Genomic DNA, 109,916 nt, shown 5'->3' with positions numbered 1-109,916 from the left:
GGGGCTTTTATGGGGGCAAACCACCTTTGCCACCTTCCTTGAGGTAGTTTGCTTTCTTTTAAAAATCTCCATTATAAAATTACATCTTTTGATAAATTATAAAATCATTCTTATGTTATCTCGACCTCTCCCCTCTAACATAATTACATTTTTGTCCTTTACAATCTTGAACCTAGCATGATCCTTTTGGATGTTGTATCTTGGGCTTTTGGACTCCAGTTCACGAACCGTAAAATCATACGTGCTCCTTGGCGCAATATCATTCTTTAGCTTCTTCACATTGTTTTGATACGTGAAGCTTCAATTTCATGTCACCAATGTTCCATAACATTGAGTACAAACATAGATCATACATTAGGTTTGAAGAAAAAGGAGCCACATGTGTCTTCAATATAATAAAGATGAACTCCCTTGTGAAGATAGTTAGCCTTCATATATAGGCTAAAACCCTAGGCCTTTGTTTGTTTCACACTTTGTTGCTTGTTTTGGAAGTGGCCAAGTGATGAAACACTCTAAATTTATCTCACATTGTAGGATTCAGATAACTCAATCCTTACCTTTCGTTCCTTTTGAATTAGCCACATTGGTTAGGCAACACTATTAGGGTCCTATCTGATCTAATAAAGATGACCTCCCTCATAAAAATAATGCAACACGTTCAAGTTATCTTACGTCATACTAGGATTAACATAACTCAATACTTACCCTTCATTCCTTATGAATTAGCGCAAACCTAATCGTGAGGTTAGGAGCTATGGTTATGGTTATATTTATGATTATTTTAGGATTGCTAAGTAATGCAATGAAGATACATTAGATTACATGTTTGTGTCAAGGGAGAGATAGATAGATAGATTATATTATCGTCTTCGGAGGTCAAATATGACCTATGAGACCAAAAATATTACATTTCACGTGATACGTGTGAAAATGAGTAGTGACTCTCGATGTTCAAGAACTTTACCAATGAATGTTGCAATTGCGAGTGCACATTGTGGTTGTGAGAGGAATTCATGCAAAGATTGGGCTCGATCGAAGAGATGTGGAAAGCATGGTCGAATATGATCAAAGGCAGAGCATTGTATCAAAGTGTGATACTCAGACTCGCAAACTTGTTTAGGACAAAGTGTGCATAGCCGACCACTCTCATCACTTGTACCCCAACGCCCTGTTTCACATCGCAATGCATGTGAGCTAAGTCGCATGGAAGCAATGGTTTGAATGGAAGATAACGGTATGGGCTCTAACATGTATGGATGTGTACGATTTCCCCGTTCCGCAAAGAATATGGTTTTGTAGTTAGGTGCAACATGTGTAGTATAATGTGTGGAGCGTGAGCCTCCACATTTGTCCCATGTCATGATACATTGGCGTTACAAAAATGCCTCATTTACAGAGGAATCTAATGATGCATCATGAAGCAAGTGTCTTGCATCCCATCTACCAAACCATTTTTCTATATCTTGCATCCAACCAGAACACAAAATTTTGCTTTTATGTGTCTTTTGGATCTTTTTGCTTACTTCCCACGCAATTCTAGGAAGTCGATGTGAGGGACTTTTTTGAACCTTAAGCATGTATTCAACAAACCCTTTCCATGACCATGATCTCAATGGGAAGCGATCCCGTCTTAAGGAGGAGGAGGGTGTAGGGCGTTTGTTTCTTAACTTGTAGAAACTTGGTAAGAAAATGCTTTTGGACATTTTCAAACTCTTTCCACATAGATTTAGGGATACTACCGCCCCATACTTCCATCCCATAGAGAAGAACCGGTGTCACCAAAGTGTCGAAAAGATATTTCTTGAGGACCCAACACTTAATATCTCCAAGATTGCATGTGTTCTCGAATGCATAGTATGCTCGCTTGCCCGCCTCTAAGCGGCGTGTAGCACATTCATTTCATCTATGATTTGAAGGAACTTCAAGGCCAAGATATTTGAAGCTTTCCACACATTCAAGTGGCTCATTGTTGTACATAATGCATGGTTTATCTCTTTTTTGGCTCTTCACAAGCATAATATTTGTTTTAGAGCTATTGACACTTAATTTAGTATGCATGCAAAATTTTTCCAATGCCTTCATAAGCTTTTGTGCATCTCCTAAAGTATTTGCAAAAAGCACTACATCATCTGCATATAGCAAAAGCATAATTACAACATTCCCAATGGCAACTTCTTCAACACATTCTTCCTATGCAAACTTGGACCAGGTAACCATTTCTTCCAATTCATTAATGCATAGACCAAATAGTTTTGGTGAGAGTGGGCATCCTTGCTTAACACCAATAGTGCTTTTGAAAAAATCTGAAAGTTTATCTCTCATGTGCACACAACATATAACCTTCTCATAAATTCGGGAAATTGCAAGCATATATTCACTTGGCACCTCAAGTTCTTCCATTCGCCTCCAAAGATGCTCATGAGGTACCAGATCAAAAGCTTTCTTGAAGTCTACAAAGCAATAATATAAACCTTTACCTCTAAGGCAACTTTCCTCCATTAATACTCGAAGGGTGATAAGGTGATCAATGGTGCTATGGTGTTTCCGAAAGCCAGCTTGTCCATAAGCTCTCTTACCACTTTTTTTAGCCCATACACTTATCTTTGATTCTATTATACATCCAAATAGTTTTGCCATTAATGAGCCAACCATGATGGTTCGATAGTTGTTTACATTATTTATATCTCCACCTTTATGTGAAGGTTTGATCCAATTTGTAGTCCAATCATACGGCATACCATGTTGCAATGCATCATTAAACATATCGCTTATCCATATATGTGCTTCCTTTCCCGTCCATTTGAGCATTTCAGCCTTTATACATTGAAGATCGCTTGCCTTTCGAGAGGCCAATTTCTTAAGTCCTATGCATATATCTTCAATTGTAAAGAAGGGAGACATATGTGAAAGAGAACCATAACACATCATCTTTCCGGCAAGAAATAACTCATATAAATTCTTACAATGCATAGACAAGTCGTGAAGAGTTAAGTCACCATAACTTTCAACATGTTTTCCCTTTAGATTTCCCCAAAATTTAGCACATGCATGTGCTTTCTCTTGCGTTTGGATAAATTGTTGAGTAACTTCCCATATTCTTCTCTTTCTTTGAATAAGCCTTTTATACTCATGCAAATGCTTTTGGTAATTCTCTTTATCCTTAACTACATCCAAAACCATAAGGTACTTTCGAGCTGCACGACATTCTTTATCAAACCATTTTTTCCTAAGTTTCTTGGTGCACTTCCAAGATGTGCGGTTGGTCGAAAAACATTTGTTTGTACATGAGAGAATGACTTTCTTGAAAGCTTCCCATTTGCATTCTAGTGTGGCACCATGTTGTATTTTTGTCATTTGTAACATATCCTCAACCATCTTGGAATACATGGGTGCTCGCTTAAGGTTCATGCTCAAGTGTGGTTGTTTATTATCTTCAATAGCCTTCTCACAATCAAACCTATGCATACATTTGAGATCAATACATAAAGGCCTATGATCGGATTCCGACGTCCATTCACCAAGTGAGAATTTATGTATACGATCCAAAATACCTTCGGAAAGTAGCACATAGTCAATCACACTATTTCCGTTGTGTTTTCTACATGTAAAACCATTAGTGTTGGGCCATAAGGAAATACCATTTGCAATAAGCAATCCGGTACTATTGCACATTTGTAGGAGTAACTTCCCAAATTGGTCCGGATCTTTTTCATCGCTAGAAGAGCGGTTATACATTTGCATAGCATTCATGTCACCAAAGACAATAACTTCCCCTTTGGATTTGAAATAAGCAATATCATCTTCTAGATTGGCAAACGGTTGATCTTTATCCAAACAAGCATAAAAGTTAGAATCTTGATGAGGAATGTAACATCCAAGTACAAAAGTGGGCAAATCATTAGGTGTTTCTATTTTGAGCCATATGTAGCATTTATTTTCATCATTTTTTATGATTGACACATATTTCTGTATTTCCTTCTTAATCAAACATGCCACCCCTCCTTGTCCTCTTCTTTGTCTTGGATTTTTCTTCCATATCAAAGAGTGTACATTATAGTTTCCTAAACCTTGAATCCTTTGAGTATCATGCTCCCATGTTTCAACAAGAAGTGTGATATCTGAGTCATCGGTGAACTCCTCTATGCCAAATCCCGCATTCCATGGGTATCCATTGCAATTCCAAAAGCATAGTCGTAAAAGGCGTGGGTTAGTCTCATACATCACGTGTCCCTATTTGCCTACATTTCCATCTTTAGGCACATCCTTAACCTTGTTTTTCAATCTTTCTTCATATGCTTTACGACGAGCATTTTGTTGTGAGATAGTACGATCTTCACTCACAAAGCATTGTGTACCTTTGAGGTATACCCATCTATTTTCGAGTATGATCCGCCGCTTTGTATCATCTGTCATTGTGCATACAATAGGCCTTTGTCCGGAGCGAGTAACACCATGTTTCCCAACTCGATGTGCCCCATATGCATTCACATCTGACATCCCATAATGCATGCTAAAAAATTCACCAATGGCCTTTCCAAGGGATGCGGGTGTTTCCATACTCTCTTCTTTAATCCCACGAACAACAATGTTCTTTGATCGTCGTTCACGTTCTTTCAATTCTCGGACATCTATGCTTTCTATATTCTTCTCTTGATGCATCACATGCATATTAGATGAGTTTGATAGCACATCCCCACCACATACATCGGCCCATGACTTCGTTGTACATACATTTTTCATCTCACTTACATCTCGCCTCATCGTGTCCAATTTTTCTTCTTTTAATGCTTCCTTTAACTCAATCTTGTTAAGGCGCTCATTTGTTTCAAAAGAAGCTCTTTTACATTCTTGAATCTCTTCTTGAAGTTTTGCAACCACTTGTTTAAGCCTTTCATTCTCAATGACAACACTTTGGAGCTTAGTATTCTCTTTCATTAATGTCCTAATCTCTTCACCTTGCTTGTTTATGGTTTCTTGAAGAGAAATCAAGTGACTCATAAGCATTTTGTCCATTGCATTAGAATCGAGATTTGTTGGTGATCTCGGCTCATTATCAATCATACCCCCAAACTTTGCAGCGGTTTTACGAGTATTTGCCATTGTAGGGACAAACCCTACGGGAAAAGAGAGATAGAGAGGGAAGGAGAGAGAATGTACCTTTCACTCGATTTAGGGCTTCAAAATCTACCTTCCGTTTGAGGAACCGTAGGGCAAAGATGGCTGCGGATGAAAATGCTCATAACTTCTCGCCACGGTAACGGAAAAGATGGTTGCGGATGGAGAGAGAGAGAGAGAGAGAGAGAGAGAGAGAGAGAGAGAGAGAGAGAGAGAGAGAGAGAGAGAGAGAGAGAGAGAGAGAGAGAGATTTTATTATCGTCTTCGGGGTCAAATATGACTTATCAAACAAAAAATATAATATTTTCATATAGTACATGTAAAAGTGAGTCGCGACTCTCAATGTTTGAGAGCTTTACTAATGCATCTCACAATTAAGAGTCCAAACTTTGATTGTGAAAAAATTTCATGCAATATTTTGTGTTTCGTTGTAAGATCAAAGGCAAGGCATTATATCAAAGTTTGATCAATTTCCCAACTTTGTTTATGGCAAAATGTGCACATTGACACATCTCAACATGTGTGGTGTAATTTCTCATCTCACATCGAAGTGTGATGTAAGTCGTATTGAAAAAATGGTTTGTATGTTGCATGAATATCCACATTTTCGCCATTTCATGGATCTTTTTGCTTGCGTCCCATTCAATTCTAGGACATCGATGTGAATGACCTTTTTGAACCTTAAGCATGTACTTTTAATGGCCATGGCCTCAATTGGAGGTGATGTCATCTCGGCGAGGAGTGTGTATGGTGTTTGCTTCTTCACATGGAGGAACTTGGAATACATCTTATGAATTGATGGAGTTTTATCTCCCGTCAATTCATTAGTCCAAGGATCTGGACTCACGTATACCCTATTGGTAGCGAACCGGGCAAGCATGATTGTAGACACTCTTGAGGTAGTAGCTTAACTAACCCTAGTGGTTAGTGCTTACACTCACTCTCTCTTGCTCTCTCTTTCTTTCTCTCATTCATTGCGATGTGAGATAGGGCATTGGGGCACAAGTGACAAGAGTGGTCGACTATGCACACTTTGCCCTAAACAAGTTTGAGAGTCTAAGTATCACACTTTAATACAATGATCTACCTTTGATCATAGTGATCATGCTTTCCACACATCTTCCACCAAGCCCAATCCTTGCACAAATTTATCTCACAACCACAATGTGCACTCTTGGTTGCAACATCGAGAGACGCTATTCACTTTAACATGTATCATGTGAAATGTAATATTTTTGGTCTTGTAAGTCATATTTGACCTCCGAATGGAACTACCAAGCACCGAGATGGCTGTTTCCGCCATTGACTTCCATGAGTGGACAGGAGTTGTAAATATGTGGTCACCATGTACAAAGTGTTAGCGGGATACTTTTGTTGTAAATAGTAGGGTGGGGATTATGTTGTTTTGATTCTGGCTAATCTTTGATGTACTTCTTTTGGTAACTAATGGGAAGTAGTGTTTTTTTTGGAAAAAAAAAAATTTTGACCTCCGAATACGAAAAAACTATATCTATTTATCTATATATATGTTCTATGTATCTCTCTTATAAAAGATGTTAGTTAACAATACATATAAGGAGCATTAAGAGAAAAGAACACACAACTTATTATAAAAGAGTATTCAACAAACATACAAGAGTGGAGTGATTAGGGTTGGCTCAATTACCTCTTGAGCCTAATCACTCTTAACTCAGTTGAAAGATTAACGAGATAGATTGAGATTTCTTAATACACTAGTCAAAGGAGAAAACCCAAGAATGGAGAAGAGCTACAAAAGTCACCAAAGAATAGCTTTTATTGCTTTCTACAAAGGGGGAGGGTTTCTTTCAAATTAGGGCACCCATTAGCTACAAAGTTTTTTATTGGGATTTACTCTATCCCCCTAATGTCTCCTAATGTCTTGTTGAGCTTTATGTCTCTTTTGTTGGTGATGTTGTCCCCACAACTTGTATCTCATATGGCGGATACTTAATAATACTTCCACTGCATATTGAAGCACAAACACTTAATAATACTTCCATTCCATATTGATGCATTGATGTCATCAAAGTGTTGAAAAAGGTATTTCTTGAGAACCCAACAATTAATTTTTACACATTTCTTGTTTTCTGAAATGCATAATATGCTCTATTTCCAACCTATTGTGACAAGAAACACATTCGTTCTATCTATATGATTTGAGAGAACATTAAAGGCCAAGGTGCAAAACTTCCCACAATTTGAAGTGGCAGTTTGAAGAGAGAGAGAGAGAGAACACACAAGTAAACTCAAAGTCAATACATTAAGAAAAATAAGGATAATAATAAAACAGGGCATTCTCTTACATTTATTACAAATTTGGACTTTAGAATACATTCTCCAATGAAATTTGTTCACATACGTGTGGTGGGGCTTGCTATCTCATGATCTTTTTTTTTTGCTAGAACTCTTTAGCTTATGTGGGTCTTGCTATCTCATGATCTTATTTTTTTGCTATAACTCTTTAGCTAGCTTACGTTCTATTTTATTTTATATTCTATTTTATTTTCACTTTTGATGAATGGGTATACCCCATTTTTATTGTAAATCAATTGTCTCATGGGCCAATTTTGGTCTCAGAAGACGTTAATATACCTTTTTGTCTTTCTTCTTTCTATCTAACAAACCATGTTTAAGGCATCAATATGGTGTATAGATATACAAATGATATGCACAACAAAGACATGAGCAAGTAAAAGGATTTTTACACACAACCTTGTCAGACAGCCTAACAGCTACCCACTAGGATAAATCCGTTATAATACAAATGTCATATTTTCTTGAAGTTCTTTGATGGTAATCTGGGATTAGCAATACATCCCACTCAATTGTTTGTCCTACATGGATATGCTAATCAATGGTTTCTCCTACATAGACATTTGAGCATACAGTGTTTGTAGATGTCACTTCTTGATTTCTTCTACCATATCCACAGGATTAAACATCAAACTTGCAATTCAAATGGATCTTTTTACAATATTAGGCAAAGACCAAGGTAATTTGATTTTGAGTAAAATATCAGGTTTGGCAAAGAAAATTATAGAAAATTATGCTTTAGAACAATCATCTCAAAGTCAATTTTGGATTAGAGCTATACAAGCACCTCTAGCAATAATCTAATGATATGCACCTTCTAGATGGTTAAACATGCAAAATTAATCATGACTCAGTCACGAAGAGGAATACATTAGGCCTTCATAGCAACTTGTAAAATTTTAAGACTCAGATAACCAGTGTGCTGAAACGGAAGGGTACATCAAGAAGTAATTAAGACTCCTGCCATGGAAAGACAGGCCTATTTCTTAGTCTATAGTACCATCTCTTTCCACGGAAACTGAAGGATATATGCACTGAAACTCACCTTGATACTATGCAAGAAACCAAAATCTAAAGCTACATTTTTAAGTTCATAATCTGCACATAGATAGAACTCAGTTTCCGTTGATTGATTAACAATTGTTCTTCACAGAAAACATATGAGGTTTTCGCATGCACAAATGTTGTGGTTATTACCTAGAAAAGCATAGTAGTTTGTCTGAATACAAACATTCACATTTCTTTTGATATCAGACTCCAAGGTTTAATTGTGACAAAAAGGAGCCCAAGGATGACACAAAATCATGTTGTTTTAGGTAGTCGAGAACTTCATATGACTTATATGCAGTACATCTTTCCAAAGCCTTCTAAGGAACAATGCGACAGCAGTGCAGGATTTCTTTCCACTCACTGGTCTATACTTTCAGAAGTAATTAAGACTCCTGCCATGGAAAGAGAGGACTATTTCTTAGGCTATAGTACCATTTCATGCATAGGAAAGAAATATGGAGATACATACCTCTGGCCCAGTATGACTGTTGGGAGGAATACTGGAAGGTAATGGCCACTTTGGTAATGCACCAACCATGATATGGGAACAATCAGTGTAGGCAGAACCCAAGCCTACACCTGCACCAAAAGCCACAGCTGCCCATCTTGTCACAGGGCTCCCTGGTTAATCAAGAAAAAAAACAGAGCCTATATCAATAATTAATTTCTTACTTGATGACATATCAATCAACTTGTAACTAGTTTGGTCTCAAAAATTTCCTTCTGAAGAAATCTACAAAGATAACATGACAGAAAGATGACCAAAATGTGTATATGAGAGTGTGAGAGAGAGAAAGAGAAAGAAAGATATATACACATCTTTTTGAGTCAAAATGGCCTGTAAGACCAAATAAGAAACCAAAATGTGTATATATCACAAAGAAACATTTAATTGCATATAGCATGGAAGGGTGGTATTTCTAGACGTTTTGCAAGTCTATCACACAAAAACAGCATTCTTCTAAAGCCCCTTCCATTTTTCATGACTTGCTTGGACATCTAAGCATTCAGTTAATCTTGCTTTGATAAATATGGTGATCCAAGGTAAGAGGAACCCACTGATGTCAAGGAAACCCCTCTCCTAACCACACAAGTTATGCAAGAAAAAAGGTGACCTACCATTGAGAAGAATAGTAAATTTATCTCATTACTATGGCCTCCAAATGCAGGGTAGCTCATGTTTGGTGGATCTTCTAGAACAAGTTTAAGACTGATGGTAGTTTTTATAAACACAAATGAAGGTTCACAAAAGAGTATGCTTGGAGCTCCAGTTTTGACTTTGTGGGAACGTTCCTGCTCATGGCCTAAATGATGACCATAACTATTTTTCCAGCTACTATTATGATTAACAATAATGATAAGCAATTAATTAAATGGTTAACGAAAGACAATGGATTAAGGATACTTAACTACACCAACCAGACCCAAGCATAGGTAGGACAAGAGACAATTACAAAAAACCATTGGCATGCCATACCACCAAATATAGCAGCTCCGAAAATGTTACCATTAAACGGTAACCCATTAAATTAGAATTTTACACTGCTTCTTAAGGAAATGTTCAAGACAGCTGCCCACCATTCCTGTACTGCTTTCCAAATAGATGTAGAATTTGCTTTCCTGATGGCAATCCACAGCCAGAATACTATGCTGATAACCACATATTGAGGTTCTGAACCAAGAACATAGGCACACAAGTTACATAATTCTGTTTACGTCCTTGAACAAACACCTTGCGCTTTATACCGAAGGATTTGAGAAGTTTCTTTGCTTAGTCCGCTAAAATCTTCCTCATACTGTAACCTATATGTCCTAATTGTGATAATATTTATTGTGATTCTAATCGTCTGTATTGATGATTTGATTTTCTCAAACTCCCATACAGAGAAGATCAGATCAGTTTCAGATGCCTTGACTGAGATTTTTAGATGACAGAACTTGGCCTTCTCCACTTCTCCCTTGGTATCTTGAGCTTTATTCCGAAGGAATTGATAAGTTCTTTTTGCTCAGTCTGCAAAACTTTTCCTCATGCTGTTACCAATGTCCTAATTGCAAAAGAATCCATTTTGACTATAAATGTCTGTAATGATTTTCTCAATTCCTTCGCATAGAAGATTAGATCAGTTTTGGATGCTTTAAGTGTGATTTTCAAATGACCGATTTTTTCTTTCTTCACTTCCCCATTGGCAGAGAGATCAGATAAACATGTGAAACAATTTACTTTCCCCAACAGAAGCATACACAGAGATTCTTGTTAAGTCCACAAGGAGGCATAGCACCTGAACCTATCTTCTCAACCAATGAAAAGCTGACCAATGGTAGAACAAGACCTTATCCAAGATTCGTAGGGCCTTGTTCGCAGCTGATGAAAGTAATACTCAGTTATGTTTTTGTATTAGGTTCTGGACCTATCACTTCGAGCATCAAGAGAAACCCAAAATGGAGATGTACATTACTGTGTCAATATATAGCGCAGCACGTTTTTGGGATAGTCTGCTTTATAATGGCCTTCTTTAGGAACCTAGATCCTCTTACTGTGGGTATACAGTAGTGTAGTGTGATCACCAAAGAGCTTTGGACCCATCTCAGATGGAGCATACTGAGATATTGTACCATTATGTTCATAACCAGGTTCATGCTTAAGATACATGCTCAAAATGCCATCCAAATGTGGAATATGCTGCAGGCATCCTTACAAAGGCAGTGCCAGGATGTATTAGGTTTTATTTATCATGTATTGCTAGAATTTTAATATTTTTTGGCAGAATATTACCTAATAGCCAATTATGAGAATAATTATCTCATAGCCATTCCAGAGAATAAATATCTTTTGGTTGATCCTAGCACTTTTTAGTTTCTAATTAGCATCTCCTCCATGTTTCCAGCACCATTGTGACGCCCTTCAATAATATAGCAACCACCCTCTGCAATATGGGTTCTACAGTTGAGCATTCCAACTGGTGTGATTGTTTGTTCTCTTGGTACTGACTTCTTGGTAAAATTCTCTTACGAAGATTGGACAGTAATTATTGTTCTTTCACAATGTGTCGTGCATTCAAACACATTATGTGAAGTGTTGCACGGCAACTTTTACTTTCAGGTAATAAATTTTTTTATGGAATAAGAGGAGAATAATGACAATGACAAGTTATATTAGTTATAAGGGACTCCGTCCCTTGACACACTTGGGTTTCCAAGTTTGAATGGAATGAACAGAGAAGAATGGAAATGAAAAATAATATTAGTTACAAGAGAATTGGTCCTATAAAGCACATGGGTTAAACGTGCAAAGTCACAGATTGGGCAAGTGCTAGTCCAAATTGCTGCCATGCCAGTTTAAAGCGCTCCTATGCCTCTTCAATATCGTTTTCATCACACACATCTACAGCAAGGTGTTCTTGGTTAAGTATCCAACACCCGACCATGCAACCATCTGATATCAGATTTCAGATATCGATTTCACGTGTGGCACATACATACAAACATGATGATCATGCGTGAAACAACATGAGAAACTGTGAGATTACCAAAGACCAATCATGTGATTGATATCCATATATTTTCCTTCGATACATAAGAAGAAAATGGAGGGAGAGAGTGTTCATAAGCAAGAAAAACAGGATTTTTATCAACCCCATCACTATGAAGCTATGGCTTCAGCAATTGTAAAGGTGAAAAGCCAACAAAAGAGATCCTTGGTTAGCAACTACCACAATATCCAGGAGCACGTCTGCCAAATCCTTGGAAACTGAGGGAAAGTACGAACGACCTACACGATATTACATCCGTGTCTGCATGCTTCAAATTAACACTTACTGCTCATCGTCACCATTATCATCACAACCATCATTACCATATCCAAAACCAACATCAGCATTATTACACCCATCATCATCATCATCATGTGATTATGATCCAGAGAAGGGGGGAGAGAGAGAGAGAGAGAGAGACTTACTGAAGAGGAGGAGACCTGAAGCTGCACCAGCGAGGGAGGAGTAGAAGAACCTGCGCAAGGCGATGTCGTAGCAAGCATCCCATCGGGCCTCAATCAAACCAACACCGCCAGCGCTCAGATGATGATGATGCTGCGGCTGCACCTGACCCTGACCCTGACCCTGACCCTGACCCTGACCCTGATCCTGACCTTGAACCTGAATCTCCGGATTCTGGTGGATATCATCTTCAGGTGCGGCCATGACTACGGATATGGCCAACGCGAGTTCCTCTTCTTCTTCCTCTTCTTCTTCTTCTTCGTCGCCTGTCTTCCTCCTATGTCTGAGAGTCTGTGTCTGTGTCTGTGTCGGAGAGAGAGGGTGGGACAGCAGAAGAAGGGAAACCCTAGCCAGCTGTATAGGAGGGGCAGGCAGTATACTGCAGGTCTTAAATAAATGAGAATTCCGGGAATACCCTCGGAGGGAGTTTTCTCTTATTTCCTCCTGCCCCTCATGTACATATATATATGTACACACACACACACTTATCTCTTTCCATTCATCCAGTAAGCACCCTTGCTACTACTGCTAGCCTCCTCCGCAACCGATTCGACACAATACAAAGAGGTTATGATGCAACGAACGAGTCTTATCCTGGACTCATGTAGAAGACATATTCACATACATCTCGATTCGATTCGGTTACTATGTGGTCGAAGAGGGGTTGTGCGTGTCTACTATATAGAACCGCTTTCCTTTTTATGGAACTACACCGAGCATGCAATGATGTTTACATTGACAACAACGATAACGATAACAATGTCAATCCGGCCGAATTTGTTGTAGTAGTTTCTTTGTAGAAATCCCAAACAAAAATTTGTTGAAGTGTTGTTTTTTTATATCTACCTCAAGTGAATTATTGTTCTAACAATACTATCTCTATGGAGAAGCACGATAGAGGAAAGAAGAGAATCTAGGTGCTAAGGTCAACAACTTAGAACTTTTCCCACATCTCCAAAAATAATGTATAACATGGACATTTCGAGTTCATAGTAGAGACTCTTGTAGTGAAGATATTGGCCTCGCACTTATAGGTAACTATGCTTACAACTATCTCTAAGAGAAAACCGCTTCAACATCTTTCATATACAACACTTACGAAAGGAACCCAAAGATAGATGGGACTAAGAAACAAAAAACAAGTAAGCAAGAGAATTGGGAGACCCACAAAACCACACCACACTCATTATTGATTCTTACAAAGTTTATTGATTCTTACAACTTATGATACTCATTATGAAACTTCAAGTGCACTTAGGTGAAGCAAACTAGATATAAACAAAGAATACCTTGCTTTTCTGGCCATTCACTACTACACATATATCAGTTGCTTTCTATAACAATGATCCAAAAGAGATCAAGGAGGATGTATAACATGATGGTACACACATACAAAACAATTTGGCATTCGACTGAGCAAGGTTGTTAAGATTTGATTCTATGGTATTAAAATGTTTTCCTGCTCATTCCTGTTTGATTCTATGATAATTGAATAAGCCGTAATACTATTACAATATAGTTACATTTGACTTCCTTTCACACTGTCATCTCACTCGAATCATCAACAAAGACACTCCCAGCCCTGCTATGCAGATGATTTTGCTGGTGATAATCGTAAATCTTCAATTATCGCATCTGTGATGCTTGTGTTTCGTAACCAATATTGTCTTCAAACCGACATATACATGTGCATACTGCTTTATAGCCTTAAGTCTGGAAAGCAAAAACTACAAAGGTCGCATATAACAATAAGAAGTGAGAATGCATTATTGGCGTGCACATGATTAATGCGTTGTCATAATTTAAATCCCTTCGAGAATAGACACAACAGACAACAATCATTACAAGTTAAGCATGAATTTTTTAAGACTTGCGGGATAAAATGAGAATGCCTCAACGGCATCATTACATTATTGTCAATAATAACCAGCCAGAGAGCCTCTACTAAATTTGTAGCAGAAAGTACCCCTTTACTCCTGGCAACAATTATGCCCAAGGAAGGCATGAACATAGACAGACCAAAAAGCAGCAAAATGTGTGCACAACAGAAACTAAAAATGCGGGTAATGGTGATAAGAGGGGGGGAAGACACTCTCTGGTTGTGAATGAACGAATATGTAGGTGGCAGCAGTCGCGCACCGATAGAGAAAGAAAGAAAATGGCAACCCATTGTAGCTTTTGATCACCTTTGCTTTGCTTTTGCATGTATGGCCACTCACTCCTCTCTCTAATCAATCTCATAGGAAACCCTAAACTTAAGAAACCTAATCCGCAACACAATTTCACAAAGTGAAAACCAAAATATCATCACAAAATCCTCACAGGAGAATGATTTGCTGTTAACACTTGCTCATTGCAGAAGAATGATTGCTTGACTTTGCAAACTACGATCAGATGAAATACTGTCTGGACATGCAGGGTCTCACTGGAGTCTTAGACGGGCTGACTCTGTCCAAAAGACAAATGGAAGAATCAAACAACTATTAATGCCAGGTTTCAAAATGGAAGATTGTCTTTTTAAGCTGCCATAGTATAGTGTATGTATACTACGAATATGCATGAAAGACTAAACATACACAGCATTCAAGGATATCATGCCTCATTATTTGCCCAAGCTTTTACCTGATCGGAAGAGATCCCAATATAGCCCCACTGCAGTTCAAAGCAGCGATAGCGCTCTCTGCCTGCATACAGTCATTCATTACATGAAAAACAATGTTGAAAAAGATACATACAAGGATAGGTGCAGTGAGGTCATAATAGTGAGGTACGGCACACAGTGAGATATTACATTAGGAGATGGAGGAACATCAAGACTGCTCCTTTCGGGATGGATGCGGTGTGGCACCACCAAATAGCAAAATTGCAATCATTCATGCAATGGAAAATAGGAAAAACATTTTCCTTACCAGAATGAAACCTTTTAGGAATTCGAAAACAGGAAGTATTATAAATTTTAATTACTGCAGAATTAATACTCTACATCACTATAAATCTTCACATCTTTCATATTTGTTCAGAAATGCAACATGGAAAACTCAACAATGATAGGACTTATTTTAGCTGTGAGAAATGAGCTCCACTTTAAATTCTGCCATGCAGTACACAGGTTTGTAATGATGAGGGTCAGCATCGATACAAATTGCACCATTTGTCATTCCCCACTATAAACAAGATTCTAATATGCAGAAGAGATACTACTAAGCATTAACGTTCAATATTTTATTGCTCTGAATTATTTCGTGCCCTGGTATGCTAACATTCTAGTAGTTTTCTCTCTGACTTGACATTACTAAATGGTAACACAGAGGGGCAAAGCTGCAGATAGATCTATTATAATCATTAAATGACACCAAGATAAGATACTTCTCCTGATGTCAATCTTTCGAAGCATAATCTTACGTCTGTGCCCTCTAATCCAATGACAGATTGAATTGGAGTTGTCAATTAAAAAACTGCACCATGTATCTAACAAGATCCCACTATATATTGGGCTGCACATTATTATTGATCTAAGAAGTGTAATATCTCCCAATAACTTTAGAGACGAGAAACTTAATATCTAATGCAATTTTTGTTCTTATTCAGTTCTTCCACATGTCTTGAGGGTGCATGTGTGGGTGTGTGAGGGTGTATGTGGCCCAACTGAGCAGTGACTGGTGATATCTACAAAACCAAACAAATTCATATTAAAAATAGAACTGCTTGAATCAATTACCAGGACAAATTCAACAAATGCAATGCGTGTCGACTGGCGGTGCTCTCCAAGCAGCCTCAACCGTGCAACCTAAATTAAAGAATTACAAAAAACCATTACAAGGGTCCATTGGTTCATGGATAACCTCTTCTCAGCTATTAACATAGTGAAAGCCCAAGGTACTTACCTCCCCACAGAAGAACTCAAAGAAAAGCTTTACATCCGCTTGAGAGACCTGCAGGGAGCATGGAGCGCATAAACCTAATACATAAGAGCCAAATACTACACCAATATCAGGTATCAATACTTTCATACAATCTATTGAAATTCACCTTCTTGTCTATATTGGTACAATAAACCGTCCTGGCACACATTTCTCGTTCATCTTCAGACTGCAGGTGAGAGGTGGGAATTTTCAGTGTTGTAGAAAAAAACAAGGAAAAGAATATCAGAGCGGCCAATTACCTGCGGTAAAAACGTTGGATTGACTGGTATTATTGCTGTTTTGGATGGTAACACTTTAACAGGGTAGAATCCTAGCATGGTTCCAGCAAGACTAAGTGCTCTACCCGCCCCATCTGTAGGATATTCAAAAGCATATGATTGAGTGGCTTTTCGGGATAAGGAAGAAGAAATAAACAAATTGAGAAGGCTAAAGTCTTTACCCTCATCTGTGAATTCCACAAAAGCAAACCGCAAAACAGAGTTGGGATCTCCACACACCCGACAATCCACAACCTGAAATACAAATTGCAAGCTTTGTATTTTAATTAAGAAATTTAAGCAATATAACTCATAAGAGTTTCTTTGTCCATCTTGAGTTTATCAACTCAACGATTTATCGACATATAGGTGACGAAATCTTCTGATGAGAAATATGTAGTAAACTGGTCATACCACAAGGTGGTTAATTTTATTGTGTTCCTAATAAATATGGCTTAAAGACAGTTAGCCATCAGATGGATTTATATATATTACCTGCCCACAAGTGAGAAAAAGTGCAGCAAGCTGCTCTTCTGTAACCTGCATAGTTAAATATAATGCTGGATAAGTTTCACTTTGAAGGTGAGCTCTAACTGAGCTAATTATTAAGGTCTCTATTTCCTCCTGTGGGAACACCACTCACCTGATGGTCAATATCAGAAACATATACTGTCCTCCTAATGCTAGCATCCCATTGTGCTTTGTATAATCTGTTATTGGTGCGTCTCTTGTTGTTGACAGACCCATTCTTTTTCTGCTTTACAAATCACAACCGCAAAATTAATTCGTAGTTACCAGCAGAGTGGGAAACAAGAATAATGAGTTCCCAGTTTTCTTAAAGGGTAGGAAACGAGAAGAATATGCATATTAGTAAGCATATAAATAATAGATTCAAGAGGACACATAGATCACATGTAAAAACACTTCAACTAGAGACTTTAGACCCTCCATCAATCTGAATCACAATCATATCACCATTCTATTGGAGTATGCACAATCTCCTCTTGCTTTACAGGGAGACAATAATTCGATTATAAAGCAGAATCCATGTGGTGCAATAAAAATTGAATATGTCAGTCAAAATAAGGACAGGGAGCCACAGACAACTCTCACATGTTTCATGCTTGATCTCATAGTTGCTACACCATGTCACAGTTGTTTTGCGGCTGCCATGGTCGTTCAGTAGCAACAGTGAGTACATCAAATACTTGTTATGATGTTTAACACTAGTAGAGATCTGCAGCACCTCACTATGTTGTTAATAGTAATGCCTGCAAACTATTGGAGGTATTATCTTCTTCTTGCTGGAGTATTTGTTTGGTGAAGACAAAAGGAGAATCCATCGAGATTGTGACCATGGCAGCACTGGCTTGTGACAACCATGATAAGTGAATCAATTCATGGATCAGCAAACTAAACATCTATGACGGGCTGAAGATATGTAATGGATCCAACTGAGGTTCTCGAGAAGAAGAAGCCACATTCAAGTGAGTTTCCTTACAGCCTCTTCCAGCCAACCTATTATTTAGAATTTCTAAGCATACAAACGTTTGAGGATGTCATTTCCTTCAATGAGGTACAAGACGTAGAGATAGCAGACAAGAGATATCCAAAGACGATTTTAATCCAGCAACAGCACTGGGAAGATTACATCTTTAGAATAAAGAGGACATTGTGTATTTCAGATCCTGAATGATGACTTACATTAACAGGTCTAACTTACAAAAGAGCATTTTCGAATATTTGTTTTATGCACGTCAAAGAATCAGATAAATGGGATGAAAGTTGGTAAAGAACAGAATCCAGGGGATAATTTGGCCAGGCAAAGCAATATCCATTTGAGCTTTAACAAGATTTAACATAACCCATCTGATGATGAGAAGCAGAAAATGTAGAATGCATGGAATGCAGTAAATTGTGATCCTATCTAAATGTTCATCCTCATAATAGTGATTGATTGCAAAGCTTTTAACATCAAGAGATGGTTGAATAAAACGAACTGCAAATTTATTAGTGTTGTGATGGAATACTGACTGTTTTTCTATGAGATATATCAAAAATCGTTGTATACATCAGACATAACCAGATAATTTGAGCAAACAGGAAAAGATTCAAGGTTCAACTATTGATCATATTCAATTTGATGGAGATGAACAAAGATAATAGCGGAGACAATCAAGTTTTGACTTTTAATCATTATCCATTTGATGTGGAGATTGAACATAATGAGATTGATGAAGCAAAGTTATAATCCATTTATAGTTTGATCATCAATCACAATTAATCTTTTTATGAAGTAAGCAGGAATGAATGTGGATATCAAACATGTGTGCATAGATGTGGTTCATATGCGCTTCGGCCATATGTTCAAATATAAATATACTCAATATCCATTTGAGGAACATGGATAGAATGGATAGATAACATCGAAAAAAAATGATTGGATGGAGCAAACTGTCATCCACTTAGGATGTGACAATTCATGATGATCCATCTGATTAAAATTCATATTGATAAAGACAGGCAGGAATTATTACAAACTCATCTGATTAAAACTCATCTTGAGTGATAAGTGAGCTCTGAGACAAACCTTCAATCATTGCCCATTTGTTCCCATCTATTGTGATGAGGAGCGAACAAATTGTATTACATAGTGCGAAACGAAACGGGGACTAACCTTACGGTTGGTTTTGGAATCATTGTCAGCATCAGGGGAACAGCCATCACCACCACCACCACCACGTCTATCGCCATCACCGTCGCCATCACTGTGAGAGAGAGGAACGAACTCCTTGGCATGAGGATTAAGCTTGGAAAAGAGATCTGAAAGCTCCTCTTCTTCTTCTTCTTCTCCATCTGAATCGTCACCTTCTTCTTCATCATCTTTTTTGCTTCTACCAGCAGCATGATCAAACCCATTTTCCTCCAGTGATCCTGTGTGCACAGAAAAAGACCAGGGCAAGATCCTAATCAACCAAGGAATTCTCTAATATGATGGAGGACTGGGTAAACTTGCACGTACATAGTCTGATCAGACGAATGTTAATATACGATCTGAGATCAGGGGTGGGGAGAGGGGGGGTGGGAGAAACTCTGGCAAGTGGGATATAGAATGATGGCATACCTGTAGAAAGGGGGGCATTCTGCTGTTGCTTCTGATCATGTGAAGGTTGAGCTTGATCTTGAGGAGGTGCAATGGTGCTGCTGCTGCTGCTGCTGCTGCTGCTGGAAAGCAGGGGAGATGGATCAAGGATCGCCATAGCTAGAGACAGAGAAAGAGAAAGAGAAAGAGACAGAGACAGAGACAGAGAATGAATGAAATTGGTGGCCTTACAAACAACAAACACACAAACACAAACACACAAGGACAACAGTTTGACATAGTATGTATCATGTATGTATGTCATGTATGTATGTATGTATGCATGTCATCATGTATGTATTGTATGTATGTATGTATCATGTATGTATGTGTCTATCTATCTATCTATCTATCTATGCATGTCATGTATGTATTGTATGTGTCTATCTATCTATGCATGTCATGTATGTATTGTATGTATGTATGTATGTATCATGTATGTATGTATCTATCTATGCATATCATGTATGTATTGTATGTATGTATGTATGTATGTTTGTATGTATCATGTATGTATGTATGTATGTATAGAGAATGAATGAAATTGGTGGCCTTACAAACAACAAACACACAAGGACAACAGTTTGACATAGCATGTGTCATGTATGTATGTATGTATGTATGTATGTATGTATGTATGTATGTATTTACGCATATCATGTATGTATTGTATGTATGTATGTATCTATCTATCTATCTATGCATGATCATGTATGTATTGTATGTATGTATGTATCTTATTTATGCATGTCATGTATGTATGTATGCATGTATGTATGTATGTATGTATCTATCTATCTATCTATCTATCTATGCATGTCATGTATGTACGTATGTATGTGTAGTACAACTAGGGCTTGTGGTACTACACTTGTGTCAACGGCTTGCGGGGACAGTATTGTTATTGCCTGCAATTACAAGGCCAACAAAGTCCCGATTAGATCAACTTGGTCATATCCCCCATCTCGTTCAAAGGCTCCTTTGACACTTTGCCAAGCCTCATTTAGCTCGTGTTTTGGTTAGATTGATATGCTAGATATGCACTTGCTAGCCATATCCGGCATAAGAAAGACCTCTTCGCGTCCATGACATTGCACACTACCTTCTTTTTCTTTTATGGAGCCTCAAATGCATTCAACCTTTAGTTGGACCTTGGTCTGATTTAGGAAAGGAAGCTCTCTCCTAGGATGGATGGAGTTTCGATTAGTTGTTGACTCTAAGCTTGTCCTTCCACATGAGACAAACAAACATTCAGATTATGATCACAACAACATCTATTGGCTCCTGAAGGACCAAGATAATATCCATATATCCTTACTTCATACTAGATAACAATAGGAATTAAGCAATAGTCAGAATTGGTCCATGATCAAATTTGATGTTCGTATGTCCAGAAAAATTGTGAGTTATTGGTGTAGCATCAATGTTGCATACTTATTTGAGAGCATTCTATCATGCACGTGACCCAAAAATTCCTCATGGTGAAACCATTTATGACAAAATGTTATTGGCTCGTAATAAGTCAATTTGATATTATCGAATGGTTCTCCCAAGAACTGTTTATTGTCCATCCTCCTTTCATAGAGATCAAAAGATTTTGGATGGGTGAAAGGTTAATCATCTATTGCCATGGCACGATAAATGTTCACTTGACCCTTTGTTTATATTCCCATAAAAATAGTTTGTATCCAATATAACACCTAGAAGTTTGCTCGATCCTCAAATCAATTGTTTGTCTTTATTGATCCCGTTTCAGATGCATCCCCTTAAAATAGCGTTTGTCACATGTTATATGCTAAACATTGATGGAAGTGATTGTGCAAGATTGTAGATTTACAATAACAAAAAGAACATCCTTTTAATATTTTCTAGGGGCGACTTAAGGAGTAATTGTCTTCTTGCATCATAAAGTTTCGCATGTTCACAAAAGGGAAAATAGTGTAACCTCTCCATTCTCTAATTATAAATATGTGACCAACCCAAACAAAAACATGATGCGTCTTCCACCTTGAAGGTTTTCTTCCTCTACCTAATATGAGCGATTATTTTTCAAATGCAGTATTTGGGTTTTGGAGAACAAGTTTTTTTATTCAATGTGATTCCGAAACCTAATTTCAAAGGGCATTCATGCGGTGTTGCATGCCTAAGTCGAAACTTACACATTTCAAAGGTCCTCAAAGACTTTCAAATGAGAACCGAACAAGAAAAACAGCCTACGCCTTTTTGCCAACTAAGATGTTGTCATAAATACGATCCATGAAAAGTCATACATTGTTGCATTTGCACCAATCTGAGATGTCTCTAAACAAATAGAATGTTCAGGGCTATTTTTGAAATGGGTAACAAACAAAACCAACTATTTTACATGGCTAGCGTTTTCCTAAAATTTGTTAGACAATAATGTTAGTAAATTTCACATGTAGTGACAAAAATGGTGGTAGCTACACGTGCAAATAATAAGAATATAAAATATATATCCGAATGTTTCGAAGTTGCAATGCAATTTCCAAACATTATTCAAAACGTTGACATGCACAAACATAATCTCTCTCTCTCTCTCTCTCTCTCTCTCTCTCTCTCTCTCTCTCTCTCTCTCTCGTTTGGTCTTATAAACCATTTTGGCCTCTTAACATATGTTAATATTTCTTTCTTTCTTCTTTCTCTCTATCAAACACAACATATTAATTGCAGAAAAGGTCCTTCGCAACTATCCATATGCCTAATTTATGTGGATTGTAAGATAATGAAGGAATTACATTTACAAACACTATAGGCTAATGTGGGGACATTATAAAGGACCATATATGAAAAATATCTAGTGGGTGTATACTACCATGCAAGATAACTATCAATTAGATTGATGAAAAATATGAGAATCACCCCAAGTGGCGAGGAATCTCTCTCTCTCTCTCTCAACATAATCGCACCTAACTACAAAATGATGTCCATCGAATAGAGAAACCGCACCCATCAATACATATTAGAACCCATGTCCTTGTATGCCATTTGAACCATTAAATTCCATGCGACTTAACTCACACTCATTACGATGCGAGACATGGCATTAGAGCACATGCAATCAGAGTATTTGCTACACATACTTTCTCCTAAGCAAGTTTGGGAGTTTGAGTGTCACAATTTAATGAAATGCTCTCTGCCTTTTATCACATCTGACTATGTTGTCCACACATCTTCAACCAAAACCAATCCTTAAATGAATTTCTCACACAATTACAGTGTGCGCTCTCAATTGCAATGTTCATTAGTAAAGTTCTTGAACGTTGAGAGTCGCTACTCACTTTCACATGTATTACATGAAAATGTTACATTTTTTGTCTCATAGGTTATATTTGAACTCCCTCCGTCTTTCTTTCTCTTATTATTATTATGTAATTACCTTACCTTAGTGGTAAGTTGTTACACTATTATCTCACCTCTCTATTAATCCATAAATATCCTCGTAAATTACTAGATGTCACCCTGGAATGTAGGGGTTGAACCCTAGTCTCTATTGGGCAACCTTACCAATTGAGCTCTCTCTCTCTCTCTCTCTCTCTCTCTCTCTCTCTCTTGATCACCTTATCACCCTTCGAGTATTAATGGAGGAAAGTTGCCTTAGAGGTAAAGGTTTATATTGTTGCTTTGTAGACTTCAAGAAAGCTTTTGATATGGTACCTCGTGAGCATCTTTGAAGGCGAATGGAAGAACTTGAGGTGCCAAGTGAATATATGCTTGCAATTTCCCGAATTTATGAGAAGGTTATATGTTGTGTGCGCATGAGAGATAAACTTTCAGATTTTTTCAAAAGCACTATTGGTGTTAAGCAAGGATGCCCACTCTCACCAAAACTATTTGGTCTATGCATTAATGAATTGGAAGAAATGGTTACCTGGTCCAAGTTTGCAAAGGAAGAATGTGTTGAAGAAGTTGTCATTGGGAATGTTGTAATTATGCTTTTGCTATATGCAGATGATGTAGTTCTTTTTGCAAATACTTTAGGAGATGCACAAAAGCTTATGAAGGCATTGGAAAATTTTTGCATGCATACTAAATTAAGTGTCAATAGCTCTAAAACAAATATTATGCTTGTGAAGAGCCAAAAAAGAGATAAACCATGCATTATGTACAACAATGAGCCACTTGAATGTGTGGAAAGCTTCAAATATCTTGGCCTTGAAGTTCCTTCAAATCATAGATGGAATGAATGTGCTACACGCCGTTTAGAGGCGGGCAAGCAAGCATACTATGCATTCGAGAACACATGCAATCTTGGAGATATTAAGTGTTGGGTCCTCAAGAAATATCTTTTCGACACTTTGGTGACACCGGTTCTTCTCTATGGGGTGGAAGTATGGGGCGGTAGTATCCCTAAATCTATGTGGAAAGAGTTTGAAAATGTCCAAAAGCATTTTCTTACCAAGTTTCTACAAGTTAAGAAACAAACGCCCTACACCCTCCTCCTCCTTAAGACGGGATCGCTTCCCATTGAGATCATGGCCATGGAAAGGGTTGTTGAATACATGCTTAAGGTTCAAAAAAGTCCCTCACATCGACTTCCTAGAATTGCGTGGGAAGTAAGCAAAAAGATCCAAAAGACGCATAAAAGCAAAATTTTGTGTTCCGGTTGGATGCAAGATATAGAAAAATGGTTTGGTAGATGGGATGCAAGACACTTGCTTCATGATGCATCATTAGATTCCTCTGTAAATGAGGCATTTTTGCAACGCCAATGTATCATGACATGGGACAAATGTGGAGGCTCACGCTCCACACATTATACTACACATGTTGCACCTAACTACAAAACCATATTCTTTGCGGAACGGGGAAATTGTACAAATCCATACATGTTAGAGCCCATATCGTTATCTTCCATTCGAACCATTGCTTCCATGCGACTTAGCTCACATGCATTGCGATGTGAAACAGGGCGTTGGGGTACAAGTGATGAGAGTGGTCGGCTATGCACACTTTGCCCTAAATAAGTTCGCAAGTCTGAGCATCACACTTTGATACAATGCTCTGCCTTTGATCATATTCGACCATGCTTTCCACATCTCTTCGATCAAGCCCAATCTTTGCATGAATTCCTCTCACAACCACAATGTGCACTCTCGATTGCAACATTCATTGGTAAAGTTCTTGAACATCGAGAGTCACTACTCACTTTCACACGTATCACGTGAAATGTAATATTTTTGGTCTCATAGGTCATATTTGACCTCCGAATGCGATAATATAATCTCTCTCTCTCTCTCTCTCTCTCTCTCTCTCTCTCTCCTTGCATGAATTCCTCTCACAACCACAATGTGCACTCTCGATTGCAACATTCTTTGGTAAAGTTCTTGAACATCAAGAGTCACTACTCACGTTCACACGTATCACGTGAAATGTAATATTTTTGGTCTCATAGGTCATATTTGACCTCCAAAGATGATAATATAATCTATCTATCTATCACCATAGTTGGGGTTTGCTTTGTAAAATAAAGAAATGATGGTCATATTTTTCCAATAACTTAAGGTTGGTAGGCATTTTGTATCTAATAATTTTGGATGTTCCATGAATGCTAAAGTAGTGGTTATACAGTATACCCCTTGTTGGAATGAACTCATCAATCACCTAATCATTTGTTATTAAAACTTGTGTTTTGGTTGATCATCCAACTTATATAGACTAAATAAAATAGAGATTGGCAATGTTAAAGATTGTCATTTTTCACCACTATTTGTTGCTTCTAAATTCCTTCAAGAGTGTGCATGGTTTTATTTGGATCCAACACAAAGTTTGTAGGAAGACCAATTATATGTGTGTAGTATGTATGTATATGTATATAGGGTTTGAATGCAAAAGGTTGAAGGTTCGACCTTGTCTTGGGGTGATTCCATTTATTTCTAGGAAAAAAACTAAGTACATGCAAGGTATGCAATGTGAAACTATTGGAGGAGTACCTCTTAATTTTTGCATGTTAAACATATAAGGTAATTTGCAAGAAGTATGATTACTTGTTAGACAAGCATGAAAATTTAAATGTCATATTCAAATCTCCACCAAGAAAGGTGGGCATGTGCATTATTTTCACATAGAAAGTTTTTACTACAAAATAATAAAGCCTTGTCTTAGGAAGGAGACATACGATGTGTTGATTTTGTCTCATGAGTCATGATCTAATTTGGCCTCTCCGTGGATGATAAAAATGTATCTATTCTATTCTCTCTCCCTATGTGAATGAATCTACCCTAGTAGTTCCCATGTTTATTTTTTTAACACAATGAATTGGTTTTAGAGCCACCTATTTTGTACCCTCGATGCACTATATACTGTTTGAGCACATGACAACTTCATTTCCTAACTTGTTCGTCTTTTCAAAGATGGGCTTATGCCTAATGTCCAAGTTCAAAATTTCAATGGCGTCTCTTCAATTCCAACCCTCAACTACTTTCAAAGAAATCGGAAAATGACATAATATTGCATCTTAAAGAAAAACCTCATTGACATTATTTGTACTCTATACCTCGCTAGACCATAAACTTGACCAACATACTAATATTAAAAAGCATGATGATAAATGAGTTGTATTCGTGCATGCATGATCTAATAACTTATAAGATAAATAGATTAAAATACAAGGTTATAAGTAAGTTGTGTGTGTATGCAATAATAAAACAACTAAAATCCCAATTTGTCGGGCTTCAAATTCATTTTTCTTTTCATCGTGCAATGAACACAACATATGTTAATTTGAAGTGTTGTCGGGAAATTCTAGGTCAGGCATACACACACACACACTCTCTCTCTCTCTCTCTCTTTCCCATGGACCAATTTTGGTCTTAGAAGACGTTCGTATATCTTTCTTTCTCTCTCTCACGCTCACTCTCTCTTTGAAGTTGAAACACCATACGTTAGAATTGGAATGGCCAAATCATCACTTTATTATATTATTGTGTACTACTTAAGGGTGGTTTAATTTATCTTCTAAACAAACACAATAAAGAAAAAGGGAAAAAACATTATTTGAAGTTCATGCATAGGAGACATAAGTAAGTGAGATGTGGTAATTCACTTTCGTGGGAAGGATTTCATGTCCAATAAGGAAAGAAAAACCATGCCTACATCATACACAAGGAAAATGTATTAATTAAATGACTACTCATCAAACATTCGTCAATGATTCAATAATATATACGTTATGATCATGGACCTAACAACACGAGTACACATCCTCAATATGTATGTTTTTGTCGTACGATTTGTTGTCACATGAGAAAGACCAATTCAAAAGAAAATATGTGTCCTAGTCTAACAAGGCCAGATGTTGTGAGGAAAGAGTACTAATGTCTCCAACAAATGGACTCAAAAGCATAGGGCTACACATTTAACGGTGCTATGTGAAATTCATGCACCAATCTCTGTCCCTTTGTTAGGTAATGACATATGGCTTGAGATGTGTGTTTATGGGCTCTATTCTTGTGAGTATCCTACTGATTCTCTCTTTTTTCTTTCTTGTAATAAACTTACATTAATGGCAAACTAGTAGACTAATAACAAAAAGCCAAATATGACACATCTTCATCTCTCTTGTAATCTCTTGGGTTTAAATGCTAGGTGTTGGAAGGAAAGTGGTGTAAGGTGTTACACTTGTACTAGGTGAAATTTGTGCATCAATATTTATCCTTTGTTATTTCATGAAGAGTGGTGTGGTTCGAAATGTGTGTTTGAGGGCTTCCTTCTTGTGAGCATCCAATTGATTCTCTCTCTCTTTTTTTCCTTGTAATCACCTCTATTTATAGTGTTGTCAGGAGTACTCCTAAAGTTTCTAGAATGTTCAAGAGTAATCTAGAATATACATGAATTTCTTCTAGTGAAATAATAAATGAAAATAATGGTTTTCACATTACAATGTATAGTTTAATGGTGTGGCTTTAACCCATGTAACACAAGGTCATGGGTCCAAATCCTTTTGGAGCCATACCATGCCATATCATGACACTACCACCCCCCTTTTAAAAGATGAGTGTTACGAGTCGTCATTGATTGAGGACTTGATTCGTTTGGATATTGACGATGGAATTCCTCAAGAAGAGCTTGAGCATTTGCCATATTCTCTACTGGTTCCCAAGTATGCTCACTTGGACTATATCCTAGTGAATCGACCAAATAGTAGAGGTTGTTGCGAACAATCTTGGAATCGAGGATGGCGGCAACCTCGTACTCAGGTCCATTTTCAAGTTCAATCGAGGGTAGAGGTGGTGTAATACAATTGGGAATAGTGTTGTCCTGATAGGGTTCTAGAAGAGAACTATGAAATACCAAATGTATTTGTAATTGCGGAGGTAGATCACGACGAAAAGTGACATCATTAATTTTTTCGTTAATACAGAAAGGGCCTAACCGTCGATAATCCAATTTGTCACATGGTCGAGTAGTCTTTATGTGCCATTGTAATTGCCATATGCGATCTCCAATATCAAAACAAGATGGAATCCGATGACGATCCGCATAATCCTTCTGTGTTTGTTGGGCTTAATGTAGGTGGGTAGATAGTTTTGCTAGAATCTTTCGTAATTGTTCCAAATGATTCTCTACACTAGGATTTGTGGGTAACTTAGGAGTTTCTAATACACACTAGTGAGGATGATGGCCTGTATAAGCATAGAATGGTGTAACCCTAGTAGAGGAGTGGAAGCAAATTCAGCAAAGTGTAGAATATTTGCCCAATCATCTTGTTGATAGCTTAGAAAACACCGAAGATATTTTTTGAGCATTTGATTTGTTCGTTTTGATAGTCCATATGTTTGTGGATGATAACTGGAGGAGAGGTTGCAAGTGACATTGAGCATTTTGAAGAGATGCTTCCAAAATTTAGAGACGAATTGAAGTTCATGATCACAAATGATACTATCGGGAAGATCATGATGCCGAAATACTTCACGCATAACAATTCATGTGATTTCTTTAGTACAGAGCAAGAAATGTGCCATCTTAGTATATTGATCAACCACTATTAAGATCACGTTGAAGCCCTTCGAATCCAAAAGATATGTGATAAAATCTAGAGAAATAGATTGCCACGTCTTGCTAGGGATCGGTAATGGCTCCAATAAACCATATGGATGATGTCTAGACATCTTCGCTCTGCAACATGTATCACATGCCCGAACATAGTCTTTGACAAATCTTCACATATGCGGCCACCTAAATGATCTTTGTACTAAATTCAACATTTTAGTACTACCAAAATGTCCGGCTGTGTATGTGTCATGACAATTTTGAACTACTCAAAGGCGACATGGACCATTGGGAATATACAAAAGTTTCTTAAAGAAGAGTAATCCATCATAACATTTGAATTGTCGATAATCCGTACCTAGTTGTTGTGATTGTCAACAGGATGCCTGAGAGGAATCAATTTGATCTAGAATAGCTTGAGCGAAAGTTACATCTGTCTTCAAGTCTTCACGTATGGTATCAATAAGGCGGGAATCCAATGGAGTGTCAAAAACCAACATTGCTTGCAATCGTGTTGGACCTAGGATTACTTGCTTTTGATTATCGAAGGTCGGATCACCAGGACGAGGTGCTAGATACGAGCGTCGTGATAATGCATCTGCCTTCCCTTGTTGCTTGCCCGGACGGTATGTAATCTTGAAGTCGAAACGAGTGAGGAACTGGGCCCACCGAGCTTGTCGTCTATTTAATACATGAGCATTCTGGAAGTAGGCAAGATTCTTGTGATCACTGAATACAATGACTTGATGAGGAGATCCTTTTAAGAAATTCCTCCATTGTGCAAAAGAGTCCACAATTGCTAATAACTCCTTGTTATGTATCTCGTAGTTGATTTCAGTAGTGTCAAATTTGCGCGAGTGGAAAGGTACGGGATGTAGCTTTTCATTGTCACCTTGCTGTGACAAAATACTACCGAGGGCGAAATCTGACGCGTCTATCTCAATGATAAATTGTTTTTGCGGATCAACATGAGTTACAATATGCGCCGGTGTAAATGCTTTCTTGAGATCCACAAAAGCCGTGCTCGCTTCCAACATTACACATCTCACAACAAACGTGGAGTCTGCCACTCTCACATAGTTTGGGCCTTAGCTGGATCCATAGAGATTCCTTCTGAGAAGATGACATAGCCTTGAAATTCCACATGTTTACAATCAAAACTACACTTTTCTAGTTGTGCATAAAGACCACGTTCTCGATGTCGTTTTAGTACTAATAGTACATGAGAATCATGCACCTCTTGTGTCTTTGAATAAACTAGTAGATCATCCAAATAGATGATCAAATAGATGTTCAAAAGATCTTCGAATATATCATTTGCCACGTGCTAGAAGACTGTTGGTGCATTGGTGAGGTCAAATGGAATAACCATATACTCAAAGTGCCCATATCGGGTGCAAAAAGTTGTCTTCTATTTGTCTCCCGGTCGGATCAGTCGATCTTTGTTAAAAACTTTGCACCGTTAATCCTTTCTAGAAGACTCGAGATCATAGGAAGTGCATACCTATTCCTAATGGTGACCTTATTCAAGCCACGGTAATCCACGACTAGGCGAAGTGATCCATCCTTTTTCTTTACAAAGAAAATAGGTGCACTGACTAGAGATTTCGAATGTCGAATGAACCTATTTGCCAAATTTTCCTCTATGTACGCTCGAAGAACTTCAAGCTCAATTGGTGACAAGTTGTAGATCGGTTCCCACGATGGCTCTTTTCCTGGTTGTAAATCAATGGGACAATCATACGGTCGATGTTGAGGACGAGTACTAGCTTTTACCTAGTCAAAAACGTTGGCTTAATGGTGATACTTCTTCGGAAGTTGAATTGTTGACTCCTTAGTGATACTGGAATGTTTCACAGAATACTGCGAATACAAACAAGTCTAGTTCCTTACGTCCTTCCTCACGCAATTGACACAACGAAATGGTTGAAATTCTATGAGTAGATCCTCGAGGTTGACGATACCTGATTTTTCTTGTTCTCCAATCGATTTCAGGGTTGTGTAATTCAAACCATGGTAACCCCAAGATAATTGGATGCTCTGGACTATTAATTATATTAAATGATATTTCACACGCCAAAATATCTAGGACAACATGAACTGGCTTTGAATCTTCTACTATATTTCCGGAAGCAATGGGGTGACCATCAATGACTACTAAAGATGTTGGGCAAGGAAGCTTTCTTAGGGATATCTAATGAACTTGAACAAAATTCCTATCCATGAAGCAAGAATTGGCTCTAGAATCTAAGAGTGCTAAGACATGTAATGGAGGATTACTTGTAGTACTAACTGCTACTTGAGCTAAGAACACCTTGCTAACTTGTTTCGAGGGAATGGAACCACTAATGGGCTGCACAAATCCAGGGTTGTCCAACCAAACAGCTCCTATTTTGGCCGGACTTAATAGTTTAACTCTTCTTCTAGTTGACTAAGGACTTCAAATTTGTTGGATAAACTTGGATTACTAGGATTATCAAACACTCCTAATGAAATAAACTCAGGTTTAATACTAACGACTACTTGATTTACATGTCTTCTTGCCCTACGGGGACAATTTACTACAATATGCCCTAGTTCACTGCAGTATAGACATAGTCGATTTGTTCGGCGTCACTGCTTTTCCTCTTCCGATAATGGACCACGACGACGTGTGGTGTTGATTTCCATTGGTGTTGGAGTATTTGCCGGAGACGCCTTATATGACTCCCTTGAAAAAGGTTTTGCTACAACTGAGGTGTATGTGGGCTCTAATCTTGTCCTTGACATTTGTAACTGACGTTCCGAACGTCATTCAAAAAGTCGGTTATCACATCGTACCGCTCAACTGATTGCTTTTGTGAGCGAGTTTGGTTCTTCGGGGAAAGTCAGGAGTAAATCCTTGACATCATTACGTTGGCCATAACGAAACTGCTCCATCAACACTTAGTCATCCCAGGGATATCGGTGGTGAGTAGACGGAAATTAATAGCATAAGCTGAGGCTGGACGATCACCTTGACACTGTCTTCAGATTTTATTGATTGTCGTCCCAACACTATTGATATCTCCAAAACATGTTTTAAACTCGATAATAAACTCTTCAAACTTATTTAGCAAAGGAGATTTTTTTTCTAACAAAGGGGTGAACCATGCCAAAGCTATGCCACTAAGTAGCGTGTCTACTAGTCCCAGTCGTGATGCATCAGTGGGATATCGAGAAGGATGCATTTGAATAACCAAACGTTGTCGTGGAGAAAACTGTCCCTAGGAGGAATCGGTGAATAGTGTGCGTGAACCGGCCCTTACACACGGGCACATGTTTTGATGTATCGTACATAGTTAGGTACAGGTTGGCGATGTGAATATCCTAGGTAGCGCGTGTGCATTAGGTAGGGAATCAAGGAGGATCTCTATACAAAAGGACAGAGAATAAAAGTGATGGAACGGACTATAACGTCTCTTTCCTTGGGCTATAAAGGGAGAGGAAAGGGGACCGAGTGGGGTATCGCATTGTCGAGGACTAAGTGTTGTCGGACTGGAACCAAGCTCTTCTCCTCTGACTTTCATCGTTCTCTGCAGGTTTTGGGAGGCCGCCCCTGCTTCGTGGAAAGCCCGAGTGCTTCCGGTAGAGGCTCCATCTCTTGTTGTTGTGTGCGTTATGTGAGTTGGTGTCAACGAGTTGGCACTTACCAGATAGCTGGTTGTAATCTTGATCACATACATATATATATTTGCCTTATTCGTTGTTCGATCTTAATTGTGAATTCTTTGTGTATCTGTGTGCGCTGCTCGGCCGTGGTTTCGTGGTGCTCCTCCCACTGTTCGGCTATTCCTTGGTTCAGGACCCCCGCGGTCCCGCCTTGGCTTCTCCTGCGCGTGTAGAATAACATGACAATGTACCTGATTAAGAAAACCTCTAAACTATGATCATGTCCCATCGAACTTCATAGGAAGACCAATCTTGGGTTCTTTGGGAATCCCTTGAGTTCTTGGTCCTTCTTGTTGCAATGACACAATAGTTGCTTCAAGTTGTTGCATGCGTAACGTCAACTTCCCGTGTTGTTGTTGTTTTTCTAGAGATATTTGTTGAAGATTCCCTAACAAACATTGATTTTCTTGTTCTAGTGCTACAAACTTTTCTTTCAAGCACTAAAGCTCTGAGAAAACGGATTGGTATTCTTGAGCACTAACAGTTGCCATTTAGTATTGGAGGAAGGAATGATAAGAGGATTAGTATGAAGGGAAGGAGGGATAAGAAGATGGGGAATTCGGTTCAAACTATCAGGAGTAGTACTAGAGAATGAGAGGATTAGTACTAGAGAGAGAGAGATAGAGAGTGAGTGAGTGAGTGAGAGAGAGAGAGAGTGTGTGTGTGTGTGTGTGTGAAAGAGAGACGTATGATAACAGAGAGTATATTATATGAAGAGAGTACAAGGATAACTAAGAGGCTTAATGACTAGCGTTGAACCGAATTGGTTCTGAATAATGCCATGTGCCTCTATTTATAGTATTGTCAGGAGTACTCCTGAAGTTTCTAGAATGTTCTATAGTAATATAAAATATACATGAATTTTCTATAGTGAAATAATAAATGAAAATAATATCTTTTATATTAAAATGTATAGCTTAATGGTATGGCTTCAACCCATGTAACACAAGGTCATGAGTTTAAATCCTTTTGGAGTCATACCATGCCATATCATGACATTTTGGATCACATACACAAATTCTCACTTGGTGAATGGACACCCAAATCCAATAATAGGACTTTATATGTAGTGACCTCAAATGTATGACTAGGTTTGGTTGTGAGATGGTCGTTGAAGATTATAAAGAACCACACTTAAGCATGAACCATGCATTCCAAGATGGTTGAGGATATATTACAAATGACAAAGATACAACATGGTGCCACACTAGAATGCAAACGAGAAGCTTTTAAGAAAATCAGGTTCTCACGCACAAACAAACGCTTTTCAACAAGCCTACATCTTGGAAATGTATCAATAAATGTAGTTCAAAGAAAAAGTGGTTTGATAAAGAATGACTTGAACCTCGAAAGTGCCTTTTGGATACATTTAAGGATAAAGATAATGATGTAAAGGATTTGTGTGACTACAAACAATTTACTCAAAGAAAAAGAAGAATATGGGAAGTTACTCAACAATTTCTCCAAACACAAGAAAAAGCAGATGCATGTGCTAAATTTTGGGGAAATCAAAAGGGGAAAAATATTGAGAGTTATGGTGACTAAACTCTTCTTGACTTGTGTATGCATTATAAGAGTTTATATGAGCTATCAAAGGCCAGAAATATGATGTATCATGGTTCTCTTTCACACATGTCTCATTTCTTTACGATTGAAATTATATACATAGGACTTAAGAATTTGGCCTCTCAAAAGGCAAGAGATCTCAATATATAAAGGTTGAAATGCTCAAATGGATGAGAAAGGAAGCACATGCATGGATCAGTGATATGTTTAATCATGCATTGCAACATGATATGCCCTACAATTAGACTACAAATGGTATCAAACCTTTACACAACGGTGGAGATGTAAATAATGTAAACAACTATTAAACCATCATGTTGGCTCACTAATCGCAAAACTATTTGGATGTATAATGGGATCAAAGATAAGTGCATGCTAATGAAGGAATGTGATATATCTTTGGTGAATGGATTTAAAATTGGTCACCTGTACTCTAACTCAGACAATTAGCCCTTGTATTTGGATATTACACTCTCGCATTCCATCAACAAATGCATTGGACCAAAAAAGGAAAAGGTGATATATCATTCGGTGGTGACATCCTTGTTTCCATGGTGCTCATACGCTCTCTAGAAAAGCCTTTGTTTGCCTTTAAATGCATCTTATTGCTTGGTATAACAACCTTTATGTCCCACAAGCCTCTTTCAATGTATTTCTCCCATAAGCCTCTTCCAATGTTTTTCAACTCAGTCTTTTGAGTTGATACGCAATAGTATTACTTACAAGTTTGGTTGTGTAGCTTTGCAAAGTTCACCAAAGTAGTGTAATAGTTTGTGCCGTTTGTCCTTTGTACAATATGCTACTAATCTAAAGCAAAAGCTTGCGTTATTGCCTAATTTAGTAATACGTGTCTTCATTCTTTACCCACTAGCCAGTCCATCTTCTAAGTATAGTAGAAGTGTATTTGCACCCTTTCCATTTTAAGGATTTTTCACGCTTTTGATAACCAAAAGGTGCCCACGTGCATTAGGTGAGAAACACATATTTTGTCTTTCATGTATAATTGTTCCACATATCTCAATATTTCAGTTGAGAAGAAACATTCTTTTATTTCCATGCATTGTCCTTTGATAGGTTTCCATGCTTTGATGTATATGGTATCGCTTTATCAGTTTCATATTGTTTTCATTTCTTTCATGTATAATTGTTCCACATATTTCAATAATTTAGCTGAGAAGAAACATTCCTTTATCTCCATGCATTGTCCTTGATAAGTTTCTATACTCTGTTTGGGTCGTTTTAAAGACAATGGATCTTGTATCAGTTTCATATTATCGTCATGTCTCCTTCCGATGGGTAGAGAGTGTAATGCCGAAATAACACCTTCAAAGATCTTACATAGTGTCAAAAAATAGAAAAATACCTTTAAAAATTCTTATGATTCAGTCTAATTCTATCATCTAAAGAGACGATAAATTACGAAACCCCAAAATATGGAAAGGACTATAATTGTCTTGCATTTACATCAGTGAGGACCTGCCTAAAGAGGGCAATCAATGTAATTTAGTGTGGGTTGCCACACTAATGCATCAATCTCATGCATTTTGAGCTTCCTAATATTGTGTACTCAACGATGTTATATATCTTTGAGAGAGAGACCTGGCAGATGCTTTTCGTTCCAAATATGTATGGAAGATTTTTTTCTTCTGATTGTTCATTGCTGTCTAAACATGCTGGATTAGCAACCTGATCTCCCCCTAAGAGTCTGGGATTGGATCAACTCGATTTAGATAAAAGCAATCGTGTGCATGATGATTTCTACGAGCTTTGTTGAAACTATATTATATTTTGTGACTTACATGTAACGTTTACAGATTTCACATCTTGAAATCTCTAGATAATTGAGTTTTTGGAATAGTGCGGCAATATGTAAGATTTCATTGTCTCCATGTCGGCAAGGGTTCAATTAATGATGTTTCAAACACATCTAACATCCATAAATCAATAGCAACACATGCAGATATACCCCAATAAACCAGTTGCAAATTGGTTGAAAGGTTCTCCATGTATCACACTTTCCTTTAACTATCAAACCATCAACTCTTAATGTTCATCGCTGGAAATCCTCGCATACACATCTGCCATTCACAAAACTATGAACACAATTTGCATCATTGACTTGAATAATGCGCTTCTCTATCAGTGATACAAAACCTGTGGCGGAATGGCAGTCCGCACAAATCCGTGTGTTCTTTGTAACGTGTATAGGCACACCTTCACGTGTGTTAATCAAGGCACAAGCAATGGCCAGACCCTCTGTATGGCCACACGACACATTCTCCTTTTTATCATCCAAAGTCACTTGAGACACCCAATGCAAACTTTCACTGTAGCCATGTTCTGATAGTTTCTGATGGATCTCTCGCAGCTTTGCATATATTTGTATACTTTGAGGATGGTTCTTATCAGCCACAACAAATGGGTGCACCTTGCCGTTGGAATCGATCCACCAACATTGTCTACCTGTCTTCCACGCTTTGCTCCTCACTCTCAAGGCCTCTGTTTGCATTCCAGCTGCAGCATATATATTCCCCATGCACACATACGCAGTAGCACAGTTTTGATCCAACTGAACCAATTGCTCAAAAGCCCATCTCCCAAGATTCACATTCCTCCACTTTTTACAGGCATTTAACAAACTCAGAAATAATGCAGCATGTGGCACTTTCTCAAGCACAGCTTTCGCCTTGTCAAAATGTCCTGCACGGCCAAATAGATCAATCATACATGTGTAGTGTTTGAGTGTTGGATCAAGACAATAGACATAGCACATCTCGTCAAACCACTTCTCTCCCTCCTTCACTAGACCTGCATGACTACATGCAGTGAGCAGAACAAGGAAGGTAACTAAATCTGGCGCAACATCTTCTTCTCTCATGCGTCTATACAGTTCCAAAACAGCATTAACTTGGCCTAACTGGGCATATCCCGCAATCAAAGCATTCCACACCACTGCATTTCTCTCTGACACCTCCTCAAATACTTCTCGTGCTTCCTCTAATGCACCACACTTGGTATACATGTCCACTACCGCAGTGCCGAGCACAAGATTATCTTGAAATAGCCCTTGCTTTCTGACCTCAGCATCTATGTCTCCTCCAATATCTAGAGAGCCCACTATTCCACAAGCTTTTAAAACACCTACATAAGTTACCACATCTGGACGAATTCTTGCATCTTGCATCTGCCCAAAGCATTTCAGTGCTTCCTCACCAAGCCCATTTTGGGCATATCCATTGATCAAGGTATTCCAGGAAACAACATTCTTCTCTGGAAGCTTTTCAAATACTTCATGTGCTTTCTCCAATTCACCACATTTGGAATACATGTCCACCAATGCAGTTCCGAGCACAATATTTTTCCTTAATAAACCTCGCTTCCTGACCTCCACATCTATATCTTTTCCAATTTCTAAAGACCCCACAATGGCACAAGCTTTCAAAATGCACACGTAAGTTACAGCATCAGGACATATTCTTGCATCTTGCATCTGTTTGAAGCATTTCAATGCTTCATCACCAAGTCCATTTTGCGCATACCCAGAAATCAGCGCATTCCAAGACACAAGGTTGCGCTCTGGAAGCTGCTCAAACACTTCTTGTGCTTTCTCTAGCGCACCACACTTGGCATACATGTCTACCAACGCTGTACCAAGCACAACATTTTTCTGCAACAATCCTTGCTTTCTGACCTCAACGTTGATATCCTCCCCAACCTCTAGAGACCCCAGAATGCCACAAGCTTTCAGGATGCAAACATAGGTTATTGCATCAGGACGGATTCCTGCATTTTGCATCTCTCTGAAACATTCTAATGCTTGATCTCCAAGCCCATGCTGGCAATAGCCAGTGATCATAGCACTCCATGTCACAACATTCTGGTGTGGAAGCTGTTCGAACACTTCTCGTGCTTTCTCTAGTGACCCACACTTGCAATACATATGCACCAATGCATTGCCAAGCACTACATCTTTCTGCAACAGTCCTTGATTTCTAATGTCGGCATCTATCTCTTGTCCAATCTCTAAAGACCTCACAAGGCCACAAGCTTTCAAAATGCAAATATAAGTTACTCGATCAGGTGAGATACCTGCATCTCGCATCTGCTGGAAACATTCCAAGGCTTCATCACCGCACCCATTTCGGGCATATGCAGAAATGAGGGCACTCCATGACACGACATCACGCACCGGGAGTTGCTCAAACACTTCTCGTGCTTCTTTGAGAGCCCCACACTTAGCATATGTCGTAATGAGGGCAGTCGCAATGCGGACATCCTTGGCAATCGAGGTATCCTTGAGCACAACATCCTCATGTATCTTCCGCACCTTCCCTATGTTATTTTCTTCGCGGCACAACTTGATGAGATTCAGAACTGCAAAACGATTGGTATTGGCTCGACCGGGGGCATCTGCTTTACCTGTGGGAGTCAGCAATCGGGGACTTTTTGGGTCCTTGGGGTCACCTAACGCTGTGATTACCGTGCTCTTTTGCTGGTGCTGATGCTATGATGGAATTAACAACATAAAATATGTTGTATATGCAACAACAACAAGAACAATAACAAAGACAGTACCAGAGAGTGATGAATGTGTGAATAGAGAGGGTACGGCTTACCTTGTTATTCTGTGGATTTTGGTTATGGTGATGGTGGTGGTAGTTATTGTTGTAGTGGAAGAACTTAGAGGGATCTCTGAAGAACTCGTCCAGCAAGACCTTGGTGTCTGTGGAGGACATAGATACATAGATAGATAGATGAATAAGGAGGAGGAGAAGAGCTTGATTGATCCTCTGCCCCCCAAATAACCCAATCATATACATACATATGTATGTATTGTAGCCACTGCTACCACTATGTTACCGATGGATGGACATGGACGGTCAAGCGAAATCATCGTGCCTCAGTATCAAGCACATCATTGGTTGCGACAACGCATGACTCGAGGCTTGATCACCACCGACTTCCGACTTGCTACCAACAAGAACCCCTCTTTGGTATCGTGATAGATCTTTCCCGAAGCATCGGAGCCCGGTTGTTACCTATGACAACTCCATCATTGAAAGGCTTTCGTGTTTGCTCGAACTAATGCTCGGATTACCGCGGCCTTTTCTAATGAAAATGTCTTCTAGCCATGTTGACAAACGAGCTTGACCATCATTGGAGGAGGAAACAATGTTTCACATGCAACAACGAGATTTTGTGGATTCAAGAGTAATGACGTAAATGGAAGTCACATTGGAAACAAACTTAAACGATTGTGGTGTGTTATCGTTCAATGATGGGATCACAATGCTTTATGGTACATATTTAGTTGTTCACAACCAAAATATCCTAGTTTCTATTGCCATAGCTCAAGAAACGACAATGATTATAGAAACTGCGAGCATTAGCCATGGCCATTCCAATATGACCTAAGAAGAGGCTATGTTGATGTTAGACAACCAAAACCAATATTTACGGTTCGAAATGGATGATGTGTGTGCCAAGGTAGCACAATGCCTTCGAGTACTTGTACAAAAAAACGAGCATGAAGAAGGTTAATGAATTAAGCATGGATTTGATCACACAAACCCAAGCAATTATCTCCAAATAAAAACAATTATATGAAAAAGAAAACCTACTTGGATATGGCACTAAAAGCAAGCTCATTGTGGGATTGTAATGTTTAGACCTAATGTTTGCAGACACATCATTGAGGTATTTCTAGGTGACCTTTGATCATTACAATAAGGTATGCTTAATACGAGCATGTTGCTCATGAAAAGAAAAAATGTCAAGGATCTGCTTAAAGTTGTACAATATAATATGGAACCTATGGTATTATATTTTTTGCCATTGATGCAATGGGCCAACAAGGCTTTGTCTTCAATTTCATGACATCTTCGATATGTTGTGAGGGAGAGGGAGATAAGCTACACCTTTGGACATTTTCAAATTCTTTCTAACTGGGTCCACTTAAGCTTTCTTACCATGCATGCATAAGTTCATAAGAGTTAAGTTTCCATAACTCTAGCATGTTTCCCCTTAAGATTTCTCCAAAATTTACCACATGCAATTGTATTATGACATAGGCATGACAAAAGTGTTGTTTCCTTTAAAGAATGTGCACCAAGTTATTAAGTAACTTAAAATGCTCAAGGATTTTGCTAATGAACATTACAATTGAGAGGGCACATTGTGGGTGAGAGAGAAGTTTGTAAAGATATGTGGGCATTGAAAAGGTGGGAAAAGCAAGCTCAAATGTAGCAAAAAGTGAAGCATTTGGGAATTTGTTGATAGTGGGTATCTTCTTGGTGCCCAACACTCTCCCCCACATCAAAGAGAATGTTGGAAGGTGGACAAGGTGAAGGACTCTAGCATGTGTAGAGAGAGAGAGACAGAGGAGAGAAATTAGCAATCAATAAAAGTTCAGTTTGGTTCAAGAGTGTCAAATTCAAATTGTTTAAAATTTAACCATTTAAAAATTTTGAAACTTAAATTGAACCAAACAACCAAACCATTATAAAAAAATCCAAGCTCCAGCAAAACGATTTTAAAGATTTTCAAATTGTTAAAATGTTAAAACAATGGTCTTGTGCTTCGGTTTCTGTTTCCAAGTTTGGTGAAAATACAAGCTTTAAATTCAATTTTTCAAATTTTAAATTTTTCAAATTTCAAAATTGGAAAGATTTTTCCTTAGATATTAGAATATGGCTTAAAAATTAAAAAGGTTGTTCAAAAAAATAGTCAAGAAAGTAATCAAGTGTCAAACCTAAACTGTTAAACCAATAAGGCTCAAACCAAACCATTGACCCCCAAATTGAACCATTTACAAAAACTTGACTTTGGACCGAACCATTTAGATCGTTAAGCCACATTTTCCTGGTTAGGTTCGGGCGGTTCAATTCAAACAGAAACGTTGCCGATTGCTAAGAGAAATTAAACTCACTTCTAATTTGCAACAAATTGGGTGCTCAACATTATGTTACATTTATGCCAAAGGGATAAACTTGCACAGGTATATGTGTTTTATTTTTTGTTTTTTAGGGGGGAGGGAGGGGGGCAGATCATAGATCACAATGATGGGGATCTATTGCGTGAGTGATGAGGACGAACCTGATATGCACTCGTGCAACATTGCATCAAGTCTGCAGCATGAAACCCACATGTCACAGCATCATCCTCATGGCACATGGGAACATTAAATTTCTTGCCGCAATTTTAAAGGCCAAATATCACGACTAAAGCTTCCAAACTATTTTTTTGGATTCCTTCAGGAGCTCCTTGAAATTTTGAATAGTTTCAGATCATCCCATCATTTCGATCCACATTTGCTGCTTGCTTCTCTTCAGTTTCATTCACTTTCTGACTTGCCTTGCATTCATTTTTCCGATTCATCGCTAGTATTAATGTTAACTAAAAGCATTTCAGCAAATGTATGATTCATTGCTAGTATTAATGTTAACTAAAAGCATTTCAGCAAATGTATGAAATCAATCACACACTTTCTGTCCTTGTATCATCCATGCTTTGTTCCTCACTCTCAACGCCTCAATCCTATCAGCCTCTATTTGCATTCCAGCTGCAGCATATATATTCCACATGCACACATACGCTGCAGCACAGTGTTCATCTAATTGTATTGATCGTTCAAATGCCCATCTCCCGAGCTTCACATTCCTCCACTTTCTGCAAGCACCCAATATACTTAGTAATAGTGGCAGATGTCCTGAATATTGCACCTCATCAAGCATCGCTTTCGCCTTGTCAAAATGCCCTGCACGTCCAAATAGATCAATCATACACGTGTAATGTTCCAGTGTTGGCGTGATGCGATACACGGCATGCATTTCATCAAATAACTTCTCTCCTTCCTCCACCATTCCTGTATGACTGCATGCAGTCAGCAAAACAATGAAGGTAATTGAATCTGGCGTGATACCTTCCGACTTCATTCCTCTGTATAGTTCCAAAACTACATGAGCTTCACCTAATTGGGCATATCCAGTGATCAGAGCACTCCATGCCACAACATTCCGCACTGGAAGCTGCTCAAATACTTCCTGTGCTTTCTCCAATGCACCACACTTGGCATACATGTCCACCAATGCACCACCAAGCACAACATTGTTCCACAATAATGACCCTTCCTTTCTAACCTCCGCATCTATGTCTTCGGCACTATTTCGACACCCCAGAATGCCACAAGCTTTTACAACACATACATAAGTAAAAACATTTGGACATATTCTTTCATCTTGCATCCGCCTGAAGAATTTCAATGCTTCATCACCACGACCATGGCGAGCATATCCATCTATCATTGCATTCCACGTCACGACATTCCGTTCTTGGAGCTCCTCAAAGAGTTCGTGTGCTTTCTCCAATGCACCACACTTGAAATACATGTCCACTAACGCAGTCCCAAGCACAACATTTTTGTTCAACAACCCCTGCCGTCTGACCTCAGCATCTACATCTTCTCCAATATCTAGGGACCCCACAATTCCACATACTTTCAGAATAGAAACATAAGTTACTGCATTTGGACAGATTCCTGCATCTTGCATCTGTCTGAAGCACTTCAGCACTTCATCACAGAGCTGGTGTTGGGCATATCCATCAATCAGGGCACTCCAAGTCACAACATTCTGCTCTGGGAGATCTTCAAATGCCTTTCGTGCTTTCTCTAGTGCACCACACTTGGAATACATATCCACCAACGCAGAACCTAGAACAATATATTTATGCAATAATCCTTCCTTTCTGATTTCACCATCTATCTCTTCACCTATCTCTAGAAAGCCCAAAATGCCACAAGCTTTTAAGATGCCAACATAAGTTAGTGCATCTGGACAGACTTCAGCAGCTTGCATCTGTCTAAAGAATTTCAATGCTTCATGATAAAGGCCATGTTGCACATATCCAGCAATCAGAGCACCCCAAGTCACAACATTCCGTTCTGGAAGCTTCTCAAACACTTCATATGCTTTCTGCATGGCACCACACTTTGAATACATGTCGAGCAATGCAGTGCCAAGCATGACATTGTTTTTCAATAACCCTTGCTTTGTGACCTTGGCATCTATATGTTCCCCGACCTCTAGAGACCCGACAAGGCCACAAGCCTTTAATGCACACATATAAGTTACCGCATCCGGAACAATCCCCACATCTTGCATCTCTTTGAAGTGTTTCAATGCTTGCTCACTGAGCCCATGTTGGGCATATCCACCTATCAGGGCATTCCATGATGCAACATTCTGCTGTGGAAGCTGCTCAAATAGTTCTTGTGCTTTCTCCAACGCACCACACTTCATATACATGTCCACCAATGCTGTGCCCAAAATGATATTCTTCTGCAATAGCCCTTGCTTTCTGATTTCAGCATCTATATCTTCCCCAATGTCTAGAGACCTCACCATGCTACAAGCTTTTAAAACAGAGACATAGGTTACAGCATCTGGACAGACTCCTGCATCTTGCATCTGTCTCAAGCATTTCAAAGATTTTTCCCCGAGTCCATGTTGGACATATCCGGCGATCAGGGCATTCCAAGACACCACATTCCGTTCTGGAAGTTGCTCAAATACTTCCCGAGCTTTATCAAGTGTGCCACACTTGGCATACATGTCCACCAATGCAGTTCCAAGTACAATATCTTTCTCTAACAATCCTTTGCGTCTGAGCTGCGCATCTATATCTTGCCCGACCTCTAGAGACCTCATAATGCCACATGCTTTCAAAACACAGATATAGGTGACAGAATCAGGACAAACGCCTACATCTTGCATCTGCCTGAAGCAATGTAATGCTTCATTGCCAAGCCCATTCTGTGCATATCCCGAAATCAAAGCACTCCAGGTCACAACATTTGGCTCTGGAACCTGCTCAAATACTTCTCGTGCATCCCCCATCACACCACACTTTGCATATGTCGTGATGAGGGCAGTGGAGATATAAACATCCTTATAAATCAGCCTCTGCTTGAGAGCGTTGGCATGTAACCTTCTGGTCTTCCATACATTCTTCTCTTTCCGGCACACCTTTATCAGATTCAGAAGCGCATTTCGATTCTGGCAGTCATCTCCATCATCATTGTAGAGCACCCTACTTGCAGAACCAATGAATTTGACACCTTTTACCTTGATGCCTTCTGTGCAAGGTGGGTTGCAGGATTCACGGATTTTCTGTTGTGTAATTTTTACAACGAAAAAAATTTAGGGAAAACAATGACAGGACTATACAAAGAGATGAAATGATGCTTCATACTATACCTTATTGGAGTGTGGGTAGGCTACAAGAATAGGAGAATCTCTGTACAACTCCTCCCCTAAGAGCTTGGAGGACATAGATGAACTCATTCCTGTGCTTCTAGATTTGGCCATATCCATCCATTCTTCTTCATCATCGCCATAGCCATAGCCATCGCCATCATCAGCATCTTCCTCTATTTGGTGGTGCTTCTTGCTTGAGCTAAGCTAAGATTGTTCCTGTTCCTTCCTTGGGCCTAGGAATCGGCAATGGCTCGGCTCAAGCCTGAACCCAACCGTTAAACCGTTTTAAAACGGTTTGGAGGTTCGGTTCGGTTTAGGCTTGAGCTTAGTTTGGGATGGCTCGAGCTGAGCCTAAACCGATTTGGGCCAAATTGGTTTAGGCTTAACCAATTTGGCCAAATTGGTTTAGGCTTAACCAATTTGGCCAAATCGGTTAGCCTTAATCGGTTTAGGAACCGGTTCAATTCAAGTTTGGACAAGGCCAAACCAGTTAAGCCAAAATCATATTGTTGCCAATTCCAACTTGGAGCTTTACTTTTTCATATGACCTAGGACAGGCTCAAGTCTTGACACACCCATCGATCCAATTGTAGTATTGTCGTGCATCAACATGTTTTCACCTTTGGCTTAGTTAAGCTCACCACACCTCTAGAGACTCCACCCCTACATCATACATGCCTATTTGCACTCACTTAAGCCAGGCTAGGTTCACCAAGCATTTTGCCGACATTGGCAACAACACCATATTATTTTGGGTGAGTGGGAAGGGACACACACCTTAGCTACCTTGTGAGTCAAAAAAATGTGAGGAGGGAAGGGGCACACGCTTAAAAAGTACAAAGTGGTACACAAGTGCTCATCTCATACCAATCACAACTTCACCTTCTTTTCACCAAACTACAATTTGACCATTTGAGTTATTTTCACCCCACTTTGATTAATGTGCTGAATGCTCAAAACTACTACTGAAAACACCAAGTTTAACTATTGTCTGCACTTAAATGTTGTCTACAAGAACTAAAATAGTTCTTAGTTCTTTCCTCACAAAACATTTAATAATTTTTCAATTGAACCACTAATATTTCTTCATTTGCTGCTCACAATACATTTAATAGTTTTTCAATTGAACCTCCAATACTTCTTAGTTCTTTGCTCAAAATACATTTAATAGTTTTTAAAAGAAATAAACCATTCACAAAGTATTTTGTTGTTCATTGATTACATAGTTATACGCTATGCATTAAAAGATAGTATGAACTCATTATCTTGTAAGTTAACAAGTTCATTAAAGATTTGGGTAATGAATGGTTTGTAGTGCTTGATATCCCAAGTGATAATCTTTCCTAGCTATATTTAAAAGTATATAATCATCAATAAACACAATCCACAAGGTAAACAACACAGGCCATCTTCCATGCAACCACCAAATGACAATCACTGGAGCACAAATACATTCAGATAATGGATATGGATATTGCCATATGACCGAGGTGATCTATGCTTCGCTTATTTAAGAGTTGAATGTTTATAGATACACTTTTTGTATATATAATGCCCCTTCTCTTTCATTTCGTTTTTGTAGAATTCTATTTAGTATTTAGGTTGCATCTACATGTGGCCTATGCAAGTTTTCACTCACAAAACATCACTTGGAAACTCTCAGTGATTCTTCTCTTATGATTATTTACACCTCCACCAGTTGTCACTCTCGGCTTTGTGCTCTTTCGGAACACTCACTTAACTCTCATCCTCAATTGCAGCTTCCTCACTTCGTTTGTCCCATTTTCACTCTTCTCTTCTGACTTGTCAAGAATCGTGAGCGTCAACGGAAGGATAAAAAAGTGGCAGAGCATTTCAAGCACAAGAAACCATAAAGGAATAGTGCAAATGGTGCCACACGTCACATATCCGTCATGGCAAATAAGGCTTCATCATCAACATATCATCATCCATCCCTTAAAATTATCCCGCTATCAGGCACAGCAAATCAACCTTTATCTAAATTAAAGCTTCTGCCCCCAAAAATTGTCCTGGTATCTTCCATGCTTTATTCTTCACCCTCAACACCTCAATTCTATCGGCCTCAGTTTGCATCCCAGCGACCGCATACGTATTCCCCATGCACACATACGCAGCAGCACACTTCCCATCCAACTCCACTGCTCGCTCGAATGCCCATTGCCCGAACATAACATTCCTCCACTTTCTACATGCACCCAATATACTCAAGAAAAGTGGAAGATGGCAAGAATGTGGCACCTTGTCAAGCAATGCTTTTGCCTTATCAAAGTGGCCAGCACGACCGAAGAGATCGATCATACACGTGTAGTGTTCGAGTGTTGGCATGAGAGTATAAACTGCAAACATTTCATGAAACAGTTTTTCTCCCTCCTCCATTAGACCCGCGTGACTACATGCATTCAGCAAAATAATGAAGGTGACCGAATCTGGCATAAAACCTTCTGCCTTCATTCTTTGATATAGGTTCAACACTACATCAGCTTGTCCCGATTGGGCATATCCAGAGATCAAGGAGCTCCAGGACACAACACTCCGCTCCGGAAGCTGCTCAAAGACCTCCCATGCTCTCTCTAGTACACCAAACTTGGAATACATGTCTATCAAAGCAGTGCCAAGTACAGCATCTTTTTTAAGTAATCCCTGCTTTCTAATCTCAGCATATATATTTTCGCCAATCTCTTGAGACCCCACAATGCCACAAGCTTTCAGAACGCATATATAGGTTACTGGATCTGGATAGACTCCCGCATTTTCCATCTGTCTAAAGCATTCTAATGCTTTGTCGCCAAGCCCTTGTTGTGCATAACCAGCAATCAGCGCACCCCACGACACCACATTCCGCTCTGGAAGCTTCTCGAACACATCTTGTGCTTTCTCTAGTGCACCACACTTGGAAAACATGTCCACCAATGCATTTCCAAGAGCAGCATCTTTCTGCAATAGCCCTCGCTCTCTAACATCAGCCCATATATCTTCCCCAATCTCTAGAGATCCCAAAATTCCACAAGCTTTCAAAATGCAGATGTAAGTTACTCCATTTGGACGAACTCCAGCATCCCGCATTTCTCTGAAGCAGTTCAGTGCTTCATGATTGAGACCATTTTGGGCATATCCAGCAATCATGGCACTCCAAGAAACAACATCCCGCACCTGAAGCTGCTCGAACACTTCCCGAGCTTTGTCCACAGCACCACATTTTGCATACATGTCGACCAATGCAGTGCCAAGATTGACATTTTTTGGGAATAACCCTTGCTTTCGGACCTTTCTATTTATGTATTCCCCAATCTCAAGAGACCCTGTGATGCCAGAAGCTTTCAAAACACACAGATAAGTCACCGCATCGGGACAAACCCCTGCATCTTCTTGCATCCGTCTGAAGCAATCCAACGCTTCGTCACCAAGCCGTTGTTGAACATAGCCAGCAATCAGGGCACTCCAAGACACTACATTCCTCTCTGGAAGACACTCAAACACTTCTCTAGCTTTCTCAAGTTCACCGCACTTCGCATACATGTCCACCAATGCACTCCCAAGTGCGACATTACTCTGTAAAAGCCCTCGCTTTCTGATCTCAGTATCTATATCTTCCCCCATCTCTAAAGACCTCACAGCACCACAAGCTTTCAAAACGCACATATAAGTAACTGCATCTGGAGAGATTCCCGCATCTAGCATCTCCCTGAAGCATTTCAAGGCGGCATGACCGAGCCCATAGCGGGCATATCCAGCTATCAATGCACTCCACGACACAACATCACGCACCGGAAGATTCTGCAGCATCCCTCGTGCTTCTTGCAGGGCACCACACTTGGCATAAGCCGAAATGAGGGCGGAGGCGACATACGCGTCCTGTGAAGTAAGATTATTCATCTTCAGGTCATCGGAGTGAAGGTGTCTCACATGGCATATGTTCTTCTCGTTGCCGCGAGACTTAATGAGATTGAGAAGCACGCTTCGATCATGGCGAAGGGATGGGGGGGGGTTCTGAGGAGCAGGAGGAGGAAGGGATTGGTGGGGAACCATACCTGGTGGAACGGGAGACCATGGAGGGACCTTAGAGCTCCTTCCCTGTGAATCTGTACCTGAGATCCCGAACCTGTCTGTGGGTGCAGGGAAGGAGGGGGCACTACAGAGACAGAGTTACAGAGACAGACAGAGACAGAGAGAACAGTCGAGTTTTCCTTTATTCTTCCAGATGCCCCTGCCCCCCAATTCTGAATTTCTGTTCAATTTCTCGAGAGATACATAGAGACTCGAGAGAGAGCAAGTTGGGTTTTCCTTTATTCCTTGAGATGCCCCTGCCCCCGATTCTGAGTTTTTGTTATTCAATTCCCTCTTACATGTCTCGTGGGTTAAATTTGGTCTTAGAAGACGTTAATACATTTCTTTCTTTCTTTCTCTCTTAAGACATATTCTGTTGTTTGGTCCATAGTACGTAACATTCGCGTTTGCCTACCATAACATTCGTTTTCCTACGTTGGAAAACGAATGCGAATGTTATTCAAACATTCTTGTGTTTTTTTTTTGTTTTTTCCCTTTTTTTAATGTTTTTTTTTCCATTTTTTAGGCTTATTTACCTCATAATAAATAGTTAATCCAAAAGTATGGTATTTATCATTCTTTGAGGGTGTTTTTCTTACGCAAATGCATGTATGGTACGTATGGTTCATACTATGGAACTTTGGTCTTATATGCCATTTTTGGCCTCTTAAAATATGTTAATATGTCTTTCTTTTCTTTCCCAAAAGAATCTCTCAAAACACTTAGAGCTCTTTTAGACGTTACGGGCAGCCATTCTTCGTCCATCTGCCATCTGAACCATTCTTGCTTTCACGCGATTTTACTTAGTTCACACTCCCATTGATGTGTGAGACGGGGCATTGTAGCACAATGTATGAGATGACAGAGACATACAAAAATATACAGAGAGCAGTAGGGTTTTCCTTTATTCCCCGAAATGCCCCTAGGCTAATTTTGAGTTTTTGTTATTCTCACATGTCTCCTAGGCTAATTTTGATCTTAGAAGACGTTAATATTTCTTTCTTTCTTTCTCTCGAAACAATCTCTTTTAGATGTTGATTACATGCAACGATTCTTCATCGTTTGCCATTCGAGACATTCTTGATTCCACACGACTTGACTTAATTCACACTCCCTTCGGTGTGGGGTATGACATTGCGGCACAATGTAGGAGACTAGTGTACACCCTTGTGTTTTTCATACCTTCATACAATCCTCGCCGCCTTTGATCACGGTCGATTATGCATTCCACACATCTTCGACCAAACCCAATCCTTGCATGAAGTTCTCTCACACTCATTGTGTGCATGCTTAGTTGTTCAACATTAATTAATTAATCAACGATGGTTTATAGGCATCACACATTTTAATGTATACTTCAGCACTATGGTAGCTTCAAGTTTTTGAATTCATATTGTGAAAGAAAAAGAGGAATATCACATGTTAAAACTTGTCCAATATATGTTTGTCTTTGCACAATTCATTAGATGAATTACGTCGCACATTCCAAGGTCAATAAAACCATGACGAAATTCTCTTTTCTTTTTCTTTAATTTTAAGAGGGGCCTCAATTTTCAACCTCCTTATGGTACATAAGTAACATACACACACATGTGTGCGCATGTGTGTGTGTGTGTGAGAGAGAGAGAGATTATGTAAACATATTATATGTGTGTATGTATGTCTCATATAGAAAACACATAAAGAATAACGCAATGTATGATAGAAACATACTGGATCACCAGATATTAAAATCTCAACTCTCGTCAATGCATGAAAATTGGAAAATGTCATAGCTGGTGGTTACCTTCATCGTCAACATAAGAGCAATTTATCTGCAACGGTAATGCTTGTGTACGAAAATTTTCATAGCTACCTTGCCTAGGGGGATTGTTCTCCAAGACCAAGTGATAAACAATGACAACAATAATGGATCATCTTTCGACGAAGCAAGATTGATATCACAAAAAGACAATTCCCTTACATATATACCCATACCAAAAAAATTATTCAAGATCCACGTTAAACTTAAGGCACATTGAAACTATTCTCTCCCTAAAATCAACTAACCATTGTAACCATGAAGCCTAAACAAATGAAATTGGTATGCATAATTTTGGAAGACATGGAATATACATACCCCTAGTGGTAAATGATAATATTTATATGTATATGATTGAGTTATGCAATAGATAAATATAGATATGTGGTCAATCCCACAATATTAGTTGTAGACAACAATGCTCCCAAAACACTTGGGAGCATAGAAACATGTTCTATAAATATTTTAGGAGTACGAGTGTTGGTTCGAAGGTGAATAAGGGGTTGGAGAGGAGGAAGAGAAATAGAAAATTTCAACATCCACAAAGAGGCCAATCTTGACCCGTGGGATATCAATAGATGAGTTTTCTTGATGTGTGTCTCCTTTCGAATAAGTGTTGTTCATGCATTGGAGCAATAAGTGTATATGACTAAAATAGTTTACTAACATACAACCTCAAACTTCTAGAAGTTTTATGGCACCTAAATCCATTTGTTAATATGTTATCAAATGTCTTCTAAATCACATTAGAACGTGTATAAAGCTAGTGATATTCGTCATCAACTAAGTCATTACATTCCTTCTATGGCATTATACTTGATGTATTTTGATGCCATAATATGACTTTGATATTGAGTTTGTGTGTTAGAGCTAGCTACTAATGTAAGCATATGATAAGGATAATACAGATATATACTAGATATAAAAGAAAGGAGAGAGAGAAAGAAGGGTGTTGATCCACTTGACCACCCCGAGCGAAGGGATCAAGACGGACTCGAGCCTCAATCGACATCCCATACCACCGTCGTGGCGTTGAGTCGTACCTGGTATTGGCACACTCGCTACGAGAGTTAATCCACCACAAGGACAGAGTCTCAACGTAGTCGATAATGTGCCAAATGAGGGTAGCTACGCCTCATATTTATAGCCAGACCTAAGGCCCCTAGGCAAGTTCATATTTGGCCTTAATGGGTTGTCTCAATTCCAAGGATTAAAAGTAATCCTTCCCTTCTTTACACTCTCGTTTAACCCTCACACTTTATCCAGTGTATAGAATACTACGGTACAATCTTACCACATGATATTATATGGTCATGCCCATAACATTGTGGGATCAAGTGTGAAGTAGTGCAAGAACTCTACAAGAGTTAAGATTCGTTTTGGTCATAAGATATGCCTAAATACGATCAATACACATTCTTACATTATTACGAGGTTTATGTTTACAATGTAGGATTCCAATTTGGACTTTTTAGCATATTGACATCTCATCCTTCTACTTTCTATTAGTCTTCCATCATCAACGACAACATATTGCATAACATCACTTTAAAGCTCAAAGAAGTCTTCCATACCTTGCCCTTCGAATCATTTTTCCATAGCAACCATCCAACCATATGACAAAAATTTGCTCTTATAATTCTTTTGGAGTTACATCAAACACTCCACGCAAGATTGAGCAATACATGGTTTAACATATTCTTAAATGAACCTATATGGTCTTTGTCATGCCAACATCTTTATCAGTCTTTGTGATGTTATCTCATTGAGAATGTAAGAAAGTTACCAATTAGTCGAAGAGGAATAATTGGCCCTATAACCTTAACTAATATTCAATTTCAAGGGTTTTAGAGGTACATAAGGTTTGTGCCTGATCATTAAGAATAAGATTAGGGTGTAAGAATAAAACCTTAGAATTGGTCCCATTTTGATATTTAAAGTTAGTTAGATCACCCAAAGACTAAATTAAGATCCACCTCCTCAATTGCAATCTTATATAGCATGATAAGTCCATGTCTTGGTTAGGTTGCACTATTACATTATTGGTTAGATATTACGCACTCTGATGTTTTTTTTCTCCCAAAGGTGTCCTTCATTAGTATTAAGAAAAGCATTGGAAGGCTACAAAATGTACAATCAGAAAATGCTATGTACAAAAGAGATGGCCAGGGCAAGGACCAAGGGTGATGGTATTTCCAGATCGGTCCTTGATGTAGTAATTTTTGCCTTTTCTTAAGAACAACCTCCGAAGAGCCTTAGTGTCATATTGCCCATGCACCATCGCCAATAAGCTCTCCCATGTTCCGACAGTATATCTGAGAGAAGAGGAGTTATGTAATCATATCGTATTTTACGACAATACTTCCATAAGATCCATAATGTGACCGTTGATATTGTTTTCCATACATGGCTTGCACGTACTTGCTTGCGAGGTTGTTGAAAGGGGGAGACAAAAATTAGATGCCTGTGATGACTGTCATAGCCTTTGGAGCATCATCTACCTCATACAACAAGAGATTGGGATTGAGAACCCCCCATACCGCTAATCCTCGTGAGAATAGCCAACATGCATTAATTGTCAGGAATAAAAAAAAGAACATTATTCCGTACTTGATGGGCTAGTGAGAAATACTAGAGAGCATGCTTGGTAGTTTCTTGCATGTCCGCCGCAATCACAACATTGTCTAGGAATTGTTGCCACATCTCCTTTTAGTGACTAACCTATTGGTAGTATTGCATGTAGTAAAAGCCATCTGAAGAGAGTATATTTAGTTGGTACCCGAAAAGACCAAGTCCATCTCCAATAAGCCTTCAAATGCAAGTTTGAAACACCCCACTTATTCCAATGCTTTCGAGTTGTAGGAGATGGAGTATTCCTAGACATAAGCAATGTTCTGCCAAATTTCACAGTGTACTGAAAGAATGGAACTTTATGTAATGGATCCATCTTGGGATTGGTTCATAATCATCCCCCTGGATCCCGCATTAGCCTACCAATTGATTGTCGTGCATATAACTAGAGCATATCCCACAAATGAGCTACTGACGGTTGTGATTCCAGTAGCCATTTCTTACCAGATTTGGCCATCACCCTAATTGGAATAGCGGACAAGTTCTGTAGTGAATTATCTGAGGGTATATAAGGCTACAATTTATTGTCTTCTTGAATATGAAAATAAAAAATACATCTGTTTGCAGAAATTCCTTTAACAAAAAGCATCATGCCATTTGTAAGGCAAACCAAATATGCTCTTGCGTTGCTTGAAGTTGCATTGAGGCACGAGAGAAAGCCGCTGAAATATCGATTGTCATTGTCTTTGCACCATATACCGAGTGTAATTGCTTAAGCTGATCCACTTTTGACATTTGCTGAAAATGATATTCGCACTCTGATGATTTTTTTGACCAAGCTTTCCTTGAAACGTATCATAGACAAGTTATCATGATTATGCATTGTAACTTTAGATCGTCGTTGTCTTACATTAAGTTGGTGGCGCACATGTCAATCACTGTACAATGTTTATCTTAAGCATATATCATTGGTGGGTAGCTCAAGTATTATTTCCACATTCCATCTCTTTAGACAATTGTGTGTATGGTAAGCTTGACTCACATAGAGGCTATTTAGTATTGCTTATATTTGAAATAAAAAACTTATGAATTTACCTTATGAAATTTAATGGAATGGATCCATAATAATTTTATTTTTTTTGAAAACTTAATAATACAAACAAATTTGGCTAAATTCAAGTCAAGCCAATTTAACCATTGCGAATTCAACTATTTGTCATGTTTGGGTGTAAATGTTGTGTTTAGGTGAGGTATTGCGAATGAGGAACATAATCTTAGGTAATCGTTATTTCATTCTTCTTTAGATAATCAAATAGAATTTGTAAAATGTGAACTTTGTCACTTAGACATCATTCTCCGATTTATCTTGGATTCATTAACATTATATTTTAATCAATGAAAAATTGGAGATATTTGCTTTTTAGGCGCTAATAATTGGAAGGAAGAATAAAGGGGATGCCATATTTGGTGGAAATAGAGTTATTAGAAAACATGACATCAATTTCCAAACCTACAAACATGGGAGACTCAAAGAAAAGGGACGTCTTGTTCGGTGGATAAGAGATTCATTGGATTTATAAGCCCGCAAAAATTGGTTGAGCCACCCGATTATGAGGAGTGATCGACAACATATACATTTATTATTGATATGTCCAAAATACGCATCATGGCTTTGCCAAACTGTAGAATGTTTATTGTTTATTACCTGTACTTATAAATAAATACATAATACTCCAAAATTGTATGCTAATATACGTGTGTGCATTGTGTATGCACTTTTTTTTGCGTGGACAACAAATATACATACATTGTATGATTTCTATCAACGTCACAAGACATCGTGATCCTTCGTTAAGTATTTGCCTGACATCTCAACTTCGATGTTATGATCCATGGATACATGAAAGACTCCTTATAGAAGTAGGGCAATTGAGAAACATAGAGAATGTAATGTAGTAAAGTGTCACATATAGATGACATAAAGCCTAAGAATGTCACAGATGGTTTGTTACTATATGGCCCTAAGAATGGACACATGAAGAACTTAAAACCAAATGTTGGAGAAGGCTGAAAGAGCATGCAAACAAACATTCATTTGACATCCATTTCTATAACAGAAACACTCACATCCACACCTACACCCAATCGTACTAGAAAGCAACTTACATAGGAACTATAAGTGTTGGTTTATTAGTTTCACCAACCTAGAATATCGATGCATTTTATAACTTCCTTTAAAACAAATCAATTATCACTTTTTGGGAACATGGTAAATTTATTTTATAACTTCCTTTAAAACAAATCAATTATCACTTTTTGGGAGCATGGTAACTGTATTTTAAGCCATGTTGAGAGAAAGTTAGTTCCATCACCATTACTAGAACTTTTGTAATATGCTTAGCCTATAGAAATATCCAATGCTAATGGCGTACCTATGCAAAGATATATTGACATACATCCGCGATATAATAAAAGCTAGTTGTAGCAGTGCCCAAAGAGGCATGTCAAAGGGTACCATACCACAAATAGAGAGAGTAATGGTACAAGGATAGTTAACTAACTAATAAGCAATTAATAAGGGAGAACAAAAGGCAACACAATTTTTATTCCCCAAGTTGAGGCTTGTTGTAGTTGACGAAAGCCCCCATACATCCCATACCAAGAGAGAGGTCAACATACTCATACCTTGGAATTTTGGTGATGAGTTTTGAGGGTAGGAATGCAAAACAACAAAGGTAAGTAACACCAATATACCAATAAACCCTAGGTATGAGTACAAATCACACATGGAGAGATTGTGGATAGTTGAATGCCTGCCCAAAAGAGAATGGAAGTATATACAACCATAATCGACTTCATGAGCTATATATTATAATACACTCATAGCAAGGGCACATAGTGCAAAGTGACCACATCCAATCTTGTTTAAACGCGAGAAGAGTGTAAGAAGCAAGTGCTACATGAAAGAGAATTTAATATTCGGCACATGGACCAATGTACAATATTTCTGTATACACTCGGTCATGATTTTACCATGACATGTGTATTTGTCTTGCTCCTTCTCCAACAGTGGAAACTGTTTGTTGCCTTCACGTGTTTATGACTAAAAAAAAACAAAAACTTTTAGACACTTCACAAATTCTATATTTCCATTTCCCCCGGCCCCCAACCACATCGTGCTAATGGAAAATGAACTCAATTAGTAGTTGGAAGTATTTATGTTGACCAAGCTATTCCCAACCAAAAGATCAAATATTTTATTAGCTTCCCTTAGAACATCTCAATCATCACGCTTTGGTGGAACATAGGAAGAATAGTTTTGAGGTAGAAAGGAATTTACATATTTGTAAAGCGATATTACACAAACATTCGTAATATTCTTTTTACGTATAAATATTCCACTTGTGGATGTATTTTTCTTATAAACTCCATATCCACCATGCAAGTATAGATAAGACGAAGGATTCAATGGCAAGTAACTCTAGTATATTAAAATCCAGAAAAACAAATAATTCATATTGTTGGAAGAGGTGAATTTTTTTTATTTAAGAAATTGTAAACAACCCTAGCTAGTACAAGGGACATCTCTACAAATATAAAGGTAATTGTATGAGGAACATGTATCAATTAACGTGCACTAGAAATGTGGACTATATCCACTCAAAACGAAGGCATTTTATGAGAATTCCCTTTATGTCCCATACCTATTGCAAGACATATCAAAATGCTTGTAGAGTTAAAAAGGCTAGGAGTGAGATGCAAAATAACAAGGAGAAGAAGTGTCTTGCAGTGTAGCAATCTCTTTTATACTCACATGACATTACACATTCATAAACACAACATGACACACATTGCCTCATGTCTCAAAGTATAGTGTTATAAGCGAGTGAATGGATGAGGTAGATAGCTAAAGATCTTATTATCCCTTCTATGATTGCACGACATTATATGTGCATAACATTGTGTAATGTACATTGCCTCGTATATCAATAATATTGTAGTGTGGATGAATGTGCTAGATAGGTAGAGTGATATCCTTTTAAGATCCATGGGAGACCGATTACAATCAAACTTTCTAAGTCGGGTAAAAAGGGCTAACCCATTCGGGTAAAGCTATGAGAGAAGGGAGTTGTACACCACATTATAATCAAACTAGGATGGACAAGACCACTCGCGGTATAGATTTCGAGAGCTAGACTCACATTGAGTGTCGATAAATGTGTGTGTGTGTGTGTGGGGGGGGGGGGGGGGGGGGGGGTACATTTACGCTCTTGTTATTTTCTTTTCTTTTATGGATTTAGCCTTCTTTGCTTTCTTTCTTCGGATTGATCGATTGTCTGATCCGTCAACTTGCAACAAGAGTCGGGGGTCACACAAGCCCATTAGAGCCGACCAAGAGTTGTATGGATCGGTCGATGGTGGATGCCTTGGGGCTATCTTCTCCGGCATTAAGAAGCAAGTGGGCGGGCCCACCCAACCCTGCCTTGCCCTGCCATGCCTTGCCTTGCCCTATCCTGCCTTCCCTACCCTGCCATGCCCTGCCCTGCCCTGCCCTGCATTGCCCTGCCCTGGTTGTACATGTGGGTTTAGAGTGTGTCGGTATCATGGATCGAAGCCGGAGAATGGTGGCATCTCTCGATTCGACCCATTTTTATCTTATAAGTTTTTTTACCCCCCCAAATTAAAATACTTATAGATTAATATGTAAAGGAAAGCAAACATAAATTATTTCTCTTTTTTTCTTTTTTAAAACAAATACATAAAAAAAGAAAAAAGAAAAAGAAAAAGAAACAAAGAAGAAGACAAAATTTAAATTGTTGATCTCTCTTCTCCTCCTTCCTTCTTCTTCTTCTTCTTCTTCTTCTTCGTCAGATTCAAGGAACAACAGCAGACCACAAATAAACCCTAATTAGGGTCTGCTCCTTTTTTCCCTTCCTTCCTGTTGTCGCCTTCATTTCTTCTTTAACCTCTCTCTTCCTCAAGGAAATCTTCTGCACTTCTCCTTTTCCTTCATCTGTCCTGCTTGCAGGAGAATGAAAAGGTGAAAAAGGAAAAGGAAAAGGTGAAAGAAGGGTAGGGTAAGGAAAAGAGAGGCGACCTGCTTTACCCTTCTCCTTCGTTTGGTTTTTGTTGTTTCTAGTATCCATGGCTACCTCTGCCTTTCGCTCAACCACACGCAGGAGCGATTGCGCCGGCAAAGCTGAAGTGAGCGGCGGAGGCCTTCTTGTTGTCCCTTCAACTCCAACTCATGGCGATGGGAGGAGGTCCAGGAGAGATCCATCACCAAGCCCTAGCATCAACAGAGGTCATTATGGGGGAAAGCCTTCCGCCTCCTCCAATTCCTTCCATCGAAGATCCACCAGTATGTCTGATTTCTCCACTGCCAAATACCTCTCCGACTGCTCTTCCACCACAGCCTTCCGCTCGGCTTCAACTTCCCGCAACTACAGAAATTCATCAGGGATAAAAGGCGGGACACGCTCAGTCTGTCCTAGTGATTCTGAGGTACTTCCATTTCCCTTTCTATTTCATTCGTCATGTTGGTGTATGTGTGTGTATATAGTGTATATGTATATGTACGTAAGTGGATGAGTGAAGTTTAAAAGAAGCAAATTGAGAAAAGAAAGATTTTGATATTACTAGTATTACATGAGATATTGTTTGCCGTGCATATAGAAATTTGAGTTTTTTTTGAATATGAAGACACATGGGATGTGCTTTGAGTATCTCCTTTATATCCTTTACAATGTGTCTCTCGGCTCACAATTGTTAGCAGCACTAGTCTTTGCAAGATGCCAACCGGGGTAAAAATATCTAATTTCAAGCCAATTACTGTAGAACTGTTTGAATATGAATACATTTCTCAAACAATTTTGGCATCTATGTACTACATTGTGTCTCAAGATTCTCATTTAGCTTAGTTCTATTTCAGGTGAATTCATAGATCTTTTTGAATGAGAAGGCATTCCTGACGTGTTTTCAGCGGCTGTTTAATGTATCGTGTGACTCACAGTTGCCAAAAGATAGTCTTATAGAAGATCTTGTTGGTGGTGTTTAGAAAAATCTGAGCAAAGTGTAATTTGCATGCAAACAGTTTTTGAAAATCATATAATACTTGTGAACTTGAGAGAGAGAAAACGTTAATTTTTGAGAAATTCTTGAGGAAAACAAGTGCTCTTATGTGTTTCCAGGGTCTATTTTGTTTGCTACTTTGTGCCTCAAGACTTGTATTTTCTAGTGCTATTAGTACATAAAAGAGATGCTGAAATGCTAAAGCATGTCCACGCTCAAAAGACGTACTGTTTATCAATGGCATCTCTATAAGACTAGTGCTAGGAAATAAAAATCTTGAAAGCTAAGGAAAATGCATTGTAAATTTCTGCATGTTCAAAATGATAGTTTGAATTTCTACATGTTTACCCAGTGGCATAATCTCTGAGAGATGCCATTGGGTAAATATGTAAAATTTTATGAGAATATTAGATCTGGTGAATGTGGAAGCATTTCTGATGTGTTTTCAGCATCTAATTTTAAGCATCCTGTGTCTTAACATTCACATGTGCTATTCTGTGGAGGAATCTGGTATTATAAAAGGTGGTTTCCTAATTTAACATGCCCAGCTCTGTATGTCTCTTATTTCTCTGTGCAACTTTATTTGCAGTTCAAACAAATGAATCATCTTAACTTACCTACGATAATATTGGATGTCCTCCTCTTAATTCCTATGTTCCTGACCTTCGATTAGTTTCTTTGTGTAACTATCTTCTATCTTTATCATTAGCTAGTCTTCTCTCATTTCATCAGGCTCATTTTCTATTGTTTTAACTTAATGTTTCTATTGGTTTGTGTTAATTTATTATTGAGCTTGGGTACTTCTAATTCTAACAAAAGCATATATTTCACGCTGAGTTCTAACAAATTGGATTCTCATCAATTTGCCATTTGTTTGTATAATGGTTGATCAACAGAGTGACATGGAATGCTTGTCAGCACATCGACCATTACGGAAGTTTGGTGCTGAATCTGAAGATGAGAGACAGCCACGTCGAAGATGGGGTGCAGAATCCGAGGATGAAAGAAATGTACGCCCTCCCTTTTCAACCATAAATGTGGTGGACTGCCAAAGCAAAGGCATGCGAAGAGCCTCAAGCAGCAATGACTTTTCACAGTACAACAATAAGCAGGTCAGCATCAGATTCTCACTGTTTCCACTTTGATGGAACAAGCAAGCATTTGATTCTCTGGTTTGAAGCATCTTTCATTTAGATGTAGCAAGTGAGTTTTTTCACCATTAAATTTGAAGGAAGTTTTTTACTTGTAGTACCATATGAATTTGGCTTACCTCCCCTATAAATTATTGATATGCAATTGATTAGTACATAGTGAGGGATGTTCTTTTTATGACCTGTCTATCATTTGCATGTTTGCAATGTAAATAGGATATTAGTTGTACAGAGCTAAAATTTCGTCCCCTGAATTCATTGACAATCATGTAATCACATTTATGTGGAATATATAGTGGTTGTGTGAAATTCTTACTTTAACATCTTATCCCTTTGTTTACTTTGCTTCTTTACTGTACAAAGTGGTGGTTATCATCTCACCATGGGATGCCTTCTTTTATTGTAACCGTGCCTGTTGAACAACGTTACACACACATTGGTAGCCAATGAAAACAAAATTTCTGTGTCCTTGAAACATTGCATATATTTATTTGTTTCGTTTCATCACTAATATTATTTCTACCTGTTACTCTCTCGAGTGGAAATTTTACTTCAATGTCTTATTTCTGGTTTTTCTTTAGTTTCTTAACTCTAAAGAGCTGCAGAGCATAATTTCATGGCTATCAACATGCAGTGCCTTATTTTGTTGTAACGTAGCCTATTGAATAATCTTATGCACACATTGGCAGCTCTTAGAAACTGTATGCTTGTCTCCACCAAAGTTCAGAAGTTGTGCCTATATTTATTATATTACATTGTCTCTGCCTGTTTGACTCTTGAGTAAAATTCTTACTTTAATATCTTATTTCTTAGTTCTCTTTGATTTCTTACCCTTGTAAAGAGCTGGATTGCATAATTTCATGGTTATCATCTGACCATGTGATGCTTTATTTTGTTGTAACCTCTGCTGTTGAGTAATCTCTACCTGTTGCTTTTTTGAGTGGAATTCTTGGTTTAACATCTTATTATTGGTTTTTCTTTGCTTTCTTAGCTGTATAGAGAGCTGGATTGCATAAATTCATGGTTATCATCTGACTGTGTAATGTCTTACTTTGCTATAACTTAGCCTTTTGAATAATCTTGTGCACACGTTGGTAGCTCTTGGAAACCATATTTCTGTCTTCAGGGAAGTGTATAAGTTGCCTATATTTGTTCTGCTAGTTACATTGTCTCTACCTGTTACTCTCTCGAGTGAAATTCTTACTTCAATGTCTTATTTCTGGCTTTTTAGCTGTAGAAAGAGCTGGATACCATAATTTCATGGCTATCACCATGCAATCATTTTCTTGTTGCAACTTAGTCTTTTAAATAATCTTGTGCACACATTGTTAGCTCTTGGAAACCATATTTCTGTCTCTAAGGAAGTTCAAAAGTTGCATATATTTATTCTGCTACTTACATTGTCACTACCTGTTACTCTCTCTAGTGAAATTCTTACATGAATATCTTATTACGTGTTTTTCTTTGCTTTCTTAACTGTATAAAGAACTTGATTGTGTAGTTTCATCATTTCACCATGTGATGCCTTATTTAGTTGTAACTTAGCCTTTTGAATAATCTTGCGTGCACATTCATAGCTTTAGGGAACCATATATCTGTTTTTATGAAGTTGAGAAGTGGCCTATATTTATTCTATTTGTCCTCTCGAGTCTTCTGTCCACAAACGTAGGTATTCTCTCTTCATAAAGCATAAGAAAAATTGTGTATGTATTGAGTCTGATCCCGTACATTTGCTTTATGTGTTCTCTTTTGTTCAGAGGCATACCACTGTTGTGTCTATCAAAAAAGATGAGCAGGATGATGCAGAAGACTTGGCCGAGGAGAAAACGATTAGAGCTGTTTTTGCACAAATGAAGGTACATTTACTTATAAGTTGTTGAATCAGCTGGTTGGAATTGCTCGACTTGAAGTGTAGTAAATAAGTTGATGATTGAATGCCACAGTCATTACAGTCTGATCCACCTGTTGGGGATGTTGGTATGAATGGTTTCCTTGATGCCATGAGATCGGAGGTCAAACGTGCTGTAGCAGATATCAGGATGGAGTTAGAGGAGGTATATGATTATGAGCAGTATATTAATCAACATTTCAACTAGTTAATTTGAATGCACCTAGGAGTTTCGGTTCAGATGGTATTAACTCTTCAATTTTATTTAGTTTGTATCTAGAAATGGATGATCTTTTGAGTCACTGTAGGCAATAATGTATTGTGTCTAAGTCATAGATGAAATGTCTTTGCATGATAAGATTTTTACAACCACCAATATTTCCTACAAAGCTGCCTGAGCTTCAACTGCTGCTTGCTGTGGTTTATTTTGCATGGTATCAGTGATATAGCTAAGTTTCCTGTCTACTGTTATTGTATATTTTATGCTTTGTTCTTCCCTTCCCTCAGATTTAGGATGAATGGCAAATTTGAAGATTGTTTGTACAGATAATCTTTAAAAGAAAAAGAGAAAGGAATAGAACGTGTGATGTAATCATTAGAATGCGTGAAGCACCAGAAATTTTACAGAGATTATTTATTTTATTATTGATAAAAAATAGTGCAATCTCCAATTTTTATGAGGGTTTAATCATGGCAATTCGATATTGCTGTTCTAGTTCACTGTTTATGAATAAAATTCTTTTATTTATTTGGAGCAGTCCATGCGAAAAAACAGCAACTTGGCATCTACTTTTGGAGAAGAAAATGGATCAGAGTCTCAAGGGACAGATGTTACTCTGGCTGTTGCTGAGATACGCAAGGAGTACTCCACAAAACTTGAAGAGGTAGCATGATTCATCTCAAAATCTCATTGTCTTCTTGAGAGCTCAATTATAAAAGTTGTCATTTGATTTATAGCTCATGAATTTGTATCATCTTAAAGTCTCTGATAGATTAGACTTTTATGTGCATGTCTATTGAAGGTTTGGTTTATTTTACTTTCTATTTATGATTCTTGTTTTCATAGTTTGTGAATGCTTTCCCTGGTATGTAGACGTCTTTAGCGAACTGTTAAAGAATTCCTTAATTTAAATTGATTCCTTCTTTTAGGTTTCCTTGTCTGTAGTTGAGAGTTGGTTCAACCCTCGATTGAGCTTTACCTGGCTTTACTTCCATCAATGCTCATGGTTTTTTTTATGAGAGATGGTGTATTAAGGAGCAAAATGAAAAGGTAACTGGTATTATGTAATTTATCATGATCAATACAATTATTTGTGGCATACTGTAACGAAATTTAATTTAAATCCTTTGGTAAAGTATGACGACCAGTCTACCTAGTATTTTTACTAGGAGATTTGAAATCCGAGCACAGGGTCTTGTGATTCTTAAGATGAGGATTTACATTTGAACTATTTTCTTGATATATTACTGCACAATATTGTTCCTGATTCCTTCCTCTTTCTTTCGCTCATGCTGTGTGATTCCTGGTTAGAGGATATAGTATGTGATATGATCTATAAATTACATGCACAAGAAATCACTTCATGAATTAGGTTGAAGGTAATCTGCATTACACAGTCAACTTTCTTGAGGAGATACACCTCCACAATTGTGCACTTTGGTTTCAGCAGAACCGTGATTTTCCTTACAGAAACCAAGATGAAGATTGAATGCATTGGCATACGTTTACAGCATGATATGGTTACTGACACTTTAAACTCTCAATCACCTCAAGCTCAGGTATAGCACTCTAGCATAGCCATGGACCCATCTTGAAGGCTAGGAATGGGACTGAAGGAATGATTGGTTGCATTGTTGTACGATTATGAGTGAGCTTGAAGGCTAGGAATGGGGCTGAAGGAATGATTGGTTGCCATTGTTGTACAACATAATGTTTTGATGAGTGGTCATATTGTACACGATTATGAGTGAGCATGTATAATTGTTTTTGAGAACTACTCATTGCCCTATTTGATGCATTAGTAAGGTTTTCCATTGAAGAATTTGTATATGTATGGGGTGAATCAATTTAGCATCATATCGTAGTATTAGATTGTAAACATAGGTTTGAAAAGCATGCAAATGTTACATGTTGGGAGAGATTATAGGTGTCACAATGTAAATCATGCAGAGAATAAGTGTGTTTATGCACCTTCTCAGAAAGAGTCAAAAGCAGAAGATGTAACAGAAAAGCAGAAAACGCTTTTTGTAAAAGCAAACTTAAAAGTAGTTTTAGAATTTATGAAAACAGAGCAGGGAGTTGAAAGACGAATTCCAGCTGTGGTTTCAATCAGGACCAATGATTATGCTTGTCAATTGCCTAATGTTTTGAGCAGGTGACAACACTCTTTGTTTGCTTGGATTGTCACTGGATGTTTACAAGAAATTAATGTTTTTAATGTGTACAAAAATTAGTAATTTGTTGTATGTATGGTTTCTGGAATTTGGAGTTTTACCATATGAGCCAAGAAAACTATTGAACGCACTTGTAATTTTGTGTACGTCAAGCTGAATTTGTTAGAAACTGGTTTTTAGAGCTGGTCTGATAATGAATTTTTACTATATGAAACAAAGAAGGTACTTATGGATCATCCAATTTTTGTGACCAATCGTTGTTCCACTGTATTAATGTGGCATGTTTTAATTTCACGCAATGTGTTCTAACCATCTTTGATGTTTTGAAATATGTTCAAAGTTCGCGTTATGCATTTCTCAAGTCTTCCATATAAATTTATAACTTATTGATTGGATGTCTGTATGATGTCTGTTTGGCTTTGCAGTCTGAGAAAAGGGTTCAAGAACTATGGTCACAGATAGCAGTAGAAGAAAGGCGTTGCTTAGAGCTTTCTAAGATTGTGAAGGAACTTCTCCCAACCCCACCACCTCCAACGATGACTTCTGCATCTCATACCTCCTCCAATAGGAGGAGACCCTTAAGGAGAAAGGTTAAGTTTGTATGCATGGTACACTGAACCTTAAAATTTAATCATACATGAGTTGTGGTAATAGTTAACATGCTAAATTTTTATTTATTGCAGAATAGTTCTGAGAAGCAACATGTTCTGAAGAGTCTAGATGATGAAGCACAGAAGTATTTTGATGAATGTGTTTCTATCTCGTCATTGGATTGTCCAGCAGACTCTGATGATTCAATGCGTGAGAAAGAGAATAAAACCAGGTATAGGAAAGGAAGATCAGGTGATCCAGAGTCAACTGCGAAATCGGGATTATCTCAGGCTGATGCAAAAGGAGGACCATCCAAAAAAGATTTCCTGATTGGAAGTGATGGAGTTGTTCTTCCATGGTTACAGTGGGAAGCTGAAGCAGCTGGTGGCAATGACAGTAGTCCAAGTCAGGTAATATTCTCTTTGAAGTGAATATTTTGTGAGCTCTCTCGTTTTAAGGGACATCGTCTCCATCATTTTTCACCTTAATTTGAAAGGATTTTCTTGCTTTTTGGCATCTGTTTTTTCCTGGAAACTTACATTTCTCTATTTTCTCTTTTAGATAGGTCCTGTCCTGAGATTTTATCCTTTACTTGAACTAGATTGAGGGTTTCATCCTCTTTGTCTCGTATTCTTGCTTTCAATTCACATAGTCAGTTTGCTTCCCTTATTAGAGAGACACTTCATGTTGTATCTGTGCTGTTTCCTCATGTAGCTTCTTTATGTATTGGACATGTGTTGTCTTGCTATGTCAGGGATTTAGATATGCGTGATGATCTTGAATATTTCAGTTGTCCACTCTCCAAGTACACTTCCATCCTTCTGAATGGCCATATGTTTCTCCTTCTCAAGGTTTTCAATGACCTTTGCTTGTAAGTGATCCCACGTAGAGGTGTGGGTTATTGCATATAGAATTGATATGAGCGAAGCCCATTTGTGTTATGGAGGTGGCTCTGTTTTGCTGCTTTCAGATTTTATGTAGTGACCCAAACCCCTTTCCGAACATCAAAAACCCTTCGGATGTTTTGTCACAAATTCATAGGTGTCTGTACAATCTCAGCTAAGATCACTGCAGATCTTTCTGTGATTGACACAATGTTCTATTGTCTAAAGAGAGGTGAGGATGATGATACCTTATCTCCCTAGAGAAAGTTAAGGTTATCCCATAATGGGTGAAGACCAGATGGTCATGGATTAACCCTTTCAGTCTTCAAGGTCTTTGATCCAGGTTTATTGGTTTTATGAAACATGGTATTGTAGCCAAAATACTATTTATCAATTAGGGATAGGCACAATATGATAAAGAGAGGGAGGATGATAGAGGTTTATGGAGGAAAAAGGGAAAAAAGAGATTCATTAATGTCTTGCAGGGGCTCAAAAAACATCTTGGAAAAAGCATCAACGGTAATGTTTTTGACAGGCTTAGTCCAGGTGCCAATAATCAGTTTGGGAGAAACACTAATCTAAGGCCAAATGTTTCAAGAAAGTCTGGCGCTAGTAGGAATTTGAGTGAATCTTTACTGACAGAGTCACATGTGGAGCCACTATTTACTGAGTACAAACCGGTCAATATGCAGACAGGAAACAAATCATCAAGTATGTGCCATCAAACTGGAAAATCATCAAGCATATCACTTTTCACAGTAGATGATCATGTTGCTGAAGAAAATTACCCTCTCATTGATGGAGACACCTCGTTACTAGAGAGAATCAGATTCAGATGTAGAGTAGAAAATGGCGAACTTCTCTTGTGTCAAGGTTTGTTCCTCATGTGAAAAATAGTTGGATAGTGTCAATTTAGAGCAGATAGCTTAAGCTCTTCATTGGAATCTTGTAAGAGGGACATCCTCGAAAACTTTTGTGACTATTTAGTTTTATTTAGGCAAAGGCAATTCTTCCAAAACAATGGTGGACTTGCTGCAATTTATTCCAGACATTTTATGGTGGTACCATAGTCCAAAGGACATGTAGAAACAATAGTAATTTTGCTTGTATTGATTTTGCATTGCCCTCACCCCTACGTCACACAAAGCCGTGACCATCAATGTAAAAATTGGTTTTACTACCGTATGCCAGTTTTATGTTTGCATATCTATGAATGGCAATGTCTTTCTCTGTAACAATGAGATTAAGGCAAAAGAGCCATGGAATTCAACAAGAAATGCGGGTGGATTTGTTATTTTGGACATCCTAAAGACCCAACACTACTTGTGTTCCACATGCCTTGTATCTTTTGTTCTTCAGTAGGTTCAAATAAATGATTAGGCTAACTTTATTGTATCTAAACATGGGTCTTCCAATAATGGCTTGCTCTTCTATTTGCTTCATAAACGTTTTCAGATAAACTCTCTCTTTGGTAATGGATCTGGATAGTTTCTATCAATTGATTTACTTGGTGTTTTACATGATGGATGTGGTAATAGGATACTTTATTTACTTTATTTACCATTGTGAATGGCTGCTCAAATCCTTCATGCATTGCAACTGGAACATGTTTGTTAAGTAAAGTATCATGTGTGTGACAGTTTGTGAAACCCATTCCATAGATTTCATTTCATTTTGTCAAACCAGTGGCAACCCTGTAACCACTGTCTTGATACAAGAAACTCCTTGCAGACTTTGGGATGCCTCTTTAATGAACCTGATTTGCCACCACTGTAGGATTAGTATAATTCATTCACTTGTGATGATTGTTTTTATACATTGCCTACGGTGGGGTGTGTCTATACACTGAACCTATCAATTGTTTGCCTGCAATGAGATTTTGTCTTTGAGCAAAGGTGACAGTAAAATGAAAACAGAAAAGCTATCTTTGCAATAAAATTAGCAATTGTTCTCCAGTACAATACAGCATGAAAATTTCAATCTTGCACACAATTTCAAAATGTGGACCCTTGCATACAAGCCATTGGATAATCATTTCATATTATATTTATACATATCCACCATCAATTAAAAATCTCACTTGATATATAAAAGGTTGAGATTTGGGCATTGGTTGTCTTTCCCTATCTCATAAAATGATGGCAATAAAAGCAATACAACAATGACACTACCCCACTTTTACATACAAGGGAGAACCAATACAAGTGATGCAAAGCTTCAAGTATGTTGGTATTAATGTCCCATTGACAAATATGTGGAATGTATGCTATGAGAACTTAGATTCATGCTATTCAATGCTATAGTAGCCCAAGTGTTGCTTTATGGGTGAAAGTGTGGGGTGGCATTGTGACACTTGTGCATGGAATGAAACAGAGAAAATCCAAAACATACAATTGTGGGTAAAATCCTAATTGGAAGGAGTGAGCTCCATAATGCAATATTTTGAGTGGCTTGGTTAGGGGCATAAATCTCCATCAACCATACAACTAGACCAAAATAAGGGGTTTTTATAACAAAAACCAACCATAGGAATCATTGTGCACAAATCGAGGATAATACTTATCCTCCACAATTACCTCCACACCAAAATCCATAAAATCTCTTGCATAGAATGATAAATATCCATGTAGATGAATTATGGACACTTACACTCTATTGCACATAATAAGTGTATGCCATTTTCTACTTAACAACGTTTCTCATAATTTCTTATTTGGGAAACATGGCCCTCTCACATTCCATGTTATCACTTTCATTTAATCAACAATATTATTGTCCCATACTATCAAGGGTTGATGCGCGTTGTAGCTTGGGTTCCACGAGGATCAGACATGCTTAGCTAACAAGAGCAATAACCATACTCCCATAGTCTCAACATTAAAGTAAGCCTCCCATGATAAGAAGGTAGCTAGCCTTCTTTTCGTCAGAAACCTTAGGCCCAAGTGTGTTCACACTAGACCACTGTATGTGAAGTGGTCAAATAATAACACATTCAATATATCCCATATCGTAGAATTAAATATTACAATTCATACCCTTGTTCCTTTCACAGAAATATTAAACTTGCACTTCATGAGGAAACTAGGACTACGGAAAAACTATCTCATGATCAATTATAGTTATGTACATAGTAGTCACCTCCCTTTGACGTGACAAGTTTCATTGCTACAACAATATGACTTGGGATCTCTTCTTCAACCTCAATAAATGAACAACTCGTTGTTAGGTAGTTGGCCTAAGGACATGTGTTAACCTTTGACCTTCCACCCACCAATGGGATTTTGAAATGATATTGTGCACTCATTAAGTTGGGGGGATATAAAGTTAGAGGTGTTTTTCAAAAGTAGAAAAACCAGGAAAAAAGAGAAAGAAAAAAAGGCGCAGAAAAATGTAGAAAAACCAAGGTAAAGAAAAAAGCTCATAATTTCTTCATCTCATATCCAAATTTCAAAAGAAAAGATTCGTAAGAAAGTTGACGAAGAGAGCTTTCTTGTATGACAAATTTGGGATGCCAAAATAGAAATAGTGATATAAAAAATACCTCACATAAACTCAAGGATATGTAAAAAGAAAAGAAAAAAGCAAGATTAACGCAACTAAAACCCTATAAATAGGAGGGTATTCTTAGCAATTAGAGTGGAGGAAGAATAAGAAGGCTAGAAGAAGTGAAAGGAGTCTTAGTAGAAGAAAGAGAGAAGAATGAAAGACTATTATTGACTAGTGTCATTGAGATTGACGTAGTTCTTTTTAGAGTCCAAGAAGATTGTATTGTTTTCTTAATAGTATATTTAAGTATTCTTTTCTCTTCCTCTTCCCTTCTCTATCATTTTTCTATCTTTCCTCATCATGTATGAACACAATTGGTCTGAAATGACTTTGTTTTAAATTGAAATGGGAGACATTTGCACATCATTACTTTGGATGTGGTGAATGGGGCTACTTTATGACGGGTTTCCATGTCATTATCCTTCGGCTATGGAGGCTCTCGATGAAGGGAATGATAAAGGAGTTAGGAGAGATGTTGGTATATCAGATATTATTGTTATTATGGATGAAGAAACATTGTCTCAAGTAGGTGACAAATAGGCCCACTTCAAAATTTTGGGCCTAAGAATAAGGGAAATCAAACTCTACTGTTTTTGCATCCAAGACTAATCTTGTTCATCATCATTGTGGTTGTCATTATAGACAATAATATCAAAATCAATATTTTCCTTATCTATAGTAGCCACAACATTTTTGAACATATTGGCATCACACCGTACATCCTTATCCCAAGATATCCTATTATAAAGCACATCATCATCAATCTCTACTTATTTTTTAATATCATACTCATTGCCACAAAATCCCTAATTGATATCGCAACTTAAAGCACACAAATCCATATCATTATCCTTGTGACATTGTGTAAGCGCATGTGACTGCACAACTTGAGCATGACCTTACAAATAAGGAGAAAAACCATTTGATAGGCCTAATCTAAATGTTGTTCATGAATATTGGCATCATGCAAAGGGCAAGCTAAGGGGAAATCAATGAATATGTAATGTATTAGTTTGCCCACTACTCATGATACTACCCGGCAAGGTAGTACAAGAATAAGGGAAGTACCTCGAAGAGCTCCTTGGCAATGCAAAGACAAGGGATTACCCTTTCCATTTCAATTTAGTTCACTAGGATGGGTTGTAAATCCATCAAACCCTTCAAGTCTTCATCAAGCAAAAGATTTTGAGCAAAAGGTTTTTGTAAATGACCCTAGGGATGTGGTACATGAAAATCTATATGCAACATTGAAACATGCTTAATGCTATTTGAAACACATGCTCTGCCAATACAGATACTAGCCATGCAAAAAATACACTAGTATATCACAAGTCAAGAATACACTTGCATGAACAAACTTAGGACATGAATACAAAAAAATCCTCCCATTTAGTTGGGTGCTTTGCATTATGAAATGGTTTAAGAGATGCAGAGCAATGGAGTTCTTAAGTAATGCTATGAATCATGTGATCATTGAGGAATTGAGGACAAATTACTGGAGGCATTGAAGATGAAGTGGCAAGATGCTAAATGCCAAAATTTGAAATATTACATTGAAAATGCCAAGCAAGTCCCAATACAAGGTAAAATGTATCCAATTGCATTTCACTTCTCCCACTTCTTCAAACTTGCTCAGGCAAATTAGGTGTTGGGGTAGCATCATGGCATCAACCCCCAAATATGAATATATGCAATGAAAACCTTTGGGATTTGCTCTCTATCAGAAAATATGAGCATTCACCTTCTCAATGCAATTGTCCTTGTATGATGTTCTCTGATCATCTTTTACAGAAACAACATGACAATAAGTGAGGTTAAAATGCATCACATTCTTTAAAATCTATTCGACGTAGCTAACAAAAAACATTGATCGGAATCTAATTATTACTCAATCCTATTTATCATCCTCGACTTTAAAGCTTTTATTTATTTCACATCAATGACATCCAATTGTGCAAGGATAAAGCCCATTAACTTTTAATGCAATAAGGGCCATCTGTCTTCCCTTCACATCTCCTTTTTCCATCTCATCTCATGTTTCAATGTCAAGAAATCCTTTTGGCTCCAAGATCCAGAGCCAAATAGCAACCGCAGCACGTTGATTGATGCCTAGCACTAGCAAAGCATTTCTCCAAACAGGGTAATGCATTTCACGTTTTCAATGCTAAAAATACAAAACATTGCTCCATGAGTAAAGTTCTTGAGAGACAGAAATCACGATTGACCCTCGAGTAGAAGATTTGTCGCCCGAGCCACATCATTTCTGGCTTGTGAGAGGGCTTGTAGAGCGCGGTTCCTATCAAACCCCATGGATACCAACATGGCCACAGATTCTTCTGGAGGTGGAAGCAAAACTGGTGCAGAGGGGGCCAATGGTGGAAAACGCCCCTAACACAAATCATATCAAAGAAGGCTCAGCAAACAAGGCATTAAGAATCAGAGGCAGGATAGATATGGAAAATAGCCAAAAAGACTCTTCACTTTTGGTAAACTTCCCTATAGAATATTTGTGAATAACAAACCTGAGATCCACCAATGGTTTGAGGTCTCCTGGCACTCGCCCGTGACGTTGGAGAGCTTACTCTCGGAAACAATGGCCGGAAAATGCGGCCAATTGCCAAAGCCAGTACTTCAGGGAACTGCTGGTTTGGAATAAAAACCATTTATTTATATGTAGATGAACAAAAAATATCATAACTACTTTCTTACTTTGATACGCCGAATCCCAAACACATTTGCACGATAAATGGCCCCAGCCAGCAACCCACAAATGCCAGGAATCAATGACCGTTTCCATGAGGAAAACAAAAGCTGAAAGGAAGTGGCAATCATATATTTGTAGAGATAAACACGGAGTTAGACAAAGTTCTATACCAATCATACATATATCAATTAATACCTGCAAGCCAGCAATGTAGACAAACGACTTGTCAGAAAAACTGACTCCAAACATTCGGAGTCGCGTTGTTGTGGGAATATCACAATAGAATGGGATAAAGGATGCAAATATGAGCCCATATGGCCCCGGGGACAATCCCAAAGGAGAAGGATCTAAAGCATAAAAATCTTTAATGACAACATATTTCTAGAAATGTGTACATAAAATTGATTTCATAGTTATATTTAAAAAAGATGAAAGTGCCATAAAATTCTGGCATATTGTTTCTTGCATTTTGCATAATCTAGAAATTGTTTCATATTGTTTCTAGAAATCGTTGCATAATCTAGAAATCGTTGCATATTGTTTCTTGCCATAAAATTCTGGCATATTGTTTCTTGCATTGTTTCTTGCATTTTGCATTCCTACAATAATTTGAATAGTAACGAAGATATACATGTCTAGCAAGGCGAGAGCAGGTACCTTTCAGAATATAAATAGACACTAAATTTAACAGTGTAGACAGTATCGTGGTGAATGCCAAAAATACCTAGAAAGAGGAGTAACAAGAATCAGTTGCTAGTTTCAAAATATAATGTTTAATGTAAATCAAAATCAATGAGAAACTTAAACCGTATATTTATTCGAGCCAATTTGCCTCTCAAATATCCGGAAGTAGTATATAAGATATAGACCAAAAATAAGCTCAGGTGTCGATGAGAAAATGCAAGGTGCTGTCAATACCCGCCAAAACTGATATTTCTTGACTATATCCTGGGATTCATCCAGAACAAAATGATGAGTTTCTAGCTTCTTATAAATAAGGAACCCTTGCCATTTTGTATATATCTGAAAATATTTGTTTGAGAGAGAATACTGACCTGGTAAGAAAGACAACAAGCCTTTGCCCCTCTTTGTGTGCCCACTAATACTGAGGCAATGCCACATGCTACGACTGCCACCTTTGACACGGGGGCATTGTCTGTCAGCATAAAACCGAAAATATTTCTTAATACTATACTAAGGGGGCAATGGATTCATAAAATTGACACAATGTACATTTAATCATATATGTAAAAATATAAATGCTAAATTTGATTCCCAATCAAGCCAAATCATGCAAGGAAAGCCTGACTTCGTCTCTATTCTACCCTTGAAGATATGGTAAACGGGGGTATTGTCTGTCGGCAGACAATCAGAGATCTATCTTCATGCTAAGAGGATAAAGGAATCTCATGTTTTACACAAACTTCATTTACTCATATATCTAGAAATTCAAATGCCAAATTAGATAATACACAAACAGGAAAGCTTGGCTTCTTTCATCTGCTGCCCTTGATGATCCAGTAGAAGCATATAATTGAATCCTGCCCTTGATGATCCAGTAGAGCTCACCAACATTGACTAGAGTCTCACCACAAGAAAGTGAATGCAACAACTCTTTCAAATATACCAGAAAGTAATACTAATAGCTGCAGGGTTAAAAATTTCTATTAGAACGATTACTGTTCAGAAGGCAACATAGCCACGGTGCCTCTAGTGTATCAGGTAGTGGTGACAACAAAGACCACGTCTGAAGAAACTCCTTCATAGTGAAATCCACACACCCAATTATGCTGGAACTAAATAGGTGCTCCTTGACAGACATACTAGTGTGCTGGCCAGAATAACAAAAGCAATAGACTAGCAGCAGACCACACTTCATGAGAATGTGAACAGAGTCGTAAGCCATGAACCGGAAATTCTGGCACAAAATCCTCATACATGCAAAAAGTGGAATTATGCCCAGGTACCCACAGGTAAGTCTGCATGCAGAAAATACAAGTTTGTAAAAAGGAGGGCATGAAAGGTAATACAGGATATGAGGACGAACTTCGATTATTGTTGGAAAAGTAGAGGAATCCATCACATGAACAACAATTATGGTAAAGTGATAAGTCATCATGTTCGTCATGTGAATCGATTGATGTATAGGTTGCGAGTGAGTTCTCAATATTTAGATCCTAGACAAATCCAGACTTCACCATAAGTTAATCCTGGTGGTCTGAATTCTAGAAGGATATATATTTCATTGCAAATTCGCAATGGCACTGTTTTTTTCTTTCGTGCTGAAACTTAGCATTTACAGTTAAGGGAAACCTGAAGGAACATGTATATGATCCTTGCTGACAACAGAGACAACAACATACAGAGCATGATGGAAAAGTCTCGAAGGCCACTTTTCCCAGGAAGAAAACAGGGTTGCGGAGCTTGGAAAGAGAGTGCAATACTGCACATCTTTGGAGCTTAAACACCAAGGACACAAGAACCCAAGAGTCTGCGGAACCATCTGAGACTAAAAACCAAATATAATTCTGTACTAATCAGCGAATAAGCAAGGTACTGCCTCTAATTCACATACAGCAAGGGTGAGTAAAACCTGGTTAACCATCACACAATGAGCAGAAAGCAATAAATGCACAGAGGATAACTTACAAGATTTGGATGAATAGATTGAATAACTGCCTATATCTGCCTAGAACGTAAAACGTCAATAACAGTTATTCTGCCTCATAACAATCAAGTGATCCATCTGAAGCACAGTCAACAACAGAAAAAGCAAAGAGCTTCCTCAGGTTAACGTGACTACTACTAGAACAGCAGAAAATATTGAGAACAAGCCTCCTCCAATCCATCAAGTGGAAAAGTAGCATCTACTTATGATCACATAGGTTTTGAATCAAGAAGTAGAGGCAAATGTTACATAGCCAACTATTCTCTGAGTTAAGCAGACATAGCCAATATCTTATTACAAGGTCAGCTGGATGGGCTTTGTTTTTCTGAATTATGACTCTTTGGGTCTCGCAGTCCACTTTGGCCTTAGAGATTTGTTGACATAGTCAATCTTTCTGAGTAGTCTTTCGTCTATATATCCCCACTTTGGACTTATACATTGTTGACAAAGTCAATCTTTCTAAGTACTCTTTCCTCTATATATCCCTGTTTATTCATGCTTTCCTCTTATGTAGCACATTAATAGAAAACCAACAATGCATTGAACCAAGCCCCGTGTTAACCAAACATGATGTGTAATCAAGCCACTGAACATTGGTATATTTCTCAGTTTACAGCGGTGTATGAAAATCTTAATCCCTCTATTTTCCTCTCTGTTTGATATAGAAACAGCATGATGTCATATGCACAAAAAACAGATATCTTCAGCTTGTGTTATACTGACATATTCATAAATTTTTTACTTGACACAACTTTACATCCTGTCATTATTCTTTAACTGCCATAACCAAGGACACACAGAAAAATCTGCCAATTTCAAACATTTCGGCTTTCTTGTAGTTACATTCAGTAAATCAAATTCTTGTAAAATATCTCAATGTTGAAAAGTGACTCGAGGTGTTTGCTTCATATTTCATAGCCATCTCCAGAATTGTAGAAGGGATTTTGGATCTAGAGAATTTTCATTGAGTTCAAGACTCGGGGTGAATAAAATTTTATACACTCTACATCACTTTAAAACTTGTAGAAATCAGCGCTTTCAAATGATGACATATCTCCATATTGCATTTCGAGAATTAAAATCTATCAATGCTTTGAAATTTTCATCAACCTGCCCATCAGCCCAGACATTATCCTGGCCATCAGTTCCACATTCGAAAATTTCCATGAGACATCACAACTCTATCATTCCTGTTTCGAAATTTCCTTTTCTTGCTGTATATTCAATACGGATAGTAGAATGATGTAATCATCATTGCCATCTACTTGCTAGTTTCTTCCTTATCAAGGAAAATAGTTATTTTCTCGTGTTTCGACTCAACAGCAAATAAGTTGAGATAGACCCACAAAACCCTAAGTGGATCTAAGGATAAATCAACAATCAAATCGAGAAAAAAAGAAAAGAAAAAAAAGCCATAGGTCTCTATTAAGTTCGAAGGCGTAAACAGGGAAGAAACAAAAATAAGAGAAGTAAAGGGAAAACAGAACTTACGGAAACCAGAAGGCCCAGCGTTCATGGCGAGACAAGAGGAAGCAAATCTGCGAGAAGAACACAGGCAGGAAAAGAGAGAGACTAGGAGATCGCTTCTGCCTAATGTCTGCTTCCTCCTCCTCCTCCTCCTCCTCCTCCTCCTCCTCTTCCTTCTTTCTTCTTCTGCTGCTGCCTTCTTCTTCTTTCTTCTTCTTCTTCTTCTTTCTTCTTCTTTCTTCTTCTTCTTCTTCTTCTTCTCCAACATATTTTGCTTTATGGTTTCATGGACTTTATATGGACACTCACACTCACACACACACACACACACACACACACTCACTCACTCACTCACTCACTCACTCACTCACACGAATGCACATACTCTCGGCCCGTCGTGTTCACCTCTATTTGTCGCATTCCCCACGTGACCATGAGCCCCAGGACAGGAAACACTCTTTTCGGGATTCTCGTGTTTTTCTTACCCCGAACCATCAGGAAACAAAAAGCGGAAGCAATCCATATGTTCACTGTTTCCTTGGACTTGTATGTGCGTAACGGAATTGCCGCCCCCATTGCTCATATACATACACTTCTATGGATTACAAGGGCTTCAGAGGGGTAGAGGGTGGAAGGAATCTCTCTCGATAAAGGACATGCACACCCCCCAAGCATGTATGCAAAATTATAGCCTGGGGTAGAGTAAATGGAAGTCAAACACGACATTGGGACTCAAAGATAAGGACATCTATGAGGTTCCTTAATGAAATTGTGTTGCTTGCATACGCCCAACGCCCCAAACCAAGTTGGGTGACATCCTAAAGAATATGTAGACCAAGTTTGGTTAACCCACTAGGAGCAAGCTTTGTGTAGAATTAGGAGTCGACAATGGCTCAATTCAAGCCTAACCAAGCCATTAAATTTGTTTTTAGACGGTTTGGCAAGTGGTTTGGTTTAGTTGCATTTAGGCTCGAGGTCGCCAAACCGGTTTAAGGCTTAACTAGTTTGATTTCGGACAAGGCCAAACTGGTTAAGCTGAAACCAAATTGTTGCCAATTTCTTATGTAGAATTCCAAACTCGCTCACTCTCTTATTGTAATTAGCTTACCTTAATGGTCAGTTGTTACACTGCAAACACTACGTGTTGGGTTCGGAACCCAATTTCCTCACCTCTCTATTATATACTTCATACATATCTCTTAATTCACTAGATGCCATTGTGGAATGTAGGGGTTGAACCCATGATCTCCTGGTCTCCAGTGGGCAACCTTACCAACTGAACTCTCTCTCCCTCTCTCTCTCTTTGTGATGGAAGACAATGAGGGCTAAAAGTGAATAAAGAAGGATATATATAGGACGTAGGAAGTTCCTAGAAAATTGGAACAATAAAGAATGTAAAAAGGAATAGAAACAAGACACTTTTGGAATAGTAAACAATGTAAGTCAAGCAACATTGCACAATGACAAGACAAAGGGAAATTAGGGAAGTTAGAAGCACTCATATGGGAAGAATAAAAAATTAAGGATGCAAAAACCACAAGAAAACTTGAGATGTTCACAAGCTCAAAGATGCTAAGTAAAATCTCAAACAACAACGAGAGCTATGTGAAAAGGGAGGCTTAGAACATGAGTCGCCAATAATAGTAAACACAAGGTAGCCACATAGTTCATGTATGAACTAATGTAGTTGTAATATATAACATGAGATAAAGCAAGGGTTTTTCTCTAATCATGAAATGGGCAATATGTTTTTGCAAATAGTGAAAAGGACATTGCACAATGAAGAACATATATGAAGCAACATTCCTCATGAGGATTGACATGGATAAACCCTCCACCAAATTAGAGCAAATCACAAGAAAAACCCTCCACCAAAACCACCGCCCCACCACTTCAAAAAAGCATACCATTACCTGCCAAGTCAAGCCCAAGAACTGGGTCGAAGCAAATATAGGTCACTAAGAAGAAGGTTAGGAAAAAACTTAACAGTCCAATCCAAGTCTCATAAACAAGGATAAGGAAAATAAATAAGAGAATGCATTAATAAATGCTATGAGGAAAGTAAATGTTGTGATAAGAGTTATGGATACAATGTTAGTTTACATGGTCTTTCAATCCATAACACAAGGAAGTTCTTGCTCGACTCAGAGTTCGCAGACGATACGATGCTATACCTCCAAGGTAATGAAGCGAATATGGGGAGGGCACAGATTGCTATCAATCTCTTTTGCAAAGCATCGGGAGCTGCCATCAATTGGAATAAGTTCAAGGGTTTTTGGATTAGCTCGGAGGCAGAGCCGATATGGAAACCAAATGTTGAATTCAGATGGATTGCAAAAGGGGAAGGCACCAAATATCTAGGAATGTGGATTGGTGTAGATATTATCGACAAAAGAATACAGTTGCAACAAAATCCGCATTTGGTCAGGGATGAATTTATCATTAGCTGGCAGGATCATAGTAGCTAACCGTGTGCTCTTGTTTACATTGTGGCATGCGGTCTCAGTGTGGATGTTGACATGCATGTTATTCATATTGTTAAAGCGTGTATCAGGGGCTTTCTATGGGCTGAGAATAGGAAAGACAACGCAATAGCTAAAGTATCATGGTCTACGTTGATTCTTCCGAAAAATAAGGGGGGTTTAGGATTGATCGACCTTGGAGTACAAAGTCAATCACTGTTATGTAAGGTATTGGTAAGGAGCTTGCTGTCCGGAAATGAGTTATGGAAAACGTTGATTTTTAATAGGAGCATCCTTTGGAGTCCACGACTTGGTGGGCATTGGAAGCCACATAAATCATTACTATTTTGTATGGCTGATCGCACGTGTATGTCAGTGATGAAGGTGTGGGGTATGCTCCGTGTGCATCTTAGCAGTATAGGTCCAAGTACTAATGCTAAATAGATGCACCAACCCCTATTGTGGAATGAGACCTTAAAGTCGACTGAGGGGAAGATGCTTGGCCATAGCAAGGGTATGTCGTGGGCTATATTGCATGGTGTTGGGATTCAATCAAGAGAAAATTGGGTGCAGTTGTCCCCTAGTAATCGGGATAAATTATATGAAGGCGCGAGAAAGTTCAGAAATGGCAGGAAGATGCTTGACCTAGTCGATAAAGTTGTTTACTCTGTTCTTATTAGTAATGGGGAAGAGGGTGAATGGTTCGGACAATGTGATGATGCCGGAAAACTTATCAATGCCAAGGGTCTAGGAAAGAATGGGAAGATCATCCAGTTGGGATCAGTATTTGCAGGTGCTCGTTGGTCCCCGATTAGAATTGTAGCACGAGACAGTAAGAAATGGAAGGTGATTCCATCAGTCGATGAGGTTGAGGAGGATTGGATCTTGTATTTAGTTGAAGGCAAGCCACTCGAGTGTTTAGAATGGGATCCTGTAGAATATACGTGGAGGGATGAACCAGGTAAATCACGTGGTTGCTTTGACTACTCAACTCGCTTGGGGAGACATTTATGCTTGCATCGTGAGAAGTGTGTCAACAAATGGACCCATGTAGCTATCGACTCGGTCTTCGTGGATAAAACCAGGAGTAGGATATGGAACTCACCCCTCCCCGAGAGGGTCAAGGTGTTTTTTTAGTTAATCACCCATCGGGCTGTTCCAACCAGAGAGTGGTTGGGGAAAAGGGGTGGCATGAGTAATTGCAAGGCTTGTGGAGCGAGTTTGGAGGACATCACACATTGTTTGTGGAGATGCTCGGGAGCCCAAGAAGTTTGGACGAGGAGCTTAAGAATTCTGGCTCGATGCGGGGTTGAAGTTTAGGTATCAAGTGCCGCAGTTGTTTGGTTAGCTACTGAATTGGCTACATGGTTTCATGGGTGGAATGGAAATAGTCCTTCTTTAAAGGTGGTGAATGGAACTATACAACCTGCAGCTCAAGGAGGTTCATTCTACATACAGGAACGGTATGTAGAATTTGGTTTTTAGTGGCTGGCCTTACTGTTTGGCAAGCGTGGGTATCTAGGTGCAAGGAGTCATTTATCGGGAAGTGAACCCCATTGGCTGAGAGTTTAATGATGATTTGGTTTAATCTTATTTCTACGCTCCAAGGAAAGTTTGACAACCTTCAGGGGCCCTCTGATGCGAATGAAGAAGCTAGATACCACTTCCTTCTTAAATGGAGAGGTTCTCCAATGTCACAGATGGTGGATGGCAATGCAAAGTGGATTTATCAGCCACCCCGGTGGCTGTTTCCTCCAAGGGTACCAAACATAGAGGTGGGTGCTGAATTGTGAAGAGATTGGAGGGTGTCTTTGTTGAATGTGGGTTGTGTGAGGCTCATGTTGTGGGGTTTCTGTTGAGTATTTTTGTGTTGAGGCTTTGTTGCTTCATTTATACATGTTGTTTTCTTGTAGACATGCAAAGTGGCTTGTAACATATGAGTTGTATATTATCCGATGTACTTTTTCTTAACTAATGGAAGTAAAAATGTTTTTTTGGAAAAAAATAAAAAAATCTTAGGGCTAGAAATAATAATCATGTGCTACCCGATGACATTGAGGACCCCAAACAAGATGTTCCTACATTTTGAAAGAATCTCAAACATTGTTGGACGGACCACACTCAAGGAAGTTGACCTTAGGTAGAAATTTCAGTAAAAATGTTGTTCATGAGTATATGTGAATTTCCATGCTCTTGAACCTAGGCTCCTAGACCAAGTTGGGTGAACCTACTTCAAGAAGCTGGTGACAATTAAAAATCCCATTATTGTTGTGTGATGGGAATGTGATAAGAGGTATTGAGAGCAATCAAATATGTAATAAGGAATAAGGTGATGTGAGGAAATTTGTATACCAATGTATCTATTAAGAAAAGATAAATAGTTATAGAGGTAGAAGAATTCCAAGTTGTCACAAAAAATTACAGGGGAGCCGAGAAGCTCCCAAATAAATGAATATTAACAAGAACGAATGATCCCCAAAAGAAGTAATAAGCACATGAAGGTTAATTCAAGAAATTAAAAATAAAACTCCTTGCATAAAAAACTTAGAATAAAGATAAATAACCATGTTAAGGCGTCGTAAGAACTAATGTTTTGAATAAACGTTGAACAAGTGCACCAATTGAAGATTCCATTTTGTGAATGGATTATGGCACAAAGGGTATGAAGCAAATGAGAGGAGTGAAAGTGGATTTTGAGATGTATCCATTGTTTTATGTTGTGATGTGGTGTGTGTGAAGAGTGACAAACATTTGAATGTTAAGTTTTGTAATAAATTAAGGTTACAATTGAACATGTGAAAAAAGAGAGAGAATTAAGCATAGCTCAAGTTGGAAGAGTTGATAAGTTAAATAGTAAGGTGAAAGGTTCAATCTTATTAGAGTCGATAGAGGGGAAAAGTGACATACAATAACTAAGAATGTTGCTAACTTATTAGGTCGGATATCGTCCGAGGATCAAAATTTTGAGAAGTAGCGGGCACACTTTGTCAACAAACGGATTACCATAGGATAATGATCATGAGGGTGCATACGAGGCATATGATGACAGAAGACAACATGGTTGCCAATTGTAGAGTTTCCACCTCGAAACTCAAGGACCTCCTCCCAACACTCTTTTGATTTTATATCTTTCATCTTCTTAATCTCTCGCATCTTATGTAATAGGGTTGAACATTGTAGAAGAATTTTTGGCTGTGTCTTAAACCTAATCCTTTGAAAGTTGATTGTAATAAATAGAAAAAAAAATCCAACACCTGATTTATTTATTGGGCAATGCTTATTTATGTCTTAGTGATCAAAATTTTGTCAGCGGGTAGAAAATGAAATTTTGCCAAAATTTCTGAATGGAAGAAAAATCTTTGAGCACTTCAATTACTCAAAGGTCTTGAGGGAAACAAGTAGGTGCCTTAATACTTGTCGGCGAGTAGCAAGGGAAGAGGAAAGAGAGGGCAAACAATGCATAAAATCCATGCCACATTTCCTTTGCTATTGCTACATTGACAATTGACTGCAATGCCACAACTTCAACTCCCTTGAGCCTTTATAATTCGTAAGGTTTTATAATTCCCCCAATAGTAGTTTTTAGGGGCATCAAGTCCAACTAAAATTGAACTTTTAACTTTCAACTTTGTAGATCTTTGCACACCCATTGTGACTCGTCATCTCATGATATTTTGTTTGTTGTCAAAGCTTGGGCCTTCAAATCCCAAAACTTGTGAACATGAAAACTAACTCATTATATAAATTTCAAGAGCTTTCCTTTATCCTCAACCTATTCATAATCACCAAATGCTTCCTTATTGATATTTGTGTTTGTAGCATAATAATCACGTGCTTCCTTGTTGTTATTTATGTATTATTGTAGCTCATCTTTTCCTCTCTATAGACGTTGGTGAGTAATGAACCCTCGACTTCGTTGTTCCATTGTTTTTCTCTTGAACTACACTTTGTTGTTATCTTAATTTTCTTCATCCTTTTGGTGACCACTGTGAAAGACACTTGGCTTCTCTATGCTTTTCTCCCTATGAACATGCCACATCACAACATTAAGGAGCCCATTCTCTATTAGGTTTTGCAAATGTTGTTTTAAATTATTTTTACCTTTTTTTACATTAATTTATTGCAATGACATTAAGGAGCCCATTCTCTATTAGGTTTTGCACTTCTTGTTTTCAGAAATTTTCCCTTTTTTTGACATTATTATATTACTATTATCATGAGTCTTTTATTATGATTACAATTATTTATTATTGATTCGTCTATTCAGTATTCATTTAATTCGTTATTGCTAAACATACATACATACATACACAACTCACACACAAATAGTTGTTTTAACATACTTGATTATTAGATTCCCTTAATCATCCACTGTTGCCACGCCAAAATGATGCCATATTTATTGGATATCATTCTTTACAAAAATATCTTCAACTGGAGATGAAAATGTTAACACAACAGGAATCTTGACAAACTACGAATCTCGTGTATATTAGTGTTCCTTACCATCTACTTTCGTTTAATCCTAATAAGTCCTATTTTATTAGGATTCTTAGTATCCGCTACAGGTGTTGGTGGATTTGCCTAAATCTGGATTTAAGCGGTGCCTGCCGCTCGGATATACTTTACACCTGCACACGGTGAATGGGGCTTGATCTAGTAACTGCGATATGCTGTTCGATCTCACCCAAATGACTATTTAGTTTATGAAGAAACGAGACATTAATTTCCTAAGCCTAAGAAGTTTTTTCATCTTCGTTTTGTTCAACGAATCGCACGTAGGGATATCGACAAAACGCATAACGCGAAAGGGATATCATAACTGATTGATTGAGCAGCTGCTCTCAGACCACCCGGAAAAGAATATTTGTTATTTGACCCATATCCAAAATCCACACTTTAGTTAGATGCTAATATCTCACTAGTTTCCACTCGTTGATACACAAGGAAGATTAACTTTCTCGTTGAGATTCAAGATCATATATTCACGAGTATGACAATGCATTGATCATCTCAAAACATACAAGTGTCCTCCATATGATTCACTCAAGGGGGAGAAAAACTCTATTCTATTCCTCTTTTGGGGAGACTTCTATTCACGATGAGACTTATCTTCTGAAGCAACTATGTCTCAAGGGTGCGGTGCATCTCTTTGGTGATTGGCAACCTTTATAAAGCGTGACAAAAACAGAACCAGGGAAATTTCGAGAAATGACAACCCCTCGTATTATGAGGGGCAATATCGACAATCCCTTGGAATCACTTATTACTCATAGGAGCCCTTTGTATCATGCTTCACTATCCCGTTGATGAGTTACACAACCTTTTCGATCTCATCGGCTTCTGGTATGACAACATCTAGCCGCATCATAGGTTTGCATTGTTCGGGTATGGGTGCTCCCGCCTGTATACAAAGCTCAACAATTGCAGGAGCTGCCCCATAAAACACCCTTAGCTCAGTTAGTAAAGGAGGGCCACACCGATCTCGTAAATGCCATACATAAATGGGTGGCATTAGATCATCTATGGATGCCTCTTGCCAGTGATGGTGACCCGATCTCATTTGATGCTTGTAAGCAAAACAATCACATGTCTTGGTGCCTTTTGGCCCCACATGTAGCTGGGGGCAGTACCCACAAACTTGCACATAATACTTCGACATCAATTTCTTGGCTCCCCTACGCACTGCAAACCATGCTTGCATTGTTTGTACTGCCAAAGCGCGAAGTGCTTCATCAGTTAGTGGAGAGATTTCTATACCGCATCGGGAAGTTCTCAAATCGAATTCTACCGGCGACATTTTCTCACTTGAATTGTTGCTTGTGTTCTCCCAATCATCGATATCTATGATTTTCTTATCAATCATTATGACTGGATTGATCCTTCTTTTGGCAGGGTAACCTGAGACATCCACGCCTGCCTGGATACAGAGCTCCACAATGGCAGGAACTTTCTTGATCTTGTGCCTGTCGTCATGATTGATCGTTCTCCCAAGCCTATCTGTGAGATGGAAGACGTTGTTGCGCGGAAGGACATGGTCAATATTGCCGTTGATCCAATCATGTCGGCCTCGCCGGATGCCATTATGAGGGCCTTCACAACTAGCAATTTGATGACCAACTGGTCCAACATGGACTGCAGGGCAGTATCTGTTGAATCACTTCCCAACTCAGTATGTCTTCTCAGTTCATAGTGCCGGATATAAATACATATCCGAATGAAAAAGCAGAAGAAACCAAATTTACCGGCAGACTTTGACAGGAAACTTTGTCAAGATCTTGTTTGCGCCATCGACAAGGTTTTTCCAAGCTTTCAGGGTATCTTGCGCAACAGGAATGAGGTGTGGAACTAAGAGTCCATTCTCAGGAGAAGGAAGAGCTTTGTTTTCTTCTCCTTCATTCTTCATCATCTTCTTCTTCTGCTTTCCATTTGAGGTAGGTTTAAGAAATGGCTTCTTCGTTCTGAGAGGAGGATTCATGAGAAGCTCCACGTTTTGGTTGAAGAAAGTGTCAGACACAGTGGTCATCATGGGGGGAAGAGATTCTCCGCAACACCACCATGCCTGAGCATAAGGAGGAGGAGGAGAGGAAGGGGAACCACATAAGTAAGACAGATAAGAATTAAACAGAGAAAGACAAGGATTGATCAGAGGAAATGGATGAATGCTTTGCAAACCTGGTTGTGGCGAGGAGACATGGCCCGTGGGCGTCGCAGAAACAGAGGAATCACGGACCTCATTATATTGTTTACGAGAAGGGGAGGCAGAAGAAGAAGAAGAAGAAGAAGCAAGAAGAAGAGTGGTTTACCATAATTAAGGTTTGTACCCCTGGTGGGGGGGTCTCACTTTTCCTTTATTTCTCCGGCCATGCCCTCGAGGAATCTTGAAAACACATGATCTTCGCGGGCAGAAGAAGAAGAAGAAGAAGAAGGAGAAGAAGGAGAATGATTTAACATCTCATACTAATAAAAACAACCATTGATACCTTAAATAGGAAAAAGGCCAAATATAATGATTGGAATCAAATCCGTTCCTCAATTTGTAAAAACTTGAGAAATCTCTATTCCATCCATTCAAGACAATGAACAAAACGACGCACTCTATGTGTTTTTCTTCATATATGTACATTCGAAATTTGTAATACCATTTTAGCTAGTATTTTGTATTCGTCACACATGTGGACATTTTACATCAGTGTTTTCTAGGTTGTGCCTATCAAAGGGATTAATTCTTGTGTTCAAAGGTAATATTATAAAATGATAATTAAAAACATCATTTTTACTATGCGAAATGTGTTGAAGTTTCATTAAAATCATGTTAGATTCTATAGTGCCATCCATTGATGTTTACTACATATGCTTGCACTTCCCCATGACCCCCATTGACAAACTCATTAGCCCTCAAGCTAGTTTGGATCCATTTTCATCATCCACATTTGTAGTTCTCTATCAAAACAAGATTCCATTACCAGCTCTGAATCTAAAATGACAGGAATATGATTCTTGCATAGAACAATCTGGGCCTCTCAATCTTCCAACCCTCGTCTTCCATAACAGCTTTTCGTATGTATTGTGCTGCATATGACAACAATGCAATGGACTCGATCACATTAAACTATAATCTGGACAAACCTGTCATCCTCACTCAGTAGGATGATTATTCCACCTCACCTTGCGATAACTGGATCTTCCAAATTCGTTCTAGTCAACAACTTAACTCTAATACCATAAACCACCTGCTCCAAGGTTGATATAGAACAGCTGACCTTAGCACCCATAAAATATTTGGTACTCAATACAAAAAATTGCATACATCATAAATGATTGTTCTATAGTAAGTATCACGAGACTACAATTGGGAACGTAAATAGAGCTTGCATTCTTCTATTTATAATCGTCAGAATTTCTTATGCAGACGATCAACACTGCCATGTATGGGACAGCAGCAAAGTCATACACACCAGAAACAAATTATGATAAATTACAGAGTCTTTTTAATGCATCCCGCTGCAGATTCCAAGGTTTTTAATGAGAATATAAATTACTGATTTCACCATCAGATCAAGAATTTTAATTACTACAAAAAATGCTTTGCTAAAGTCACGCCTCTAGTGTGGAAACAACTTTCTTTTTCAGTTTTGGGGCAAAGCACTAAGGTAGTCATCAATACATAGATGTATATTCTAATCAAAAACACAAATCACGAGATCAAATTACTTTGAACATAGACAGAAAAGACCGACTTGGCATTGTCAAAAGCTTGTCCATCAAGCCCAAAGCCACTGTTAATTCTTACAACAAAAGGATGTTGTTGCTCAATAATAATTCCTTGCTTCTCCATATACCACTAAAAAATAGTTGTGTTCAAGAATATCTACAGATCGAGACTTTTAACCCTTTCTCATGTTTCTCCCAGCCCTAATGACTTCATCTACAAGGAGCAGCTGTGATGCAATGATGGGCCTGTAAATGCAAAATATAAAAATCATGAGAATCCATCCATACAGCTCTTCCTACAAAACTGACGAAAAGACTAAGATCATGAAATCCGTTTACTTACCCAGAGGTTACAATTTGTCGCTTCACGCTGTAATTATCGAATATTCCCTCCATCTGTGGATCCATTGGCTCACCAGTATGATGATTCAAGCCAGCAATTACACCATTATCATGCTCTCTCTTTAGATAAACAACCAAATCATTTTAGTCTCTTTCAAATTAGAATTGAATCACTCAAGACAGTTTAAACGGCAGTTTAAATAGAAACAAAAAGATACCTGCAATGCAATTATGACATCCTGAGTATCCAATCCTGAATTCTCTGCCAGAGTTTTCGGAATGATCAACAGTGCATCAGCAAATGCTTCCACACCAAGTTGTGCTCGCTACATAATTCAAAGAAGACAATTGGCTTTGATGAAGAATGGGCAAGTAAGAAATGATGACAAGTCACTTGAAATTCAATGTAACAGGTACGAACAAATATGCAACACGCTGTTCTCAAGTGATATTTAAATAATCATGAGACTAAAACTTGTTTGTTCATGCATAAAGAAGATATAGCTTGTGAATATGGAAGAGATGGCTTGTTTTTTAAGTTCGTTTGTTAAGAAAACACACTGATGCATGTGAAGGCTATATTGCTGCTCATATTTGTTCCATATCATAAAACTTCGTAACAAATACACCAATAAAGAATGGGATAAGATTTTTGAAACACAAGCTTCTTGTAGCCTTTCCCAAATATGTGATATGGTAAATCTTTGGAGAAACTTTCAGTTATGAATTTCATGTGAGCTTACTAAATTGTAATCTCTAATAATGACACATTACTTGTTAGTTACATGGCGTATGAAGACAATACAAAAATGCCACTTACTCCTTTCACAGTCTTCTTGACCTCGTTTACTAAATACTGCCTAGCAGCAACTTCAAAAGCTCCAGCTCCCTGAAAAATACAATGAAATCTTGAGTACAAGTGTTTTCATGCCATGCCATTACTAATAACTAAGACAATTTAATGAGATTGGAAGAGTACCAAAACAACGGCTCCATCCTCAAGTGTGTTCTTCACTGCTCTTAACCCATCTCGAATAGCATCCTTGATCTGGGCAATTGTGTGTTCATTGGGACCTTAAACAAAATAGTAATGCATTATGAAGGTCAATTGTGTGGTAATTGCCACCTAATTCAAACAGGAATGGCCTACAAAATCACTTGAATGAATACCTTTTATCAAGATTGTACATGAGTGTGGGTTTTTCACTCCTTCAACGAAAGTGTACTTTTCCTCTCCCAAGACATGTTCATAGACAAGACCAGCCCATCCCAATACATCAGATGTAAGATCATCCACAGAATTTACAGCTTCTCCACCACATGCTAATACTAAGCGCTCCATATTTCTGCGCTTAGCTCTTCTTAGGGCTACAATCTGTCCATGAAAGAATACTCAGTATAACATTTGAGAGCAGATTTAATGAATGTAAGGTAAGCAAGAAAGTTCATATGAATTTGGATGAAACTTACACCCTCCCTTGCAAGCATATCAAGCGAAATTGGATCAATGCCTTTCTGGTTAATCACCACAAAATTCTTGTCGGTTCCATCACACACCTAGAGAATGAAAAATAAGAACTTGATTACATTGTTTAAGACACTTGAAGTATATAGTCATGTCAGCTTAAAACCATATGTAGTTATGAAGCTCTGCATTCCAAAAGAAACCAATAACCTTTTTCTTTAGATCAATAACTTTTTGGACTCTCTCATCCACACTTCTCCGCTCCGCTGCAACCATTTGCTCTCTCTGTTCTGCATTGTGGTAAAAAAACCCTGCATTTACCTCACTAAGTGAGATATAGAATAATGGTCAGTAGAGTTTTGCTATAATTTCAAATGCAGGGTGAATTTTTAGCTTGAGATATGTGGATTTTATGGGGAATGAATAGAACACATTTATCTCATATATACAATTCCAACCAGGACAACTCATGACTTTCCAAAACCTTTTTCTTCCTAACATGATAATATATAACTTGTTTGAAAGAAATTTATCTCGACTTGTTTGTATTTCCTAATCTTAAACTAATTCCAACTTCAGACTGTTTTTCAGTGTTCCTCAAAACACATATTTGAGGAATAAATGTTATGATGCTTTCTTTGGTTGCTTAACACAAATTAAGGTCGTGGAAGTTATTGCTCTCTCATTATAGTTAGACAATAATGATAAAAAAGAAATACAGAATCTGCACAGCAAACTCTAGTGGGAGATCCCTTTAGTCACAATTATTCCCTGCTAGAATTGCTTAATTGCCTCACATACTTCGTTATCTATAAATATTCACACAGTATCTATCCTGGGAAAATGCATGTGCTAGCTTTCATGGTGCATAGAAATATCTAGAAAACATCAAAGTACACAACAGAGAAATACATGAACTTTTAAAGAGTAGAAAAAACCAGAATCAAAAAACATACATACTTCAGAATTAATCAATATAATATATAAATATATATATATATATATCTTAAAAACACCGTACAAATAGTCCATCAAGCACTTAATCCGTACAAATTTTACCACTGCGATGAAACATGATTTTATCGCATAACAATCAAAATGAGCACTGGAAGACGAATTCTTAAGTTGATCAAAATGCTTTATTTATTTTCTATGCACAGAAGAACAATCTTAGATCAAATATGGCAGTTTATAATATTATATTGGCTTCATGAAATATGTACCTTTTCTCATACTCCAATGAGACATTGCAAGTAAGTATGTAACAGTTTTCAACCCTTTTCTTCATGTCAGGGTGACGTGCTCCATGATCTAGTACAAGACCTTCAACCTAGACAGCACAACCAAACAAACATAGTAGAGTTGAACATTAAAAGTTTGTTGCAAGTAGATCCTACACTACTTCAACAAAACAAATTTCTACATGCACATTTTTTCATATTTGTTTATCCTCATAAAGTGAATACATTAATTCTAAGCTAAGTCTTGATGAACTTCAAAGAAGCAATTCACAGGCAAATAGAAACACCCACCAGTATTTTTTATCTTAACAATGTTCTAACAACACTATTACTTTTCATTATTCCTCTGATATTACATCACTGCGAGTTTTAACCCCATGCTAATTGTATACCAGTTCCGCCTAAACGTCCACATGCACATCCTCATACTATGCTCTATTAAAAAGGAACGAATATTCTAGCTTCTTTTTGTCCTGACAGGTGTATTCAGAGAAACTTTTGCTTCAGTGGTAATAACCCAACTCCAGTATATATACCCATAAAGAATATTTTCACACATACAATCAACAAGATATAGTAAACCAACTCAAAGTCTATATAAAGTAAAGAATTAAAAACTAGGATGATCCTAGCAGATAGAAACACATAGCAATAACCAGATTAAGAGATAATATAGTGTTTCAACCAAGTAAAGTGAATGGCCAAGTTCACATACCAGTCTTGTGTCAGTATCAAACCTATGCCTCATGTGCATAATTTCAACCATAAATAAGTCTAGTGGCTCAAGTGGCTTGCGAATACAAAGAACCTGTTGTATTCAATAAAAATCATAGCATCAACAAACATAATCCTAAATCTTCAGTAACACCTTCATCAAAAGCTTAGATTCAAGCATACCGCATTCACCACAATGTCTGTCAATTGGTCTGCAAGAGCTTCATATACCTAATTAGAGAACAATTTTGTAAGGCTAAAGAAGGAACAATACTCAATTGAATACATGTTTGATAAATCACATTGGCACCTTAAGCAAAGTTTTAAATCATATTTGACGAGAATATTACCTTGGTTCGCAAGGTAGTTCTGGCAACCATTTTCAAAATTTCCTTATCTGGATAGTCACCCATAACCACTGGAGTCTTGAATTTTTCTAGAAATTCCATTGTTGCCTTCTTTGCAATCTCAAATCCATCAACTAAAACACGTGGATGCATACCTGCGAACAACAAAGCGATTTTGATAATCCACATTACAGGGATATCTAGTACATAATAGACTATGTACTGTAATCCACATTACAGGGATATCTAGTACATAATAGACTATGTACTGTAATCCACATTACAGGAATATCTAGTACATGATAGACTATGTACTGAAACCTTCATTTCAATTGAAAATACATTTAACATAAAGAGCCAAATATAAAGAGAATAATATGTATGTATGAATCACATGCATGAAGATGCAGAACTTGAAGGTTACATAAATGCTTTGCAGCATAACCCATCCATCTTCCTAATCCTTCAATCTAACAACGCACTTACATTTCTCAGGACATATAATAACATATTCCAATGACATTTTGGAAACATTACTGATAAATAATAACAATGACAATAAATTTATAATCGTAATCGATGTCTGTGTCAGAAGTGTATATGAACATTATAGAACCAAGAGTCATAATCTGTATTGGAATCTAATTTCTGATGAAAATTTGCATTTATTGAAATCAATTTATTTTCAATACTAGTTTTGTGAAATTGGATTTTGCCTTTGAAGTTACAGATATGTTATAGAAACCTGAGTTGAGAATGAGATGCTCAACACCATAAGATAAAAAAATAATATGAGGCTTCAAAAGCAAATCTAGCTTTTATTTAATAACTTTCATCCAGCATATGGAAAACGCTAGTTACCATATACTCAAATGAAACAATGGTTGGTTCTAAATTAATAACCCAAGGTAGGAGAGCCAATTAAATTAATCCCAAAGAAAATCGAGAGTGCATACCTCAAATCGAGAGTGCCTCAAACTTTAATAATAAAAAAACATACTGATAATGTATATGGCACACTACATGCAAGTTATAACACATGAAAACATCAAATCAATGCAGACAATCATAACTTCCAGAATTTGGGTTCATCATACCACAAGGTGTTACTTTTGTTCTTTTGTAGCAGCTTAATGATGCCCACCTACAGAAGAACAAAAGTAGCAGGTCCTAGTGACAGATTGACCAGGGACAATGGGGATATAAAGGAAAACTCATACCATCTGATATGTAACGTTCTGCTTGCTTCATCAGCTCACCAATGAAGAGAACAGTTGACGTAGTTCCATCCCCACTAGTTTCATCTTGAGCAACTGCAGTTCGTGCAATCATTATTGCTGTGGGATTTTGTATTTGCTGCATATATATTGTAAATCATTTCAGGGAAAGAGACAATAATGTGACAGAAAATGGAAGATTTTTCGTTCTTTTAACAATACCATTTCTTTTAGAAGAGTATTGCCATCCTTGGTCAGTCTGATATCTCCCGAACCTCCAACTAACCTGATAATTATTTATACATTTTTCCAAAGTGTCAGCATTAAACACAGAAAATCCAAATTACTAAGAAATGAAAAGCCAACAAAACCTGTGCGTTATAGAAGAGGAAAGGCATAATAGAAACAAATTTAAATAAAATTACAATGGGATAAGAGGTACAAATTAAAATCAACATAAATATTCATCAGAATGTAAGAAGGCACAGAGCAATCAGAATAGCAAACTTTTTCTTTCCATCTTCCAAAATGTTTCAACATCATGATGTGTCTTTGAGCACGTAAGGTAGACCTGATAACAGGACCCTCTTGAAAACTTGAATTTTAAGGAGTCTCCATTCATCATGCTGCCTTATGCACTCAGAGAACATGAAGACATCAGCAAGGAAATCCTTTCACTTTATCAGTATGGAATATTTCCCAGCTTAGCTTCATCCTCGTATCATCTTTGAGAATGTAAGGCATCTGATGAAGAAAACTCTTAAAATCTGAGAACTTCCAATAAGCTTCATTCTCATATGATGCAACTTTATATATTCAAAGAAGGGACAGAGAACCGGAATAGCAAACTTTTCTCTTTCCATCTTCTAAAATGTTTAAATATAATGATGTGTCTTTGAGCACATAAGGTAGCACTTGATGACAGGAACCTCTTGAAAACTTGAATTTTGAGGAGTCTTCATTCATCATGCTACCTCATATGCTCTGAGAACATAAATATATCAGCAAGGAAAACTTTTCATTTTATCAGTATGGGAAATTTTCCAGCTCAGCTTCATCCTCGTGTCATATTTGAGAATATAAGGCACTGATGAAGAAAACTCTTAAATCTGAGAATTTTCAGGAAGCTCCGTTTGCATTCATTGTGAGAGAGTACACTACATGCCCAAAGAAAGCCATGAGGAGACAAGATTGGAATAGGAAAATTTCCAGTTTGATTATTCACTTCCAACTTCATACTGTCTATGGCCAATCATAGGTGGCTAACATCTCCTTAATAGACTTAATGAAATTGTGTATCATCAAGAGGTTTGATTTCCTTTTATTTATGATCAGATGCTCAAAGAATGTTTGATCCTTTAACTACACAAGATGTGCATAAATATCTTTAACTGTATTAACGCCTCACAGAAACATTGGGAAAAGAAAGAGGATTGCACAAAAGATAAGGGAAAAGTGCTCCACGTAAATCTTGACTATATACTATATAAGTATTTACTGCGATCAATGCATGTACCGTTAGCAATACAAATATACGAGAGTGGAAAACAAACAGATTTTTACAGTTCGTTTTGACGGCGACAAATGCAGACATCATCAAACAAAAGACGCGATCGACAAATAGCGCTTGATATTTCGTGTTGGAGTCGATCTATGCAGATCATGATTTCGATAACACGTCCCAATATCATTAGACAAGAATCATCGAAGGGATAAAGGCAAATCCACTCACATCTTGATGGTTCCTTTGGGCCCGAGGTTGGTCTTGAGGACTTCTTGCAATCCTTTGGCGGCATTGATGTTCATATTCAGCGCAGCGGCTCGGTTGAGAGTCTCTGCATTCGGGTTGAGAACATGGAGGGCCATAGCTCCCTAGCCTTCTTTACTTTCCTTTCCTTCCCTGTGTCTGTCTTTCCTGATCTCCTGCTGGTTCCGCGTCTTTCTTCCGCTTCTTGATGTTGCTGGCGCTGCTGCTTCCGTCTGTTCAGAGCACTGTGGAATGGAAAGAAGAAACCCTAATTCCTGGAGATGGAGGGGGGGGGGAGTAAAAGGCAAGAAAGAAGAAGTGAAGCAGAAATGCGGGAAAGAGAAGAGCACCTGCAAAATCAAAACGAAACCTAAACTGCGTTCACACTTGGGCGGCCGGCCGGACATCTTTCCTTTTCCGAGCAAAAGGGTTTTCATTTCATGTTTCCCGACAAACCTCTCGAATGATTCGAGGGTTTGTTTTTTTTCTTTGTCTCCATGACACGGTTTATTCTGAAGAATCGAGGTCCAATTTCGCACCCGATTCGGGTTCTCTGTCTCGTTGGGCTCCAGCAAATCCACTTACCAATTTTATTATAATAACCTCTGTGGGCTTCGGGGATTGTTCTTTCGAAACCTTCTTACGTGCAAAATGTCAAAAATGCTTTGGCCTCCACTAGACTTTTGAGTTGGTTACCGAAAAGTATCTCTTTGTTGTTGCTCCAACTCCGCATGCTTCAGTTCAGGGGTTGTTCTTTCGAAACCGTCTTACATGCAAAATGTATGGATGCTTTGGTCTCCACTAGACTTTTGAGATGTCTTTCGCAAAGACATTTGCCTTGAGATCATGACAAATAGCATCAACAATGCTTGAATCTAATGGAGTATCAAAGAATGTAGTTGCTTGAAGCCGTGCAGGACCTAGGATTTTCTGTTTTTTTATTATGGAAGGTCGGATCACCGGTACGAGGTGCTAGATACGAACGTCGTGTGATAATACGTCTACTTTCCCTTGTTGCTTGCTCGGACGAAATGTAATCTTGAAATCAAAATGAGTAAGAAATTGGGCCCATCGAGCTTGTCGTTTGTTTACACTCGAGCACTGTGGAAATAGGCGAGGTTTTTGTGGTTACTGAATACAACTACTTGATGATGAGAGCCTTCCAAAAAATGTCGTCATTGTGCAAAGGAATCAACTATAGCTAATAACTCCTTGTTGTATACCTCATAGTTTATCTTGGTAGTATCAAATTTGCATGACAACCACTAGATGTAACTTCCCATCATCACCTTGTTGTGACAAAAAACTACCAATTGCAGAATTTAATGCATCCGCTTCAATAATAAATGGTTTTTGCGGATCAACATGAGCTAGAATAGGAACGGATGTAAATGCTTGCTTGAGATCCAAAAAAGCATTATCTGCATCAACAATCCAAACAAATTATTTATCCTTCTTTGTGAGTTGTGTTAGAAGCAAAATGAGTTTCGAGTAATCTTGTATAAACTTGTGATAGAAGTTTGTGAATCCTCTGGAAAACATTGCAAACACCGGGACACTTGAAACAGGTAATATGTCGTTTTCTCTTTTTCATATCCGATTGAGTCATTAAGAATTGCATAATTTTCTCAGACTTTTACTGAAAGGTATGCGCATGTGTACATCTATTCTTAAAATATGATGGATTTCTTAAGTGTAACATTTCATGACAGTAAAACCAATAGTCTTATATTCAGTCAGTCCCAATTCTTAGGTAATAAGTGAAAATCCATGCAACATTAATTGGATTTAGCCTCATTCTACATATCTTCTTAAACTTCTTCTCTATCCACTTCATCAGGGCATGTCGAGTCATCCTCGTTGAGTCTTCAGTCGCGAACTCTGCTAGTATCGTTTTCTCGAACTCAGACCATGTTGCCTTACCTTCTTGAGGTTCGATGACGTGTCTTTGGACGTTGTTGGTGACAACTCTCTTGAAGCTTGCGATTTGACGTGCTTTAGACACGTCCCTTTGATTCATCTCCCTTCTATATGTGTCAAGGAACTTCGTAACATTCCTTCCATCAAATTGACCCTCGAGCTCTACGACACGGTCGACAGCCTTCTCCACGCTCGCATCGTTGTCTCGAGATCTCATCATTTGTTCAACGATTAGCATCATCCTTTCGAGCTCTCCCACTTGGTTGCTTGAGGATGCCATCTCCAAGTATTAATATCCGCTTGATCCTTCCTACCGCCTCTTTCACCACGGGTTCACCACTTCATTATGTCGTGAAGATCCGTCACTAGGCGCGGATCGTGAGGCGGAACCGCCGGGGTTCTGGACCGGAAGGATTCGAAGTCAGTACAAGCTTTAGTGAGGAAGTATTTAAGATAGATTGGGAAAGAGAGAAATTGAGATTAAACGCTTGACTTTAGATTGAGAGAGATTGGTTGAACTTTTATCTTTAGTTTTAAGAAACAAGTTACACGATCAATTCGATAACGAATTTTCTTCTTCTTAATTTCATAACCAAAAGAGCCTAACCCTTCTTCTTTTTCGTCCCTTCTTTTATAGATGCTCTCATGCATATGATGCATGTGAGGGTACAAGACATGCATAAAATGCATGTTTGCCATTTGACGCTCATGTATTACATGTGGTGCATGATAACCATGTCACTCATTTTAGCTCTCATGTATGAGAATTTATATGTAAAAGTACAATGATAGAAATATAAATTCAATGTGGTAAGCCTACTGACTTTTAATTAGGAGGTGCAAGGTTCGAATCTTCACTTGCCTTCCTTGTATATGTGTATACATATATTTATTTATTTGTTTATATATCTATTTGGTCGCCAGATGCCGGTCGCCGCCGATTACCGTCGGTCGCCAAATTTTGGTTCCGTCATTGGTTGCCGAATGCCGGTTATCTTTCGGTCGCCAGATGCCGGATGTCGGTTACCGTTCGGTCGCCGGATCCCGATTCCGTCGCTGGATGACGATTACCATTCGGTCACTGGATCCCGGTTCTGTTGTCGGATGTCAGTTACGTTGTCGGTCCAGTTTTGGTTGGGCAAAACCTTTGCAAGTAGCCAGGCCACACCCATTCATCCAATAGCTTAGTTCAAGTCACCTTGAACTCTCTATGCTCCACACATAGACACAAAGATAATAGCTTTTGTTCTACCTTATATATGGTGAGATCCTTATTTCCTGTCTATGTGGGATATCTCACAGTTTTATTTTTCTCTTCTTCTTTTTCATACTTCACTCCCACATAACTTGTCACTTAGATGTCCGTTTTTTATGTGGTAAAGCACATTTGAAAGCTCTTGAAGACCTCCATCTTTTTGTACTAAGATATTAAACTTACTTAGAATTAGTATATTCACTATTATTGTTTTATATGATTGACACTTGATTTCGTACGTCTTATGTGATTTTCACACCATTACCAAAAATCTTCACGACACCGTGAAGAACCTCTTCCTCGGTTGTTCGATCGGTTAGTCGAACCTTGTACTACGTAAGCGTCATTGGTCGAATAGTTCACAAACGATTTTCTTCGAGCTGCTTCAGTCAGAATTGCACTCGTGACTGAGGAGTACTTAACGACAATAGTCGACGCATTCCACATAGTAACAAAAGTTTCCCACGAATGGGGGAGACTACTCATAAGTAGTATTGCTCTTAGTTCATCCTCGATAGTTGTCCCTAAGCCGCAATTTGGGAACTTATGCTTTCATACTCGTTTAGGTGTGCCTGGACCAAGTCGGATTCTTTCATCCGAAGATTATGAAGGCACCCAATCAGATATATCTTGGTGGCGGCAACCTTCTTATTGTAAGTGTCCGACAATGTCTTCCATAGTTGAAAGGCAGTCAAACACGATTGCACCGTGAAGTACGCAGACTCCAATAGGTGCATCCGAATGGTGGCTCAGACGATTCTGTCGAGCTTCTCCCATTCAAGCGGCTTGTATCCTTCTGGAGAATTTTCATTTTCGATGGGGTCAATTTGCCCCTTGACTATTAAATAGTCTTGCATCTACTCCTTCCAGAAGTTGAAGTTCGATCCGTCGAACTTCCTTAGACTCATCTCTTACGAGCCAAATATTGATGCCATCTGTGTCAGCTTGATAGACTTTGTCCGCAATCGACCACGAACAATGGTGGAGTGCGGCTGACTGGCTCACTCGATGTTATTCTAGCCGAAATTGGACACAAGTCGAGTCGGTTTCGACTATTTGCCGAATTCTGTCTGAAGTGACTACAGTCAATCGACTTAGTCGAATTGGACCCGAGTTTGCCAATTTGATTTCGAATGTCAATTTTCGAGATTTTCGAACACAAAGTATATGCCGATTATCCGGGCCGATCGTGCTTCAAGTGACTACGACAATGAGATGAACAAATTCAACTAACCTTTCTAAATGTTGTATAGCCGAATGAAGCACGGAAGGGGGTTGTTCCTGGAGCCTAGACTACTACGAGTGATTACAACGTGTGAGTGACTTGTGTCAGGCGACCTATTCGATTGTTGTTTAATCCAATGTAGTATGGTTGATGTTAGAGATATGATCTAAAGTAAGCATATGATAAGGATAAAAGATAGATAGATAGAAAGGAGAGAGAGAAAGAAGGGTGTTGATCCACCCCTAAGCGAAGGGATCGAGACGGACTCGAACCTCGATCGGCGTCCCATACCACTGCCGTGGCATCGAGTCGTAGCCGGTGCTGGCGCTCTCGCTACAAGAGTTGACCCACCACGAAACTGAGTCTCGACGTAGTCAAGATATGATGAAATGAGGGTAGTTAGGCTTCATATTTATATCGATACCCAAGGCCCCCAAGCAAGTTCACACTTGGCCTAACGGGTTGTCTCAATCCCGAGGATTAAAAGTAATCCTCCCCTTCTTTACACTCTCATTTAACCCTCACACTTATCCACGTGTATAGAATACTACGGTAAATTCTCACCAGGGGATATTATATGGTCATGCCCGTAACATACTCCCCCCCCTCTTTAAAACATCGCACTCTTGCAATGGAAAGTTAGGGAAGTTAGTTTTAAGAGTATTTTCGCTTTCCCATGTGGCATCTTTGATAGATTTATCCATCTATTTAATTTTAAATTCTCGAATTGTTTTAGTACACAAATTTTTTGTTTTAACATTGAGAATTCTTTCTGGTACATGTGGTTTAGAAGATAATTCTTCAGAAGTAACCAGAGTTTCAGTTGTAACTGTATTGTCGCCAAAACCTAGAAGTTCTTTTAGATGACTTACATGAAAAACTAGATGAATTTCAACACCATCGGGAAGAGCGAGATGATAGGCTGATGATCCAATGCGTTTGAGGACTTGAAAAGGTCCACAAAACCATGGGGCTAACTTAGCACACTTACCCGTAGATAATGTCTTAGAATTGTGAGGTACACGTAAAAATACCTTCTGTCCAGGGTTGAATACACGAGGTTGCCTATTATGATCGGCGTAAAAACGCGCTCTATCTTGAGCTCTTTTTATATTATCTCGTGCAATATGCAACATATCTTGCATATCCCGAAGAAAGTTTTGCGTACTTCGCAACTCATCGTGATGTATATTAACATGAATCGGGGCTCGTGGCTGAAAACCATACATCAACATAAAAGGACTATATCCCGTCGACGTATGCTTGGAGCTGTTATAAGCAAACTCCAAAATTGGGAGATAACGTTCCCATTTTGTTGGTTTATCGAAGCCTGTCCTCAATAATTTGATTTACTCGTTCTATTTGTCCATCGGATTGAGGATGATCCATGGAGCTCATGCTCAACGTAGTTTCTAACTTCTTAAAGAATTGCGTCCAGAAGTCACTAGTAAATTTTGGATCTTGATCACTCACAATATCCATCTGTAACCCATAAAAACGAAATAACTCGTCAACAAATTGGTAAGCCAATTCAAGAGTTGTTACCGTGGTTTTAGTAGCAATAAATCTAGCCATTTTAGTTAGTCTATCAACCACAACTCAGATGGCATCATGGCCTTTTTGGGTGTGAGGAAGGCTAACAATAAAATCCATGGATATACTTTCCCGCTTATTATTGTGAATGTCCAAGGGATGTAAAAGTCATGCGGCTTTAAGTCGTTCGGCTTTGTTAACCTGACATTGGTGACATTTAATCACATAGTTATGTATGTCAGGACGCATCTTAGGTCAATAGAATTGAGTGGAGATGAGAACGAGTGTAGAGTGTAAAGAAAGGGAGGATTACTTTTAATCCTCGGGATTGAGACAACCTGTTAGGCCAAGTGTGAACTTGCCTAGGGGTCTTGGGTATCGCTATAAATATGAGGCCTAGCTACCCTCATTTCATCATATCATGACTACGTCGAGACTCTGTTTCGTGGTGGGTCAACTCTTGTAATGAGCGCGCTAGCACCACGTACGACTCGAAGCCACGACGGTGGTATGGGACGCTGATCGAGGCTCGAGTCCGTCTCGATCCCTTTGCTCGGGGGTGATCAGGTGGATCGGCACCCTTCTTTACACTCTCGTTTAACCCTCACACTTATCCACGTGTATAGGATACTATGGTAAATTCTCACCACGGGTTATTATATGGTCATTGTCAAGATTCGGACTCTTGACATGACGATGTTATAATCGAGTGTTATGTGTTAACCACACATCTAGCATATAATCATGTATATACTTCCTCATTGTAGGTTTTAGCTAGCATCATGTGCATAATTTCTCCCTTGTATTATTTACACTTGGCACATGCATGCGTACCTACTGCCTACATGCTCTATTGTATCACATGCGTGCAACAGGTATGCATGCCACTTAGTATAAATAGTTGAGTTCACCTTGAAGGAATTCAAGGTGAACAATGCCAGTCATGGACATATCAATCTAGTATTCTCATTTCGCCCATCTTCTCTCCTTAATCTTCATCTCTGTCTTTATGCTCTTGTGTCATTCCGTCATCGCTCCGTCGTAGCCTCATCATCCGTGCTTCGTCTTAGTCCGCACTTGGTGTGTCCGTGACAGTTTGTTCACCTTCCAACTAGAAGCATCACCCGTCTCCATCATCGCCCTTGCTTCTAGAGTTACCATCATCACCGTACCATCATCAACATTGCTTCATTGTCTCTATTTTTTAGTTTCTCCTCATCATTGTCTCTATTTTTTAGTTTCTTTCCCGTTCGTGTTCATGTTCTAGTTCCCAGTGAGGGCCGCACAAGGACTCTCACTCCCGTTGGTGTTCGTGTTCCAGTTCCCGATGAGGACCGCACAAGGCCACTCACTCCCGTTGGTGTTCGTGTTCCAGCTCCCGGTGAGGGCCGCATGGTCACTCACACCAGTTTGTGTTCTTGTTCCCGGTGAGGGCCACATGGTCGCTCACTCCCATTCGTGTTCCAGTCTTTGGTGAGGACCGCACATGGTCACTCACTCCAATTATTTATCATGTTCCACATCCCGGCGAGGATCGACATGGTCGCTCATGCCCATTGCGGTTCATGTTCCAATTCTCATTGCGGACCACACATGGTCGCTCACGCCCGTTGGTGTTCATGTTCCAATCTCCGGTGAGGACCACACATGGTTGCTCACTCCAACTATTGTTCGTGTTCCAGATCCCGGTGAGGACCGACATGATCCCTCATGCCCATTGTTGTTCATGTTCCAGTTCCCGGTGAGGACCACACATGGTCGATTACTCCCGTTCGTGTTCTTGTTCTCGGTGAGGGCCACATGGTCACTCACTCGTTCGTGTTCCAATTCTCGGTGAGGACAACATGGTTGCTCACGCCCATTGGTGTTCGTGTTCCAACTCTCAGCAAGGACCGTTCTAGTTCCCGGCAAGGACCACACATGGTCACTCATGCCCCTTGGTGTTCATGCTCCCCGTGAGGACCGCACATGGTCGCTCACACCCGTTGATATTTGTGTTCCAGTCCTAGGCGAGGACCACACATGGTCACTCATGCCCGTTGGTGTTGAATACCTCATCTTGTGGAAGGGTTCCTCCTTGTCTAGGATTTATAAAATACTTTGGAGGTGATCTAAGATTTTCATCAACAATATCCCCTTAAGCCGACAAACGATTTGGGAAGGCATCATTGGAGGGGGGATAATGTCAAGATTTGAACTCTTGACATGACGATGTTATAATCGAGTGTTATGTGTTAACCACACATCTAGCATATAATCATGTATATACTTCCTCATTGTAGGTTTTAGCTAGCATCATGTGCATAATTTCTCCCTTGTATTATTTACACTTGGCACATGCATGCGTACCTACTGCCTACATGCTCTATTGTATCACATGCGTGCAACAGGTATGCATGCCACTTAGTATAAATAGTTGAGTTCACCTTGAAGGAATTCAAGGTGAACAATGCCAGTCATGGACATATCAATCTAGTATTCTCATTTCGCCCATCTTCTCTCCTTAATCTTCATCTCTGTCTTTATGCTCTTGTGTCATTCCGTCATCGCTCCGTCGTAGCCTCATCATCCGTGCTTCGTCTTAGTCCGCACTTGGTGTGTCCGTGACAGTCATGCCCGTAACAGTTGAGGCAGAGCTTGTGAAGTGAAATCTCACTCCGAACGGCTACAATCATAGGAGTGAAGTGCAACCGATTGACTCACTTCAATGTTGATTTAGAATAGTGGAGTGAAGATTTTGCTGGTGTTTCTCTTTGAGAAAACGATCTTGTAGAGAGTTGCCAACCAAGATCTTCATGGTGTACAGAAGAAGAGTTGTTGATGGAGACTAGATAGATGACAACAACAGAATAGAAAGGACCTCGAGCTCTGATACCAGATGTTGGTAACATGGTCATCTAGTGTTGAACAAATCAACACTCTTCTAGAGGGAAGATCATAAACAGATACAAGCAAGGTAGATTGATGGCAACAACAAAATCGACAAAAAACGAGATGCAACCAGAACGCAAGAGAGAGAGAGAGAGAGAGAGAGAGAGAGAGAGAGAGAGAGACGTTAGGCACAAGATGAATTGTATTTTTAACCATCATCAAAACTAGGTTACAAAGTCAGTTTATATACTAACTAACTTAGGGCAACTGCCATTCTCACTATTTACATAAATAGCCTAAACATGGTGTGTACAAAGGAAGACAATGTGAATACGTCCATTAGAGACTTGCATTCAACAAAATCCACTGACCCCATTCTTCAAGTATATTGAATGCAAAGTTTACGTTGGATTTATACATGAAGAGGCCAAGTTGTTGGCTTGGAACCATAACAATGACAACGATTATTGACAGAATATGTCATGTATTGAAAGGATTAGATTATTTCATTATGAATATCTTGATACGTTGAAAAGATGTGGTTCCAAGCTCTATCCTGGTTTGCGTCGACAATGTTTGGTTGAAGTTGGGATAGTTGTTGACGAAAGCATGAAATCGGAAGGCTTAAGAAAGTATGATTTGTGGTTTCAACTGGCATTTTGAACTGGCGATTTCTAGGATTTACATGACAAAATCTTTACAATGTGGGAGCGTAAAGAAATAAAAGGTCACAGGCAAAAAAGGCCAAATTTGACCCTCAAGTAGAGACAAAGGCAAAGTCACAGAAGAGTGACTTGATTATTGAAGAGTTACCTGAAGATATGAACTTCTTGCCATGGCGGTCACTACAAGGAATCAAGGACGAGAGATTGTTAATATATGTGCTTTCTCGAGTGGCCGCAAAAGAGTTTTCGTTATATGAGATGGTTATAGAATTCCAAAAGTAAGTATTTTTTAGAAGTCATCTTGGTTTGACTAATTCTACATTTCATCACTGACAACATATTCTATTTCTTCTTTAGCCACAAAGTATATATGAAAATTCAAGAGTTGATGATGAAGAAGCTATGCCTACCAACATGGGAAGAAGTTGAACAAGCATGCCCAATAACATCATCGTACAAGGCTTTGGAATAATTCTTTATTGTATTTAGAGAATGGGTAAGTGTAATTGTAGTTTTAGATAGGTTGTATTGGTATTGTGTTGTTTTAAGTGCTTTTGTTGTAATATCCTAACAGAGTTGATAATTGCAAAAACCACCTCGATCGAAGAAAACAAGTGATACAAATGAAGGCATTCCAAGTTCGTTTATCACGTACTTGGAAAGAGCTAAATACGAGAAGAGGATGACGAAAGGGAAGAAGCTAAATGTGCCTAAGGATATAAATGTGTCTAAGGATTTGAAGACAATTAAAAGTTTTTTGCATACGACTGACCCTTTTCGACAATTGCACTATAGTGTGTTCAACGAGGAAGTGCCTAATACGCTTAGCATATTACTAAAAAGCACTACACATTGTTGATTGTAGACATTCCATATTGATTCCATATCATAGGATTTATGAATGATGATGTGCCTTTCAAATATCCTCAAATAGAAAAAATGGTGAAAGACTTCGTAGAGTTGAGCCTTGCACCATAGTGGTGAATTGTGATTTTTCACATCATGGGTCAATATTTATCTATAACAACTGCATTGAAGTTGCGTTGTGATGCTACCAAACACATGCATTGGTAAGTTATAGTATTCAAATTGTTAAAATATGTTGCAAAAACTTTACAATGTAACAATGGTAACATTGAATGTGTGAATTTGACAAGATCAAAACGAATATTACATGTAGTCTGTGCGAACGAATGGTTAGTGCGGTTGACCATATTTCTGTTGGTTACTATGACTCAATCACATAGAAGAAGGTGCGGGCACATGTGAATGAAAGGAACGTTGTCAATTATATCATGTGCCCCGCCATGACAAAAAGTTATGCCATATATCTTGCGACAATAGTAGTTAACCCTTACCAAAAACTACAAAGATTGATCAAACACCTGATCAAGCTCTTCTCCAACCCAAATGACTAGGTGCTAGATTTGTTCTCAGGCACAGGTAAAGTGTATAAGTTTAATGACATATGTTTGGATTATAGTATATGGATGTTATTGTGGTTTGTGACAAAGGTTAGAGAATGTAATTTGACATGCTTTATGCTTTCATGTACTACGGCAACATGTGCACTAAAGATGTTCATGAACTCTGTTGCACTAGAGAAGGACTCTGAACAAGTCCACTTCATCAAAATGCGGATCCAAGGTATCTGGGATTGTCTTGATCAAGACCAAGAAGTTGAGCTAAACATATAAACGAAACTTAATGATTCCAATTGGCATCCTAAGAACCAATGGAGCCAATTAATGAAGAAGCAGGGGATCTTGTTGACTTGGAAGACATATCAAAGTCTGACCAGATCTTAAATTCAATTGCATGTACTGAAGAGGCCAATGAGGATGATCTACAACAACCAATTGGTCCAGAAGAGCCCGCCATTCTAGACTTGTTGATAGATTGATTGCATATGGCTTAATGTAATTGAACATGATGAATTTGGAACCCATTGACTTAATTAATGCAAGTTATGATTTATATACTTTAACTCTTTCGTTCGAATATATAGTCAACTTTGATGTTAATTTAAGTTGTGATGTATATTTCTTAAGTACATATGTTGTTGTTTAGCTTTATATGGATATATGTATGAGTCAATTGGTCGATAAATGCATAAATCGCAATGTGACTGTGTTTAACAATCAATAGGAACTCCTTGAATAGGAAAGCAAAATGTAGAATTCTTTATTGTATCATTTCTTGACCTTTACCTCTCTTGGATTCTAGTATATATATTGTTTGAATCATTGCTAAATGTATATAGTTACATATTAATTGTTGAACTTTGTCACTCCTGGAATCTTCGATAGTAGTGTGACTTGATCATAGTTGTTGAAATTTGATACCTTAAGAATCTTCGATAATAGTGTGACTTGAGAAAAAAAGTATAGTTAGAGGAACTTTACGATCTCAGACTCTCTTGGAATCTTAGATAGTATGACTTTAGACATAAAGTATAAGTTGTGCAACTTCGAGTTTAACAGAGTGACACGTTTATGTAATATAGTCTCCATTCAATTTTCTTGGAATCATTTGTTTGTAATGATTGGACAGTGACTAGAATGCGAGGGTTTCTAACGGCATTTTAGGTGTCATGTGTTTCACCCTAAACCAAAAAAACCCTTGTTTTAGATGTCTTTCATGTTCGGAACCTCTAGAAATGCGAGCGCCTCGAGGGTGTACGACGAATTCGAGCAGATGTTTAGTCGTCTCCCCAACACGGACCAAGTGCTGCTTGAAGAGGACAAGACTTTGTACTTTTTGAAAGCTATGGACATGAAGGATAGACGAGAATTGGGGACTCTTCTCGAAGACGATACCCAAGCAAATGGGCTTGTGGTGGACTGGGTTGCTGTGAAGCAAGCATGCAATAGGCTCGACAAGCGTCGTTAGTGGGTTGATGACACCGACTTGGCGGGATCGACTGTTGCGGAGAAAACTAGACAACTGAAAGTAGCTGAGCCGCCCAAACAAAGCAGCCCGGAAGAAAAGAAGATTGATGACAAGATCATTGAAGAACTGGCGAAGAAGTTTGAGACGGTTACGCTAGCCAACATGAATCATCGGGGGCCCAAAGGAAAAGAACCCTTTAGATGCGTGTGGTGCGATGGCATGGACCACATGAGAAGAGATTGTTCGAGCCTTCGAGACGCCATTCGACAAAATATCGTGTACATAGATGACAACATGATCTGCTCGAGCGAGACCCCTACGGGTGAATTTCGGAAGAGGAGGAATGAAGAAAGCTATGGAGGATGCCGATGCGACTCATGTGGATGCGATGCACTATGCTGCGTCGGCCGGAATAAGAGTCGGTAAAGACAAGACTGAAGTTGCTAGAGCGGGAGCAAAGTTTTGGACTTCCGTTCTCGAATATGAGAAGAAGGGAAAAGTCACTTCGAACGAAGTAGAGCTTGCGGATTGAAGTGTAGAAAGTATAACCGGATGGTCGGATCCGGTGGATGACAACACCATACTCGCGGAGGTGATGTGCGACAACCATGAGGTGTTCATCGAAGAAAAGAGAAAAAGAATAGAAGAGCAAGGCCCATCAAAAAGACATGAAACAAGGAACGTGAAAAAGAAGGATGTTGCGGAGATGAGTCGACCTTTACAAATGGAGGAATGAGAATCAAGCTGAAAAGGGGAGCCGAACATACGAGTTGAAGAAACGGTTCGACCCGTGAAGGTTGGTGTCGAAGACCCCGCTAGGAGGACAAGGACTATGTCTATCTATAAGCTAAGGTCGGACATAGAGTAGATGACGGACCTAAAGAAGATTCTCGAAGAACGAGTTCTTGATAGCCACGCGACTTTGTCCTTGAGGGAATTGCTTGGCATTACGAAGAAGGAGTTCGATGACACGATCGTGGACCTTGTAAAGAGAAAAAGACAACAATCGGATGAGGAAGAAGAAAGGCTGCTAAAAGCAAAAACAAATCCCATAACAATGGCGAGGGATGAAGTTGATGAAGAAATGGTGGACAACCACTATACTTGACCTCATTGGGCACGAGCGACAACGGAGACGCCGGTGAAGATCGGGGAGAAGAACGAGACCATGGTAGCCTTGATCGACCACGGCTCGGAGATCAACCTCATGTCAACCGACTTCTACAAAAAAGGAAGATGGCCAATCAATACAAACCACGGATGGAAGATTCACGCGGCAACAAAGTCTATGGAGGACTTGTACGGAGCTTGTCCCAATGTCAAAGTCACGATCTGGGATGTGGAGATGGATCAACACTTCTTCATGCAAGAATCGGCGTCGCATCTTGTCATCCTAGGACAACCATATATCACATCATCTCGGATGGAGACCAAAGTGTTCGATAATGGAGCAGCCTTCGCACGAATAAAGAGTCTTGACAACCAAAGATCGGTCCAATTCCTAATGGTGCGAGCCAATCATGAAAGAAATCGAGATAGTCTCGGAGGCAAATCCTTGGATTTTTAGAGCGGACTATTGAAGCATGGGGCACAAATAGTCTGAGCAATCACAAGACCCCACAAGAAAGAAGAGTGCGTGGATTGCGAGGAGAAGCAACATGTGTCACACCTAGTGGCGCATGTAAACTAGTACCACCTGACAAGAAGGACAAGCGTCGGATACAAGAATTCGAGAAGATGCTGAAAGAAGAAAACATAATAGAAGAAGGAGAGTTCGTGACTCATATTATGGAAGAAGCCTCATTTAACGACACCATCGCCGAAATCGAGGAAGTCGTGGACTTGAGCTATCTTCAGGATCATTACGTGATTTTGGTTAACTCTGTCAACATGTATGCTATCATCGATGAATACCGTCGTGGCATCTTGATGAAGGAAGCTGACATCAACACGAAATATAAAATGGTGGATAAGAAGGTCAAGCCAATTGCGGTTCGGCTACCGGAAGATAGCTGGCAAAAGATGAAGGAAGTCGCTAACGATCCAAGCTTAAGAGATTCGAAGACGATAGGTCATGTCTTCACCAAAGAGATGAAGGGGAAGCTACAAGTTGGAAAGGGGGATTTCCTTCTCCGTGAAGAGGAGCGAATGTTTCATGATATGCTTGAGAGACATATGAAGGCTTTCACATTCTTCCCACGAGAAATCGGATGTGCCGACCCAAAGGTTATAGAGCCGATGGTGATCTTCACGGTGCCTCATGTGCCTTGGAATTTGAAACCGATACCAGTTCTGAGAGCACACCTTCCAAAGCTGATCGAGCTCTTAAAGGAGAAGGTGAGTATGGGAATTCTAGAAGGTACAATTCGAAATGCCGGAATCGGTCCGAGCATGGAAGAATTTGCTGAAGCGTTTGCGGGCCGATCCATCTACTCCATTGGCGATCTCTACTCTAGATATGACCAATTCCAATTGGCGATCGACAGTCGGGACATTACAACCACAAGGACTCCGATCGGGCTTGTGCGGATGTGTACCTTACCCCAAGGCACAACGAACTCGGTGGCTCATATGGTGAATGCCATGAATAAAGTCTTGAAGGATTGCATCCCGGACATCACGATGCCATTCTTGGATGATATTCCGATAAAAGGATGTTCGGATGAGGAGAAAGATGAATCGAAAGATAAGGAATGTTGTAGAAAGTTCGTTGCAGATCATATGAAAGATTGCGAGAAGGTGCTTCAAAGGCTCGAAGATGCGAATTTGACATTTTGGGAGAAAAATCCACATTTGGGCAACTGGAGATCTTGGTGGTAGGTCACTTGTGTGGGGCATACGGTCGGAAGCCTTCGCCATACAATGTGAACGTGATCCAAGACATGAAAGAAGAATGCGAAAACCAAACGGAGGTTATAAGGTTCCTTGGAGCATGCGCATTTTATCATATCTGGATTCCGCACTACGCTCATGTTGCTGAATCGTTATATGGACTACTAAAGAAAAGAATGAAGTTCGAATGGCGAGACGAGCACACAAATGTGATGCGAAGATTGAAGAAACTGCTTCTTGAAGCTCTGACACTAAGGAAGGCCGACTATGCCGAAGGGAAGCTGATTTACGTGACCGTAGATACGAGCCCAAGCGGAATCAGGTGGGTCATCAATCAAGAAGGAGAAGATAATGCGCGATATGTCGTTCGGTTCAAGCAAAGATTCTCTGCGAACGGCAACAAAGATATGCCCAAGTCAAGCGGGAACTTTGGGGTATTGTGTCGGCAGTGAAGATGGACAAAGATTACCTGATCGGGTCGGAAGTGATAATAGAGACAGATTGTCTCCCAATTCTCAGAATGGTCTCGGGATGTGCGACCCCAGATCTTGCTATGCTAAGGTGGATCGCCTACATCAAGTCTTTAAACCCAGAGATCCATCACATTGTAGGGAAGAAGAACGCCATGGTTGACATACTGTCGAGGGCAAGATTTGAAAATGGAAGCGAAATGGTTTTAGAAGATGAAGATGTCGCCCTCGACTTCTTCAAGATGGCTCGATTATCGGCGGAAGACCAGGACACACAAACCCTCCACGCTTTCAACGAGAACGAGTACGAGTACGAAGGAGAGTGGTTATTGATCAGTAGATTCCTAAGAACATTGACGGTAGATGCT

At 38.7% G+C, this 109,916-nt stretch overlaps 8 protein-coding genes across 10 annotated transcripts; 1 reads left to right on the top strand and 7 right to left on the bottom strand.

Annotated features, from left to right (window-relative positions):
* Positions 1-8,376: 8,376 nt before the first annotated feature.
* On the bottom strand, positions 8,377-12,819 carry LOC147867588 (uncharacterized). Of its 2 annotated transcripts, none has more exons than XM_087315364.1 (3): positions 12,455-12,819; positions 8,969-9,120; positions 8,377-8,409 (listed from the first exon to the last, which is right to left on the bottom strand). In XM_087315364.1, the coding sequence occupies exons 1-3, from the start codon at positions 12,693-12,695 to the stop codon at positions 8,401-8,403; spliced, it is 402 nt and encodes a 133-aa protein (XP_087171490.1). In that variant the 5' UTR covers positions 12,696-12,819; the 3' UTR covers positions 8,377-8,400. The 2 variants fall into 2 exon arrangements, with proteins under 2 accessions (XP_087171490.1, XP_087171489.1); XM_087315363.1 differs by lacking the exon at positions 8,377-8,409 and adding an exon at positions 8,562-8,891 and having other exon boundaries at positions 12,455-12,817.
* Positions 12,820-14,332: 1,513 nt separating this feature from the next.
* LOC147867587 (polyadenylate-binding protein-interacting protein 11-like) lies at positions 14,333-20,026 on the bottom strand. Its single transcript, XM_087315362.1, has 11 exons — positions 19,796-20,026; positions 19,349-19,605; positions 17,315-17,425; positions 17,167-17,211; positions 16,854-16,926; positions 16,654-16,766; positions 16,521-16,580; positions 16,376-16,423; positions 16,210-16,278; positions 15,114-15,175; positions 14,333-14,939 (listed from the first exon to the last, which is right to left on the bottom strand). Exons 1-11 carry the CDS (start codon positions 19,929-19,931, stop codon positions 14,882-14,884), a joined length of 1,032 nt encoding a protein of 343 aa, XP_087171488.1. The 5' UTR covers positions 19,932-20,026; the 3' UTR covers positions 14,333-14,881.
* A 15,488-nt stretch (positions 20,027-35,514) lies between these two features.
* On the bottom strand, positions 35,515-44,546 carry LOC147867586 (uncharacterized). Its single transcript, XM_087315723.1, has 4 exons — positions 44,335-44,546; positions 41,552-44,247; positions 38,695-38,929; positions 35,515-38,582 (listed from the first exon to the last, which is right to left on the bottom strand). Exons 1-4 carry the CDS (start codon positions 44,449-44,451, stop codon positions 36,129-36,131), a joined length of 5,502 nt encoding a protein of 1,833 aa, XP_087171849.1. The 5' UTR covers positions 44,452-44,546; the 3' UTR covers positions 35,515-36,128.
* Positions 44,547-46,265: 1,719 nt separating this feature from the next.
* Positions 46,266-48,425, bottom strand: LOC147867585 (pentatricopeptide repeat-containing protein At3g09040, mitochondrial-like). Its single transcript, XM_087315361.1, has one exon. The coding sequence runs from the start codon at positions 48,379-48,381 to the stop codon at positions 46,333-46,335; it is 2,049 nt and encodes a 682-aa protein (XP_087171487.1). The 5' UTR covers positions 48,382-48,425; the 3' UTR covers positions 46,266-46,332.
* Positions 48,426-57,607: 9,182 nt separating this feature from the next.
* On the top strand, positions 57,608-66,959 carry LOC147867584 (uncharacterized). 2 transcript variants are annotated; one of them, XM_087315360.1, is made up of 8 exons: positions 57,608-58,276; positions 59,740-59,955; positions 61,752-61,850; positions 61,947-62,048; positions 62,641-62,766; positions 64,702-64,866; positions 64,960-65,277; positions 66,237-66,959. In XM_087315360.1, the coding sequence occupies exons 1-8, from the start codon at positions 57,917-57,919 to the stop codon at positions 66,639-66,641; spliced, it is 1,791 nt and encodes a 596-aa protein (XP_087171486.1). In that variant the 5' UTR covers positions 57,608-57,916; the 3' UTR covers positions 66,642-66,959. The 2 variants fall into 2 exon arrangements, with proteins under 2 accessions (XP_087171486.1, XP_087171485.1); XM_087315359.1 differs by having other exon boundaries at positions 57,862-58,276; positions 61,938-62,048.
* A 4,235-nt stretch (positions 66,960-71,194) lies between these two features.
* Positions 71,195-76,324, bottom strand: LOC147867583 (rhomboid-like protein 20). Its single transcript, XM_087315358.1, has 8 exons — positions 76,161-76,324; positions 73,057-73,157; positions 72,809-72,949; positions 72,659-72,725; positions 72,197-72,348; positions 72,007-72,108; positions 71,820-71,936; positions 71,195-71,685 (listed from the first exon to the last, which is right to left on the bottom strand). Exons 1-8 carry the CDS (start codon positions 76,183-76,185, stop codon positions 71,512-71,514), a joined length of 879 nt encoding a protein of 292 aa, XP_087171484.1. The 5' UTR covers positions 76,186-76,324; the 3' UTR covers positions 71,195-71,511.
* Positions 76,325-83,104: 6,780 nt separating this feature from the next.
* On the bottom strand, positions 83,105-85,370 carry LOC147867582 (APO protein 2, chloroplastic-like). The gene is made up of 3 exons (XM_087315357.1): positions 85,274-85,370; positions 84,844-85,160; positions 83,105-84,747 (listed from the first exon to the last, which is right to left on the bottom strand). Exons 1-3 carry the CDS (start codon positions 85,334-85,336, stop codon positions 83,913-83,915), a joined length of 1,215 nt encoding a protein of 404 aa, XP_087171483.1. The 5' UTR covers positions 85,337-85,370; the 3' UTR covers positions 83,105-83,912.
* A 1,450-nt stretch (positions 85,371-86,820) lies between these two features.
* LOC147867581 (T-complex protein 1 subunit zeta 1) lies at positions 86,821-94,153 on the bottom strand. The gene is made up of 15 exons (XM_087315356.1): positions 93,871-94,153; positions 92,361-92,424; positions 92,142-92,277; positions 90,925-91,076; positions 90,758-90,805; positions 90,576-90,668; positions 89,843-89,949; positions 88,830-88,944; positions 88,625-88,711; positions 88,325-88,529; positions 88,134-88,228; positions 87,975-88,043; positions 87,373-87,480; positions 87,156-87,274; positions 86,821-87,058 (listed from the first exon to the last, which is right to left on the bottom strand). The coding sequence occupies exons 1-15, from the start codon at positions 94,002-94,004 to the stop codon at positions 86,986-86,988; spliced, it is 1,605 nt and encodes a 534-aa protein (XP_087171482.1). The 5' UTR covers positions 94,005-94,153; the 3' UTR covers positions 86,821-86,985.
* Positions 94,154-109,916: the final 15,763 nt, after the last annotated feature.

This window comes from Azolla caroliniana, unplaced genomic scaffold (assembly GCF_043228905.1).
Source record: "Azolla caroliniana isolate FFs.n. ecotype wild unplaced genomic scaffold, voAzoCaro1.0.p SCAF_2, whole genome shotgun sequence".
NCBI classification, from domain to species: Eukaryota; Viridiplantae; Streptophyta; class Polypodiopsida; order Salviniales; family Salviniaceae; genus Azolla; species Azolla caroliniana.
This window is presented reverse-complemented; position numbering and strand designations above follow the sequence as displayed.

What these genes read in the sequence shown, in the direction of transcription:
- LOC147867583 (XM_087315358.1), bottom strand. Translation starts at nt 76,185, where the DNA reads ATGAACGCTGGGCCTTCTGGTTTCC. An exon ending in TTGGGATTCGGCGTATCAAA is followed by an intron (nt 71,937 to 72,006) that starts GTAAGAAAGTAG and finishes CCAAACCAGCAG; the next exon opens with TTCCCTGAAGTACTGGCTTT. An exon ending in AAACCATTGGTGGATCTCAG is followed by an intron (nt 71,686 to 71,819) that starts GTTTGTTATTCA and finishes GATTTGTGTTAG; the next exon opens with GGGCGTTTTCCACCATTGGC.
- LOC147867582 (XM_087315357.1), bottom strand. Translation starts at nt 85,336, where the DNA reads ATGAGGTCCGTGATTCCTCTGTTTCTGCGACGCCCACGGGCCATGTCT. An exon ending in TGTCTCCTCGCCACAACCAG is followed by an intron (nt 85,161 to 85,273) that starts GTTTGCAAAGCA and finishes CCTTATGCTCAG; the next exon opens with GCATGGTGGTGTTGCGGAGA. An exon ending in TTTCCTGTCAAAGTCTGCCG is followed by an intron (nt 84,748 to 84,843) that starts GTAAATTTGGTT and finishes GTGATTCAACAG; the next exon opens with ATACTGCCCTGCAGTCCATG.
- LOC147867588 (XM_087315364.1), bottom strand. Translation starts at nt 12,695, where the DNA reads ATGGCCGCACCTGAAGATGATATCCACCAGAATCCGGAGATTCAGGTT. An exon ending in TTCAGGTCTCCTCCTCTTCA is followed by an intron (nt 9,121 to 12,454) that starts GTAAGTCTCTCT and finishes TTGATTAACCAG; the next exon opens with GGAGCCCTGTGACAAGATGG.
- LOC147867585 (XM_087315361.1), bottom strand. Translation starts at nt 48,381, where the DNA reads ATGGTTCCCCACCAATCCCTTCCTCCTCCTGCTCCTCAGAACCCCCCC.
- LOC147867584 (XM_087315359.1), top strand. Translation starts at nt 57,917, where the DNA reads ATGGCTACCTCTGCCTTTCGCTCAACCACACGCAGGAGCGATTGCGCC. An exon ending in TCTGTCCTAGTGATTCTGAG is followed by an intron (nt 58,277 to 59,739) that starts GTACTTCCATTT and finishes GTTGATCAACAG; the next exon opens with AGTGACATGGAATGCTTGTC. An exon ending in GGAGACCCTTAAGGAGAAAG is followed by an intron (nt 64,867 to 64,959) that starts GTTAAGTTTGTA and finishes TATTTATTGCAG; the next exon opens with AATAGTTCTGAGAAGCAACA.
- LOC147867587 (XM_087315362.1), bottom strand. Translation starts at nt 19,931, where the DNA reads ATGGCGATCCTTGATCCATCTCCCCTGCTTTCCAGCAGCAGCAGCAGC. An exon ending in TGTGGAATTCACAGATGAGG is followed by an intron (nt 16,767 to 16,853) that starts GTAAAGACTTTA and finishes AATATCCTACAG; the next exon opens with ATGGGGCGGGTAGAGCACTT. An exon ending in TTGGGATCTCTTCCGATCAG is followed by an intron (nt 14,940 to 15,113) that starts GTAAAAGCTTGG and finishes TCTTTTGGACAG; the next exon opens with AGTCAGCCCGTCTAAGACTC.
- LOC147867581 (XM_087315356.1), bottom strand. Translation starts at nt 94,004, where the DNA reads ATGGCCCTCCATGTTCTCAACCCGAATGCAGAGACTCTCAACCGAGCC. An exon ending in CCCAAAGGAACCATCAAGAT is followed by an intron (nt 92,425 to 93,870) that starts GTGAGTGGATTT and finishes AATAATTATCAG; the next exon opens with GTTAGTTGGAGGTTCGGGAG. An exon ending in TTATTGATCTAAAGAAAAAG is followed by an intron (nt 88,712 to 88,829) that starts GTTATTGGTTTC and finishes TTCATTCTCTAG; the next exon opens with GTGTGTGATGGAACCGACAA.
- LOC147867586 (XM_087315723.1), bottom strand. Translation starts at nt 44,451, where the DNA reads ATGGATATGGCCAAATCTAGAAGCACAGGAATGAGTTCATCTATGTCC. An exon ending in GGACAGAAAGTGTGTGATTG is followed by an intron (nt 38,930 to 41,551) that starts ATTTCATACATT and finishes TCGGTAACATAG; the next exon opens with TGGTAGCAGTGGCTACAATA. An exon ending in AAAATCCACAGAATAACAAG is followed by an intron (nt 38,583 to 38,694) that starts GTAAGCCGTACC and finishes ATTCCATCATAG; the next exon opens with CATCAGCACCAGCAAAAGAG.